Below are 118,267 nucleotides of genomic sequence, written 5' to 3' on the forward strand. Positions count from 1 at the left end.
TCCTCCCGAAGATAAAGGGAGGGAGAAACTGAATTGCGGATAAAGGAATGGCCCCAAAGCGGTTATGGGTTGGTCCAAGGAGGAGGTGTTGTTGACACAGCCTGGAGGAGAGACGACTTATGGATTTGTTCTTAACGCTCCTCAGATCTGATAAAGAGAGAGACCGATCTGGGAAAGAACCTCATTGGGAGAGAGGAGTAAACATGCAACCCCCCCCCCCAAAACAGGCATTGTTTATCAAAAACATAGACTGACCCGCTTATGCATGAGAGTTGAGAAGGGATGATAAGACTTCTGGATCGGCACTGTTTGGAGAGAATACATTAAGTAAACTCCACTCCTTTGGGTCAGGTGGGGGAGTGAGTTATGTGTTGGTTGTGTGCACTTGTACGGAGCGCGGGGGTGGGGTGGGGTGGGGTAAGAAGAGAGAGAAAACAAGGTTTTGGCAGGCAGAGCAGCCACAGCTGGAGGTGGCGAGAGCGCTGAGTTAACTGGCTGCTTCTTCCTTTGTACCAGGCTCCTAAAAACAATATTAAAAGGGACCCCGAGTGGTGCAGAAGCCGCCTTGTTTAACCTAGAGTGTGCTGAAATTCACAAGATTGGGCCCGAAGCCGCTGGCTATCTTGGCCAGTTGTTGGCTCAAGAGGAATGCAGTAATGCTGGATGCTCTTTGGGTCCTCCTCTGAATGCTAATTTCATGCCAGTTGCTCTTTAAAAAAAAAGAAAAGAAGCAGCAGAATGAAGAATACAGATTTGGAGTGGTTGGCACAATTGTGAAGGCGCCAAAGCAATTTTACGGTTACGTGGCTTTGAGAATAAGTCCCAGGTTGCCATGCAGGACAGCTGTTTGGTTCCCTAAAGCCAGGCTGGAGAGTTGTGGCTTCTGATAAACTTCTGATGGTGTCCCGTTTGTATCATCCTTGGATCCTGTTGACAGAAAGGCACTGCAGCCCAGAATTATGGGTTTTAACTTGTCCTTGAAAGCCCTGGGTCCAACTCTGGTTTCTCCACTCAAAAGAATCGGTGACCGGTCCAGGTGAATCCCACTGGTCTTGTTGGGCTACGTCTGATACAAGTTTGCTTCCTGTGATGGAGATCCAGACTGGAGAACATTCTAGTCCTTCAACTGCTGAACAGCAGCCACTGCAGGACACAAATAGTTTCCCCACCTAGTGCGAACTCCAAGTTTCCTCTATTAAAGTGGGATCTAGGAGATGCACCTTCTCTGTTGTAGCACCTGTCCAATAGGATAGACTACTTCCTTGGATTCAAAGGGCCTTGGTCTTTTAGAAGATCACGAAGCCATGACTCTCCCCCAGTGGTGGGATTCAAATAGGTAAACAACTGGTTCTCGTGTGTGGATGCCGCTTCCGGAAGTCCATTCTGGGCCTGGGCAACAAAATATTAGCTATCGGTTCTGCCGAAGTGGTGAGAACCGGCTGGATCCCAGCACTGCTCTTCCCCCCCCAGGCAGTGGAGCAGGGCATTCAATATTTCTTAACGAGGTTAGATACGGTGTCTTAGTTATTGGGTTACGATTGTTTTAATTCTGCTTTGGGTTCATCGATGGAGGTTTTGTTATTGTATTGTTTTTGTGAATTCTTGCTAGCTGCCCACGGTTAACATGTGAGACAAGTAGCCATGTACATTTTCTAAGCAAATATGTCTTGCCTTCTTCCCTCTCTGACAGAGACCAATCCTGAAGTTCATGGTTTTCCAACCAACCATAAGTAGGATGCCTTCCGTCTCTGATGGAGACAGAACTCTCTCGAAGCCATGGTTTTCCCAACACCATCCATAAGTGGGGTGTGTGATGGAGACCAACTCTAGAAGCCATGTTTTTCCCAACCGGTATCCCCCATCCGTAAGTGGAGTAGCTTCCCTCTCTGGTGGAGACCCACCCTGAGCAATTTGCAAGCACTCCAACCTGGGCTGCAACTCTGGATCTCTCTCTCTCTCTCTCCTTAAAATCTGGTTCGATTCCAGAGCAGGCAGGAAATTAAAATGCTGCTGTTTGGCAACCCATGAAGTGCAGGTGGCCTCTTGATTCTTACACAATCTTTGAAACGTTCCAGTTTGGTTCACAGGAGGGTGGGCTGAGATAGTTTTGTGATTCTCAGGAGTGCCGAAGGAAGCTCTTTTTACATGTGACACGCATGACCCGCTATATTTGGGAGGAATTGATGAGCCAACTCCACATCCCGCTTGGGTTCCAGTTGGAGTCAGGTCTTCTAAAAATACCCCGATGGCATTTTGCATCCTACTTCTGTTCCTCTGCATCGGATCCTCCAAGCAGCAAAAGGTGCAGTCTGCAGCATTAGGATGCAGAAGGGAGAGAAAACAGTCATAGCAGTTATTTATTTATTTATTTATTTATTGCATGGCAAGCACAATGTCCTCATCAATTACAGGTCAGGAGCCGCGTCTCTTCGGCAGGCTGAGCGAGCTTCGCTCGGCTCTCCTTGTGCTCTGCCATCACCCCCTGAAGCGGATTCTTTACAAAGGAGCTGGGAAGAAACTGGGCAGAATTCCCACTCGTTGCGATTTTTCCTGGGAAAGGAGGGGGGGGAGGGAACTGCAGCAAAGGTTTCGGTTCTTGAAGTCAAAGTAGGTGTTGTTGTGTTGTTTTTTTTAACCAAATATTTCGCAGCAGTGCTGCAGTGATCGTCCAAAGCCTTCGATCCCTTGAGTAGCTGAAGCGCGGATGACGAAACGTCTGGATTGTGGGGGTTGCTGTTAAAAAGTCCAGAAAGTCAACCCCAAAGTCTTGGTGGCCCCCAGGAACAAATCCCTGCAGTTTACTTGGCAATCTGAAGGTTGACTCGTGGCAAACTGGAGTTAGTTTTTGTTAGCTTGAGACATTTCACTGCTCAGAAATAAATAAACGTCCTGACAGTGAGGACAATCAACCAGTGGAACAGCTTGCCTCCAGAAATCGTGGGCGCTCCATCACTGGAGATTGTTAAGAAGAGGCTAGACAATCACCTGACTGAGATGGTATAGGTTCTCCTGTTTGAGCAGGGGGCTGGACTAGAAGACCTCCAAGGTCCCTTCCAGATTCTATCCTATCCGATCCGATCCGATCCGATCCCCATTATTCTATTTTATTCCTATTCAAAATAAGTAAGTAGCAAGTAAGTACATTATTTATAATTATTTATTAATTATTTTTAACTGGACTCATAAATTAAGTCCAATTGCCAGGACTCAACCTTCAGGCAACTTTACCTGGATGACTGAGAAGCTTCATCAACATATTTTTCTTGCCAATGTTTTTCAGAAGTGGCTTGTTAGCATCTTCTTCCTAGGGTTGAGAGTGAGTAACTAGCCCACCTGGTTTTCGCACCAAAGGCAGGACTAGAATTCCCAGTCTCCTGATATCTCATGTAGCGCCTTTAAAGTGTGGGTCAAACTGGCTCTCTCTGGAAAAACTAGGGACGTGGCATTTGCACAAATCACTGACTGTTTGGAGGGAGGACCTCAATTTCCAGTTCATTGACAGCGAGCAGGTAACCCAGATGTTGTAGAGGACAAAGAGTCTCTACAGGGGATCTTCTCCATCAGAGGTGTCCACCTTGGGCAACTTTTAAGACCTGAGGAACCTCAACTCCCAGAATTCCCCATGGCTGGCTGGGGAATTGTGGGAGTTGAAGTCCACAAGTCTTAAAAGTTGCCAAGGTTGGACCCTCCCTTTTCTAGGTATTCTGCATTTAATCTCTAGATTTCAGCCAATGCAGTCATGCTGGCTTGGCCTTCTGGCAGTTCTAGCACCATCTTCTCTCAAGGAGTGGGGAGGGGAGTTGCTGAGAAGTAGGAAGTGGCAGGCCACTGATCGTCGTCTTTTTTTTTTTGTTTCCAGGTAGAAAAATGTCTACTTTCCTTACAGTTGGCCTTCTCCTACTCTTTGTGGTTGATTATGGTTCCTCCGAGAACTCCAGTACTCCACGAGGATGTGGATTGGACCTCCTTCCTCAATATGTTGCCCTGTGTGACCTGGATGCTATCTGGGGGATTGTGGTTGAGGCTGTGGCAGGCGCGGGAGTCTTGACCACGCTGCTCCTCAAGTTGATCTTGCTGGCCAGGCTGCCCTTTATCAAAGGCAAAGAGAAAAGGAGCCCGCTGGGCCTCCATTTTCTCTTCTTTTTAGGGACCTTGGCGCTGTTTGGCTTGGCCTTTGCCTTCATCATCGAAGAGGACGAGACCGTCTGCTCCATCCGCAGGTTCTCCTGGGGAGTCCTCTTCGCCGTCTGCTTCTCCTGCTTGCTCGCTCAAGCCTGGCGGCTCCGGAGACTTGTCCGCCATGGCAAAAGCCCATCTGGATGGCAGCTGGCCGGAATCGCTGTCTGCGTGGCGTTGGTCCAGGTCATCATTGCCACGGAGTGGCTGATACTGACAATCGTGAGGGAAGGAAAGCCGGCTTGCAATTACGAGCCGGTGGATTTTGCCATGGCCTCCATTTACGTGATGTTCCTGATGGTGGCCACCGCCTGTTTTTCCTTCTTCACGTTGTGTGGGAAATTTAAGAAGTGGAAGAAGAACGGGGCGTGGCTTGTCCTCACCAGCTTCTTCTCGATCCTCATTTGGGTGGCTTGGCTGACTATGTACCTGTATGGTAACAAGGAACTGGGGAGAGGAGACCAGTGGCAGGATCCCAGCCTTGCTGTGGCTCTGGTAGCCAATGGCTGGGTCTTCCTGATCTTCTATGGCATCCCAGAGGTTCACTGTGCCGTCCTTCCATCTCAGCAAGAGAACGTGCCCAACTACTTTGACACTTCACAACCACGGATGCGTGAAACTGCTTTTGAGGAGGACCTCCAGCTTCCTCGGAGCTACATGGAGAATAAAGCTTTTTCAATGGATGAACATAATGCAGGTGAATGCTCATTTCTTTAATGTGGGACCGAAGATGCTTTGTCATGAAGTCGTAAGAATGTGGGAAGTCTGACCAAATAAAAATTTGAGAATGGAATACTTTAAAGTAGCAATGGCTCAAAACAGGAGCTGCTTGTAGGAGAAAGACAGGCATAGCCTGGGGGGTGGGGGGTGGAGTCAAGAGAGGAATCAGCCTAGAATCGTTACATTCCCACAAAGTAAAGTATCTAAGGCCAAACTCTTGAATTCTGTTGACTCTTATCTAGCTCCAAAGCTAGTGCTTACTATTAGTTGACTAGAGAGCATGTTGGCTCAACGGTTAAAAGACGTTGAGCTTGTCAGCTGGAAAGCTGACGGCCTGGGTTCGAGACACAAGTGCCGCACAGTGGGGTGAGATCCCATTCTTGCCCCAGCTCCTGCCCACCTCGCAGTTCGAAAGCATGCAAATGCAAGTAGATAAATAGGTACCACTTCAGTGGGAAGACAACAGAATCCTGTGTGCTCTCGGTGTACAGCCATGCTGGCTACACCACCACTGAAAACGTCTTCTGACCATGTTGGCTCCCTCAGCTGAGAAAAAAAAAGATGACCACAGCATCCTAGAGTCAAATGCAACTGGACAGGGAAAACTTTACCTTGATTAATTGACTAGATTCTTGTGTATCGGCGTGAGCAATAAATCAGTTCAACTGGGTCTTAACTTGTGGTCCAGATTCTTCCAGCCTGACACTGCCCTAGAGACTGATGGTGTCCTAACATCATAACGATGCTTTCTCTTCTGGGGTCTGGAATATAGTTTCACTAAGTATCTCCTAAGAGATGTGGTGTCTCAGTGGGTTAGGATGCTGAGCTTGTCGAATCCCGAGTGCTGCGTAGCAGAGCGAGCGCCTGTTACTCGTCCCAGCTTCTGCTAACCTAGCAGTTCGAAAGCACATAAAAACGCAAGTAGAAAAATAGGGACCACTACGGTGGGAAGGGAACAGCGTTCCGTGCGCCTTTGGCGTCTAGTCATGCCGGCCACATGACCACGGAGACGTCCTCGGACAAGTGCTGGCTCTTCGGCTTTGAAACGGAGATGAGCACCGGCCCCTAGAGTCGGAAACGACTAGCACGCACGTGCCGGGGAACCTTTACCTTTTAAGTATCTCCTGATCTGCATAGCTATGAGATTGAAGGTGCATTTTGTTCCCAGGCCTCTTTGTGATGAATTGCAATTTCCTGTCCCTCCCTATACCGTCAAACTACAGTTTCCAGCCTCCCTCAATTCTGGTCCTCTTAGTGGGATTATAGGAATGATAGTTCAGCAACATCTGGATGGGAACGGATCCAGTAGATTTTTCTTTCAGACTAATTGCTGTTCACTTTCTCGATTTTGCCCAGCGTTACGGACGGCAGTATTTCGTAACGGCAGCTTGGGAAATCGTGCCAGCGCTCCCTTCCGAAGCAACGTCTACCAGCCCACCGAGATGGCAGTTGTCTTGAATGGCGGGACTGTAAGTATCAAAACGGGATGCATAGAAGCAGCTACCCCTTAGGGCAGGGGTAGGCAACCTCGGCTCTTTTATGACTCATGGACTTCAACTCCCAGAATTCCTGAGTGACCCAGGAATTCTGGGAGTTGAGGTCCATGAGTCATAAAAGAGCCGAGGTTGCCTACCCCTGCCTTAGGGGAAAAGGCCCCACCGCTGCTCTCTCCTCGTAACTTCCTTCAGTTGGATGCTTGCTGATGATCGGGGAGCAGGGGAGAACGATGGGCGGGATGAGAATTAGCTGTGGGAAGCTTCAACACCCAAGGATGCGTGCAGGGGCGATTTTCAAATTCCACATCGTTTGAGCCAGTCAAGTTTTCCTTGGCTAAGACTGTTGTCCAGGGACTAACCCAACAATGCCATCTCCTCCTTTTGGGGGGGGAAGGGGGGGAATGATTTATCTCGTCCATTTTCTTCTAGTAAGTCAGTGGGGGGAAAAATTTTTGCAATGGTTACACTTTTGCAATGTCCTTCTGGTCTGAGAAACTTCAGATGACGTCTCTAGGAAAGCTCGCCCACTTCTTTCGTCCATTAGCATTGACTCCATTGCTCCTTTTCCCAACAAATCACCGCCTTGTGCTGCTGCTGCTGCTGTTGTTGTTTTTTAGCTGAACTACCATCCGTTGGTGGTGTCTTTCCTTTAAAATTTGCCTGGCTTTGCAACAAAGGGCCCTTCTCCAAGGCTTCCTACCCAACGCGGGCAAAATTCCTGAATGCCAAGTTGGTGGCTTCAAAAAGATTAGGCGGGCCCGGCAGGAACGCTTCCTTTGTCGCCTTTGCCTTGCCTAGGGTCAGCGTTGGACCAAGGAGCCGCCCAACCGCTTGATCCTTTTTTCGCTCTTTACATTCTCCCCGTTTTGCTGGCCCCGTTTTGATGCGCTCTCCCTCGGCTGCTTGACTTGTCACGATCTGCTGCCCTGTGGCCTGCTTCAAAATGCCACTCGCGTTTGGCTTGTGCTCCATAGAACCTGAGCTTGCCTTCGTTTAAGCCAGCCACGGACTCCATAAGGCAATTTTGCATTGTTATTATTATTATTATTATTTTTCTTTGAGACTTGTTTTTGGGGAAACGGGGGGGGGGCAGAGATGGGGAGAGGTTGATGTTGTAAAACATCCCAGTTGATTTCCTCTCCAGCTTGATGCGGTCTGTTCCAGGCCCGTATCAGGAAGGATCTTCGGTCCGGCCGACAGCAGACGGATCTGACATGCAACATCCGCGTTCAGCGGAGTGTTGAAATCCCGAACGCTCTTCCTCTCCCACCCGTGGCCCGGATGGGCTGATTTTTTTTTTTTATCGGCTAGCAGCTGACTTTCTGAAACCCAGAAGCCTACTTATAAATCTCTCTAGCCAAATCCCAATGGGTTGTGTTGTGTTTTTTTTGGCAGGTGGGAAGTTGAAAATAGAGCAATGTAGGCAATTATGTGTCGCTCACTCGTGCAAGGGGTCTCATCCCTTAGTAAGATTCAGTAGTTGAAACTTTCTGATCAGTTCAAGGCAGGAGAAGCAAGCAGTGACAAATGGGAATCCGAGGATTTGTTTCATAACTAACGGAGGAAGGAGAAAAAGAGTACAGGTGGTCCTTGACTTACAACGATTCATTTAGTGGCCGTTCAAAGATACAACCGTCTTGAAAGAAGTGGCGGTTTTTCTCACGACCGTCGCAGCATCTCCGTGATCAAAATTTGGATGCTTGGCAACCGAGTCATATTTATGACGGTCGCAGTGTCCCCGGGGGTGGGGGTGGGTGTTCACGTGGCCCCAGGGCTTTTTTTCTCATAGAACGCTCAGAACGGAGTTCCGGCACCTTTTTTTGGATGGAACCTTGTAGGGTAGTCAAGGCGGGTTATATGACATGTGTGAGTTCCGGCACCTTTTTCTTTTACAAAAAAAGCACTGCGTGGCCCCCTTTTTGTGACCTTTTGACAAGCCAAGTCAATCGGAAAGCCAGGTTTATTTTAACAACCAGGTGACTTGCTTAACAACTGCAGCGATCCACTTCACAAGTTGCGGGAAGAAAGGTCGTAAAAGTGGGGCAGAATTCACTTACCCACGGACTGGCTTAGCAACAGAAATTTGGGGCTCAATTGCAAATTGTGTGGTCTTAAGTCAAGGATTAAATGTACCAGATCAAGTGCCCGGCAGGGCTATGTAATGTAACTGTCTTAAAGCAGCGCTCAAAAAGAAAAAATGCTTAATCCTGGATGTATTATCCTTATTTCCAGATTCCAACCGCGCCACCAAGTTACACGGGAAGACACCTATGGTGAAAAGATTTAGAGGTCATAGAGGAAGAGAGAGAGAGAGAGAATCCGTTAACAAAAATTGATTGCCCTCCCCCTCCCCAAAAAAGTGTGTTGTTTTCAGAGGGAGGAAATCCATGGGGGGGGGGGCCTGTGGAAGGTCCTCGGAAACGGATAGCTCGGAGTTGTTTTCTCCTTTTTTTTTAAAATAAAACGACCGTCAAATCGATAAGCTAACTACCAGGAGCCTCCAAGGATGCAATAGAAGCTGACCGAATTTAAAAGTAGAACCTAGGCACATTCTTTTTTTAAAAAAAATAGAAAAAGGGAGGGGGGGAGGAGAAAGGGATCGAGTAGCAAAATTGGGAGGAAGCGTTTTGGTTAGAGAAAGTGGGAAGGCTTTGGAAGGGGCAGAAGTGTAGGAAGGCAAAGGACTTTAATTCATGTCGCCGTGCGTGGTGCGTGAGTGTCCGTGCAAGGAGGGGTCTTGTGGCTTCTTGGCTACTCTTTGAACAGCATTCATGGGAGTGGGAGGGGGGGGGCGGAAAGCCCATTAAGAGCAAGGGGGTGGGGTTTTCTCCAAACCTGGCCACTTTTAAGACTGGTGGACTTCAACTCCCAGAATGCTGGCTGGGGAATTCTGGGAGCTGAAGGCCACCCATCTTTAAAGATGGCCAAGTGTGGAGACACCCTGATTTAGAGCAGGTTTTTCTCAAGCTTGGCCCCTTTAAGATGGGTGGACTTCACGTTGGCTGTAGGAATTCCGGGAGTTGGAAGTCCACCCATCTTAAAGGGGCCAAGCTTGAGAAACGCCGATTGGGAATAAGTTGTGGAGCTTCCACTATGCAACCTCAAGCTGTGGACAGGGTGCTTTCTCTTCACCTCCGAGGTCCTGGTGGGATTCCAGATCAGGCGGCACCAACGACCCAAAGTCAGTGGTGGGTTCCGAGGTGCTTAAGCTCTTCTTTGAAACCATAAAGGCTTTCACCCAGCTTCTCCTCCCAAGTAGCAGAACAGAGCAGTTGACCATCCGGGTGTGCTCGGTAGGACCAAGGAAGCATCTGCCCTGCTTTCGTGATTGACCCAAGGTCAAAGAGGGGCAATCGATCTCACAGACTGTGTCTCCAGAAGGGAAAAGAAATGGTGCCAGAGAGGTAGCTAAGGGTACTCAAGAGAAGGTCCGGGAAGGGCAAGATGGTGCGTGGGAACGATCCCTCCCATGCTTCCCACGAGTTTCCACGGAAAGGAAAAGGTGTCTCGGTGGATCACCCAATGTACTGTCCTCACTGCGCATTTAAACTGGAGATCCTTTGCATGCCAGGAAATCCTCTCCACGGGGTGAGCTTAAAATCTCCCAGTCTTTGCTCCCCACCCTAGTTGAACACTGAAGCCTCGTGGACTGCAACGGTTTTTGGCACATTGATTTACCTTTTCTCATGTGTATCTGGAACATTGGGTTATTATAATTATTATTGTTGTTATTATTTGATCGTTTTCATGTGGATGTTGGGAATTTCTTACCCACCCACCCTGCTCCTTTGCCACAACTCCCTAATTCTTTCTGCCTTTTCTCATTGCTATGATTTCGCTGATGTTTGCTGAAGCATTCCTTTCACGGGTGAGCGTTTTAAAGCGCATCAGGCATGTAGTTTTTACATTCGGCTGGCTAGCTAGCACCTGCTTTCTGCTTTCCTAGAGACTAAAAAAAAAAAGCAAGTGTGATTTGCTTGGTTAAGGTGTGTGTGTGTGTGTGTGAGAGAGCACGTGTGACTGTGTGTGTGTGTGTGTGTGTGTGTGTGAGAGAGAGAGAGAGAGAGAGAGAGAGAGAGATCAATAAAACCAGGACGGTATAAAATAACTCAAAGGATGATGGGTTTGGCGATTTTTTTTTGCCCTTGCTCTAAAAGAGATTCGCTTTGTAAATGGGCAACAGAACAGAAATAAGATTGCTGAATTCTTCAGATTTGCAAAGCTGATAGCCAGTTCTTAGAAGAGAAAATCAAATGTAATTAATTGGTGTGTTTGAGGATTCTCTCTCTCTCTTTTTTTTACTTCACATCCCCAGTTTTTAATTGATCTAATTCTATCGATTCCAATCTACTCGTTAATGTACCCAACCTCGCTGTCTAAATGCTTTTTTTCATATTATATGTCAATTCCTTGCACTCAGAACTGTCCATATTCAAAAGATTCATTCTGTCTTCTCAGGAAAGATTCTAAATGAATCTCTCTTTCTACGTATAAATACTAGCGTGAGGAATAATAATAATAATAATAATAATAATAATAATAATAATAATAATAATAATAATAATAATAATAATAATAATAATAATAATAATAATGTGATGTGAGGGCATGCCATTATGTAATACCCTGAACCGAGAAGTATTCTGAAAATCCTAGATATTGGCTATAGCACTAGTAAAGGATCTGTTTTACCTATAACTGGTCCTAAAGTCATTTTTTTATTCAGAAATAGGGAAATAAACTCCTCGTCCCATCAAATTTGGTGCACTTTAATATTTTGCTAACATTAAACTTTTTTGGGGGGGGGTTCCCTTCCTGTTAAGAACTGCTTTCTTTCTTTATGATTTGACTCTTGTTGCTATTTGGTGGAAGGAAGGGCTAATAAAACTGTTATAAATTTATGTATCCACTCTTGTCAGCTTTGAATATCCTTGTTTAGTGTGAAAAAAGCAGAGTGTGAAAAACCTTGAAATAAATGTGATGGTAGATGCCACGTCGGTGCGTTGTACAAGGCACAATGTTGGCATCATCTCTGTGAGAACCCAGCTTATTTAGGAGTGTAACTGGTGTAAAACCAGACAGTGTGTGACACACACTTTTCCTTGTTCCATGAATTCTTGTCGCCATAGTCATTTTGCCAAGTTTAGTCTTTTTAAAAAATTGCCGAGCAGGTAACAGCAATAATTTTGGTGGGCCACAAAGGTTTATCTATAAGAGGAAAAAACCGCATTGTTGTGTTCCAGGAATTTGCAAAATTTTATTTGATGCAAATCTTATTTCATCATGTACGATTGTGGGAAAACTGGATGATTTTGCTGTTCTCCTAATCTTTGTTTAAAGTACAAATTTTAAATAAGATATTTAATATTTTTAATAAGAGGGACGTTCATACAAAAATGTAAAATTTAACTATGTTTGGCTGCTTCACATACACAGTTGGTACTTTGCTAGGGATCTGTGTGTGACAGAGGTTTGATACGTGTGATAATGGGGGTTTGAAACTATTTTTGTTACCAAAATGCATGTGATGAACCTGCATTAAACGGTTGGAATTAATTAATTTTCCCAGTTGAATGTGGACAGTCAGAGAGAGAGAGAGAGAGAGAGAGAGAGAGAGAGAAGAAACTGTGTTGTTTTTAACTGGAGGAAAAGATTATTTTTTAGAAAGTTCTGAGGTTGTCCAATTTGTGTTTATTTTTTTCTTTTAGACAAGGAAGGATTTAGCAGTCCTACTTCCCGTTAAATCAATGGCAGTTTGGGAGCTTAAAGACAGGGCTGGATCTTGGAAACCCAGAACTCCCTCTAATCTCTCCTGTGAACCTGGGCCATGCCTCCTAGTGGTGGGAGGTGTGCCGATAAAATTATAAGAAGGGATTATTATTTTCTTGAACTATTATTATTGTTGTTATTATTATTATTAGTCAGCCTGTGGTTTCTGATGTTCGTTGCTTCTGCAACTCTCCCCGAAAACGCTTCTGTTAGAAACCTTTTAAAAGGCACCCTTGTGTTGAGTTGTATTTTTGTTAAAAAAGTAACAAAAAGTTGTATGCTTGCTTTTGGTCAAAAGTTGTGATGAATGTGTAGAGCATCTGGGGAGACGCTTAACACACAGGGAAGCTAAACCACCTGGGTTTCACTCTAGCTTGCTTTGAGAAGCATCAATGTCATTCTGTGCTTTGTGATTGCCGATTAATGTAACTGGAAATATACAAGAACTCCCCCAACATAGAAAAGCAGGGTAGAACGCAATTTATATTGAAACGGGGGGAATGAGCTGGATCAAATTCCCACCCACCCACCCACCCGCCCCCCGGCAAATCGGAAAGGAACATTTTGAATGACAGATGCAGTCCGAGCAATGTGCTCAGTTCCAGGCTGTATTGTTTGGCACAAGTGGTGGATTTCCATTGGACTTCCAGAATCGGGCTGAAAACATCCAATCGACCACCAGATGGCAGAAGAGAGAGAGAGAGAGCTTTCTGAGCTCTTTGCAGCCATCTAGAGGATGTCTTGATCCTTGCAGCCCAGATTTCAGAGCTCCGGCATCAAGTAGCAAATGCCACTCAGCAAAGGGTTGAAGGAGAGAGTTGGGTAACGTTGTGTAAGCTTGCCGGCTGCCTGAGGTGGAGGATGGAGGAAGGCCATTCTCTTCATGGAGAAGGCATGATCTGCAACGCACCTTGTTCCTCCCTTCCCTCCCTTCTGATTCTCAGGCTGCTTGCAAACTGCGCCTCCTCAAAGCCGGTAGCGGTCTTTCCAGTGACATTAAGTATGCTTCCGTTCTACTAATCTTGGTGCATGATCTTAACTTCCTGTCAGCTGCACTCCTTTTTCCACAGCTGAATAGCTTGGGTGTGTGTGTGTGTCATGCATGAAATACGTGGAGAGCAGGGCTGGCCAATCAGAACCCAAGGATTTTTCTGGTTTGATGTCATTGACGTTATCTCCATTTACATTCATCGACTGTCCATTTCCATGAAGCTTTAGTCCTGTGGGGATCAGCTGGAGAAGGAGTTCTTCAAGCTCAAGCTTGGCACTCTTCTGATGAGAGCAAAAGTCTTGGGACGGCCAGAGTTCTCGGGAACATTGACCACCCTGGTGGGGAATTCTGGGAATTAAAAGTCCGTGCATCTGAAGGGTGTCCAAGCTGGGGAAAGAGAGTTCCACCATCATGGCCGATGTTTGAGAAGGCCTAGACCTGATTGTAGAATGACTGTAGGTCCCCAGGAGACATGATCATCTCCAGGCTGAGTCCTAAATTAAATAAGATGTCTTCCAATACTAGCTGAAATCTGCTTTTTGGGAACATCGTTGCTTTGGCTTAATTTGTTGCTCGAAGCCTCCGTTCTAACCCAAAACAGCAGAATCAGAAGCAAATGTAGCTTTGATTTAGGAGATATGTATTATAATTTGACTCCTCTTACTATCCTACCAGATAACCCAACCGGTGCTTTTTAATTAAATGACAAGTGCTCTCTTCTTCTTCTTTTGATAATATATGTAAATATTTATTAAATCTATTAATGTGCAGTTTTATAATATTCTCCCCTTCCCTATCCTGTTTGACCGTTGCATACCCATTTCATATTCTACATCTCTGGAAGGTTTTTGAGACAATCAGTTGTGTACCAATATGGACTGTACATAAAGAGGTATGAAATTTAAACTAAACAAAAAATGAGAGTTGTAAAGCCTGGGCAGATAGATACATTTTATTTTCAAAATGCTGTTCTTAATGAAGAAAATAAAAAAAGAAAAATAAATAAATAAAAGAATTACTATTTACTTACAATGGCCTGGTCGTTATTTGTTTTTGTTTTATTTTCTTCGGCTTAAAAGCTTTTGTGTGTCAACGTTTGTGTGACGGGTTACAGTTCAATGAACACAGCTGCCATCGGCGGAATTGGGTCCCAAGAGATCCTTTTTTCATCCTTTCAGCTGCTAATGCTTAATCTAGAACTAAGGGGTGGGGTGGGGGAGGGGAGGGAGAAAAGGACTTTGCATATTGCTCAGCCTAAAGCTCTTAAGGGTGTTTTTCATAATACCTTTGTTAATTTCTAAAGAAGACATTTTCGGTGAGCGCATCGGATGGTTATAAACCAAATGGACAGGCTGGCTTTGCGACACATTCTGCATGACGCTGGAATGGTTACTAAGGGGAACATGTTCCCTAAGCAGCTACCGGTGTTTGCACTTCCCAAACATTTTGATCTCAGGACCCCCTTTGAGTTCTTATAAATGCATCACTTTGGTTATATCTATTGATATTTACTGTCTTAAAATCAGACCAAATTTGGTATAGTGGTGAAGGGATCAGGCTAGGAGCCAGGAGACGGTGAGTTCTAGTCCCACCTTAGGCATCAAAGCCGGCTGGGTGACTTTGGACCAATCACCAGGAGACGGTGAGTTCTAGTCCCGCCTTAGGCATGAAAGCCAGCTGGGTGGCTTTGGACCAATCACCAGGAGACGGTGAGTTCTAGTCCTGTCTTAGGCATGAAAGCCAGCTGGGTGGCTTTGGACCAATCACCAGGAGACAGTGAGTTCTAGTCCCGCCTTAGGCATGAAAGCCAGCTGGGTGGCTTTGGACCAATCACCAGGAGACGGTGAGTTCTAGTCCTGTCTTAGGCATGAAAGCCAGCTGGGTGGCTTTGGACCAATCACCAGGAGATGGTGAATTCTAATCTCGCCTTAGGCATGAAAGCCGGCTGGGTGACTTTGGGCCAATCACTAGGAGGTGGTGAGTTCTAGTACTACCTAAGCCATGAAAGCCAACTAGATGACTTTGGGCAGTTACTCTCCCTCGGCCTAACCCACCTCACAGGATTGTTTTTGTGGGGTAAACAGGAGGAAGAAGAGGCGTTGGGTATGTTCACCGCCTTTTATGTTTACAAGAATAATAAAAGTGGGATACAAATAAATAAAACTTTTCTTGCATATTTTGGTCAAGGACACCTCCCTCACATCCCACACCAGCAACCCATTATCCTGAAGAATACGACTTTATAATTAAAAGAGACGGATGCCTCTTACCTGTGATGAATTCTCTGCAGGCTTGGAACAGCTTAGCTGGTCCTTGCTAATCTTTGCTTTGACCTCAGGTGTCTTTGACATTTCCGCCATTATAGTTTTTGAGAGATACGGACTGGGCTCCTCAGAGTCTTCCAGTTTGGTTCCCACTGAAAAAAATGATAACACATTTTTGGTTTATGTTATTAAACATAAACATTTTCGGCTGTCAAAAAATTGAAAATATTCGTCTGCAGATCTTTAAATAAATACAGAATGGGTCCAGAATTAGTAAAAAGCCACTAACGTGGGCTCAATTCTTGGTGACTTCTTATATCAGGGATGTCCAACCTTGGCAACTTTTAAGACTTGTGGACTTCAGCTCCCAGAATTCCCCAGCAAGGCTGGCTAAGCAGTTCTGGGAGTTGAAGTCCACGAATCTTAAAAGTGGCCAAGATGACACACCTCTGTATTAGAGAGTCACAGAGCGATAAAGTTTGAAAAGAGTCATGCTCAGCCTTAAATTAGTGCTGGGTCCAGCCAGCTTTCACCATTTCGGCAGAACCGGTAGCTAATTTTGTTTGTTGCCCAGGCCCAGAACGGACTTCCAGAAGCGGCATCCACGCAGAGAACCGGTTGTTCACGTATTGGAATCCACCACTGGCCTCAGTGTATGTTTGCAAGGCATTTGAATGGAATTTACTTTGCTCCAACTCAGTAAGACTTATTATAGCTTGGTATGATGCACGAATCCAGATAAAGGTGCCTTTTTAAAAAAGAGCTTGCATTGCAGACTTACTACGATCTTCCTGGGTTTTGCGGCCTCTTAGAAGCCCAACTTCAAAGACCACCTACACATCCATAAACCCACAGGGAAAGAACTTGGAGCACTGCAGCGGTACCGACCCCTCTGTGGGGCTGCGGCGTTTGGAGTGCGGCATTCTCAGCTGTCACTGAACAGATCAAATGTCCGTGCCCTCTCTGGCACCTGAAGGGCACTGGATGCCAACACACTTTTTAACATCCAGGCTTACACAAGGCGCGGGTGGTGGGGCTTGATTTTGAAAGGATGGTTCGTGGTTTTGTATGCGCGTGGATGGTGGGCGAAGGCCAATCGAAAAACAAAAAACAAAAAAACCCCCACCCAAATTAAATGAAAGGCTATCCTTTGGTTTAAACCAGGGATATTCCGCCGGGGCCTGAAGACCTGGCTCTTCGAGCTCTCTGGCCCAGGCTGAGGATTAATTTATTTTAATTGGGGTTTTAGTTGCACAGGGTTAAATTTAATCTTTTTTAAACTGGTTTTAACTTTTGTATTTTTGGTTTTTAATTCCCTGTAAACCGCCCTGAGTCCTCAGGGAAAGGGCAGTATATAAATGTAATAAAATAAATAAAATAAATAAATAAATATTCATCCAGTCCGGGCAACTTTGAAGACTTGTGGACTTCAACTCCCAGAATTCTCCAGCCAGCATGGCTGGCTCGGGAATTCTGGGAATTGAAGTCCACGAGTCATAAAGCGGCCTAGGCCTAGGCCAGGGGTAGGCAACCTTGGCTCTTTTATGACTCGTGGACTTCAACTCCCAGAATTGCTGAGCCGGCATGGCTCAGCTTGGAAACCTCTCCCTTTCCCCTCAGCGTGGCTGGCTCAGGAATTCTGGGAGTTGAAGTCCACGAGTCATAAAGCAGCCTAGGCCTAGGCCAGGGGTAGGCAACCTTGGCTCTTTTATGACTCGTGGACTTCAACTCCCAGAATTGCTGAGCCAGCATGGCTCAGCTTGGAAACCTCTCCCTTTCCCCTCAGCGTGGCTGGCTCAGGAATTCTGGGAGTTGAAGTCCACAAGTCATAAAAGAGCCAAGGTTGCCTACGCCTGGGATAGACAATTATTAAACAGACTTCAACCTTCACAATTCCCAAGCAGGATATCTCCGTTAGGAAGACAGGAGTATTCGTAAACTGGGAGAAGAATCTCAAGCATTCAAGCAGGAGAACACTGCGCACCCCTGCCAAAGCAGACACATGTCCATTGATTGGTTTCAACCCTGAACTACGAAGTTTCAGGAAAGAGAATGCTAGCTTTTGTGCACATTTTGAATGAAGGCTGCTGTTTGCAAAGGACAGATGTGACATTGTCTGGGTGATGTGGGGGGGGGGGAAACCTGAATAAACAATTTTGTTATCATGTGATGGGCCCCAGACGGGCGGGCTTATGAAATCCCCACAAAGTTCAGTCTTTGGTCTGCCAACTCATGGTGAGTAAAAAAAATATATATGCTTTTTTAAAAAAAGGACGGCTCTTTTAAACAAACACAGACCAAGCAAAGGGGATTTTTTTTCCTCTCTTTATCTGATCATGTGAGAGGGGATTTTTTTGGGGGGTGGGGGGGCAAGTTGAGGAGGAACGGGGAACCTTTCCATCATGGCCATAACTTCAGGAAGAACCAGAGGGCTCAAATAAATGGTGAGCGAAGATATGTGGGTTTGAGACACATAACGCTGGCGCAAAGGGAAGGACGTCAAGTGCTATCACCATGTCCTTCCTGTGCAAGGGATGAAAAACATGTTTGGATAGGTCCAAAAAAAAAAGAAAAAGAAATAACAAAACATCTAACCCCCTTTTTTTCCCCATGCAACCCATACTGGTTTCTTTCGAGACTGCACCTTTAAATTGCAAGAAAACTTTACAGATTCCGAGGGAAACAAGATATGGAGTGATTGAGGGGGAGAGGAAGGAGGGGGTCTATTTCTGAGCAAGGTTTTTTCCGCTAGTTAGATGGTGGTTATTTATTTATTTTTTCTCCCCTTCATCTTGATTGTGAACCTTTCGCTTATACGCAAGAGTTGAATTTCCTAGGGGGAACTGTAGCCATCCGATGCAGTCTTGACGTGCACCGTTGAGAAAAGCTGAACTGACCTGATCCATTAGCCTAAACGTGTTTTTTTTTCCAGTTGTGACACCGACATCTTGAGAAGAAACAAATTTCGGCCTCGTTACCTTTCTTTTCCTGATTGGCCCAGAATTCCCGTACGTGTTTGTTAATGTTCTTGTTCTTGTTAATGTCATGAAGGGGCCATAGTTCCCCCATGCTGGCTCAGGAATTCTGGGAGTTGAAGTCCACAAGTCATGAAGGGGCCAAAGTTTTCCCCATGCTGGCTCAGGAATTCTGGGAGTTGAAGTCCACGAGTCATGAAGGGGCCATAGTTCCCCCATGCTGGCTCAGGAATTCTGGGAGTTGAAGTCCACAAGTCATGAAGGGAGCCCAAGTCTGAAGCAGCCCGAGTCACCCCAGGTCCATTTTGCTCTGCTGGAATATTAACATCTTGAGAAGAAACAAATTTCGGCCTCGTTACCTTTCTTTTCCTGATTGGCCCAGAATTCCCGTACGCGTTTGTTAATGTTCTTTGTCTCCCTCAAATGTTTTTGCCACTGGCGTAATTCCTGGACTTCAGGATCACAACGGACCTAGAAATGGGAAACATCCGTGCCTGGGTAAGAAAGTCTGGAGGTATCTGTTGGAGTCCAGTTCAATGGTGCTTCCTCAAAAGACAAATGGACTATGTTTTTTTTTCTTCGAAGAAGACGAAGAAGCTTCATCAGTTCTGATCAGATGGTGGTGGCGGCGGTGGTGGTGGGGAACGTAAGGATGGCGGAACTGATCCATCGTCCCACCATCCAGCTAAAACTGATGAAGCTTCTTGCACAAAAACAAAAACAAACCACAGTCCAGTTGCCTTTTGGAAAAGCACTTTTGGAATAAGCAGGATCTCCGCAGATAATTCAGGAGCGATATTTTCTAAGTGATCGGTACAAAGAAACCAAAGCTTCTTTCCGGCTGTGATCTTTTGGGATCTTCCTTTATCCATCCCTCCATCTCTCTGTCTGGTTGAGCAGAGAGTCATCAGGACAGAATAAGCTACCAATAGGATTACTTCTTACAATGGAAACTATTGGGGGGGGGCTGCTGTGTCTGGCTTAAAATAGCCAGAGGGGTATAAGTAGCAAATCTCCAGCCGTATCCTTTTCGGTTGACCTTTAAATCCAGAATATGAGGATGTGTCTCAGACAACCCTCTCTGCTCTCCAACCCATGTGCTTTCCTGGGACAAAAAAACAACAACAACAACCAGCAACACGCTGGGTCACAGCAATGAACCCACTAGCCGACCAACCAACCAATTAAACATATAATTTCCCTAGCAGACCAGCAGAGGATTAGAGCAAAGGACCTTTAGTCCTTTAGTCATGTTTCCAGCAGAAGCTGGACAGAAAATCCCCACAAATGGAACATTGGGCTAAGTCAGGGATAGGCAACCGTGGCTCTTTTTATGACTCGTGGACTTCAACTCCCAGAATTCCTGAGCCAGCCACGCTGAGGGGAAAGGGGGAGGTTTCCGTGCTGAGCCAGGCCGGCTCAGGAATTCTGGGAGTTGAAGTCCACGAGTCATGAGGGGGCCAAAGTTTCCCCCATGCTGGCTCAGGAATTCTGGGAGTTGAAGTCCACGAGTCATGAAGGGGCCAAAGTTTCCCCCATGCTGGCTCAGGAATTCTGGGAGTTGAAGTCCATGAGTCATAAAAGAGCCAAGGTTTCCTACCCCTGGCCTAGGCCGCTTTATGACTCGTGGACTTCAACTCCTAGAATTCCTGAGCCAGCCACGCTGAGGGGAAAGGGGGAGGTTTCCAAGCTGAGCCAGGCCGGCTCAGGAATTCTGGGAGTTGTAAAGTCTTAAAGTCGTAAAGTCCATGAGTCATAAAAGAGCTGAGGTTGCCTACCCCTGGGTTAGGGTTAGGGGTCAAGGACAAGAAGTTAGAAATATAAGGTTGCCCTCTCATAAAACAATCTCTTTGTTATGATTTGTTTTCAAATTAGCCTTCATTCTTCTCTCCTACATTCTCTTTTTCTCCTTCCACTTTTCAAATACCAAGCATCCTGTTCTCTGCTTATTCTTCTCCCCCAATTTGCTGAATCCTTCCTTCTTTCCTCAACGAAACGTGCCATGTCCATTAAATGACGATCCGGACCAGCGTTTCTCAATGTTGCACAGCTTTAAGAGATGTGAACTTCAATTCCCAGAATTCTGGGAGTCGAAGTCCACAAGTCTTAAAAAGTTGTCAAGGTTGGAAAAAGCGCTACTCTGGACTAGACAAGGGACAACATGACTCGAAGATGTTCCTGGCTCCATGACCACGTCTGCTTTTGAACGAAGTCTAGCGTGGTGGGGAACAAAAGCCGAGTTTCCCCTTGTCGGCATCTTTTCTCCCACCGAGCCACACCTGCGGTTGAAGCCCTACGCAGGGGGTTCCCCTTGAGCCAAAGTCTGTTGCACAGAAGGAACCTCTGGCAAAATTAATATAGAGGGGGCGGGGGGGGTCTTACCCGATAACCTTTCCAGAAGCTTTGGATGATGTGGCCGGCTTCCTTCTCGGTGAGCAGCAGAGACAAAGGAATGGGAGGTCTAGGACTAGAAGAAATATATATTTTTATTATGTATGCATATCCCCCTCTTAATTATTTTTATAAATAGCTCAAGGCGGCCAACATATCCAGTACACCTTCTTCCTCATGTTTTCCCCATAACAACAACCCTGTGAGGTGAGAGAGAGAGAGATAATGGCCCAAAGTGATCCATCTGGCCTGCATGCCTATGGCAGGACTAGAACTCACAGTCTTCTGGAGATTGGTCCAAAGTCACTAGCTGGCCTTCATGCCAATGGCAGGACTGGAACTCAGAGTCTCCTGGTGATTGGCCCAAAGTCACCCAGCTGGCTTTCATAGCTAAAGCAAAACTTGAACTCATGCTGAGGATTGTGTCACAAAATTCAAGGCAGGAAACAGTCCTGAAGGATGTCGTCATTTGTTTAGGCACTGCGAGCCGTGTTTATTTCTGCCTGGGAACAAAACAAAATTCTCCAATATTCTGAATTCCTCAGCTTGGGCCAAAAAAATAAGATCCATCCTTTGCTTGAAGGTCGAGATGAAGACATACCGTACATTTCAACTGTTCGATCTCCCTTTCTTGTTTTCATAATTCAAGTTTTAATCCCCCGCAAGGCCATCAGATGAACAAACTTGGAAACTTCTCTGTCGAAAAGGACCCAATAATTTGTCACAAGTAGCTTCTTACCAGCCCTCCTAATTTAAAGTCGTATCACGGAAAGAGGGAAGGGGAAAATGAACAGCCGTCCACTTCGGTTGCTAAGCGAGGCAGTTGTGACACAGGTTTTTGTCCCATTTTACGGCCTTTCTTGCCAGTTAGGCGAATCGCTGCAGTTGTTAAATTAGCAACACGGCTGTGGAATGAATCTGGCTTGCCCCCCCCCCCCCCAACCTTGACTTTGCTTGTCGGAAGGTCGCAAAAGGGGATCTGGGGAACACGGCAACACGTCATAAATAGGAGTCGTCCAAATGGTCATCACGTGACCACAGGGAAGCTGCAAGTCGTAAGTGTGAGAAAGGGTCGTAAGTCCAGGACCACCTGTATCCACACAATCTTTGGGGAGAAACAGCTTTTCATTTCATTTCCCCCCCCCTCTCCTGTGATGTTTACTTCCTGCCATTCTTTCCTGGAGAAATATAAGCCTTTCCTAACACTGCAGCATGAATTCCATCCCTGCCTGCGCCGGGCTTCGTTTTTCAAAATCACGAGGATCTGTTGCGGGGAAACTGATCCAAGACTAAAGTAGGAACAGAAGGTATATACGGTAACTCAAGTCCGATGGGGAAGGGCTTTGGGTCCAGAAAGCCAGTCACGGGAGACCTCACCCCCTTCCAGTCTGAAGCAGCCCGAGTCACCCCAGGTCCATTTTGCTCTGCTGGAATATGAACAACTGACTTGAGGCCGAATGAAAATAAGACGAATCAGCAGGGGCGGGAGTGGACTGGGCAAGCGGGAATGGATTATTTGTGGCAGGAGACAGCTGGGGACACCCCAAGATGAATCGGCTGACAAACCAATGTGCGGGGTGTGTCGCTTGCGCAAAATTAAGCATTCCCTGCGGAGCATCCGTCAATACGGCGAAAGTGCTTGGCTGGTGTGCAAACTGGATTTCCCAGACCGATTTGGCATCGGCTGGCGGATGGCTTGCTGCCTTCCTGTGCAAAGTTTTCAGCCACGGGAATGGATAGATCTAACAATAGGAGAGAGCAGCTAGGTTAATTACGATCGATATCAGCGTGGTATCTTGTTCTTAGTGGCTTCTACCGAGGCAATTTGATCAAAATGCCCGACGCTGGAGAACTGTTTGGGAATGATCACCAGAACTTTGTTTATTCCTTGGCGTGGTGCTGTTGCAGCTACTTTGAGATGCTAAATTCCGTCCCGCATATGGTTTTTTCCCCCTGTTTTCCAGAAAAACATGTGTGTGCTAAGAGTTGTCTGCCTGGGCACATCCCATCTTCTCTGGATTGAGATTAGCTCAGGGAATTGCACATAGGGTTGCATGCTATTAAAAGAGGCATAAAGTTAATTTCGGCTGCAAGCAAAGAGCAGCTATCAAACGCAAGAGGTCCTGACGGGACAGTTTTGGCTGGTCTGGTTTGGAAAGAAGCTAGATATATCAGATGATTTTAAAAAAAAAAACTAAACTACCTACAGATAGTCCTCAACTTGCAACTATTTGTACAAGCAACTTTTCGAAGTTACAATGACACTGAAAAAAGGGACTTGTGACCGTTTTTCACACTTACGGCCACTGCAGCCTCCCCAAGGTCACGTAATCAAAATAATAATAATAATAATAATAATAGAATTGGAAGGGACCTTGGAGGTCATCTAGTCCAACCCCCTGCTCGGGCAGGAAATCCTATACTATTCCAGACAAATGGCTGTCCAGTCTCTCTTTTAAAACTTCCAGTGTTGGAGCATTCGCCGCTTCTGGAGGCAGGTTGTTCCGCTGGTTAATTGTTCTCACTGTCAGGAAGTTTCTCCTTAGTTCTAGGTTGCTTCTCTCCTTGACTAGTTTCCATCCGTTGCTTCTTCTCCTGCCTTCGGGGGCTTTGGAGAATAGCTTGACTGCCTCTTCTTTGGAGCAGCCCCTGAGATACTGGAAGGCTGCTATCCTGTCCCCCCCCCCTCGTCCTTCTCTTCATTAAACTAAATCTTCATTTATCGGAAGGCTTTTGCAAAGGGGCTTTTAAATGCCTTTTCACCACAGGAAGATTCCAATCTATGACTCTGCCTTTGTAATAACTCAGAACTAGGCACATATTTTTGCTTTGTACAAGTGATCCGAGAGAAACTTTTAGTTCCCCTCTATCGGTTCTCCAGCCAGGCCCTTTCAATCATGCATTTGTAAATTTTCTTTTATCCAAGCCTAGATCAAATGTGGCTCAGGCGGGAGCCAAATTTTTGCCAGCAAGCTTTAGACGTAGGAAGAAACCATTTGCTGAACAGTTTGTTTCCTATGAAACGTCAACACAGATGCCGTTTTCTTTTTTCTTTTGCTTGTTCTTGGGTCTTTTGTCACCAACCTTCATTCACCCGAGTGCCGGCAGTCCTTGACTTACAGCCCTTGGTTTAGCAGCCGTTTGAAACCACGACAGCGTTGAAAAAAGGCTCTTAGAACCGGCCCTCGCACTTACAGCTTCACAGCATCCCCAGTCACACGATCAAAATTCAGAGGCTCGGCAACTGGCATGGACTTGTGACCGTTGCAATGGCCTGTGGGGTCACGCGATCGCTTTTGGCAACTTCCCCAGCTGGCTTCTGACAAGCAAGGTCGATGGAGGAAACTGGATTTGCTGAAGGATGGTGCGATTCCACTTAACGACTGCACTGATGGCTTAACAACCGTAGCAAAAAAAAAGGTCATAAAATTGGGCGTGAGCCACTTAACAACTACCTTGCTTAGCAATGGAAATTCTCGTCCCAACGTTGGTCGCAATTTGAGAACTAACTTCTGTTTGGGATGCTCCTGTGTGCAGCGGTCATGGGGCTGGATTAGGAGAAGAGCCAATTTCTAGTCCTCCTTCAACCGTAGAAACTTCCCAAGGGAACGCAGACTCCAGGTTGTCCTCCCCTTATGGCAGTTCATTTAAGTGACCGTTCAAAGTTACCACGGTCCTGAGAAAAGTGACTTGTGACAGTTTCTCACAGGACCGTTGCAGCATCGCCGCGGTCATGTGAGCAAAATTCAGAAGCTTGGCCACTGACTCGCATTTATGACAGTCGCGGTGTCACGTGGCCCCCCCCTCTTTGGACCCGGCAGATTCGCTTAACAACCGTCTTACTGAACGAATAACTGCAGGGATTCACTTGAACGCGTAGGGTGAGAAAGGTTGCAAAACGGGGCAAGGTTCGTTTAACAGATACCTCACTTAGCAACGGGAACTTTGGGCTCAACTGTGGCCGGTTAAGTCTGCCCGGAGTCCCTTTCGCCCAGGCTTCACCGGGTTGTTATGGGAAACAAAATGGGGAGAGGGGATGTATCACACAGCGCCTTGAACTCCTGAATGAAGGGCCAGAGATAATTTTAACAAATATCTCTTACTATCTAAGCTTTGCTGGAGGAAAGAATGTCAAAAGACAGCTGAGCTTGCTATGGACGGCAGCTAAATTAATTTACAGCCTCGCTACAGACTTCTTTGCAAAGGGCCAAAATAGAAGCAGGTCAGAACTGATCGTCAAAGGCTGTTTCTCTCTCTCTCTCTCTCTCTCTCTCTCTCTTTACACCACCGCCCATTTGATAAGCGACTCCTCCCGATCCAAAGCCAAAGCAGCATATATATATATATATAAAAAATCCATAGTAAAACTGTAAAACTGGACGTGTTAAAAATCGGGCAAAGCACCGTTTGGCAAAATGAGTACAATTAGGGACTGCCGCCTTGAATTATTTCACCTTGCCTCCCTCGGTGGAGGACTCTCGATCTGCTGCAAAATTGCCCCGAGATCTCCTTGTGCAGATCCCTTGATCTGCTGTCACCCCGCCAACCTGGCGTGCGGATCCCCTCGTGGATAACTCCGCCAGTTGATGCAAATCGAAGATGCCAAGCGCGGCCTGACGTTCATTGGGCTTGACGGGCCGAATGCTGCAGCCTGCGGGGTTTCTTGTGCTGAGGTTTCTGCCGCACGTTCCCTTCCCTGAATCAGGAGGGAGACACACACACGGGGGGGGGGGGGGTGTGACGTGGAGACATTTGGACACGGTTGGGATTTGATTATTTTTTGGTGTGTGTGTGTGTGTCTGGGATCTCTTTCTGGAGTTGCTTCCCACATCGTACACGCCAAAGAGTGTCAGCTCGGCATTTATGGACAAGCTGCTTGACAGCTGTTCTGCCGAGCCTGTTGAATTAAAGAAAGGGAAAACAGAGACAAAGCAGGAGGAGGAGGAGGAGGAGGAGGAGGAGGAGGAGGAGGAGAAGGCCTGGAAAATAACATGCAAACTGGACAGGCCCAGATGGCAAGGGGGCTGCGGCTTCTCCTCCATTCTGTCGGAAAGGGGAAAGAGCAGAGGGTTTTGCAGCAAAAAAAGAGGAACACAAATCCTCTTTTAAAAAAAAATTATGAGAAAGAACTGGAAAGGATAACCAAACGCAAAGACCTGTAAACAGAAATTGAGTGGCTGTGGCAGAAGAAAGCAGAGGGGAGTACCAGTAGGAATTAGGCACCTTGGGTGCCATCCCAAAACAACCGAAGCACCATTTGAGCACCATCGGCATTGACACAACCGCCATCGGTCAATTGCAAAAGCCAGCTTTACTTGCGACAGCTTACAACCTGCGACGGTACCTCTAACACCCTCAAACGTCAATATCTGCCTCTCCCAGATCCATGGCTGGCTGGGGAATTCTAGGAGTTGAAGTCCACACGTCTTAAAATTGCCCAGGCTGAGAAACACTAAGATAAGCCCAATACTTTTTCTGTGCTTGTAAATGCCTGCAATCCAGGGTAGACACGGCCTAAACCCCAAGCATAAATTCCTCTTCTCTCCCCTTTTTCATTTGTTCAGTTTTCAATCCATTGGCCTTTAGTCCCTTATTTGAATACAACAACAGGTCATTCCAAGTTACTCTGTTGGCATTTCGCGGTTCCGATGCTTCATCTTTGTTCCATAGTTCATTTCAAGCTGCATTTTAATGTTATTCCTTGCGCTCTGCTTGTTTTAAACCTTGTTCACCACCACCACCACCCTCAGGAGAGAGAAGAAAGACACGAGCATCATCATTCCACGATGCAAATAAATAAAATTTTAGAAACCATTTTATGCGCTCCCTGGCTTTCTGTTTGCTTTACAGATTAAGCCCTCTTTAATAAACAAGCAAAGAGAGAGGAATCAGTAGCCATCCTTAGCATTGTGCCCTAGAAGTCGACCTGAAGTCAGGGACTTGAAAAGAAATTCTTGGGCTACACAAGCTGGTGTAGGAACAAAGAGGTGGGATAATCAGAAGCAGAATAACAAACTAACAGAATTGGAAGGGACCCCAGAGGTCATCTAGTCCAACCTCCTGTTCAAGCAGGAGACCCTACCGGGGGTAGGCAACCTCGGCTCTTTTAAGACTCATGGACTTCAACTCTCAGAATTCCTGAGCCAGCTGACTCAGGAATTCTGGGAGAAGTCCATGAGTCATAAAAGAGCCGAGGTTGCCTACCCCTGCCCTATACTATTCCAGACAAATGGCTGTCCGGTCTTTTCTTGAAAACCTCCAGCGTTGGAGCACCCACAACTTCTGGAGACAGGTTGTTCCACTGATTAATTGTCCTCACGGTCAGGAAACTTCTCCTTAGTTCTAGGTTGCTCCTCTCCTTGATGAGTTTCCACCCGTTGCTTCTTGTCCTGCCTTCAGGCGCTTTGGAGAAGAGCTTGACTCCCTCTTCTTTGGGGCAGCCCCTGAGAGATTGGAAGACTGAACAGAATAATAGAGTTGGAAGGTCTTCCCAATCCAACCCTTGCCTAAGCAGGAGACTTTTTCCGGACCCCCCTGCTCTGATTTAACTGTTCCCACAGTCAGGAAATCCCTCCACAGTGCTAGGTTGGATCTCTCCTTGGTAAGTGTCCATCGCTTGCTTCTTGTCGGGCTCCTGGGTGCTTTGGGGAGCAGGTTGTCGCCCCCTTCTTCTTTTGGGGTAGCTCCTCAAATGCTGGAAGGCGGCTATCGTCTCATATCCTTCCTCGGACCAAAGGAATGGCGGGAGAAAGGGAGTGGCGAAGCCCACTCGCCCGTGCAAAGTTACCGTAGCCCTGGAAGGTCAACTGAAAACTAGCAGTGACGGGACTGGCAGAGTTGGAGGCATTATTATTATTAGTAGCAGTAGACTTTATTGTCATTTCAACAATATACAGTACAGTACACAGTGAAACGAAACGACGTTTTCCCCAGAAACAAGGTGCTACATCAGACGACACGAATCAAAAGAGGAGCAGAACAACAAATTACACATAACTCTAAACTAAAAACGTAAAAAATTACAAATACAAGTATTTATTTATTTATTTATTTGACTTCTATACCGCCCTATTCCCGTAGGACTCAGGGAGGTTTACAGGGCAGTTAAAACCATACAAGACAAAAGTTAAAATAAATTTAAAACAAGTAATACATTTAAGCCCCCAAAATTAAAACTTTAAAACCCAATTAAAAACCCCTCAGTCTAGACCAGACAGCTCAAAGAGCCAAGTTTTAAGGTCCCGGCGGAACGAACGGAGGTCGGGGGCAGTCCTAAGTTCCATAGGAAGTTGGTTCCAAAGGGCAGGCGCACCCACAGAGAAGGCCCCCTCTCTGGGAGTCACCCGCCGGCAATCCTTCACCGGCGGTACCCTAAGAAGGCCCTCCCTGCGGGAGCGCACAGGACGATGGGGAGTTGATGCCGGCAGCAGGTGTTCCCTCAAATAAACCGGACCCAAGCCATTTAGGGCTTTATAGGTCATCACCAGCACGGTTTCTTCGTGTTGAGAATTCTAATGGCTTGTAGGAAGAAACTGTTACACAATCTGGATGTCCCAGCCCCAATGCTCCTGTACCTCTTTCCAGATGGCAAAAGAGTGTGTATGAGGGGTGTGTGTGTAATCAGCCACAATGTTTCTGGCTTTAGGGATGCAACGTGTGATGTAAATATCCACGACAGAGGGAAGAGCAGCCCCTCCCCCGATGATCTTCTCTGCCATCCTCACTATTCGCTGTAGGGTTTTTGCGATCCGAAACGGTGCCGTTTCCCAACCGGGCAGTAATGCAACTGCTCAGGGTGCTCTCCATAGTTCCTCTGTGTAGAAGGTTGTGAGGATGTGTGGTGGAAGCTGTGACCTCCCTCAGTCTCCTCAGAAAGTAAAGACGCTGGGTGGGCCTTCCTTGTTACGGAACAGGTGTTTGAGAATACGAAAAGGAGAAGGGGTGGGGTGGGTGTTAGGCATATTGTGTTAGCCTACAATGTTGGGTTGAAAATATATCAACCATGTTGTTATGTCTTTAAGATGTTACTTGGCCAATGGGTGTGTAAGTGTTCTCATGGCCATAAGAGGAAGCTAGAAACGTAGCTTCTCTCTCTCTCTCTCTCTTTCTGAATTCACTGATCTCTACTATTACTGTTTTTGCTCTGCTGTTGGTTTACTACTGTTGTAAACCTGAACTGTGTATTGACCCCTGGACCGGTAAGAAGACTTTGTATTTTGGATTACTTCTTGGACCTTTGCTATTGTGTATGACCTGGACTGTTTATTTTTGACTGTGCATTTTTGTTCTTACACCACCTCAAAAGTAAACTACTTTTTGCTTTTACAACTCAGTGTACTCTTGTGTGACTCTTGCTGCTCTCAGTACCCTTCCTTGTCTGTGCAACTCTTTGGTAGCACAAGGAGACCTCTGCACAACAAATTCCTTAACAGTGGGAAATCAGCTTGGGCGAACACTCGACGTACCGCCACCCACTTCCCGAAATCTGTTCGCGAAAACCAAGTCAATAGCAGCCGCGTTGAAGGGTTTGGAGACGACAGAGGGGGTGAGGCTGGAAGCCGGAGAGAAATTCTTTGGAGTAGAGAATGAGGAGGAGGAGGAGGAGGAGGAGGAGGAGGGCACAAAAAGCTCTCTCGCAAGATGACATTCCCCGAAACTTGGCAATGCCAGCTTACTGAAGGGGCGATTGTCACCTGAGTCAGATGCCCCCGGGAACCAGCTGGCTGTGGGCAGACGGCACACAGGAAACCACACCAAAACGTGGGTGATTTCCTTTCAAGGCCCAGCGGGTTTGAACGCAAGGCCAGGCCGTCTGAATATGGCACAATGTTCTTATTATTATCTTTACCCCGCCCTGCCCTCTTTTCTCGGCAGCGTCCTGCAAGTCTCCCATCTATCCGTGAAGCGCAAAAGAAACCAAGCCGCTTTCTGGCTGCGCTCCAACCATCTTCCCGATGAGGATGGAGCCAGGATGGGGAAAACGCAGTCGGTGCTATTTAGGACAGGGGTAGGCAGGCAACCTTGGCTCTTTGATGACTCGTGGACTTCAGCTCCCAGAATTCCTGAGCCAGCCACGCTGAGGGGAAAGGGAGAGGTTTCCAAGCTGAGCCAGGCTGGCTGAGGAATTCTAGGAGTTGAAGTCCACAAGTCATGAAGGGGCCATAGTTCCCCCATGCTGGCTCAGGAATTCTGGGAGTTGAAGTCCACGAGTCATAAAAGAGCCAAGGTTTCCTTCCCCCGGCCTAGGCCTAGGCCGCTTTACGACTCGTGGACTTCAACTCCCAGAATTTCTGAGCCAGCCATGCTGAGGGAAAAGGGAGAGGTTTCCAAGCTGAGCCAGGCTGGCTCAGGAATTCTGGGAGTTGAAGTCCATGAGTCATGAAGGGGCCATAGTTCTCCCATGCTGGCTGAGGAATTCTGGGAGTTGAAGTCCACGAGTCATGAAGGGGCCAAAGTTTCCCCCATGCTGGCTCAGGAATTCTGGGAGTTGAAGTCCACGAGTCATCAAAGAACCGAGGTTGCCTAGCCCGGACTTAGGAGCAGCATCAAACGTGGAAACCCACCAGGGGGAGGGGGGGAATGTCAGCGTAAAAAGGAGCCTCTTGGGTTTTTTTCCCGGAGAAACTTCATTTGTTTACGTATTCGATTTTTATCAGGCCCTTATTATTTTATAGGTAACTTGAGGCAGCGTGAATATATAAATACTCCTTGCTCCTCTTCTGTTTTCCCCTCAACAACAGCCCTGCAAAGTGGGTGGTGCTGAGCGGGAGTGACAAGAAGTCCCCGTCTCTTGGTGATCGGCCCAAAGTCATCCAGTTGGCTTTCAGGCTTAAGGCAGGACTAGAACTCCCCATTTCCTGGTGACTGGGCCCAAAGTCACCCAGGTGGCTTTGATGCCCGTGGCGGGACTAGAACTCGCCGCCTCCTGCTTTCTTGGTCTGGAGAAACTTGGTTCCTCTGGACTGAACGGCAGGGATTCCCTTATCCTATGAAATTTATTCTCCGAGGGAAACCTCTTACAATTATAAGCCACTGAGAATCACTTAGCTTAACTGGTTAATTAAATAAAGAAACAAACAGCCGTGTGTGAGTCGGTTCTACCCCTATCGAGAGTCACGAAAACCCCAAGCCAGTCCCTCTCTCTCAGCCCTAGGAAGGAGGCAATGGCAAACCATGTCCGAAAAACCTTGTGGAAATTCATTCATTTATTTATTTATTTGCCACTCCGCCTTCCCCTATGCAAAGCAACCCAAGGGGGGAAAAAAACCCACAACTCTGCAAGGAAGCGGTGCTCAAATTATCCTGCCTGTCGAGAGGGTTGTGATTGTGACGAAGAAAGGAGAAATGAAAAATGAAAAAAAAAGGGGGAGAAGCTGAGTGCGTTTCACTCTCTTTCACGGGATAAGAAGTGCAGCCAAAGATAGAACTGTGTGTAAACCACGAGTAAATACTTACTGGTCCTTTAGCCAATCCTTCACGAAAGGGATCTCGAAAAACTCTACAAACGGTTCGTCTTTTCTCTTCGCGTTGTGGCTGGGAGGATCGGGATTGCGGGGAAAAGCAGACACAGACAAAAAGGGAGAGTAAAAACTAAGCCCTCAAATTACGACCGTAACGCAAATTTCTGCCATCAAGAGAGACACTTGTTAAGTGAGTTTGGCCCCCGTTTTACCACAGCTGCTAAGCCGTTGTGAAGTTAGTAACAAGGTTGTTACGTGAATCTGGCTTCCCAGAAGGTCGCCAAAGGGGGGGGGTCACATGACTCCGGGACACGTCAACCGTCATAAATATGAGTTAGTGGCCCAATGTCTACATTTTGATCCGTGCCATCGTTGGGATGCTGCCATGATTGTAAGTGTGAAAAATAGCCAAGTCTTTTTTTTTTCTTTCAAGGCCCTTTATAACTCCCAACGGTCACTGAACAAAGTATTGTAAGTCAGGGACTCTCTGCATTGGTCTCTTTATTTATTTTATTTTAATTCCATTTATATCCCGCCCTTCTCCGAAGACTCAGGGCGGCTTACAAGCTTAGCAATAGCCTTCATTCTATGTATATGCCTGCTTATTAGGGCTTACACACACACCCCCAAGCGGCATTATTACAAAGTCAGCTAATTGCCCCCAACAATCTGGGTCCTCATTTTACCTACTTGGGAAGGATGGAAGGCTGAGTCAACCTTGAGCCTGGTGGGACTCGAACCTGCACTAATTGCAGGCAGCTGGTGTTACTTAAGGAGGCATTAGCCCACTGCTCCACCAAGGCTCCACAAGGCTTCTCTTGTGAGAAGGGGGCAGAAAAGTAACAGAATGATCTTCAAATACTTAACCCCGAGCAAGGAACTTACTTGTATAACCACTCCGTGAGGAAATCAAGGGCGATAAATCTTGTCTGTTTCCTCTGAAAGGACAGAAGAGACACCAAGTTCAGGAAAACAATGATGAGAACTGATGGGGTCCTTTTTTATTATTTTTATTTTGATTCTGCTTTTTTCTCCAAAGGGCAAGTTGACATGGAAACAGCCACGTTCAACAGACAAAAAAACAAAAACAAACGGTGGGCATCCACGGGGCGGCAAGGGAGGATATGACCATGACAGAACCTGTCTTCTCAGCCCAACCCACCTCACAGGGTTGCTGTTGTGGGGGAAAATAGGAGCCAGGAAGGAGTATTGCGTGTGGGTTTCTCATCTTGAGTTGTTGATAAAAATAATGAGAGGTGGGATGTAAATATTCATGCAAATGACTGTATTTGTGCAGAGTCGTCGCATCGATTGGAGTTGTATTATTACGGCCATTGTAAGCAGATGTCCCTGCATCCCACAGAGAAGGAGTACAAGGGGTCCCCGACTTGTGACCATTTGACCGATGTTACAATGGCGCTGAAAAAAAAGGGACTTGCGACCCGGTTCTCGCGCTTACGACCTTCACACAGCATCCCCACCGTCGGATGATCAAAATTTGGACACTCTGTATTTACGACGCAAGGGGGCATCCCGGGGTCACGTGATCGCCAGCTGCAACCTTCCCACAAGCAAAGTGAAGCTGGATTCGCTTAACGACACGATTCACTTAACAACCGCAGTGATTTGCTGAAGAGCCGTGGCAAAAAAAAAAAAGGTTAACAGCCTTACAGTATTTATTTTTCAGGGCTCTGACTGTCTTTAAAGAAAGCACAAAGGCCGGTTCTGCGCAGAGCTGGGCTGGGTTAAGCACCCACGGATGTGCACAGGAAACCTCCCTAACAATGCGCATTGTTTAGTGGCAGATGTGCTGCACGCTATTTTCCACAACGAGAATAACCTCCCATTCTTGGCTGTGTTTGTCTTACACTCTAGAACACAATGCAGGGCATAAGATAATTCCGCCACCCTGCCTGCTTTAATTTATGGATACGCCCACTGCCACGGACACTTTTCCACAGTTCAGGACATTCTGATAAAACACACAACCTCACTCACTCACACAAACAAATGCACCCTCGCTCGTTTGTTTTTATTACTCTGCCAACCCTGCTTTTATTAGCCTCGGAATATTTCACCCGAGAGGTTTGGGAAGGGGCGGATTTGCTGCGCTCTTAAAACGCAAGAACTGCCTTCTGGCTGAATAGGACTTCAAATCCCATCATCCATTGCCAGCCTCCTGCTGGGCTAAGGATGGTGAGGGTTTGCAATTAAATCCCTCCCGGGAAAGGAAGAAGTTGTAAGACGCCGTCACCACTTAGGTTTTGCAGACTTTTGACTTGCCTAGTAGTTCTCGTAAAGATGCATTTTGTGTTAATACAATACAGATAGTCCTTGTGCTACGACCAGAAGGTCGCAAAAGAGGATCACGTGATCCCGGGACGTTGCAACCGTCATTAACGTGAGTCGGTTGCCAAACCTCCGAATTGTGATCACGTGATCGCGGGGAATGCTGTAACGGTCGTTAAGCGTGAAGAACATCGTATCTCACTGTTTTCCGGGCCGCTGCAACTTCAGTTGCTCAGCAAACTGTTGCAAATCTAGGACCACCTGTAAAAATCAAATTCTGTAAAGCACCCAGTGCCGCTTGCTCAGCCCTTCGTAAAAATGCATCGGTCTTTTTAAAAAGCATCTCACAGACCAATCAAGCCAATCAAGCCTTCTACCTATACTGGAGCTTTTTTAAAAAACAAAAACAAAACAAAAACTTTTTATATGCATATAAAAAATGGGGTAGGCGATGAAACTACCGTGAATTGCTGCATCTTAACTATGAAAAGGGACGCGGTGGCTCAGTGGGTTAGGACGCTGAGCTTATCGATCAGAAGGTCGGCAGTTTGGCAGGTCGAATCCCGAATGCCGCGTAGCAGAGTGAGCGCCTGTTACTCGTCCCAGCTTCTGCCAACCTAGCAGTTCGAAAGCACGTAAAAATGCAAGTAGAAAAATAGGGACCAATCCGGTGGGAAGGTAATAGCGTTCCGTGCACCTTTGGCGTCTGGTCATGCCGGCCACATGACCACAGAGACGTCCTCGGACAAGCGCTGGCTCTTTGGCTTTGAAACGGAGATGAGCACCGGCCCCTAGAGTCGGAAACGACTAGCACACATGTGCGGGGGAATCTTTACCTTTTAACTATGAAAAGCCAGTCCACAAAAAACAACAACAAAGAAGTAAAAAATGGAAACGAAGGCTTAATAAGGTTGGTTCCCCTAAAAGCCGTTATTAAACCTGCAGGGAAGCAAGCGTTTCAAACTCACTACTGGGATGCTGGGAAGAACAGCTGCTTGTAAAGACTTAAGCTGTAGTTTCTTCAAACTCAACAACTTTGAGGGGGGGGGGAGGGGATTCAACTCCCAGAATTCCCCAGCCACTGTTTCTGATCCCTCCATCCCAGGCCTGCAAAACCGTCAGGGGGAAGAAACCAGGAACCGGGATTGTTCAAATTGAATACCAGTTTATTGCCAGCTCTCTGCAAGGATCTGAACTACTGACGGTCAAGGCACATTTGCGGCAGGTAAAGAGTCAAAGCAATTCAAAGTGTGCTGGACTTGTGGGTGGGAAGGGGCAGCAGAGACTGATGACGCGTTTGACCCTTCCCTCCGGCTCAGCCTGGTCCTAACAGAGTTTGAAGAGTCCTTGGAGGTCGTCTAGTCCATCTCCTACAAAAGCCATCAACGTGTGGCTTTGTCAAGCTGATCCGGGCGTCTGGAAAGTCACACCCTCCCGGAAACGGTTTTGGGACTCACCTCGAAACATCTTTCTTTCTTAGCTTGATGCAAGAGTTCTACCATCCCAGGAAGAAGCACTGGGAAAATGTAGCATTCCAAGAATTCCCTGGGAGTACCTGGAAAGACCAACATTTGTTTTTACAACCATGTAAATATTAAGTCTGTTCCATTTACATATTGTGTAAATCGGGGGGGGGGTGTCTTCAAGCTTGGCCCTTTTATGACTCGTGGACTTCAACTCCCAGAATTCCTCAGCCAGCCATGCTGAGGGGAAAGGGAGATGTTTCCAAGCTGAGCCAGGGTGGCTCAGGAATTCTGGGAGTTGAAGTCCACGAGTCATGAAGGGGCCATAGTTCCCCCATGCTGGCTCAGGAATTCTGGGAGTTGAAGTCCACGAGTCATGAAGGGGCCATAGTTCCCCCATGCTGGCTCAGGAATTCTGGGAGTTGAAGTCCATGAGTCATAAAAGAGCCAAGGTTACCTACCCCTGGCCTAGGCCGCTTTATGACTTATGGACTTCAACTCCCAGAATTCCTGAGCCAGCCATGCTGAGGGGAAAGGGAGAGGTTTCCAAGCTGAGCCAGGCCGGCTCAGGAATTCTGGGAGTTGAAGTCCACAAGTCATAAAAGGGCCAAGTTTGAAGACCCCCGATGTAAATAATCAGCCCTGTGGTTCACAGACTCCTTTCTTCCTTTCCCGGTCCCCCAGTTGCTACTCGCTCCTTTTAACTTTCTCCTCTCGTCCATTGTAAGCCCTCCAGAATCACCTATTGTGAGTTGGGGGGTGGAGGGAAACGACTCTACAAATTTGTTAAATAAGTAAACGAATAACTACAACCTCTTCTATTCCTTTCTTCCATCTTCCAACAACCTAGGGCTTTTGACAACCACCACTTCACAGGGTTGCTGTTCTGTGAGGAAGGAGTATTATTGACGTATTACGGAAGGAGTATTATGGACCTTCGCTGCCTTGAGTCCTTTATAAAACTAAAGGTGGAATAATAAAAAAAATCTAATAAATAAATACAGGCAGTCCTCGACGGAGCCCCAAATTTCTGTTGCTAAGTGAGACAGCTGTGAAGTGAGTTTTGCCTCGTTTTACGACCTTTCTTGCCACAGTTTCACGGAAGGCGATGATGACTTGACCCAGGACCCTGAGACCGTCATAAACATGAGTCGGCTGCCAAGCCTCTGCATTTTGATCACCTGACCCGCAGGGATGCGACAGTGGTCGTCACGTGTGGAAAAACGATCGTTAAGTCCCTTTTTCCAGTGCAGTCGTTAACTTCGAGCAGTCACTAAACAAACTGTTGGAAGTCGAGGACTACAAAAGTGAAGGCACTTTGGTCCGCTCTTCTGTCTCTGCTTTAAAACGTGCATTAGAAATGGCTGAGAATGGGCCAGCCCCAATGCCGTAGACTGCAACTACGAATTGGGCAGAAAGCCTGGGTTAAGACTGGATGTCCCTTTTCTCCTCTCTCTCTCTCTCTCTCTCTCCTTCCCTCTCTCTCTTTCTCCCTCTCTCCCTCCCTCCCTCCCTCTCTCTCTTTCTCCCTCTCTCTCCCTCCCTCCCTCCCTCTTTCTCCCTCCCTCCCTCCCTCTCTCTTTCTCCCTTTCTCCCTCCCTCTCTCTCTTTCTCCCTCTCTCTCCCTCCCTCCCTCTCTCTCTTTCTCCCTCTCTCCCTCCCTCCCTCCCTCCCTCTTTCTCCCTCCCTCCCTCCCTCCCTCTCTCTTTCTCCCTTCCTCTCTCTTTCTCCCTCTCTCTCCCTCCCTCCCTCTCTCTCTTTCTCCCTCTCTCCCTCCCTCCCTCCCTCTCTCTCTCTTTCTCTCTCTTTCTCCCTCTCTCCCTCCCTCTCTCTCTCTTTTTTTTTAAAAAAGGGCTCCTGATAAAGGAAGAGAAGCTGCAGGACGACTTACATGTTTTTAGGTCAGGAGCGACCAATTCAGAAAGAAAAGACAGGGTTTTCTGAGAGAGCACTTCCTCAGTAATCACAGATCTGCTGTCATCCCCTTTCAAATCTGGCAGTGACCCAACCTCTGCAGGAACCTGTTAAAAAGCAAAAAACGAGGAGGTGAACACCCTGCTCCAATTTAAATGAAGACTTTAAATACACCAGTTGAACTTTTTTTCTTTTCCTATTGCCGGCAATGGGGTGGGCGCGGTTTCGGCATGACGCATCCGGCCCGTGGGCTGGCAGTTTGACACAGCCCTGATCTAAAGGGTTAGAAATGTATCTGGAATATCCTCCCGGATTGAGTGCTTAGGTTTCTTGGTTTGATCCAGGCATTAGCCAAACTTACAAGGTCAGGAATTTATAGTGCATATGTTTAAAAAGCCACATCTATGTCATCCCAAGCTTCATTGTGGGGGGAAAACAATCGTTAAATGATCATTAGGGGGGGGGAAATCACAGTTCTTAATAATAAGAATTTTGGAATTTTTTTTAAAAAAATTAGATAATGGGGAAAAAGGGGATTACACAACTTAGGGGGACTCACAGTTCTTCTGATTAAGACCAGGAAACTGAAATATGTAAGAACACACAGAAAAACAAGAGCCAAGTTTAGCTCAAGATTTGTAAAGACGAAGCTGGCTGCAGTGAACTGAGCTTGTCAGTTCACATTAAGACATATAATGTGCAAGCTGCAAAATGAGATTTGCTGCATAGGGGTGGGGTGGTGCCTTAGCGGCAGACATGCATGCAGAAATATCTAAATTCAGCTTCTGGCATCTCCAGGCAAAGCTGGAGAAAAATCAGAGGGAGGGGTTCCAAGACTGAGCTGAGTAGCTCAGAAGCTTAGGACAAACCCTGGTAGGCGATTTGGGTTTGGAAAGACACCACAAGTCAGGATTCCCAATTTGGATTAACCTGACCCCTTTAACTGACATTTCAAGGCAGGGGTGTCCATTCTTTAAGACTTGTAGACTTCAACTCCCAGAATCCCCCAGCCATGCTGATATCTTGCTTGTAGAACAGTCTGTCGTTGTTTTTCCCCCTTGAAACTAAAATACCTCAAACACTGTACGCTTTCAGTGTTTCTGTGCAACTGGGCAGTGTATCTATAATAACAATCTTTTGGCAACGTTATATGGAATATTTATCCTCTCGTTTTTTTTAAAAAAAGAGCATAAAAGATGCCTTGGTGGAGCAGTGGGCTAATGCCTCCTTAAGTAACACCAGCTGCCTGCCATTAGTGCAGGTTCGAGTCCCACCAGGCTCAAGGTTGACTCAGCCTTCCATCCTTCCCAGGTAGGTAAAATGAGGACCCAGATTGTTAGGGGCAATTAAGCTGACTTTGTAATAATGCCACTGGGGTGTGTGTGAAAGCCCTAATAAGCAGGCATATACATAGAATGAAGGCTACTGCTAAGCTTGTAAGCCGCCCTGAGTCTTCGGAGAAGGGCGGGATATAAATGGAAATAAAATAAATAAATAAATAAATAAAATAAAAGAGTTCCAGGATTATTATTTTTTAAGAAGCTGAAGATAACCACCATCTGGATTTTTCTTTTTTCTTTTTTTTACCTGTAAGGCAGGTGGAGGTACCTCTTTCTTTTCCAAATGATCTGGATGAACAGGCTGTTGGGCTTCAAATTCTTGTTTGTTTGTTTCCAAGAAAGCGAGAGAGAGAGAAAATGAAAAGGACAAAGAGAAAAGGATAAGAAATTAACTTGTGGAACCCTATTTGAAGGATTAAAGATCAAGACGTTTAATTTGTTGCTGTTCCTGGAAGCTCTTAAAGGATTTCTCTGGCTAAATTAGAATGGCCAGGCTTTAAAGATTTATTTATAGATTAGATAGGGAAAATGTGTTTTTTTTTCTGGTTGTACTTTTAAAGAAAACGATAAGCTACCGTGTCAAAAGGAAAACAAAAGGCATGCAAAACCGATTTATTCAATTTAGGGCTAAAATGCACGCTTTGAAATAACAGAAACACATGCTACATCTGGTAACTCAAGACTTGACTCCCAAATCTTAAATCTGGGCACTAATCAAATCTAATCTAAGCACGGGGCACGCACAAACACTAATGCAGTGTTTCTCAAACTCGGCCACCGGAAGACGTGTAGGCTTCAACTCCCAGAATTCCCCAGGCACCCGGGGAATTCTGGGAGTTGAAGTCCAACACGCCTTAGGGCGGCCAAGTTCCTGCATTAAACCCTGCACAAACCAAAGGTGAAAGGAACCAAGGCTGTCGCATTCCCTTTCTGTGTGTGTGTGTGTTTCCAATAAAAACTGTGTGTGCATGGACCTCTATGAGCCTTGGTGGAGCAGTGGGCTAATGCCTCCTTAAGTAACACCAGCTGCCTGCCATTAGTGCAGGTACGAGTCCCACCAGGCTCAAGGTTGACTCAGCCTTCCATCCCTCCCAGGTAGGTAAAATGAGGACCCAGATTGTTGGGGGCAATAAGCTGACTTTGTAATAATGCTGCTGGGGGGGGGGCGAAAGCCCTAATAAGCAGGCATATACATAGAATGAAGGCTATTGCTAAGCACATTGGTTTGTGCTTAAATTGTAAGCCGCCCTGAGTCTTCGGAGAAGGGCGGGATATAAGTGGGATGAAGAAGAAGAAGAAGAAGAAGAAGAAGAAGAAGAAGAAGAAGAAGAAGAAGAAGAAGAAGAAGAAGAAGAAGAAGAAGAAGAAGAAGAAGAAGAAGAAGAGGAGGAGGAGGAGGAGGAGGAGGAGGAGGAGGAGCCTTGGTGGAGCGGTGGGCTAATGCCTCCTTCAGTAACACCAGCTGCCTGCCATTATTGCAGGTTCGAGTCCCACCAGGCTCAAGGTTGACTCAGCCTTCCATCCTTCCCAGGTAGGTAAAATGAGGACCCAGATTGTTGGGGGCAATAAGCTGACTTTGTAATAATGCCGCTTGGGGGGGGGGCGAAAGCCCTAATAAGCAGGCATATACATAGAATGAAGGCTACTGCTAAGCTTGTAAGCCGCCCTGAGTCTTCGGAGAAGGGCGGGATATAAATGGAATTTAAAAAAAATATATTTCTGCTGCCCGGTCAGCCTTCTCTCCCCAGGGAGGAACACGCCCGTTTGCACGCGCACACACGCACGGGCACCCCTTTCGCACGTGCATACACCCTTGCGCGCCCTTCCTTTGCAAGGGCGAGCTGGATGCACCGCAAAAAGTCCTGCAAAACTTTCCTGGGTCTCTCTGCCGCCACCTGCTGGCCGCCCCCAGTTCTGCCGCCAGCGTCCCTAAGTCCAACCCCCCCCCCTCCTCGTTAAGGATTTGGGATATATTCTGGAACTTTCCCACCACCACCACCACCTCGGGGACCCCCCCACTTCGGCAAACCCCCCCCCAGAAGCCCGCCCCCCCCTCCCGGCTAGCCGCTTCCGTCTCCACCTGCGCAAATCTCCTCCCAGAGGCTCCGCAGCGGAGCCTCCTCGGCGACGGCGGCCATGGATGGGCGCGAGCGAGGAAGCCGTTGCCAGGCGACGGCGAGGCGCGTCTCTAGGCGACGGGGGCTCCCGCCGCTTTTTCACTTCCGGGTCGAGCCGGAAAGAGCTGCCTCGCCTCCCGCCGACGCCGTCGCCCGCCGCCGCCGGCGGGAGAGGAACTGCAGGGTCTTCCGCGTGGCCGCCTGGGAAGGGGCGAGAGGTGAGTGGGGAGGGGGCTCTTTGGTGGGGTGGGGGTGGGTGGGCTGCCAGGGCGCCAGGTTGGGGAAGGGCCTTTTTCTCCAGGGTCTTGCAGGTATGGGGCAGGACTGCAGGGGTCTGGCAGGGGGATCGTTGGTGGGGGGGTGCCTTTGGATTCCAAACAGATCCGATCCCCGGGGCAGTTTTACAAGGCGGGTATTTTGCACCGTTTGTCAAACGGTATTTTCTGGGGGGGAGGCTGGAAAGCAGGAGACGGTGAGTTCTAGTTCTGCCCTAGGCATGAAACCAGGAGATGGTGAGTTCGAGTTCTGCCCTAGGCATGAAACCAGGAGATGGTGAGTTCGAGTTCTGCCCTAGGCATGAAACCAGGAGATGGTGAGTTCTAGTTCTGCCCTAGGCATGAAAGCCAGCTGGGTGATTTTTGGGCCAATAAACAGGAGATGGTGAGTTCTAGTTCTGCCCTAGGCGTGAAAGCCAGCTGGGTGACTTCGGGCCAATAACCAGGAGATGGTGAGTTCTAGTTCGGCCCTACGCATGAAAGTCGGTTGGGTGAGTTTGGGTCAATAGCGAGGAGATAGTGAGTTCTAGTTCGGCCCTAGGCGTGAAATCCAGTTGGGTGACTTTGGGCCAATAACCAGGAGATGGTGTGTTCTAGTTCTGCCCTAGGCATGAAAGCCAGCTGGGTGATTTTGTGCCAATAACCAGGAGATGGTGAGTTCTAGTTCTGCCCTAGGCATGAAAGCCGGCTGGGTGACTTTGGGTCAATAACCAGGAGATGGTGAGTTCTAGTTCTGCCCTACGCATGAAAGTCGGTTGGGTGAGTTTGGGTCAATAGCGAGGAGATAGTGAGTTCTAGTTCGGCCCTAGGCATGAAATCCAGTTGGGTGACTTTGGGCCAATATCCAGGAGATGGTGTGTTCTAGTTCTGCCCTAGGCATGAAAGCCGGTTGGGTGATTTTGGGCCAATAACCAGGAGATGGTGAGCTAGTCCTGCCTTAGGCATGGAAGCCAACTAGATGACTTTGAGCCAGTCCTCTCTCAGCCCAACCCACCTCATAGAGTTGTTCTTGCGGGGAGAAAAGGAAGGAGTATTGGGTATATTCTTGGCAACTGCCATGTATTTATGATGGTTGCAGTGCCCCAGGGCCGTATGATTGCCACTTGCGATCTTCCCAACCAGCTTCTGAGAAGCCAAGCCAATGGGGGAAGCCAGTGCACGATTCACTTAACAACTGCAGCAATTTGCTTAACTCTGGCAAAAAAGGTAATTAAGGTGGCCACAACTCCTTTCTCAACGGTCTTGATTAGCGACAGAAGTTTTGGGCTCCACTGTGGTCGTAAGCAGCCTGTACTTTGAAAAGAAACTGGCCTTGTTTAGCATTCTGTTCCAAATAATTGCCCTTGCAGATGTGTTGTGATAAATGTATGCTACTTCACGAGCGGAGGTCTGTTCACCATTTGTAGTGATCCTGTATCCTAAAACCTCTTATCCTTTTGTGTTTTTATGCCCCCCCCTCCAGAGAAATCCCCCAAAATATGAAGAATCCTGAGCAAACAGGAAGGAAAAGGAACAAAGCTAAAGATCCGAATTCTGGCCAGGTTGTTATAATTGAAAGCCTCGAAGGACGCTATTCAGATTTCGCCAAAAAAGTCAAGCCAAAAAAATTAAAATGCTTGGTCAAAGAAATGAGTTCAGAAGGGCCAGGTCGAAAGAAGAAAGAGAGAGACACTGAATCCAAGGAGGAAATCCGTGCAAGCTCTACCGTGGTTATAGAAAGTGGCTCGGATTCAGAATCGTTAAGAAACACCAAGAAAAGAAATAAGGGGTCCAAAAAAGAGAAAGACCAAAAGCTTTTCTCTACCCAATTCCAAAACTCTCAGGGTGTGGATGGTATCGATTTTCACCTGAGTAAGAAATGCGACAAGAGTGTTCTTGAAGTTGACAGGCAAGATGAAGAATCGGTGATGAAAAGGAAAAAGAAGAAAAAGGAGAAACGAAAAGACAAACCTACCGGCCCTGATCTTTGCCAAGAAATGCTCTCCAGTCAGAAAAAGAGTAGGACCCGTGGCCGGAAAGTTGTGGGTGAAAATGTCAAGACGAAACCCCTTGACGACCGCAAGGGCAATCAAGAGAACAGCAACAGCATTTCAAAAGAACAGATTGCCCAAAGTAAGAAGAGTGCTGGGATGCAACAAGGGGGAGATTTGGCCTGTAGATCAGAAAAAGACAGCGAAGCCATCAAGAAGGAGAAGAAGAAGCTGAAGAAAATAAGTATTGCTTCCCTTTCCTCCTTAGCCAGGATCCAGGAAAACTGCTGCAATATTATGAGTGAATGTAGCCTAAAATGCGGCTCTAAGGAAGGGCTGGGGGTCTGCGAGGCCCCTAAAGAAGTTAATAAAGCAGCCAAGAAAGAAGCGAAAAGAAAGACTGGAGATGGGAGCCATTTTGCAGAAGCTGGCCAAGATGTCTTATCCAAGATGGGAGCACCGGGAGGGAAGGAAAAGAGAAAGAAAGCCAAGAAGCGCAAAGTGGAACGAGACGGCGTGGGGAGGGATGACCGTGACGGATTTGAGGGCAGCCAAGAACAGATCAAGAAAAAGAAGAAAAAGGAGGAAATTAAAAACTCTCAAGATAACAAGAAGAAAGCAAAGAAGAAAAAGGAAAGTAAGCTACACATGGAATTGAGAAGACCGGTGGTAATTTTTTTTTATTTTTATTTTTTTTAATTTATGGGCTTAGATCTGAACTAAATTGGCACTTTGCAAAATTTCAGTTGGGACTAAAGCATGACTTCAAATAGTAGTAATAGTATAGCTAGTCTTCAACTTCCAAACCATTCATTTCGTGTCTGTGCAGTTTACGGCACTGAAAAATAGCGACTTAAAAGCTGGTCTTCCCACTGTGGTCGGGTGATCAAAATTCGGGCACTTGGCAGATGGCTTGTATTTATTTTATTTATTTTTATTTTAATTCCATTTATATCCCGCCCTTCTCCGAAGACTCAGGGCGGCTTACAAACTTAGCAGTAGCCTTCATTCTATGTATATGCCTGCTTATTAGGGCTTTCGCCCCCCCCCCAGTGGCATTATTACAAAGTCAGCTTATTGCCCCCAACAATCTGGGTCCTCATTTTACCTACCTCGGAAGGATGGAAGGCTGAGTCAACCTTGAGCCTGGTGGGACTCGAACCTGCACTAATTGCAGGCAGCTGGTGTTACTTAAGGAGGCATTAGCCCACTGCTCCACCAAGGCTCTTATATTTATATTTATGACGGTTGCATCGTCCTGGGATCACGTGGTCACCATTTGCAACCTTCTCAGCTGGCCTCTGAAAAGTCAAGTCAGTGTAGGAAGCTGGATCTGTTTAAACGGCTGCGTGATCCATTTAACAGCTGTGAATTTTATTGATTAAATTTATTGGTCTAGCTTTGAAGGGAGGTTCATAAAAGACACTGAAAACCTGCTGTGTATCATCCCAAACCAGAGGAGAAAGGATCACAGATTTAAATTGCAGAAAGGCGGATTTCTGTGGAACTGCTGAGATCAGTTTGACAGTCAAACCAGTGGTTTAAGGAGTTTGATTTCTCTGGGCCTTTCAACCCTACAATATTGTTGTTAGCTGCGAAGTCGTGTCCGACCCATCGCGACCCTATGGACAACATTCCTCCAGGCCTTCCTGTCCTCTACCATCTTCTGGAGTCCCTTTAAGCTCACGCCTCCTGCTTCAGTGACTCCATCCAGCCACCTCATTCTCTGTCGTCCCCTTCTTCTCTTGCCCTCAATCTTTCCCAGCATTAGGCTCTTCTCCAGTGAGTCCTTCCTTCTCATTAGGTGGCCAAAGGATTTGAGTTTTAGCTTCAGGATCTGGCCTTCTAAAGAGCAGTACTGTACTATACTATTAATACCACATAGTATTTCAGAGAAGAAAATTCTCTTGTGAAACTGCCATCCTGTCGCCTCTGTAGGAGGACTAATTCCAGCTGCAAAACACTTGAGTCCCCGGGGGGGGGGGAAGGCTTATGGACCTCAATTTTGTTCAAGCCGTTAAAAGAGCAGTTGTGTTTTGTTTTTTGAGGAGGGGGGAGCAAATTCCCTTTAATAAGAGGATAGGCCACCAATGCCCCTCCCCTCAGTCTGGTTTGTGGCCCTGGGAGCCCCCCTCCCCAGACCGCAAATGCAGATTGTAAGGTAGGGCTGGAGTTCAGCTCGAAGTTTTCTCGCCCCCCCCCTTTTTTTTTTACAAAAGCACAAACGCTAAAATAACAAAGGAAAATAAAACACACTGGACAACCTGCACACTGGAGACACTTTGCGGTAGGTTCCTGATGTTAATCAGAAGCCTCTCCAATTGTGGTTGGAGATCTCCGACTTATTCTTTAGAACTTTCTCTGCTTTCAATACCTAGCTTTTTTTTTTTTTTAAAGAGAGACCCAGGCTTCTATCCGCTGCAGTTCTGGCACAAAAAACAGTCAGCGTTGCCATCTCAGAAACCTGGCGGTTTGAGAAAGTTGTAGGGGGGGGAAAAACACCCCAAAACTATAGGTAATATTTTGCTAGGCTAACCCTTTCAAAGGGGCTCCAGTTTTCTGACTGTTTATGGAAGCAAAGGCTCCGTTAAACCCTATAATCCCCGTAGGAAAGTGGAATCCTTGCAAGTCTGCGTTCCAGCTTCCCGTGTGGTCTCGGAAGGAGGCTGGGGAAATATCGGTTTCGTATTTTGAGCAGCTGTGAATGCCAAAAGAAAATGCAGCTTCAGCAAAAACGCTTAAATCAGGGGTCTTCCAATCCTTGAGAATTTTTATAAAGATTTGTGGATTCCCAGAAATTTGTGGATTTCAACTTCCCCATGGCTGGCTGGGGAATTCTGGGAGCTGTAGTAAGTCCACAAGTCTTAAAAAGTTGCCAAGGTTGAATGCTCCCGGTTAAAGATTGCCTTGTTAATGGGATGAGTTGGTCGATCGATCTTTTGAGATCATAACTGCATCCAGCTGGAATAGTGGGGAGGGGGCGCTTCGCCAGAGAAGCCGTCACTCCCACAACTTAATCACAGCCCAGATACCACCAAGCGCATCCCATCCTTTGCGCTGGACTCCCCGGTGTGCTGCAAATAATCGTCTTAATACTTCCGAGCTATTTCACGCTCAGGCTGGCATTTCAAATGCCTCCAGAAATGTACGCTAGCAGCCTTTTCATTTAGAAGGCCGAGAAGCTCCGGTCAATTTTGATTTTTATCTGCCCTGTCCAAGAAAGGCTTTTGTGATGGCTAGGATTATCTCTTGGCCTTTTGTTGCTTCGCAAATCTACTGTACCCCAAGCAGTTTTAATATAAAGAGGAAGAATTGGCTGTTAAATGTATCCTCTGGCCTTTTCGGCACGACAATCCATTTAGGCTTCCAAAATGTTTGGAACTCGGGGGCTGCTAAAAGAGTGGAACAGCTCAGTTAGGATTTGGATGCCGATGGTAGGGCGCGCGGGAAATGTAGCGTGACATCAGATTGGGGAGGATTACAACAAGGTTTTTACCCCACTATACCCGACCCTGAAGAGGTTTCAACAGTATATCTTTTTGTTTTTTTTAAAGAAACAGGAGCCGGAAGACGAAGTGAAGCTGGTGGCATTCAGACAAGGAAACTGTGATGAAGTGAACATAGACAAGGTAACAATCATTTTTTATCTTAGGGCTGTGTTGGGACCTTGTCAGATGAGGGCTGGTTTGGATGCAAAGAGGAGAGACAGGATGTCCCATCACCACCTTGTCTGACCTCTTGGATGTCCAGCGCTTCAGCTATATTGGATTTTTATTTATTTATTTATTTATTTATTATTTATTTATTTGTATGGAAGGGGACCACCTTGTCTGACCTCTTGGATGTCCAGCGCTTTAGCCATATTGGATTTTTTTGGGGGGGGGTATGGAAGGGGATTTTGGATAGTGCTTGTGGATGTCCACTAGTCTCAAGATTAAAAAAAAAACTAAATTCAGTCCCTTTTCCTTTCCCTTTCCCTCCTCCACCTCTTCCCTTCTCGCCTATTTAGAATCAGCTAGATTCATTAGAATAATCAGCAGACAATTGTACGTACATTCAATCTGCACTAACCCCTTTGCTGAGAAAATTCTGTTTGGCCTGTGATTGCAGGCACGGGGTTGGGGTGGGGTGGGGTGGTGGGGAGGAGGACGACACGAAGAGGACACCAGAGAATTTGAGGACCTCTGTGAAAAGATTGTGTGGTTTTCCTAAGTGCCGTTTTAAGCCTCAAAAGGGTAGCTTGTCTTCACAGAGATCCTTCAATAATGTCAGCGTATGGTCTGCTTGCATTGCATAAACTAGGCTCTTTATTATGGATCAAAGAGAGAGATTCAAAAAAAAACCTGGTTGTTTGATTTAGCTGGCCTGGACTGAGGGGTTTTAAATTTTTAAATTTTAAATTAAATTTTAAATTTAGGCTAACGTTATTTAATTCTGTTTTAATTTTAACTGTATTTTAACTTTTGTACTGTTTTAACTGTTTTTTAACTTTGCCCTGTAAACCGCCCTGAATCCTTCGGGAATAGGGCAGTATAGAAATCTAATAAATGAATAAATAAATGTTCCTTAAAGCTGTGTTTCTCCATCTTGGCCACTTGAAGAGGTGGTGGACTTCCAACGCCCAGAATTCCCCAACCAGGAAAGCAAAGCTGGCTGGGCAAGCCCACACCTCTTCAAGTGGTCAAGGTTGAGCAACTTTTGCCCTAAAGCAGGGGTGGGCAACCTTGGCTCTTTTATGACTCGTGGACTTCAACTCCCAGAATTCCTGAGCCGGCATGGCTCAGCTTGGAAACCTCTCTTTCCCCTCAGCGTGGCTGGCTCAGGAATTCTGGGAGTTGAAGTCCATGAGTCATAAAGCGGCCTAGGCCTAGGCCAGGGGTAGGCAACCTTGGCTCTTTTATGACTGGTGGACTTCAACTCCCAGAATTCCTGAGCCAGCACGGCTCAGCTTGGAAACCTCTCCCTTTCCCCTCAGCACGGCTGGCGCAGGAATTCTGGGAGTTGAAGTCCACAAGTCATAAAGCAGCCTAGGCCTAGGCCAGGGGTAGAAAACCTGGGCTCTTTTATGACTCGTAGACTTCAACTCCCAGAATTCCTCAGCCAGCATGGCTCAGCTTGGAAACCTCTCCCTTTCCCCTCAGCACGGCGGGCGCAGGAATTCTGGGAGTTGAAGTCCACAAGTCATAAAGCAGCCTAGGCCTAGGCCAGGGGTAGAAAACCTGGGCTCTTTTATGACTCGTGGACTTCAACTCCCAGAATTCCTCAGCCAGCATGGCTCAGCTTGGAAACCTCTCTTTCCCCTCAGCACGGCAGGCTCAGGGATTCTGGGAGTTGAAGTCCACCAGTCATAAAAGAGCCAAGGTTGCCTACCCCTTCCCCTAAAGTAATCCGGTTGTCACCCCTCTTTCCAAGTTTACTGACGTTTTTCTCCCGGGGCGCCGAAATCAAATCCATTCTTTTCTTGCTCCAGATGAGACGGCAAGCGCTTCAAGAAGAGATCGACCGGGAATCTGGCAAAACCAAAACTGCCAAGGAAGAATTGGTGAGCACGCACCCCCCCCCCACCCCCCATTTTGCGTTCGGTCTGTTTCAGCTGAGCTGTTTTAGCAGCTAATCACCTGGCTGAGGAATTCTGGGAGCTGAAGTCCACAAGTCATCAAAGGGACTTGTGGAGCCACATAGAGTCTGCTAAATTTTCTCCCCTTTGTTCTTCAGGACAATCGTTTGGGCCAGTGGAGCACAGCGGCATTTGAAACTCCGGAACAAGAGATGAAATTTCACAGACTGCTGGGAGGATTTAAAAAAGACTCGGCCCCAGCTCAGCGTTCTCTGGCAAATGCTAAGAAATCAAACATGGCTCTGGACCGGCCCAGGGAGCAAGAACTGCAACAAAACCTAGAAGCTGAATTCAAGAAAGCCATGGAGTTTAAGCAGCATCGAGGAATCGGCTTGGGCTTCCGGTCTGGGGCTCCAAGTGGTGTACACATAGACAAATACGCTTCCAAATCTATTAAATTCGAAGACTGACATGTCAGGAAGGGAAAGTTAAATTGTCCAAACAGGTTGCGGGGAGAGAGGGGATTAATATTTTTTTTTAATCTACCAGAAAGAAAATGACTCTGGACTTTTAACCGAGACTCTTCAAACTGATGAGAAACGGCCTCTACAAATACTTGCGATGACTTCTTGTTAGGGTGCATATATGTGCATGTGCATACACACACACACACACACAGAGTCGTTGAACAGTAACTAAAAAAGTGGCGGGTAAGAATAGAACATAATTTAGCTCGGAGGCAGGCAACCCATGGTTTGCCTCCGGTCCCGGTTTTTCCTGCGAGTTTCCATATTGCCTCTCTGAATCTTGTGGACACAAGATTGTGAAGTTTGTCTATTCAATACTTAGGCCAATGACCATGTAAATTTGCGGCCCTGGCCTTAGCCGCTCGGCTCTTCTGTCATATAGCGAACGTGTGTCCAGGGAAGAAAAGCCATCTTGTTCTTTGAAAGCTACCTCGATTTTATTAAAAGTTTTTTTCCCCTACAATTCATCTTTCTCAAGCGGTATCTCCAAGTGAGTAAATGTCCTTGTACCTACGAGGGAGATTATAATTTTTATGCTTGGCCAAGATGCATTTCTGCATGGGGCCGCCTTTGAAGACCAGCCAGCAGTTACAGCTACTCCAGGACCTATTTGTAGCCCAGGGTTGGTCCTTAATGCTGTCTGAGCTTGGTTGTTTTCTTGCAGACGTTTCATGACCCAATTAGTTAACATCATCAGTGCTAGAAAGGAGTGGGGTTTGAAGAGAGGAGGAGGAATGTGGGGTCCTTAATGCTCTCTGCTCTCTTGCAGACTTTTCATTACCCTAAGTAACATCTTCAGTGCTGGGAGGAGGAGGAGGAGGAGAACTGTAGAGTCCATGATGCTGTCTGTTCGGTTGTTTTCTTGCAGACGTTTCATGACCCAATTAGGTAACATCATCAGTGCTGGAAGAGAGTGGGGTTTGCTCTCTCTTTATATAGAAGTGGTTTGAATACCCAGTCAAGGAACTTCCAATGCAGACAATTGAATAGTAAACGGCCAAGAAGAAACCCAGATTCCCACAAACACGGACAGGGTAAGCCACCTGTATATAAGCAAGAGGGCAAAGGCCGCTCCTTTCCTAGCATTCATGATGTTACCTAGTTGGGTAATGAAACATCTGTAAGTAGCCAACCGAGCTGTGAGAGCACCAAGAGTCCCACACATCCTTTACTCTCGTGGCCTCGTTTATTCTCCTCTGTGTCACACACACACACCCCTCCCCTCGCTTGGTGTGACATCTCCCTTTCCCTTCCGACCCTTCCTCAAATCTAGCCTTGACATTTCTACAAAACCAAGGTTAAAACTGAGATCAACGGCTTATTTTGAAGGCCAACTTCTGCGGTTTGGAATTCATTTTTTGTTTTGTGTGGAGGCAGTGAACCAACCGGCACGTTTTTTTCTCCGTTCTAAAATGCTGCTCCTCCGTTCTCAAAAGGATCGCATCATCCAGCAATTTAAAGGCAAAAACCTCTTCGCTCGCTCCCTGGCAACTATAAATTAAAAAGCAGATGAAGACCGCATCATAGTAACCAGGCATCACGATTACCAAAAATAATAATAATGATAACCAGCTAAGAACTGCCCAGAAAGGTTAATACCGAATATAAATGCCTCCTTGTTTTTTTTAAATGCGCTTTAAGAGAAATGTGTTGTGAATTAACTGATCTGCACTGCAAACAATAATTTCCACTGCTTAATGGAATAACAAGAGTTGGAAGGGACCTCGGAGGTCATCTAGTCCAATCCCCTGCTAAGGCAGGAAACCATTCCAGACAATTGGCTGTCCAGTCTCTTCTTTAAAAACCTCCAGTGATGAAGCACCCATAACTTTTGGAAGGCAAGTTTGTTCCACCGATTAATTGTCCTCCCTGTCAGGAAATTTCTCCTTAGTTCTGGGTTGCTTCTCTCCTTGGTTAGTTTCCATCCGTTGCTTCTCGTCCTGCCTTAATAATAATAAGTTGGAAGGGACCTTGGAGGTCATCTAGTCCAACCCCCTGCTAAGGCAGGAAACCCTATACCATTTCAGACAAATGGCTCTCCAGTCTCTTAAAAACTTCCAGTGTTGGAGCATTCACCACTTCTGGAGGCAGGTTGTTCCACTGGTTAGTTGTTCTAACTGTCAGGAAGTTTCTCCTTAGTTCTAGGTTGCTTCAGGCGCTTTGGCGAATAGCTTGACTGCCTCTTCTTTGGGGCAGACCCTGAGATACTGGAAGACTGCTATCATGTCTCCCCTTGTCCTCCTTTTCATTAAATTAGACAGAATATTTGGGACATAGACTTTTCATGGTCTTTCCCAAATGTTAATTTTTTTTCTCAACTCGGCTTTCTTGAGTAGGTGGTTTCAGAGCATATACTTTAAAGGCATGAAACAATTCTGGCTTAGCCCTTTCCTAAAGCCAGCAAAGTACTGCTTTTCTCCTTTGCCTTGCCAACTCGAATCATCATCTTTCTTTCCTTTGCAAGTCCGCCAAATTTGGATTTGAAAGTTATTTTTTCCACTCCGCAATGATTAAGATAATATTTCACTGACCCAACATTAACATTAAAGTCAACGTTTAATGGTTAACAGCTGTGTAGTGGGGAACAAAAACCTCATTTAAAAAAGAAAAAGAAAAAATGACTGCATCGCCGTGAAAATTTTACCTTTTGTTCTCCAACCAAGTAAATCTATCATGCACCGAGGGACCTTTTAAAGCAAAAAGATAACGAATTCTGATAACGCCCTATGAGGCAGCCTGGGCGTCGTTTAAAGGGCCTGGAAAACTACCTTTTCAGGGATGTAATTTGCACGGATTGGCATCCATTAAGTTCTTGACTGCAAAGGGAGCCGTAGTGCCAGCTCTGTGAAGTGGCTGAGTTCAGGGTGTTTACTCTGCAGCTTGATGTATTCCAAGGTTTTGACCTAGAAAGGAGAAAAGGGAGGGGAAAAAACAGTGAAAGTTGAATTGTTATGCATCTCTGCCTCAGCCTAAAGGGTGTTTTTAAGCTCCAGTGATTCAGGCATCAAATTATTATCCAGATTTCTTTTTCCCAACAACAAAACTTGACAACTGGGTGAAGTGAAAGGCTACACGGAGGGAAAAAGCTCACTGTTACCAAGTCAAGGGCTTGTCTGATGAACTAAAAAGAGGTTGCAAATAGCAACAGCGCTTAAGACTTATATACCGCTTCACAGTGCTTTGCAGCCCTCTCTAAGCGATTTACAGAGTCAGCCTGTTGCCCCCAACAATCTGGCGCCTCATTTTACCGACCTCAGAAGGAGGGAAGGCTGAGTCAACCTTGAGCCGGTCAGGATCGAACACCTGGCAGTGAGCAGAGTTAGCCTGCAATTCTGCATTCTAACCACTGCGCCACCACGGCTCCTTCCTCATGGGGGTCCCCTCCCCCCAGGGCCTTAGGTCTCTTCTTACTGTGGTTTTGGTGTCCGCAAAGCCATGTTTCTGAGCCAGGTTCCACAGGTTGACGGCCAGCTGGTTGAGTTTGTTGTTCTGCAGATCGGCGTGAGCCAAGAGGCTACTGAAGAAGCAAAGGGCCAGGTGACTCTGCCGCTTTAGAGTCTGCCGATGACGAGAAGAAAAGGATTGGTTGGGGGAAGAGCTAGGCCAGGGGTAGGCAACCTCGGCTCTTTTATGACTCATGGACTTCAACTCCCAGAATTCCCAGCTGACTCAGGAATTCTGGGAGTTGAAGTCCATGAGTCATAAAAGAGCCGAGGTTGCCTACCTCTGAGCTAGGCAATGCAGGTAATCCTTGACTTTTCCATTTACCAACAGTTTTTAGTTTATACATATCCTAGTTGTTTTTAACGTTCAATCTTTTTTAGACAATCAATGTCCTGGTTAGTTTGCCCCATTTTTTTTAGTTTCCCATTGATATTTAAATTTAACGTTTAATATTTATAATTTCCAAGTTTGTAAAGATGTTCCTCTCTTCTTGTTCGGCCAGTTATTTCACCAGCCAACCAATCGTTGCAAGAACCAGTGGTACAAATCAGGTGCACGTTTAATATAGGATTCCTTCGGTGGATAGATAGATAGATAGATAGATAGATAGATAGATAGATAGATAGATAGATAGATAGATAGATAGATAGATAGATAGATAGATAGATAGACAGACAGACAGACAGACAGACAGACAGACAGACAGACATAGATAGATAGATCATCTGGATGTACGGATGTACATACAGAGAGATAGATGGATAGATATAGATAAATAGATGATGGAGGGACGGATAGACAGACAGACAGATAGATATAGATAGGCAGACAGACAGACCTATCTATAGATTTGATAGATAGATAGACAGACAGACAGACAGATAGATTCCCTAATGCAGCTGACAAAGTGAGAAAGAGCCTGTGGCGTAGAGGTTAAAACAACTGCCTAACATGCAAAGCAGCCCAGGTTCGAATCTCAGAAGGGTATGGCTGGCTGATGAGAGCAAAGAAGCTTGAAATAGCTATATCAGTCTCCCTTTAATTCTTTGTCAGCAATCCAAATTATACACAGTTCCTTTGGTGAACATCCTCAATATGACACTACAGCACAGCAGAAGAGTAGGCCACTCGGTGTCCTTCAGATGTTTGCTAATCAACTTCCCCAACCTCTTGCCGTCGGGCGTACCTATTGGAACACCCAAAAATAAAAGAAATCCTGGGAAAAGGAAAGAGAAGTCAAAGCGTGCAAACGCCGAGAAGGGAGCGGATGCCGGGTCTTGCGGTCGTACTTGCTAAATTTGGGGGGAAACGCCATGGCAAAGTCAACCAAGCCCCCGTGCGGAAGACCCAAAGGTACTTTCTGAAGTCTCCCTTCGTGGGCGCTTCCCTGGGCAAAGCTTGCAAAGAAACCCAGGAAATCATCAGCTGAGAGTTAACCAGCCCGTCTGTCTCATTGAGCCCTGACGTCAGTTGAAAGACTCTTCCTTTGAGAGGCGTTGGCGAGGCGATCATGGTTGACCAGCCCCATCAATTAATGCGCTTCATACTTGACCGGAACTCTCTTTAAAATCAGCCAGCCTGAACTGTCGCCCAGGGAGGGGGTGAGTTAACTACAGAAGCAGACGGGGGGGGGGGGAACAAAGGTAGCGCCACTGCCAAAATGCAGTCAGCTGGAGTACTGCGGTCTGCCCTACACGGGGCTTCCATTGAAGACTGTTCGGAAGCTCGAGATGGTCCAGAGGGCAGCAGCGCAGATGCAGGGAGTCCTAAAATTTCCGTTACTAAGCAAGACACTTCTTGAGTTTTGCGCCGTTCATGACCTTTCCGGCCACAGCTATTAAGCGAATCACTGCAGTTGTTAAGTTAGTAACACGGCTGTTAAGTGAATCTGGCTTCCTTGTTGACAGGTCACAAAGAGGGATCGTGTGACTCTGCAAGCATCATAAACACATGCCAGTTTCCAAGCATCCGAATTTTGATCACGTGACTGCAACTGTTTGAAGTGTGAAAAACGGTCACAACTCACACTTTTCAGCGCCGTTGCAACTTCAAACAGTCACTAAATGAATGGTTGTAAGTCAAGGACTACCTGTAGTTAGAGGTACCCCTTGATATGGCCATATCCAACCAGTACTGAGCAAGCTGCATTGATTCCCATAGTGTTTCTGGGTGGAATTCTCAAAACGTAGATCATCCTTATACCAGCTTCGCCAACGTGGGCAACTTCTAGGTGTGTGGACTTCAATTCCCAGGATTCTCATCAACGATTATGCCGGGCAGTGGAATCCTGGGATTTGAAATCGACACAACTGGACGTTGCCACGGATATGAAACACTGCCTTATAATGAAAGTTTGTGAATCCTTTGAGAACTCTCCGCATCCCGCACTACAGAAACAACTCGGCTTAATCAAGTTTCACAGATAAGAGATTCTGATTCAACATCACACAAATCAGGGTTCCATGTCAGGCTACATAGACAAAAGCAGGAGAAAAGGGTTTTTGGTTTTTTTTCAGTAGGAAAGCGCCAACACTTCATTTCACTGATGGTGTGAAGCTCCTTCTCACCTCATCTTTTCCAAGATTCTTCAAATGCTCCAAGATTTGGCTTATCACTGTTTCACACAACCTGCTCGTTTCTGCCAAAAATTTAGTGTCTCCCCCATACAAGGTATCGTTGGAGTCAACTGGGGAAAAAGATGAAATACGGAAAGGGAGGTCAGTAAGAATGTAGAAGGCTGGCCATCTTAAAAAATAAAATAAGCTGAATTAAGAATTTGAAAGGCTAACCCTAAATAAAATAAACTGAAATCTGGAATAAACCTGGCAAATTAGAAGACTAACCATATACATAAAACATAAACTAAAATCTGGAATAAACCTAGCACAGGGGTAGGCAACCTCGGCTCTTTTATGACTTGTGGACTTCAACTCCCAGAATTCCTGAGCCAGCCATGCTGAGGGGAAAGAGGTTTCCAAGCTGAGCCATGCTGGCTCAGGAATTCTGGGAGTTGAAGTCCACAAGTCATGAAGGGGCCAATGTTTCCCCCACACCGGCTCAGGAATTCTGGGAGTTGAAGTTCACGAGTCGTAAAAGAGCCAAGGTTGCCTACCCCTGGCCTAGGCCGCTTTACGACTCGTGGACTTCAACTCCCAGAATTCCTGAGCCAGCCATGCTGAGGGGAAAGAGGTTTCCAAGCTGAGCCACGCTGGCTCAGGAATTCTGGGAGTTGAAGTCCACAAGTCATAAAGCGGCCTAGGCCAGGGGTAGGCAACCTTGGCTCTTTTATGACTCGTGGACTTCAACTCCCAGAATTCCTGAGCCAGCCACGCTGAGGGGAAAGAGAGAGGTTTCCAAGCTGAGCCACGCTGGCTGAGGAATTCTGGGAGTTGAAGTCCATGAGTCATAAAAGAGCCAAGGTTGCCTACCCCTGGCCTAGCAAATAAGAATTTAGAAGGCTAACCATCTCAAAAATAAAATAAAAATCTGAAGTAAACCTAACAATTGAGGAAACCCTGGGCTATCCGTCTCCCTCTTTTGCCTTCTTCCTCACCTTTGTCTATGTGATAGATGTAGGTCTCCTGGCTCATTGCAGAGAGAAGATGCAACACATTGGTGTAAATTTTGACTTTGTCATCGCTGTTATCTTCCCACGTGTAATCCTGGATCACGTTGAGCAGGCCTCGCACAAGGAACAGCACACCTTGCTCAGGATGGTCCTAGGGAACAAAGATGGGTGAGGTATTGCAACGTATTAAGGGACTGATCTCTTTTCCTAAGCACTAACGTCTTCAAGGATTTATATCGGAGGGCTTAAGACTGAGCCTTAGAATGCAACACGGAGGGAGACGGGGATAAGCTGTGTTACTGGGCTGAGTCACCGTCTGAATGGACGTACACTTGCTCTCTTGAACGTCTTCCAGTAACAGCACATAGCTCTTCCAGGGACATTCCAAGTGGGGTATCCTGGGTGCTCTTCAGACGTTTCATTACCCAAGTAGATAACGTGATCAGCCTTAGAAGGGACTGAGGTTTGTGGAATGGCGTAGAAGGGGGAGGACTACTGTGGGGCCCTCGGTGCTCTCTGAGCTTGATTGTTTTCTCGCAGATGTTTCATTACCCAACTGAGTAGCATCACTGGTGCATTGAGGATGTAGGCCTAGTTCGGTTGGGTACCCCAGTTGGGTAATGAAACGTCTGCAAGAAAACAAGCACCCAGGACCCTACAGTCTTCCTCCTCCTCCTCTTCAACCCCTCCACCTTTCTCTGCTCTGCAAGCCCTCCTGGTACTGATGTTATAGTTAGTTTGGTACTGAAACATCAGCAAGAAAACAACCAAGCTCGGAGAGCACCCAAGACCCCAGAGTTCAGCCCTCAGCTACAAACATTCTGTTCTACTGATGACATTCCAAGTTATTTTTTAACACCGTCCAACTTATCCGTGGCCTTCTCCTTGTATTTATTTCAGTCTTGCCAAGCAATTTATTTTTTTTGAGTCTTATCATCCAACTAAATCCCAGGCTAAAACTTGTGAGTTTTGCTTTCTGATCGTCACTTCGAACAGCGTAATCGGCCTTTACGTGGTCCAAAGCAGAACAACCCACAGTCAACTTTTTTTGGGAGATTTAGAGGGCCATCTTTTTCTCTCTCTCTCTCTCAGCCCTAGGAAGGAAGCAACGACAAACTACTTCCCAAATCTCGCCAAGAAAACTGCAGGGATATATATCCAGGCAGTTGCCAGGAGTCAAGATTGACTCCAAGTATTTTATTTTATTTTTTTAAGATTCTGTTCTAGATTTTTTTTTAACTGAGCCACCCTCTTTGCATTTGAAAAACTGTATTCACTTCTGTTCTTGTAAACTTCTCAGAGAGGGAACAAGAGAGAGAAAGAGAGAAATTTTAATTTGTTGTATCTTTTATCTGGCTGCCGGTTTACAGCTGCAACAGAGGAGTGATTTGATTTGAAAGCAGTTTGCTTCTTCCTTCTATCTCCCACACTTTCAGCTAGAGGGGAGGAAAACTGTCTGGCCTGAGCAGCTGGGCCAACCTGCAGCTGGCAACTGCTAACGGTGCGACTAGCCTCCTTATCAGCGTAAACCTCGTCTCCGACTTACAGGAACGATTAACAAAGTTGAAAAGAAGTTGCAGAGGAATTCCAAGAGGTAGGCTTCTGAAGGGCGCAGCTTGCCATCTATGCTGATCATCTTGGGTACCTCAGGAACCAGGCTGATCGCCGCTTTGAAAAAGGCATCCGCTATAAAGAGATCAGAGTTGGTGTGTGTGTGTGTGTGTGTGTGTGTGTGTGTGTGTCTTATTATTATTATTATTTTAATCCCATTTATATCCCGCCCTTCTCCGAAGACTCAGGGCGGCTTACAATTTAAGCACAAACCAATGTGCTTAGCAGTAGCCTTCATTCTATGTATACGCCTGCTTATTAGGGCTTTCGCCCCCCCCCCAAGCAGCATTATTACAAAGTCATCTTATTGCCCCCAACAATCTGGGTCCTCATTTTACCTACCTCGGAAGGATGGAAGGCTGAGTCAACCTTGAGCCTGGTGGGACTCGAACCTGCACTAATTGCAGGCAGCTGGTGTTACTTAAGGAGGCATTAGCCCACTGCTCCACCAAGGCTGGCTGGCTGAGGGATTCTGAGAGTTGGAGGTCCACAAGTCTTAAAAGTTGCCAAGTTTGAAGAGCCTTGTATTAGCAGATCAAACTTAGATCGATCAACATGCCCGTTATTTAAAAAGGGCTACAGTCAAAAGCCCAAGAACACGATGGACCTTCTATTCGGTGGGCTATGTCTTCTCTTGAGCTCTTGCAACTGTTAGAAAAGTCAAAAGGGAGGGCCTACAACAAGTCCTTGCAATACATCCTAAGAGGCATTCTGTGCTTCTAGATTTCAACCTGCTAGGTCTTCTTGCCAGGATACTGTAAAAGCTAAAGAAGGCCAGCCCATTCTTGTTGGTCATTTTATTTATGGAAGTTTTAAAGAAAGAGTTTGGACAATCATTTGTCTGAAATGGGTATGGGGTCTCCTGCTTGTCTGCCTTCCAAGTCTTTTCTTCTGTTATTTTATTGAAAGAGTGATGGCTGCCTATTTCATGTAATGATCTGAAGTGGTTCACAACCATCAATAACAACAGGATAAATAATAATGATAAAATGAATAATAACAAGCTAAAAATGACAGCCACTCCAGCAGTAAGTGGAGGACACCAAGCTGCATAAAATATAGCTTCCAGCACTGGCAGCGTTAGGGAGAAAGTGTAACTCTAAGCATCTGAACCAGCTAAGATTGAGAAGATCTTTCTGAAATCCAAGAGTTTAATGAGAATGAAGGAAAAGGAAAAAGAGAATAGGAAATAGCTGGTGCTCATTAAATTAACGGACCGGGTTACCACTTATATCTTACAACAGCTCATTTCCCAGAACACGAGGCTTTATTGTCTTCCTAAAGATTATTAAGGCATAAGTCATGGAATGTATGAATGTCAGCCTTACCTTCAGTCATTCTGGTTTTGAAAATATGCACAATCTCAAGTCTAGACTATAATATCACAGGACAAATTCAATTTTGCCTCCAGGAAAAATGTCCGATTTGCACACTGTTAAGTATCTAATTCCGTAAACGAGAATGTTTGGGGCTTCTAAAATTATGCCTCTCCCTTATCGTTTTTTTTAAGTGTAGCTTTCATCAATTCACTTATCCCACCTCAGTTCACTTTAGCTTAAAAAAAACACAAAACAATTAGGGACAAACCTTGGAGTACGCCAGAGTGAACCACTTGCATTAAGAGCTCAGCACTCGTGTTATCGCTAAAGTCAAACAACGCAATTAGCATTCTGAAGGCAGACGTCTGACTCAAGTTGCTGCAAGCAAAAGTATGTAATTAAGATCACCCCCCTCATCGTGGGATGATTTCACTTTTTACCTAAACCGCAGAGCCTGTAATAGGCCCAAAGTGATGGAAATGGTGGCAGGACTCCAATTGAGAATAAGCCTGGATCAAACCCTGATTGTCCACAAGGGAGCCTGCTGCCTGCCAAGTGAACCAAAAACCGGATCTGATCAAATCTGATGAAATAGAAGGAAGGGGAAGAAGGAGGCAAGATGTCTTCCGAGGGGCTTTTTCTCACTTATGTAGAATATGCGACATAAGTGATCCAATATTACTAATACAGCAATAGCACTTAGACTTATATACCGCTTCACAGTGCTTTACGGCCCTCTCTAAGCGGTTTACAGAATCAGCCTCTTGCCCCCCAACAATCTGGGCCCTCATTTTACTGACCTCGGAAGGATGGAAGGCTCAGTCAACCTTGAGCCGGTCAGGATCGAACTTCTGACTGTGGGCAGAGTCAGCCTCTAATGCTGCATTCTAACCACTGGGAAGGAAGGAAGGAAGGAAGGAAGGAAGGAAGGAAGGAAGGAAGGAAGGAAGGAAGGAAGGAAGGGCGGGCAATAGCAATAGCACGTAGATTTATATACCACTTCACAGTGCTTTACAGCCCTCTCTAAGCGCTTTACAGAAACAGCACCTGGCCCCCTGGAATCTGGGTCCTCATTTGACTGACCTTGGAAGGACGGAAGGCTGAGTCAACCTTGAGCCGGTCAGGATCGAACCTCTGGCAGTGAGCATTGAGTTAGCTTGCAATACTGCATTCTAACCACTGCGCCACCAGGGCTCTGATGATGATGAAAAGGATCCTTTGTTCCTTTCTTTGGAAAACAGGTTGCCAACCCTAACCCTAACATTTTGTCCTGCATTTCTCTAGAGCAGGCATGTCAAACTGCCGGCCCGCCGGCCAGATGCATCACAACGAAACCGCGCTCACCCCATCGCCGGCAATGGGGAAAAAGTCGTGATACATCGCGCGACGTCCCGAGTTTGACATGCCTGCTCTAGAGCCAGTGTCAAACAAGCATAGAAAACCAGGATTTTGACGGCAAAACTCCAAATGACCCTGGACAGCCCTGAGAAAAGAAGCTGCAATTGAGAATCTCCCCTTTCCTCCTCTCCTTTCCAAAGCTAATGTTTATTGTCTTCAGGATTGTTTTTAATTCTCCCAACCTCCTGCGAAGGAAGAGAGGGCAAGTGAACATTCGGAGCAAACAAACGCACCCACGGATTATTGGGGAGGGAACAACAACAACCAACAACAACGAAGCCATCACAGCTGGTGGGTGTTGAAAAGTGACTTCACGCTGGCTTGTCTACAAATAAGTACAAAATGTCCCTCCCTGACAGAATCTATTGTTTTTAAAATGTGGCCTGGATGGTACAGTCAGCTTTACTATAAACCCTTCTGTTCTCGTGATGCCCGCCAAATGACGCCTAAACAAAGGAAGCCACAGCTTTGCAGGAAAGAGCTTAGTCAGTGCCCCACATCAGCTTGTTTGTCTTTACAGCTGGAATTTGCTCGCAAGGGTGCAATGCTGACAACATTGGTTATTTGCCTGAATAGAGTAGGATCCAATTCTCCTTTGCAAAGGCCAGGAACCAGCTAAATCAAGAGGTCCCCAAACCTTTTTGGGCACCAGGGACCGATTCCGTGGAGAAAGGTTTTTTCACGGACCGGAGAGTGCGTGGTTTTGTGTACTGCCTGCATCCCACAGATGGGGCTTTGCTTGTTTTGTGTGGACCGGTTGCTGGCATGCCACGGCCCGGTATTGGTCCACGGACTGGGGTGGTTGGGGGACCCCCGATTTAAATTGTACACAAAATCCTGGGGCCCCGCAACTTTCTCCCTCTCTGTACATCCCTCATCACACAAAACCCTGATTCTAAGAGAACTAATCTTTTTTTTTAAAAAAAAAATATTTAACTGAAATCTTTTGTTCGTCTTCCAAGAATTCCAACCCACCGGTTTGGAGTCTTGTTTTCGACAGAAAACAAACCCTGCTTTGTCCATTCTTTGAATCTCTCCCCTCAGACAAGATAAAGGGAACAATTACCTTTGGGTTGTTTCCTAGAATATCTGCAGGTTTATAATTATTATTTTTCCGGTTTTGCAGCTTGCTTTTTTTTTTCTTCTTCAAAAGAATCAGAGGGGGAGAGAAACAAGATAGGCTATTACAAAGAAAACTGTTTTGTACTGCTTCTGAGAAAATTTAGAGGGAGTCGAGAAAAGAAAATACTTTAATTAGGGAAATGCCTAATTTCTCCCTCTTCATCGGTTTGCAAGAGACACTGTTTTGTGTTTTTGTTTTTAACGTCTTCTCCAAATGCAGTCGTATTTATTTTTCTTCCCTTAGTTTCCCGTTATTTTTTCTTTTTATAGTCTGATAAACTAATAAAAAATGTCAAACTGCAAAATGCAGTCGTATTTAATGATTCGTTCAGTTGCGCTCTTTAAAAAGAAAACATAAGCGATATACAAGCCTTGGCGATTCCGAACACCAGCTCCTGCCATTTCAGAGTTTTCCCCTGCTGCATATTATTACAGTGGTCCTTGGCTTACGCTCACAACTGGGGCCAGAATTTCTGTTCCTAAGCGAGACAGCTGTTAAATGAGTCATGCAGTCATTAAGCAAATCCGACTTCCCCTACTGACTTTGCCTGTCAAAAGCCAGCCGGGATCACGTGGGACTCCGCAACCCTTGTAAATAGATGCCGGTTGCCAAGCAGCCAAATTTTGATCAGGTGACTATATAGAGATGCTACGATGGCCATAAGTGGTGAGAACCAGCCGTAAGTCACCTTTTTTCAGTGCCACTGTAACTTCAAACAGTCGCTAAACAAATGGTTGTACATCGAGGGCTACTTGGGTAGTAGAACTGTTTTTCACCCACATGTTCCCTCTGTCAAATAATAATAAGTTGGAAGGAATCTTGGAGGTCATCTAGTCCAACCCCCTGCTCAGGCAGGAAACCCTATACCATTTCAGACAAATGGTTGTCCAGTCTCTTCTTAAAATCTTCCAGTGTTGGAGCATTCACCACTTCTGGAGGCAGGTTGTTCCACTGGTTAGTTGTTCTAACTGTCAGGAAGTTTCTCCTTAGTTCTAGGTTGCTTCTCTCCTTGGCTAGTTTTCATCCGTTGCTTCTTGTCCTGCCTTCAGGGGCTTTGGAGAATAGCTTGACTCCCTCTTCTTTGGGGCAAACCCTGAGATACTAGACCATTGCTATCCTGTCCCCCCTCGTCCTTCTCTTAATTAAACTAGACATACCCAATTCCAGCAGCTGTTCCTTATATGTTTTAGCCTCCTGTGCCCTGATCATCTTTGTTGCTCTTCTCTGCACTCTTTCCAGAGTCTCAACATCTTTTTTACATTGTGGTGACCAAACCTGGATGCTGTATTCCAAGTGTGGCCTTACCAAGGCATTGTAAAATGGTATTAATACTTCACGTGATCTTGCTTCTATCCCTGTTAATGCAGCCTAGCACTGTGTTGGCTTTTTAGGCAGCTGCAGCACACGGCTGGCTCCTATTTAAGGGATTGTCCACTAGGACTCCGAGATCCCTCTCAGTTGCTACTATTGAGCAAGGTACCCTCTATACTATACCTGTACAATTGGTTTTTCCTGCCTTCTGCCAAGGACTATTTCTCTAGCAAAGGCAACCGAAGACCGAGAATCCCAGTCTACTCTCTTCTCAAGCCCCTTTACAGGAAAGAGTGAGACGTCTGAGCGAGTCTCTTTTGCTTTGCCTCGCTACTCTCTATTATGAATGACAAGAACAACAACGCCCTTAGAAAAGTCTGTGGGAAATTTACCTTGAGAAAGGCACTGGTTAGCCAAAGCGACTTGTCCGGAGTGCAGGTACAAATTGAGACGAGCAAAAATGCCGCTCAGCGATGGGATCGTTATGAAGCAGAAGGCAACACAAGCCTAAAATTAGGAAAGAAGAGTTTCTAACGATCGACCACAGCCAGGTTTTTTGAGATTCAGACTTTAATATTTAATGCTGACTGTGTTAACATTTTCAGTGTTTTTTATTTATTGATTGCTTTTATTTTATTTTTTTATTTTATTTATTTATTTATTTATTTATTTATTTATTTATTTATTTATTTATTTATTTATTTATTTATTTATTTATTTACGCGCTGCCCATTCTACTCTGCAGAGCAACTCCTTATTTGATGTAAAGGTAAAGGTTCCCCCGCACATGCGTGCTAGTCATTTCCAACTCTAGGGGCCGGTGCTCATCTCCGTTTCAAAGCCAAAGAGCCGGCGCTTGTCCGAGGACGTCTCCGTGGTCCTGTGGCCGGCATGACTGGACGCCAAAGGCGCACGGAACACTGTTACCTTCCCACTGTAGTGGTCCCTATTTTTCTACTTGCATTTTTACTTGCTTTCGAACTGCTAGGTTGGCAGAAGCTGGGACGAGTAACAGGCGCTCACTCTGTTACGTGGCACTCGGGATTCGACCCGCCAAACTGCCGACCTTCTGATCGACAAGCTCAGCGTCCTAACCCACTGAGCCACCGCATCCCTTATATTTAATGTATAATGCCACGTAAATAACATAGCCTTAATATTTCATGTAGTAAATACAGTATAATTATATAATAAAGGCTAACCCTTATTGGTAAAGTGTCTGCAGGCCTTTTGAAAGGTGGATTCAGTCATTGGAGAAGATGTAAATCAGACTGAGATCTTTTCCCTTACAAGGAGTCGTCAAAACCAAGATTTAGTGCTAGCTCTCATCCACCAGTTGTTCCATGTTTGTACTTACCCTGACAAATGCTGCAGTTTTTCTGGAATGATTCCCCTTCATTACTTTTCTTGTTTCCATCGCCAGCTGATTCACGCTCTGTTTTGGAAGATAATGGGACCAAGGTGAACAACTCTGTATCCAGCCACTTATTGACTTAACAATACCAAAAGAGCAACAAAGATGATTGGGGGACTGGAGGCTAAAACATATAGGGAACGGTTGCTGGAATTGGGTATGTGTAGTTTAACAAAGAGAAGAGTGAGGGGTGACACAACCAAGCACCCCCTCATTTCAACTCTAAGCTACAAATATTCCCCTTTATCAATACCAAAAGCATTTCACGGGACAGAGCTAGCTTAATTAGATTCAGGAGTGAAGGAACGAAGAACTCCAAAGACAGGCAGTGACACACAAGACATACCAGGGGTCTTTCATTCTGCACGAAAAAAAGATCAAACACCTATATAAAGGTAGACCAAGCAGGTGTGGGGAACTGAAGGTAAATGAGGCTGAGCGAATCGCCCAGGTAGGCAGTGACACTGCATCTTACATTCGTAGGCTGAGAACAGTGTCTCCTGTTTTTTCTTAGCCCAAGAGGACAACCTGCATGGTGGTAGGTGCAAAGAATCAGGACCATTGGTTAGGTTCCAGCATAGAAGCTTTATTCAAGCTTATGAAAAGGAATCTGATCAACTAATGGCCAGCACTAAACTGATGCTAGATAAGAGCCAACGGAATTCGAGGGCGGGGACTGGATTTGGATTTCTTGTGGCAACGCAAGGACTCTAAACTGATGACACTTTGAACTCCGTCTTCCAGCTCTGCTTGCTCTTCTCCTGCACGCAGCCTCCATTAAAAGCCATTAAAAAAGACTTGAGGACTTCAGGTCCCAGAATTATGGGAATGGAAGTCCACCTATCTAAAAGTTGTCAACGTTGAGAAACACTGCCCTAGTCCTAGACAGTGCAAATAGACAGAAGTAAAAACTAGAAATTGCTTTAAAGAACAACCACCCAAAAGTGACGTTCTTAAAGTGTGGCATCAGGTTATGCATTAGCGGGACCTCACTGAGACCCAGATCCTATCCGTGCTGCTAATTCAGAAGGAGAAGCCAACGTTGCCACATCCAACTACCTGGCGCCCACTTTCGGCCTTTTATAGCCACCACTTGCCAACGTCTGATCTAACGGGGCGTCCAAATCTTCCGTCGCTCCTGTTCAAACCTTGAGGAAGTCGACCTTGCAGGGCTGAGCGAAATGTCAGGAAGGATCGCACACAAAAACTCTTTAAGGAGGAAAAAAAAAATAGCCGTGCCGCTAATTTGCCCGTCAAACGATGCTTACGTGAATGAGCTGGACCAGCACAGGTTCCAAGTTGCAAAACATGGATCGGGCTTCCACGTAAAAACTCAGCTGCTGCTCAAAATCCCGGCCAAACGACACCTGGGATTAAAGAGATTATTCATAGGGAGAGATGTGACCTCAGTGTCCGGTTACCCATTCTTTCCACGGTTATCGGCAGCGGGATCTCTAGGGAAGGAGTTGCCAGGGAGCGCCCGGATCTACCTCCCTGCCCATTCGGAAAATGCTTTTTCTTTCGGGTTTTCATTTAGAAGTTAAGATTCTCCTCTTTCTCGCGCTCCAAGGAAGAAGGAACATTTGGCATCTACAAGCCCCCCAAAAAAGGACCTCCTCCCACGGATCTTTTCTGTTCAACAGCAAGGGAAGCAACGCATAATACGTTCCTCCTCCAGTTGAGGTTGGGAGGGTTGGATGGGAAAGGTGAATTTTAAAGACCTACGGGGTCTACATCACAACCACCAGGACTTTCTCCACAAAATGAGCCCAAACGAAGATTTAAAAGGCAGCACAACGAAAGAGGAGAGGCAGTTTGGTGTAATGCCAGCCTAGAAAGCGGGAGACTGTGAGTTCTAGTCCTGCCAGCTGGATGGCCTTTGGGCCGGTCACTTTCTCTTAACTCTCAGAAGGAGGCAATGGCAAACCACTTCCAAAGTTTTGCCCAAAAAAACTCCAGGCGGTCACCAGGAGTCAACACGTGACTCGAAGGCACCTTCTCCCCCCCACCCCGCCGCCCCCCGAAGAACAAAACAGATTCTCACCATTCTTACAAATCCATTTATCAAAGAGGCCAACGTCCGTTTTTCGTCTTCCAGGGTCAGTGCGCTAAGAAAAGAACATTTTAAAGCATCCGTTGTTTAAAAGTACAGTGTCTGTGTAATTCCTTAACAGGGTCTACGGATCGCTCTCAACAAAGTGCCCGGATTTTTGATCATGTGATCGCGGGGAATGCTGCCACGATCACGGGGAATGCTGCCACGATCACAAGTGTGAAAACCCGTGGTAAGTCAGTCTTTTCTGTGCCGTTGTAAACCTTCAAATGGTCACCGAACACACACGTTTGCAAGCTGAGGGTTGTCTGTATAGCACCGGTTCAGTGTCAGAAGTGCCGAATGTGTGTTCTCAAGAAAGCCAGCATTTGCTTACCTATTGCAAAGAGGGAAGGCTGGAATCCGAGCAAAAACTTGGGAGAAGCATCTGAACTGTGAATAATTCTAAACTACTATTTCGAACAACAGATGGCTTAGGGCAACTGTCCTATTATTGCACATGTTGTTAAGTTACAACAAAAATCTTAATAGACTCAACACTGGATTTATAGTTACGGGCATGGAAATACATTTGTCTCTGCAGATTGGGAGACATTCATTCAAAAAGTAATTTGATTTTACATTTGTTTAAATTCAATTCCCGGAGTTAAGCAAGCAAAGGGAGTGGGAAGCCTGCATTTGGTTTCCAGTGTTGGCAAAGAACTCCCTCCCAGGGAGATCGACTTTGCATCCTGGGCAAAGTTGAGATGTGATAATACGCAACAGACTTAACACACAAGCTTCTGAAAAGCACACACGCACGCACACGCAGGCATTCTGTCAGTAGGAGAAGAGATAGCATCTCTGCTAGGCAGGCTGGAAAAGTACATTTCTGGCAAGGGTCTAGCAAGGAAAAAAGCTCCTTCTTGATCATACTTGGCCACAAATATTCTGGCATCCCAAGTCATTCACAGAATATAGAATCATAAGGCTGAAAGGGACCTCAGAGGTCTTCTAGTCCAACCCCCTGCTTAAGGCAGGAGCCCTTATACCATCCTGGCCAAATGGTTGTTCAGTCTATTTCTGAAAGCCTCCAGTGATGGAGCACCCACAATTCTGGGGGGCGGGGCAAGTTATTCCATTGACTAATTGTTCTCACTGTCAGGGAATTTCTCTTTACTTCTAAGCTGTATCTCTCTTTAATGATCTTCTATCCATTTCTTGTCCTGACCTCAGCTGCTTTGGAGAGCAGGTTGAAGCCCTCTTCTCCAACGGTCTCTCAAATATTGGAAGACTGCTATCCTGTCACTCCTAGTCCTTTTCTTCGTTAGACTAGACCAGGGGTGGGCAACCTTGGCTCTTTTATGACTCGTGGCCTTCAACTCCCAGAATTCCTGAGCCGGCATGGCTCAGCTTGGAAACCTCTCCCTTTCCCCTCAGCGTGGCTGGCTCAGGAATTCTGGGAGTTGAAGTCCATGAGTCATAAAGCGGCCTAGACGTAGGCCAGGGGTAGGAAACCTTGGCTCTTTTATGACTCATGGACTTCAACTCCCAGAATTCCTGAGCCAGCATGGGGGAAACTTTGGCCCCTTCATGACTTGTGGACTTCAACTCCCAGAATTCCTGAGACAGCATGGGGGAAACTTTGGCCCCCTCATGACTCGTGGACTTCAACTCCCAGAATTCCTGAGCCAGCGTGGCTCAGCTTGGAAACCTCTCCCTTTCCCCTCAGCGTGGCTGGCTCAGGAATTCTGGGAGTTGAAGTCCATGAGTCATAAAGCGGCCTAGACTTAGGCCAGGGGTAGGAAACCTTGGCTCTTTTATGACTCATGGACTTCAACTCCCAGAATTCCTGAGCCAGCATGGGGGAAACTTTGGCCCCTTCATGACTTGTGGACTTCAACTCCCAGAATTCCTGAGACAGCATGGGGGAAACTTTGGCCCCCTCATGACTCGTGGACTTCAACTCCCAGAATTCCTGAGCCAGCGTGGCTCAGCTTGGAAACCTCTCCCTTTCCCCTCAGCGTGGCTGGCTCAGGAATTCTGGGAGTTGAAGTCCACGAGTCATAAAGCGGTCTAGGCCTAGGCCAGGGGAAGGCAACCTTGGCTCTTTTATGACTCGTGGACTTCAACTCCCAGAATTCCTGAGCCAGCATGGGGGAACTATGGCCCCCTCATGACTCGTGAACTTCAACTTCCAGCATGGCTCAGCTTGGAAACCTCTCCCTTTCCCCTCAGCGTGGCTGGCTCAGGAATTCTGGGAGTTGAAGTCCACGAGTCATCAAAGAGCCAAGCTTGCCTACCCCTGGACTAGACATACCCAGTTCCCGCAGCTGTTCTTCGTATGTTTTATCCTCCAGGCCCCTAATCATCTTTCTTGCTCTTCTCTGCATCCTTTCTAGAGTCTCAACATTGACTGGATCTCTCTTTAACAAGCTTCCAGCCGTTAATTCTTGTCCTGCCCTCTGGTGCTTTGGAGAATGGGTCAACCCCCTCTTGGGTCAGCTCCTCAAGTACTAGAAGACAGAATAAAGAGCCAAGTGTTATCAAGTACTGGAATTCAGAAAAAGGACTATATTTTCTGGAAGTCGGAGAGCCATGATTACAGTCAGACTGGGAGAAAGCCTTCCCACCTGTCCTGCTGGCTTCACATCAAAGGCCGTGGACTGAATCTGCCCAACAAAGCAGTCCTTATCAAAGTGAAAACCTTGGCTGACCACCATAAAGACAGAAGGCAGGAATGGAGCTTCTGTGTTCCTGGCACCCAATTGCTACTAAAAACAGGAGATGAGTTTTCTGTAGAAAGGGGGATAAAAATAGCAACCTACAGGAAAGATATATTTCAGTTTGGAGGAGATGGATAAATTATATTCAGAACAAATATGGGACTAAAAAGTTCCATTTAGCTTATGAGTAGATTTTAGTGGGATATTGTTATTGGTACTTTGTTTGTAGTTATGTTAAAGGGGAGTTAAAGCACATTATGAATTTGGTTAATTGTATATTATGCATAATTTTTATTTAGAATATGATTATTGTAACTATAATCCTGTATTTAGCTCTGGGAAGTGGGTGGGGAAGTGGGTGGGAGGGATTTGGGGATATATTGTAAAATTTTGTTTTTTGTAAAACTCTTTAATAAAAAAAAAAAAATAGCAACCTACAAGGGAGAATTCGTTTCAGGAGAGGACGATTCCGCCCCCCCCCTTAGTATCTATAAGCCAGTTTCTCAAACCGACCCACGTCAATTCTGCCTTGTTTTCAGCGGTATGGAAGCCTTCCCCCCCAATAAAACTTTTCTTAAATTGAAAGCACATCTTTACAAAAGCATGTTGCTTATTTTACCCTTTTCAGTAATCTTAACATGTTGCTTTCTCTCTCTCTCTCTCTCTCTGTTAGTTAAACTGCGAAGTCATTTGCCAGATCGTTCCTTCAATTGGGATTTAAAACAACACATTTTCCTGCTGAAGTTTTTTTTTCTCTTTTTCTTTTTTCCATTCCTTGGACAAATGGCAGCCTTATTAAGGAGGCTTTTGAAAAGAATTGGAACTCAGAAGAGATAATCCAATCCATCCTTGGGGGGGGTGGGGGTAGGGGGGGGGGAGAAAAAGTGGAAGGAAAAGGGAAATAACTTACTTTACCGAATCGTGCATCGTTTTGCATATGTGCAGCAGGGCATTGAGAATGACAGGATCCTTGGTGGATTCCTGTTGGTGCCTGGGAAAGAAGCAGACAGGTTCAAAAAAAAATAAAATATGAGAAGAAGAGACATTTGTGCTGCAGTCAAAGTGAAAATGGCGGCTCCTTATGTAATAATTTTATTTATTTATTTTATTTAATTTAATTTTTATACCGCCCTTCTCCCGAAGGACTCATGGCGGTGTACAGGGCAATACAATAAAATACAATATACAAAAATTAAAAAAATATTAAATACAATAGCCCAATTTAATAAATAATAATAATAATGTGCGTTCAAAGAAATTCAGGATAGCCGGAGAAAGTGCCCCCCCACACACACACAAAATTAAAAGCAAGAACATCCAAAACAGAATGACAAAGTTTTTTTTAAAAAAAAAAACTTGCTAATCAACATCTATCGAGGCTTCGTTGTCATCCAAAAAAAATCCCCCAAAACCCCAAAAGGAAACAAACATCTGAAAGGGGCATTCAGCATTGAAAAGGAAGGTATTTCGATGAATCTCATTTCAATTTGAACAATGCTGAGTATTCTCTTTTCACAATACAGCTTGTTAGCACGCCACTCCCGGGGTTTCCCCCCCCCCTCTCAAAATCACAGTTGTCATCAGCAAAAAATGGCAAAAAAAGGCCGTTTCTGCCTTTTCAAGCCGCTTTGCAGGGAAAACCAGGTTTGTGAACAGAAGCTCCGCATTCTGCGGAATCGAATCATTGCTTCACAAAACATTTTCCAGAGGCTAAAACAGAACCACTGTTATCTAGCAGCCACATGGATGTTAAAAAGCAGGATTTTCAGGAAAAGATTTCCTTTCCTGTCCCCGTTTTACTTCTCCAAACCAAGTCCCTGTTCCTTTTCTTGATTTCACCTGTTCTTTTCTTGATTTCATCTTTATGAGCCTTTACTATCCAACCTGCTTATTGCTTTCAACGTATGCCATTTAATTCCCACTTTAAACAGCAAATAGATTAATTATATACATTATTTAATCCGATATCAGGTCTGATAAGCAGGTAACTGTATAGTGGCTAAGTGCTGGCCTAGAAACGATGAGGCTATGAGTTCTAGTCCTACCTTAGACAAGAAAGCCAACCTTTGGGCCAATCACCAGAAAACAAAGAACATTAATCCCGCCCTAGGCATCAAAATAAGGGACGCGGTGGCTCAGTGGGTTAGGACGCTGAGCTTGTCGATCTGAAGGTCGGCAGTTTGGCGGGTTGAATCCCGAGTGCCGCGTAACAGAGTGAGCGCCTGTTACTCGTTCCAGCTTCTGCCAACCTAGCAGTTCGAAAGCACGTAAAAATACAAGTAGGAAAATAGGGACCACAACGGTGGGAAGGTAACAGCGTTCCGTGCGCTTTTGGCGTCTAGTCATGCCGGCCACATGACTACGGAGACGTCCTCGGACAAGCGCTGGCTCTTCGGCTTTGAAACGGAGATGAGTACCAGCCCCTAGAGTCGGAAACGACTAGCACACATGTGCGGGGGAACCTTTACCTTTACCTTTAGGCATCAAAGCCAGCTGGGGCCAGTCTCACTCACTCTCTCAGCCCAGTCCACTTTACAAGGTTGTTGTGTGGAAAAAGAGGAGGAAGGCATATATTTGCATCTTACAGCCTGCTGCCTTGAGTTACTTATAAAGTAATGAAGGCAGAATAAAAATCTAATCAATAAATAAACCCACCCAAACCTTATTTTTAATAGAAACACTGCGTACCATCCAGCAATGTAGCCTTTATACAAATGCTTCTTGCATTCTGGGATGTACAGTTCAGCAACCATCCTAAACACTGACGGCTTATTCTCTATTTTACTGTCTATTTGTCGTACCGTATTGTGGCCTTATTTCTATTCTGCCTAGAGGCAGCTCATCAATCTTCCGAGTAAATAAATAAGCAAGCCAGCATCCAGCTTTGCTTTCTGACCTGTCCTTCTGCAAAATTATTCCCTTATTGCACCCCCCGTGTCCATCAACGGCGCCCGTTTTTACAAGCACACAGCCGCTTTGATGCAGTCAGCGGCAGAGCCGCTTATGTGCCTCAACAACAGATCAATAGGAATGAAAACATATTTTAAACTCTCTGTTTGGAGCAGTGCTAGGTGCCTTTCAAAGGCCTTCCAATGCCAAATGGAGTGCAGAGGAATTCTATCCATCACACTTAGCAGCACCGAAATAGATCTGTCTCGATTCTCTGAAGTGCACTTAATCAGAAGGCATTAGACTTACTTAATAAAAGCTTGCATGATGCATTTACAGATCTCAACTCTCACCGTCTCCTTCTGAAACATATCCAGGAACGGCAAGAATTTCTCCTAGGAAATCAAGGGGAAAAAAAGCATCCAGATTAGAGTGCCGCGCTCAATTCGATGTATCAGAATGAAGTTGTGCCGTCTTGGGCAACACCCAATTATCTTTGGAGCCAGTTCCATGGAAATCAACGGAGAAGGATGTGAGCTTTCTTTAAATTTGCCCGAGACACAGATCAGAGAACCACTGTCAGTTATTCAATGAAACCTAAATGCATACAGGAAGCCTTTGAGTTACAACCATCCATTTAGTGTGTTTAAGGTTACAACAGCACAGAAAAAAAGTGACTTATGACCATTTTTTGCCCTTATGATCGTTGTAGCATCCCCCTGGTCACGCGGTCAAAATTGCAACTGGTTCATATTTTATGACGGTTGCCATGTCCCGGGGGTCCTTATGATCCCCTTTCGCGACCTTCTGACAAACAAAGTCAATGGGGAAGCCAGATTCACTTCACAACGGTGTTACCAACTTAACAACTGCAGTGATTCACTTCACGAGGCTGGCAAGAAAAGTCACGAGTGGGGCAAAACCCACTTAGCAACTGTCTTGCTTGGCAATGGAATCTTTGGACTCAATTCTGGTGGCAAATCAAGGACTACCTGTTATTTTAGGAGGCTAGCAGTTTTCCAAATTCAGAGGATATGGGATAGCAGCTAGTTAGAATTCCTCAGCTCTGGGAAGAGAGAGCCAGTTGGCTGTTTGGAAAGAGCAAAACAGGTAGAGCTTGACGTTCAAAATCCCCACAGTATGCAGATGCGAACATTTAAGATGGGTGTGAATGAGATCTGTTTTAATTTTCAGGTTTACTCATCAGACTTCCAGCTAATCCTAAATTGCCTCCAGGAGAAAATGCACGTTTCATTTCGACAGTCGGCACGCAGGAAGCTTGTAGCCTTGTAGAAACTCACCAATGAGAAGAGAATGGAGAAATCGTGGAGATAGGTGATGACTTTCTGAATTATTGACTGGAGCTAAAATCAGAAAGGAGACAGGGGGAAAAAACAACCCCATCCAGTAAGAATACTCTTCCTTTTTTATCAACACTAACTTTAATTTCCTTTCATTTTACCCTAACGCCTCTGTTCTGTCCTTCAAGCATTATCTAACATTGTTTTGAAAGTAGCCATTCCTTTGGATCTCAGTAAGTTTTACAATAAGAAGAGCTCAGTTTTATTCCCTGCATATACACATATTCACCACCCCCTCACACACACACACACACACACACACACACACACACACACGGACTCACACAAAGAAATGGATTCATCAGCTTTGGCTCCCTCTCTCTTTTCTTTTTTCAAACAGATTCAGGGTGACAGTAGACGTTATTGTTAAAAGCACCCAGGTTTCTCGAATTTACCAATTTAGCCTGATTGACGTTTTTTGTCCTCTTTTAGAAGTTGTGACTGAATTTCTCTCTTACCTGAGGGTAGGCCTCTTCAAAAGCCCGATCTGGAGTCATATGTTTAATGACATCAGCTAAAATGGTATTGACTTCACGCTTCTGCGGACGCAATAAAAGAAAATGGCATCCCAGTGGCCGTAAATTCACAAACTATACAAAGCTAAGACACGTACATTATGAAGCTGAATAACTGAGCAGCTTTTTGCTACATGACTAGCATCAAAGATGGGACTCTTTAAAAGCAAATCATATTTTAAGACAGCGCTGGCTGGCGAAGGTTATGGCAGTTCAAATCTATCACATCTGCAAAGGGCAATAGATTTTCAGCCTCCTGGGTTGAGAAGGCAGATTTCAAGAGTGAAGATTTAACCCAATATTAAAGCTTGTTCTACTGAGAATATTCATGTGTCGGGGTTGGATACGCTGCCGTGCAGATATGTAACAGTGATGATATACTGCTGCAGATATTTCTAGAATAATGTAGGCCACCAAACTGGAAAGGTTATAAAAAAAACAATTACTATTAGAATTTCAAGATTTATTCTCTTTTGTCCCATTCTTGAGACAACTCTCCCTAATGCTATGTGTCAAAGTGTGTTAAGTTCACGAGTGACAAATGCACGATGTCGTTTTTTTTTAAAGATAATTCATTCTCAGGCTGCCAAGAGATATTAGCCCAGCCTGAGAGCAACTTCTAAATAAATAAAAACCGGGCATGCCTACTTCCCATAAAGCAGAAGCAAATGCTCTGAACCGTCATAAAGAGGGGGGGAGAAGGTCAAAGAAGGAAAGGGCAAATATTGAAATAAGAAACATTGAAAGCTGCACCTACCGTAAAATGCCTACACGTATATTCCATCCAGATTTCTGCACAATTGATATAATCCTAAAAAATAAATGCACGAGCATCACCTTTAAAGGCACACTGGCAGGGTTTCACCCCACCCAGCCAGCTTTTTCCACGTTTAACTGATTCTCTAGGAAGTAAGGTAAAAAAAATACCCTGAGCACCCATTTATTTATTAAAAGTAAAGGTAAAGGTTCCCCCGCACATGCGTGCTAGTCGTTTCCTACTCTAGGGGCCGGTGCTCATCTCCGTTTCAAAGCCGAAGAGCCAGCACTTGTCCGAGGATGTCTCCGTGGTCATGTGGCCAGCATGACTAGATGCCAAAGGCACACGGAACGCTGTTACCTTCCCACTGTAGTTGTCCCTATTTTTCTACTTGCATTTTTCACGTGCTTTCGAACTGCTAGGTTGGCAGAAGCTGGGACGAGCAACAGGCCCTCGCTCTGCTACGCAGCACTCGGGATTCGACCTGCCAAACTGCCGACCTTCTGATCGACAAGCTCAGCGTCCTAACCCACTGAGCCACCGTGTTATTAGATTTATAATAAATTTAGGATCCCTGGTGTCTTTGAGCCCCAGAAATGCCCTACTAGGGTGGTACATAACATTCTGAAGAAGCAGCAGCAGTTAATTTTCCTTCTGCAAAATGGTTCTTTGGGACCTGGATACGCTCATCTTGGTGGTCATTCTGAAAACTGAATGAATAACAGCCATTTTTTTGTGCGCATCTCTCACCGCACTCAAAATTTCAAACCTTCCCTCAGTCTTATGTCCGAGCTGGGCAATATGCTTAAGAGAGAAAGTTGCTAATTTACAGTGCATATGTTTCAACCATCTGACACTCCGACTAAATTGCCAATTTCTCCTACTAATAACCCACCTGTGGACTCTTTAACTTGGTAATAACTTTCCAGGCTTCATTTAAGATTTGAAGCCGATCACTTTCCGGTGGGTCAGCTAAGGCCAAATTCTGTCCCAGGGAGCAGAAGAGAAGATGCTGTGAAAATAAAATGTGTCAGGCGTCCCATTTTACTGGCTCCATGCGTGTTTCCCAGTTGAATAAATAACATTAATAATGCTAAGGCAGATATTCAATTGGTAAAAGAGGGAGATCGGAAATACCAACCGGGGGAAAATTTGCTACCCAGATGATGGAAACTTTGGTTAAATTCTTACGGATTTTAATTTGTTTAAATGGCTTGAGTATTTTTGTTCTGAATAAAAAAAAAGCATTTTTTTTTAAAAAATGAACCTTACATTTGATGCATAAGAAAATCTCGGAAGAGGCTTTGCCTCTCTGTGAGCAGAATGCTTTATAAATCAAGTTTTTAGAATATTAATTAACTATTACAGCCACAGTGGATCACAGTGGATCACTGTTATAAAAAGAGAGAGAAGCTATTCTCCAAAGCGCCTGAAGGCAGGTGAAGAAGCAACGGATGGAAACTAATCAAGGAGAGAAGCAACCTGGAACTAAGGAGAAATTTCCTGACATTTAGAACAATTGATCAGTGGAACAACCTGCCTCCAGAAGTTGTGGATGCTCCAACGCTGGAGGTTTTTAAGAAGAGACTGGACAACCATTTGTCTGGAATGGTATAGGGCAGGGGTAGGCAACCTCGGCTCTTTTATGACTCATGGACTTCAACTCCCAGAATTCCTGAGTCAGCTATGCTATGCTATGCTGACTCAGGAATTCTGGGAGTTGAAGTCCATGAGTCATAAAAGAGCCAAGGTTGCCTACCCCTGGTATAGGGTCTCCTCTTTGAGCAGGAGGTTGGACTAGAAGACCTCCAAGGCCCCTTCCAACTCTGTTATTTTGTTATTCCCAGACAGAACCAGCTATTATCAAAAGAACATCCATGGAGAAGTCAAGTCTATAACCACAAAAAACATGTTTGAACCATGGAGTAAAAGACCACAACGCACATTTAATGAAATTATTTTTTTGGGGGGGGTCTATGAAGTGGCTGACAACAATAACAGAATGGAGAGAATGCAGACGAATTTACCTTGGGGAAGCCAGATTCATCGCACTCTTTGATCATACCAATAAAATCCATCGCCCTGGCAGCGATAAATTCAGCGCTGAAGGCAGACATTATGGAATTCAAGAGCAAGGCGCTGGAAGAAATATTATTTCAGAGCATTACAAGACAGTCCGCCAGTTGATATTTTTATATTTTGGCTTTTTACATTAAGATGTACCCAGAACATACAACATTTATGCCTTTACTGCATTTTCACATCCAGAGACCATTAGTGGTTTATTTGGTAAAAGCTTTTTTTTCTATTCTCTGGATCAATTCCGTCTCTGTTACTGGCCCTTTGCAAGAACTCCAGAACTGACTCACTACAAGAAAATCAACTGTCGCCCTTGAGTGGCAAAACAACAGGGCCAAGGTGAAAATCCAACTGAAAGGGAAGGAGCCAAACGAACAGTCCAGGGAAGATTTCATTTTGCATCTCGGTTACGAAGGGTAGAATAATAAACGCAGCAAGCAGCATGTTCCTATATAAATCTATACTGGAGCAATGGCATATTCTGCCCAGGATGAGAATAAATGACATAAGTCTCTGATAGGTAAAGGTAAAGGTTCCCCCACACATGCGTGCTAGTCGTTTCCGACTCTAGGGGCCGGTGCTCATCTCCGTTTCAAAGCCAGCGTTTCTCCGAGGACGTCTCCGTGGTCATGTGGCCGGCATGACTAGACGCCAAAGGCGCACGGAACGCTGTTACCTTCCCACCGCAGCGGTCCCTATTTTTCTACTTGCATTTTTACGTGCTTTCGAACTGGTAGGTTGGCAGAAGCTGGGACGAGTAACAGGCGCTCACTGTTATGCGGCACTCAGGATTCGATCCGCCAAACTGCCGACCTTCCGATCGACAAGCTCAGCGTCCTAACCCACTGAGCCACCGCGTCCCCTGTCTCTGATAAGTGACTTACTTGTTGCCGAGCTTCCTGCATCTCTCCATCATCTCTGTCAACAAAGTCTACAAAAGAAATAAACAGAAAAATAACAAAAAGTAAAAGGAAATCAAAAGCACCTGGAACAGGTGGTCCTCAACTTACGGCCACAATTGAGCTCAGAACTACAGTTTTTCCAGTTGTTAACCGGACCGAGCCAATTTTACAACATTTTTGCGGCAGCCATTGAGAAAATCACCGTGGCCATTGAGCGAATCCACGGCCATTAAGCAAATCAATTGTCTTCAACAGGTATTTTTGGAATTAATGGCGATTAAGCAAATCAAGATTGCGGTGAAGCCAATCCATGGTCATTAAACGAATCGGTTATCTGCAAATGGGCGTTTTTCCATTTACAATAGGAGGAACAAAACTTATTTCTGGCGAAGCATCTGTTCTTGTTTTTAAGATGCCTGGAAAACTGAGGTAAAATCTCAGCTTGTGCAAGATTTTTTATTTCCGCACGCTTGCGTTTCCAGGAGCGTTTTGTGTTGTTGTTTTTCCCCCCACCCCCAAAAAAAATAGTTGGCACATTGAAGTGTCTCATTAGAAATCAGATGTCTTGCTTCAGATAGTCTTAAAGGGAGTGATCACCTTAAGCTGATGGAATTTAAAAATAAAAGGAAGTGTCATTTGCATGACCAAAGTGAAGAAGGAGGATTCCAAAGTGGGATAACAAGTTCCTTTGCTTTGTGCCAAGGAACAAGCTGGGCTGTGGTAAAACTGAAAGGGTACATTACGCTCAGGGGCTTTGCAGAAGATTCTGCATTCAAACGGGCTCAAATCCTTTCAACAAAGTTTGCCTGCAGAATGTCTTGAGTTGGCCATGTTTTTATTCATTTATAATATTAAAAAGAAACCCTACACCAGGGCTAAGCAACCTTGGCTCTTTTATGACTCGTGGACTTCAACTCCCAGAATTCCTGAGCCAGCCACGCTGAGGGGAAAGGGAGAGGTTTCCAAGCTGAGCCAGGCTGGCTCAGGAATTCTGGCAGTTGAAGTCCATGAGTCATGAAGGGGCCATAGTTCCCCCATGCTGGCTCAGGAATTCTGGGAGCTGAAGTCCATGAGCCTTGGTGGAGCAGTGGGCTAATGCCTCCTCAAGTAACACCAGCTGACTGCAATTAGTGCAGGTTCGCATCCCACCAGGCTCAAGGTTGACTCAGCCTTCCATCCTTCCGAGGTAGGTAAAATGAGGACCCAGATTGTTGGGGGCAATTAAGCTGACTTTGTAATAATGCCGCTTGGGGTGTGTGTGAAAACCCTAACAAGCAGGCATATACATAAAATGAAGGCTACTGCTAAGCTTGTAAGCCGCCCTGAGTCTTCGGAGAAGGGCGGGATATAAATGGAATTAAAATAAATAAAAATAAAAATTAAAGAGCCAAGGTTGCCTACCCCTGGGATAGTGCATCTTTTCATTCCCAACCTGTCTTAATGAAAACTTGGGGTGAATTGAGATGAATATTCTCCATTATACTGAGCCCAAGAGACCTTCCAAAGTTTTCCAGAATGAGTTGTTATTTTTCTTTTACCTCCGCAGCTCGGTAAGCAATGCATTGTAGAATCCAGTCAATTGCCGGAGAATAAAGTGTTAGATACAACGGGATCTCGACACACTGGGCCACCAGCTGATTCTGGACAGTGTCCCCATGAATCTGCAGAGAAGATCCAAGGAGAGCGGTCAGCAAAAAGATCAAGTGGTGGGAAAAGAGGAAGGGTTCGCCACAAAGCCAAAGCACGGGGTGCTGACCTCAAGGAAAACTCTGGGAAAACTGATCGGAGGTGAAAGCATCCCAACTCCTAGAAAGTAAGTGGAGAAACCCCGGTTGGGTCAGTCTGCCCACGCTGGAGAAAATGGGATGCGGAGGTGAGCAAAAGGCAGAGCTCTGTTCTGTTCCAGCCTACAAACGGCCCTGCAGAAATGTCAGGGACAACCCTTTTGTTATATTCAAGAGGCTGGAATTAAGCCAACCAAATTTATTTACAAAAACTAAACGAAACAGTTCAAAACAGAGTAAAACAAATACAGACCTAGACTATATCAGAAGCTCTGCAAACGGTTGCCTTCAGCAACCAGCACCTCCCACACGTTCCCCTTTTAAACAGCAGTCTCAGGGCGTGGCTTCTCTTTGCCTCCTCCCGAGGTGCCTCATTGCTTTCCTTTGTTCACTTCTGCTTGTCTGCCTCCTGCTTCGAGCGTCCTTGAACAGAGCCAGCTGTGGATCGCCTTCGTCTAATCTTTCAGGCTCACACAGCTGGGTCTGAGGAGGAACAAGACGGGAGGGGCCTGGCTGAGAGCTCTGCGATGCATCTGCAACCAAAGGCTCTCCAAACCCCGCCTCCTCCTCCTCAGAATTGTCCGATTCAGCTGCTGAAACCACAGGCTGACGCTGAATCACAACAAGCTCCAGGGTGGAATGTAATTTGAACAAGCCCAAAGGTGGACTCTATTGCCTTTCCCCCCCCCTTTGAAAACAATTTTGCTTCTCATCCAAGAAGCTTCTTCAGTTCTAACTTCAGTTTTCCATAGGAACACTTGAACAAACCCGTATTGTTGTGGATCGGAGCTCACCCACCCGATTTTTAAACCATCTTGAAGAATACGACACCCTTGAAGTCAGCACCGGATGGAAACTTTAGGTAGTCATTGACTTAGGACCACAGCCAGGACCACTGCTAAGCAAGGCAGTTGTTAAGCGGGCCCTGTCTGACTTCATGACCTTTTTTTGCCGGGGTTGTTAAGTGAATATATGTATTCATTAAGCAAACCTGGCTTCCCCCATTGACTTTGCTCTTTGGAAGCTAGCTAGGAAAAGTCACAAATGGCGATGAAATGACCCCAGGATACTGCAACCATCCTAAATACAGGCTTGTTACCAAGCTCCATAATTCTGATTGTGTGGATGCTATAATGGTTATAAGGACTCGTTAATTCTGGTCACCTGATTGTGTGGATGCTGCAATGGTTATAAGGGCTCCGTAATTCTGGTCACCTGATTGTGTGGATGCTGCAATGGTTATAAGGGCTCCGTAATTCTGGTCATCTGATTGTGGGGATGCTGCAATGGTTATAAGGGCTCGTTAATTCTGGTCACCTGATTGTGGGGATGCTGCATTGATTACAAGGGCTCCATAATTCTGGTCACCTGATTGTGGGCATACTGCAATGGTTATACGGGCTCCACAATTCCGGTCATCTGATTGTGGGGATGCTGCAATGGTTATAAGGGCTCGTTAATTCTGTTCATATGATTGTGGGGATGCTGCAATGATTATAAGGGCTCCATAATTCTGGTCATCTGGTTGTGGGGATGCTGCAATGGTTATAAGGGCAAGGGCTGGTTGTAAGTTGCTTTTTCAGTGCCCTTGTAACTTCAAATGGTCACTAAAGGAATGGTTGTAAGTCAAGGACTACCAGTAAACCCAAGACCTGCCGTACGGGTGAGCACTCGATAATGTGGAACAGATTGGCCCATTTTTCTAACCCCAAGATCCTCTACCCTGTCGGCGGCTACACAATCCTTTTCCGTCTGAACTAGGAGGTGGGAAAGAATCTTATCCAGGAAAGGATCCAGGTGCGGATTCTGCCGCAATAAGGACATGCCGTTGACTCACTTGCTTAAAGGTTAGGAGGAAATCAAAAAAGTTCTTGTCGAGGTTGTCCTTCAGACGGGGAGCTACTTCCATCCCAACCTGTTTGAGGAAACCAAACGAATGAAATGTCTCTTCCGCTTCTCTGAACACAGTTCTGTGCATTTCTTGGAAAGTTTAATAAAAACGGATCGGCGTATCGCGGAAGGGTTAATTTTCCGTACGATAACGGCAGCGAGATTATTATACGCACAAAGATGGAACACTATTCAAATACCCACAGTGGAGGGATGAGCATAAAACGAGCCAGAATGAGCCGAAAAGGCAAAAACTGACCTAGCTGGTCAGGGGAAAAACAAGAAGTGCTTATTTTAAAGAACAAAAAAACTGGAAACCATTTATGGCGGGGGTCTCCAACCTTGGCAACTTTTAAGACTTGTGGACTCCAGCTCCCCAAATTCCCCAGCCGGTGTGGCTGATGGTCGATGGATTTCCTGATTCAACAATCCCTTTTCTAATTGTTCTGTAAAACCAGACTGGTAAGAGAAAAATATATCTTACCCTGCAGAGGTATGCCCTGGCATAGACAGCCACCAAAGGATCACCAATTCCTCGGATCATGGAAGTCAATCGGGGGAGACATTCCAAAATTCCCCTAAAAAAAAATCAATTCGAGGCATAGGTTCTACTTCTGACAATGGGGAACCGTGTGCTCTCTGAGCTTGGTGGTTTTTCTTGCAGACGTTTCATTATCCAACTAGGTAACCTCATCAGCGCTGTTCTAACTTCTGGCACCTTCTAGCACTGATGAAGTTACCTAGTTGGGTGGTGAAACGTCTGCCAGAAAGCAAACAAGCTCAGAAAACGCCAAGGACTCCACTCTTCAATCCTCAGCGACAAATATTCTCTTCTACCGGCGTCACGTCTGACAACTTCAAAGGTTTATACGTAGGACAACTGGCATTAGACTGGCCACCCCCTAAGTTTAGCAATGAAGGAGTCCAAAGTATAGTTAAGCAAACACAGCAAATCCTAACATCTAACAGAATATCCTGTGAGTTCCTCCTGAAGGAGGAAGCCGAGGGACTCTGCCCCGTGCGATGTGAACAAAAGTGGATAGAAGAGCTTAGCCTGAGGCTCATTAAGCCCTCCACTCTACTAGAATTTTACGTGACTTGCAATCTGTTAGCGCTAGCGGAGGTTTTACTCCAGGAAACAGTAATAAAGTGTATGCTACTGTAAAATTACCCAGGACATTTGCTGAGAGACACTGCAAAGTTTTTGTGACCCTTAAAACTTTCGTGCTCGCTGCTTTACATTTAACCAACTACAGCTATGCAACGGCAAACCCGGAAGAGCTCCACGGAAATTATACATCAAAAACCTATCTTCCTATCAGAGTCTTCGTCCCACAGTTACAACTCTAAAGCTAAAGCCTGCTGTTTATGACCCCAGGAGCCTTCTCTGATCGGTGTGCTAAATTTCAGGGACCAATCAATAAAAAAGCTCTTTGCATCCCAGACATACGTCTTTCCCTATATTTAATGTCCTACACAAAAAAAAAAACAACCCCATCATCATAAAATGAAATTGCAAAGAGATGGTGGAGAAGTCCCAGGCCACAATCCTCATGTTTCATGGCCACAAGCACCCTATTTATCTAAATTTTCAGGTACTCTTTGACTTATGACTTGGTCACTTCAAGAGACCGTTTGAAGATAGAGCTAGTTATGACCTCGTTTAGAAATTCTGAAAGACCCCCCCCCCCCAGTCATAACATTGCATTTTGAGCACTTGGCTAGTTTTCACTGCAGTTTTTGGCAGTTTTTTGCTGGAAACTTGTTTGTTTCCAGTTTCCCGTAAAAAAAAAACATTGAGTACAATGGCTTTGCTTAATGACCATCAAAAGAAAAAGGCCATAAAATCAAGCTTGGTCACATGGTGATCTGCTTAGTGATCACCACAACTTGTAACTCTAATTTTGAGGTCAATTACATACATAAGTGGAGTACGACCTATATTGAATAATCAGACGCTTATCAAGCCTTACGTTTTGAAAAGAAATTTGTTGCACTTCAGTATTGATGTCTCCACATAACTGGTATGGAGTTAGGGGGGAAAAACGGAATTCAGAATAAAATTACACATAGCAAAAGAAGCAGATAATATATTTCCAGGATTGTTATAAAATTTTTCTTCTATCAGCAGTGAAAGATGCAGATAAGTTAAAACCGTTTTGAAAAATGACATAGTCTGCAAGTATGTAGATGACCTTGATTTCACCCAGGGCTTTCCTATAATTCTGCCTGCTAGGGAAGGAAAAATTCTCTTGATATTCATACTTAATAATTGGATTTCCCAGACTTTGAGAGATCAGTGTTCAGGTATTGATCAAATTCTATCGCAAAAATCTCTCTCCACATTCCAGTAAGAGTTTCTATGGCTACACCTACTCAGACAGATAATACATATACTAGCTTGGTTATTGCTAACTTGGTTATTGCTTTAGAGGCTGAGTTTTTCAACATCAGCAACTTTTGAGATGTCTGGATTTTAACAGCCAGCTTGCTTCACCAATTGATTTCTACTGGCCAATCAGGGATCTCTTGTTTTGCCATCTCTTAATACCCAAACTGGCATATCTTTCTGGTTTCCCTCATTGGAGAATACTCAATGCAATCTGAAATAAAAGTATAAATCAGGTAATATTTCTTTCATCAAAGTCTTATTCTAGTAAGGATACAATCTTGGGATGAGTTCCCGGATGGAAGCAATCTTGAAAAACCAGTTTAAGCAGGTTTCTTTGGCGATATCATTCACACTTTCAGGAGTAAAATTGTCTGATGAAAACGAAAAAAAACGAAAACAAAAAACAGAAGTCTTAATTAAGAATCCGCTTCCTTATACTATCTCTCAATTAGACACGGTATTGTAGTCACACAGATATGAGAGAACAGCATTCAACCATATAAAAATATAGCATCATTAAAAATGCTCATTTTGGAGGTCATTACTGTGTAATTTTGAAACTAGACATTCCACTCATTTTGGGTTTGTGATGGTTCTTGGCAATTTCCAATTTCGTATTTGGGAAGGTTTGATTAATAACAGTACAGTGTTTAATAGCTAGATACCATCAAATAGCAATCAATAGCCATAGCAATAGTAATTAGACTTACAGTATATACCAGAGGTCCCCAACCTTTTGGGCACCAGGGACCAGTTCCATGGAAAAAAACTTTCCATGGACCAGAGGGTGAGTGTGGTTTTGTGTGCTGCCTGTATCCCACAGATGGGGCTTTGCTTGTTTGTGCGGACCAGATGCTGGCATGCCATGGCCCAGTACCAGTCCACGAAGAGGAGTTGGGGATCCCTGGTGTATACCCCTCCATAGTGTTTTACAGCCCTCTCTAAGGGGTTTACAGAGTCAGCTGTTGACCCCAATCTGGGTCGTCATTTTCCCAACCTCGGAAGGATGGAAGCCCGAGTCAACCTAGAGCCAGTCAGGATCAAACTGCTGGTAGCTGGCAGAGTTAGCCTGCAATACTGCATTCTAACCACTGCGCCACCACGGCTCATTAAATTAATATGTTATTTTACTAATACAGGCATTTATTGAGGGGGGGGAAGTCTACAGCGATACACCCGCTTATACCAGCATACAGAATGCAACCTATTTCTGAATACGATGTCAAAGAGATCAGTCAAAGGCTATATCCCACACGGGACAAATAGCAGCAGCAAATGGAATACACCAGCGTCCACTGCTCTTTGTGGGGGGAAAAAGTCCTCAATTGAATCCCTCAATAAAAACTTAGTATATGTATTTGTCTGTGTGGCTTAGATGACTGGTTGCGGTGTCCCCGCAGTCATGTTAATCATAATTCGTGCACTTGGCAACCGTCACACATTTTGTAAACAGTTGCGGCATCCCACAGTCAAAGGACTGCCAGTTGTGACCTTCCCATCTGGCTTCTGACAATGGGGAAGCTAGCTAGCAGGGAATCCTGCCAGTGGAGTCTCACTTAATGACTGCAGTGATTCGCTTAACGATCCCTGCAAAAAAAAAAAGGGTCATCACTTGGATGCTGTGGCGCAATGCCTCAATTACTGTGTCGCTTAAGTATTACTTTTTTTGGTCCCCATTGTGATCGTAAGTCACAAAGAACACTTCTGGACATGGTGGAACGATTCTCCTGACCCGGTTTGCCTCGAGGTCCCGATGCCCTGGCCCACAATATTGGCCTAAAGGCGAAAAATAACATCACTGGGCAGCGTCAAAGACACTTGAGCTGGTTCTTGACTGACCCAATTTTAATCCCGTCAAGTCCTCTGAATCAAGATGTCTCCTTGGTTGGTAGGAGAAAAAGGGCAGCTTTGTTTATTGTACGGCAAAAAGTGGAACAGATGGATTGATGGGGCGTCCCAGGGTGATTTTATCCGTTCTGTATTCCAAGCACCTCTTTGGCACGAAACGAGGAACAGCAGCTTTCACTCAATTGCAAGACGCCACCGTTTGTTATTCCGCTGCCGTTTTCTTCAAACACACAGAACCCAGGCACAGATTTTGGGACATTTTAAACCTCTCCCATGTTCGCCACCGCCCCCCACCCCCCCACCCTTCCCCTCCCCTCCTTGCAGCTGAGGACTCTTACATAATGGAGTGCTATGGGGATCCAGATTCTTCAGTTCAAGCATGTGCTAACTGCCGAGTTGGTTAAGGACAAGCACCCTTAACCGAAGCCACTCGACAGAGAACGCAACAAGCAAGATTAGGAATACAACAAAGCACCGTTTAACCCTTCCGCGAAGCCGAACTAATTTCGGGTTGCATAAACATTTCAATGATTATTATTTTTTTAAAGGGAATTTCCAACACTCCGCTAAGAAGCAAAGTTGGCTTCGCCGAGCATTCGTTTTTTAGGCAGAAAGCTTTGGTTTTGTTATCAAGGGCACGGCGGAGTCCTTGCCAATTATCTCTGCTGCAGGCCAGTTTCTTGATGGCGTGGGCTCAGTCAAGAGTCTGTTCTCTTTTATCCGAATGGAAAGAATGAGCACAAGGCGTAACGAGCGTGTTCTCGTCTCACAGACAAGCCGTTCAAGACACAGCTTTGCCCAGGAAACTGTCCGCCTTTGCCATACCTGGGATTTCTCATTCCAGCAAGATTTCAAGAGGGAATTCTCTAAATGAGCTTCAGGCAAAGGAAACATATAACCTCAAGCGACTCAAACAGGAGTAAAGGAGCATTAAGCAGATAAGCAATAAGCAAAAGATCACGAGGGATCTCAAACTATCCTGCACTTCTAGAGAGAAAGAGTTTGGTGTAGTGATTAAGGTGCAAGACTAGAAACTGGGATACTGCAAGTTCCAGCCTCCATTAGGCATGGAAGCCAACTGGCTGACTTGGGGCCCGTCACTCTCTCTCAACCCAACCCAACCCAACCCAAATCAACTCAACTCATCCAAACTCAACTCACAGTTGTTGCGGGGAAACGAGGGGCAGGAGATTTATGCCTTAAGTTGTACCAATAAAGGCAGAAGGAAAATAATACAACTGCATACACATTTTTTTAAACAGGAAAAGCATCTTCATGTTGAGCTAGAGACCAAAATGACTTTACCATACCATCTCCTTGAATGAATATAAATGAATAAGTGGAACTTTATTACAATGGACACCACCACACTATTTTCTCAATAACTGTAGGGAAAGGGTAAGCTTCTACTGGATTCTCCCAGGATAATTTTTCAAGACCCCGATCTAGTTCCAGCCTTGAGATATCCTGGCAGGGAACTACCCTAACTTTTTTTGAGATTAACCAAGATAAGCGAGGGGTTGCCTCTTGAATCAAAAGCCTTATGTGGCTCAGGAATTCTGGGAGTTGAAGTCCACGAGTCATAAAAGAGCCAAGGTTGCCTACCCCTGCTCTACACAGAGAGTTGTGCTCGAAAGCACAGTATGTTTCATGGAATTGTCTCAAATTCCTTAGTCGGTCTTTCTCCTCACTAAGTAAAATATAATAAGGTAATCTGAGGTCAACAATCTCCATGCAATCTTCCCCAAAGATTTGCTGGGCCTCTTTCTCTTAAAACGCAATAGAATTATGACTGGGAAATCCGTATCAGCAACAAGACTGTTGGAAACATCCTTAAGCAGACATGTCAAACACAAGGCCCGGGGGCTGAATGCGGCCCGCGAAGTGGTTTCATGCGGCCCGCGAAGCCATCCTGGAAACAGTGAGGGAACGGCCCCCACTGCCTTGGCCCTGGCCCAGAGACCCTCCTTCTGCCAGAGACCCTCAGATCTGTCCCACTCCTGCCCAGGCCCCCATAGGCACCCTTGATGCCAACGATGTAGAGCTGGCCACGCCCACCCAGTAGGCCATACTCACTCTAGCCATGCCCACCCAGTAGGCCACGCCCACCCAGGCCACACCCACCCAGCCCCCTGAGGGCAACTGCAATGCTGATGCGGCCCTCAGTGAAATTAAGTTTGACACCCCTGTCCTTAAGACTTAGAATGAACATTTAGGAAGTTAAACGTCTGAGATATTTTGGAACGCCTTTTAAAACCTTTCTCAACTGGGTCCTGTTCGTCTTTTCTACTGCTAATTCTGAGTAGTTTGCCTCCAACTGGAGAGAAAGAGGCTAATGAGGGTTTGCTATCTTATCTGCTATGGAACATCATACCTGGCAATGGGGTGCAATGATCACTACACATAGAAAAGATCCTTTCATACACCAACTTTCCTGCAACGACAAGAAGATGGAAAAAACCCCAATGTGAGTAGCCATTCTAGATGCAAGTTCTGGAAGAGACTATTAATAATTGGTTATCCAGTATATGAATTAAAATTAGAAAACTGAAGTATCGGTAATTTAGACATGCTAACACTGATGGAGTTATCTAGTTGGGTCATGAAATGTCTACAAGAAAGCAACTACGCTCGGAGAGCACCAAGGACCCCACAGTCCTTTTCCTCCTCCCTCCTCCTCCTCCTCCTCCTCCTCTCTGCAAACTCCACTCTCTTCTAGCACTGATGAAGTTACTCAGTTAGGTCATGAAACATCTGCAAGAAAGCAGCCATGCTCAGAGAGCACCAATTCAACCCTGAACTACAAAAATGATCTCCTATTGGTAAAATCTCAACTGTGTGGGTTGTCTTGAGGTAAGTTAGCCCTCACACTATCTATTCCATTAGAACTCACAGGAGAAAACAGAGGATATTATGTTAAACAATCAAACCATTTTAAGACATGTGCAGAAAAAACTGCTCTCTTAAAAATGCCATTAGCTGGATAGCCTCTCTAAAAGGTTTTGTGGCAGACTCATGCCAGCTCCAGCCCCTGCCGTCAGAGGAGAATGGGTTACAAATCTAAATAAAGGCTTCTTTTTCTCTCTCTCCTCTTAATTCTAATCATGTTGTGCTTTTGGTTTGCCAAGCGCACTTTTGGCATTACATCATGCTGCCCTCAAGAGGAATAATGGGTACATCATTGTATCTTGCCTGACAGTCCAGACTTAAGAGAGGATATAATCTGCTTTGTTAAATTGCAGAGTGAAAAGGATGGGCGCTCTAAAAAAAACTCCCTAATGTGCTATTATCCAAAAACTGTTTTTAAAATAAGTTGGTGGTGCTGCATTTATTCTATACCGTAACTTACACAGGTTGTCTCTCAGGCTGTCTTTCCCAACCTTAGTCATTTTAAGATGTGTGGGCTTCCAACACCCAGGCTGGGAGGCGAGTTGGCTGGCTGGGGTATTCCGGGAGTTGTAGTCCCACACATCTTAAAATGGCTAAGGTTGGACACACTGTTATAGGGGGTCTATGTGTACGCAGGAAGATCTGTGCATATGTGGAAATAATATCCATAATTATTTTTAGCTACCAGAAAATCATTCACATTTTCTTTTATTTAAAGAAACAAAAAAAAGAACACAGTATGGCTTATACTCACCAAAAGTATCAAGAATGTCTGTTATTAAGACAAATTTACTGGGATAAAACTGAATCACGGTTGTATCTGAAAGAAGTTTAGAACACTGGGGTGGAGGGGAAAAAAAGCGAAACGAAAATTAATCTGTTGCGTCATCACACAGAGTGTCATTTTGCTGATCAAAAGGCAGCTGGAAGATGGCCTGTTATTTGAAGGGCAGAGATTATCCCCTTTTGCAAACGTGAAGATTTCCCCCTCCAACTCTCCAGCATTCTCTTCATTTATTTCCTGGCTCACCCCTCCAGCTGCCTATGGATTCCTTCAGCACTAAATTCCTTCTTAACCCAACGGCAATGGAATGGAAACGCTGCTAAGCCCCGCCGTATTATTTATAATATATTCCAGATGTCGTTCCAGCAGCGAAAGATAAACAGTCCCAATAAACGCAGGGGAAGGAAAGGTGGAAGAGAGTTGCCAAACTCCTCAGCCTTCTACAACTGAATACTCAAGACAGAAAACCCCTGGGAAGTCTCTTTTTGAACCCTCCTCAAGCAACTTTGCTAGAGGAAAATTAACCAGGGAGAAAGAAAATAAATGGATACGAAGAGGTTGCTCTTTCTACCCATTATGGCTGTTATTAGTCGGGCTGGATGTCTCCCAAACAGGGCAGTCGTGCTGAATGCTCTGGGAGCAAGAATAACAGAACATCTGGGAATTCCTGGCTATCCCCTTTCCAGTGATTCCTCTGTGTGTGTGTGTGTCTGTCTGTCTGTCTCTCTCTCTCTGTGTGTGTGTTGTATCGCAGTGGTTCTAAACCTTTCCTTCACCACGGACCCCTTTAAATACCTTTTGTAGCCATGGACCTCTAAGACTTAAGATTTAAAGCATAACATTTTTTCAAGCCTTCCTGGTCCCCCTGTGACATTGTGCCCCCCACCCCCAGCGGTCCGTGGACCAGAGGTTGAGAACCACTGGAATACACCATCAGTGCGTAAAACTTCACAAAAACAGCATATTTATTTTTATTTATTTATTTTATTGAATTTATATACCGCCTTTTCCCGAAGGACTCAGGGCGGTTTACAGGGTATAATTTTTAAAACATTAATACAAAAATTAAGACCAATTTAAAAAAGATTAAACTAAGTCCCTGCAACATGTAAAACCCCAGTTAAAACCCCAATTAAAATATAAAGGTAAAGGTAAAGGTTCCCCCGCACATGCGTGCTAGTCGTTTCCGACTCTAGGGGCCGGTGCTCATCTCCGTTTCAAAGCCGAAGAGCCAGCGCTTGTCCGAGGACGTCTCCGTGGTCATGTGGCCGGCATGACTAAACGCCAAAGGCGCACGGAACGCTGTTACCTTCCCACCGTAGTGGTCCCTATTTTTCTACTTGCATTTTTACGTGCTTTCGAACTGCTAGGTTGGCAGAAGAATTAAAATATAATAGCATATAAAATGTATATGAAGGTAAAAGTTTCCCTGTCAATCATGTCTGACTTTCGGGCTTGGTGCTCACCTTCGTTTCTTGGCCGAGGAAACCAGCGTTGTCCGAAGACAATTTCTGTGCTCCCGTGGCCAGCATGGATATACACCAAAGGCGGCACAGAACGCTGTTACCTTCCTGCCGAAGTGGTACCTATTTATCTACCTGCATGCTTTCGAACTGCTAGGTGGCCAAGGCTGACGGGAGCACATCCCGTTGCATGCAGCTCAGGTCTTGAACCCGGGCTGTCAGCTCTTCCAGCTGCCAAAGTCAGCATTTTTGGTCGCTGAGCCATCGCGCCCCTCGATATAAAATGTAGAGCAAAATAACACCAGAGCAGTGGATTATTTTAAAAAACAGACCGTACAAGTGATAATAAAATTGTGAACAGGGTGAGATTCAAGGTGCTGGTGATGACCTATAAAGCCCTACATGGCATGGGTCCGGATTACCTACGGGAGCACCTGCTGCCGGCGTCAACTTCCCTTCGTCCAGTGCGCTCCCACAGAGAGGGCCTCCTCAGGGTGCCACCGGTGAGAGAATGTCAACTGGTGACCCCCAGGGGGAGGGCGTTCTCTGTGGGCACGCCAGACCTTTGGAACCGCTTACCGGTTGAGCTCCGGATGGCTCCCGACCTTCGCTGTTTCCGCCGTGACCTGAAAACTTATTTATTCGAACAAGCCGGCCTGGTCTGATGGGTTTGGGGTATTTTAATATTGATTTTAATTATCTATTGCATTGGGCATAATTATTTAATTTTCTTTTAACTTTTGTACCTTGTATTTTCGATATTTATTGCCCTGTACACCGCCCTGAGTCCTTCGGGAGAAGGGCGGTATATAAATCAAATAAATATAAATATATAAATATAAATTATGTATGAGCAGTTAGTCGAGTGACTAAAGCTATGGCCGGACATCTAGGCCATTTAGCCAAGGATAAGGCCGCAATTCCTGCGTTAAGTAATCCATACAGTAACCAGGAAGGATTAAGAATTGCTGCAGCATCCTTCTTGCTTTCTTCTTCTTTTCCTTTTTCCTTCTGGTCAACCTGGGGATTCTTACCTACCACGAACCTTTTCGGTGTGAATACTTTACGTAAATAAAACACCTGTCTTAAGGACCACAGGGCTCATTTAACAACCACTGCCAAAAAAGATTGTTAAAATCAGGTTGGTCACATGGCTGACCCATTTCCTGACTTACAACCGTTAACGGGCAGCTCCATTAACTCTGGTAACTTGGAAGACCAGATATATAAAAGAAATGGAGTGAAAGTATCACATCTGGGTTCCCTGCAAGTTTCTTGCTCAAGCATGCCCACTCCAAAAAAAAAAAAAAAAAAGGACGGGGTGTGTGTGTGTGGAAAGAAACCCAGAAGCAGCAGCCAGGAACTCCTCTGAAAAAGTTAAAAGCCCCTTTCTTCATTTTTATAACCCTACTTATTGTAGGATAAAACAAGTGTCATGCTCACCTGAATAACAATCTTAAGGGCTTTGACTTTCTGATCGGAGGCCCAGGCATCCTTCAAGGATTGGTTGAGTTCTTCAATCCGGTTAGTGTAGTCTTGCTGGGTTAAGTTTAGTAGTTCTTTTTGGGAACCCTGAGAAAGCAGGGAGGGTGCCAACGGTGAGTTATTTGTTAACAGCTTTATCCTCTCGTTTTGGGGAGAGCGGCCCGGGAAATGCAGAACCGCGGTACCGTATGGTACAAACCAGCTATCGCTGCTATTCACTCCTAAAGAATTCCGGACACCGTCCTTCCTTCTCCAACAAGCATTTCTGTCTCATGGTTTACCTTAGAAGCACATACAGCTAACCCTCAACTTATAACCATTTGTTTAGCGACCCTTTGAAGTTACAATGCACTAAAAAAAAGGGGGGGGATCTTTTTCACAATTAACGATCACTGCAACATCCCCATGGTCTTGTGATCAAAATCCAGACGCTTGGTAATTGACTCACATTTAGGACGGTTGCAGTGACCCAGGGTCACGGGATCCCCCTTTGGCAAAAGTCAAAGGGGAAGCCAGAGTCACTTAACTGTGTTACTAACTTAACAACTGCAGTGATTCACTTGACAATTGTGGCAACAAAGGTCGTCAAATTGGGGAAAACTGTCTTGCTTAGCCATGGAGATTTTGGGTTCGGCTGCGGTCATATGTCGAGAACTACCTGCTTTTTTTAAAAAATCTATTACAAATTACAGGCTCAAAAGCTCTCATTTCAGTCTCCTCACCACACAGTACCACAGAGCGTAGACTGTGTGAAAACCCTAAAGAATGCTGAAAGAAAGGACAGCAATTTCTTTGCTTTTAAAAATGAATTTTTGCTCACTTCTTCAAGATCATCCAATTCTTCTAGTCTGGTTCGCACTTTCTCTGAAACGGTGGATCCAGGAGTTGAGGCTTTTCCTGCAAGTAATTACATGCTTGAAATTGCACAATCCTCTAGAATTTAATTTACAAGGAAATTGCAGCAATTTTGGACTGAATTAAAGAATAAATTATGCCCCAGTAGTAGCTGAAGAAAACAATTACATGTAGAGTGAGACATTCCAAACTTTTGTAAATTGGCAGTATTTTAGACTCTGGGCCAAATTTCTGGTTTATAAAAGCCTTAAGAATCCTTTGTTTGGAAAACAAATGTACAGCTGTCCAATTTACAGATTTTTTTAATAGTGTGAAGGCTCCAAATGTATCAAAATGGAGAGTTGTTAGTTCAGGAGGAAGCTCCTTCATGTCTGTAATAATCTTCCAGTTAAGCAACATGTTTTATAAAAAAAAGAGAATAGAATAATGCTGGCACTTATATGGAAAACTTTAAGTTAAACATTTGGAAGTGAATGCTTACCTTTTTCAGATCCCATGTATAAATTCTGCAAAGGAAACAAGAAATTCACTTTCAATTAGTGATTCCCAACTGTCCAGTTCTGTTACATAATCAAACGCTGACAGTCCCTATCAAAATTCATGTTGTGAATTACCCCCTATTATGCAGAGCTACAAAGTGGCTGGCTTGATATGTTCTAGGAATTCAATCATACTTTGTAAGCCCAGCCAATTATAAAGTACGGTTTTGCAGCTCCAAAGGTTTCAGCCAGGAGAAAAATATGACCCAATGCCAATTTTCAGCATGACTCCATATGTTCCCTTTGTATTGTTAAACAAGATTAAAAGTGGACTCACTATGGACAGTTTCTCATTTGTTGTGTAGCGTGCCAAGATTTCGCCACGTTTGCTTGACCAAGGTTCAAAGTCACTTCCCACAGACAAACTCTCATCTTTATCGCGCTTCTTCCTGGCATTATCCTACAAAGGAGTAAGAAAGAAAGCATAACAATCTTACATAAACAGAAATTGCTGCTTGTAAGTTTAAAAAAGCCTTTTTATCTAAACTGAAGATAAAATTCAGTGTTACCAGACCACTACCAGAATGAATAAAAGCCAGTGACAAAGCATAAAACTGTCAGAAATTTATATTTAAAAACTCATAATTGTAGGCAAATCCATCAGCTATCCGGTAAAAGCACACAGATTGGCTACCAATGGAAAGAAGCACAAATGAGCCTGGTCTTTGCCTTCAGCACCATGGAGAGCTCCCTGCAAGACACGTTAAACTGCTTATCCTCTTTGCAGTCTCCCATTCCTTTGAGTGCATGGATGAATACCAGAGCTGAAAATGACACATTTCCTACCATTTTGAATCAAAAAAACTCCCAAAATATAGTGTTACACAGACCCTGACCAAGCTTACAATTAACAAAAGATCTTCTCCCTTCTGTCCATCCCTCCAAAATTGAGTGGCAATCACAACATCGAGGAAGGAGCCCATAAGTGTGTCCTGGCCCTATCTACTGTAGTCTTCGCTCTAATTTAAACATATATTTTTGCTGGCTTCCCAAAAAGGGAAGGCAGCTGAACTCTCATCCAGATAGCTTCAGAGTCTGACCCACTGAGAACCAAAAAGAGAGAAGCAGAAGATCTCTATCTCTATTTGCTGCTAATAGTAATTTAAAGAGTTTGTGTTCTTTGTCTACAAGTTAGAAATATAGAAGAAGCATTGTGGAGACATTGTTGTTTGGCTAGGATGACATTAAAGAACATTCAGAAGGTTTCTTCCAGTTGGTTTGACCAGAACTTTGTTGAGTTCCTCCTAACTTGGGAGACATAGTTTTGGACACACGCTCATTTGCAGAATGTAGGGGCAGCAGTAACATCAGCCCCGTACCTAACTGGTCCGAAATGACATTACCGTCGTCATGGTCAGCAATGGATCAGCAGTGGCTGCAAACAAGGATAAAGGATCTGTGCCATCCAGAACACTGCTCAGTGGGTCCAGCATTGAACTAGAGGAGGAGGAGGACGTAGAAGATGTGCTTCCTTTACGGCCCAGTTTTTTGGTCTTTGATTCCGTAACCTGAGGAATAAAATAGCATATGTAAGAAGTTTGCAGCCCAATCCTTTCCAGGCCTGTTCCAAAGGAAATGGTACTTATTCCAAGAACCAGGCCAACATGCATAAGAGACCAGCTCTTGTCTATTTTGGGTTGAGACGTTCAACTCTGTGAGCAAGGAATAGTTACTTAAGTAGACAATGGAGCAGAATATTCAATGCTGCACAAAGCCTAATTCTGAACAAGCTTAAAGAGTAGATCCATCTGCTGCAATTATAAACATTCTACCACCAGTGTTTACTGCAAATAGCATAGAATTTAATTTTCCTCATTTGAAATCATACTGATAGTATCAGCAGACCTTTTTATGGAGGTATGGCAAACCAAAAAGGTCTTGCTTATTTATTAATCCAACTTGATAATGACATTGTTGGTCTAGATTCCACCCAAGCAGACCGACATGGCAATGTCAAGTTTTCTGCAGATTACCAGGTAAACCTACCATAATGGGTTTGAGTGGGTGGAAATCTCCAAATTCCACAGACACAGCTTCCAGTCTGCATGGTTCCAATTCACGCTCATAGTTTCGTATTCTTGCATGCCTGAAGGACAAAAGTAAATACATGTATACTGTATATGTATGTACATATATGTGTGTATGTGTATTTTCATGAGCAGATCCACTCATAGGATGGAAAAATCTTATATGTTTTGCTAATGCAAAAGGGGATGCGATTCCCTCAGTTATGGCTTCACCAATGTGATGGCCAAGGATTCATTTGGGGGAAAAATAAATGAAGGAATCATAAATCACATCTGGCAAGTCAGTTTTAATCAATGACTGTTTCAGCAGAGTCAAGTATTCAAACCAGTATGCTGAAGGTCAAGTCTCACACACCATTCCACAATATTTTCTATAAGATGTTTAGAAGAATTCCGAAGAAATCCACAGAGTGGCAACAAGTGATTTTTCTAGAGATGTATTCTTTATTAAATTTATTTGCCGCCCCACTCACCAAACTCTAATTCCAATCACTGTAGCCAGCATGGGACAACCATAATGGTGGTAAGCCCAATCTAATACCATCTGAAGGATCAAGCCTGAGATATACCATAATTCATAAAAGTAAATTTTATCTATATGTTCAAGGCAAGCTGCAAAAAAATAATTCATTTTTGTCAGTTCAACACAGACATTTTGCAAGTTGTAAAACTTTTACTAACAAAAGAGAAGGAAGATTTATGTCCCAAGATGAATCACCAGCGACACCAACTGGCATTAGAAAGAAATGAATGTAAAATATTGTTCTTTCTTTCCAAAAGCTAATTTTTGGACTGACACATTGCTGTAAGCTTCATGTTTAATGCTGGTATATTGAAGAAACCACAATGGCTGGATTCAACCAACGTGGTCAGCTGTAAGACAGTTTGTCAGTGTGAAGCCAGTCACATTTGAAATATATACACTCTCTGTAATAAGTTGAATTAGGAAGTAAAGACCTGGTGAAGACCTGATCACTGGTGAAATAAAAGATATTTCAGCAATATTTCCGCACTCACGCATTTCCTTTGGAAGCCTACTTTTGCGGCATAATTAAGGGAAGTGACAGCACATTATAAACGTCTAGAATTTTCTCAAATATGTAACTTTTCATCACACTTTGATACTTCTGGAGTAATTTGCTTAAAACCTTTATTTTGGCCATTTAATTATTGTCATATAAACAGTACCACTTGCCGCGCAATATTTTCACGTTCGTGTGACAACATAAAAATCAAATCATCTTTAAAAAACAAATTAAGCTATAGGCTTTTATTTTTATTTTTTATTCGAAAAGGGGTTTCTCTAGTTTTCCTCGGTCTGGAATTTCCCTTGGTCAAAGATAGCAACGTCAGAATCAACCTTTTTTAATTCTTTCTTTAAAAAATAAAAAAAGCCTTTTAAAACCTGTCCTTTTTTCATTTCATTTCATTTCATTTATTATATTTGTATACCGCCCTTCTCCCGAAGGACTCAGGGCGGTGAACAGGGCACATAAAAAATACAGAATACAAAAATTAAAAAAAGAATTAAATAAGGGCCCGAGCTAAAAACAGTAGAGTAATAAAAATCCCCAATAAAACCCCCAGCACATCCCCCATCCCAGATGGGTCCTTCATTTCCCCCCCCCTCCAAGGAAACAAGGTCACAGTAGGATATCCCTGTTGGATTTCTACCTGCCCAAGCCTCTCTGAGGGCCTTAAGGCCACAACTCCACAATTCCAACCCACCCACCCCCGGGAAGACAAAGTCCATCCTTCTCAGCATGTGCAGAGGATGATGGGAGTTGTCATTCCGACGCTTCTAAGGAGGACCACGGAAGGGGCCGTCTTTTCAAACCCCGGCACCCCCTCCCCAGCCAAGCCTGAGGCCTAAATGTCCTCTGAAGGGGGGGGATTTAAAAAAGGCGGGAAATCCGAGGCCCCTTTATTTTGAGGGCCCCTTCTGCTTCTTCCTTTCCTTCCCTCCCCTCCCCTCCCCGCCGCGATTCTCACCAGGGGAAGGCAGCCATCTTGGTTCCCTCACGTGACTCCCCGCCCGCGAGCGCCGCCCGACGCCGGAGCGGCCACGTTGGAGAAGGGCGCTTGCCCGGTTGCCTTGGCTACCGAGGGGCGGGATGAGAGACCGCTTGGAGCTGAGAGGGCGAAGGGCTTAATACAGCTGACTCAGGAATTCTGGGAGTTGAAGTCCATGAGTCATAAAAGAGCCGAGGTTGCCTACCCCTGGTTTAATAGGAAGGGATGCTTCTGTTGATACTTAGCTTATGCTGGTTTGGCCGAGCCTTATGTTGGCTTATCCGCAGGGGGGCTCAACTATTATTCTATTATTTATGTCACTGTTCACCGCCCTGAGTCCTTAGGGAGAAGGGCGGTATACAAATCAAATAAATAAATAAATAAATAAACTTTTAAAGCCTTTTTTTTCCAACCTTGGCAGCTTGGACACCCAGAATTCCCCAGCCAATCAGGGAAGTTCCCAGTAAGGGAATTCTGGGAGTTGCAGTCCACACAGCCGCAAAGCTCTCTTTGGAAGCTTCCTGCAAAAATCATGACATTGCAATGCAAGCGGCTGAAGGTGGCTTGTCCCGACAACCACAGCTTAAGAGTCAGCCAGATGTGACTGGGTGCAATGTTGGAATTGAATGTTAGAATTGTTAGGATTCTTTGTGTCCTCCCCCCCCCCCCTCCGCTCCTTGCCTCTTTCTAGAATTGTGGTTTTTTCTCTCTCTCTCTAGGATCCTTGCAGCTTGGCTGGGGCTGATGGAACTTGTAGGGCAGTCCCAAAAGCATTTTGATTCCAGAATCTGTGCTTTCAAGCCGAAGAAAATAAATAAGCAGCAAGCAAAAAGCTTTTTTTTCCAGGGTCCCCTGACTGATCGCTGTCTCACAGCCTAGATGTGAAGGTGTTACAAAGTGGAAAGCTGAAGTCTGCACGGTTTGGATTGTCCAAAATTATCCTTAGCATCGCAGAAACGGGTTGAGGAAGAAAGTGTATATGCACGCAGACGAACACTTGAGGTTTTTTTTTTTAAAAAAAGTTTAATTGTGTAATATACTTAAGGAGATTTTTAAAAAGGACAGGTGAAAACCAATATAAAAAAATAAGGCTTATAATAGCATGGCATTCCACTCAAAAAAAAGCAAACAAATATCAAAGAATAAATAAATATGAAACATTTAAGTTACAAAAAGGCATCCTGGCACTTGTAAATAAAAGACCACAGGCTGTTAATTTATAAATAAAATCTGTTTTAAAATATCAAAAGGTTCATTTAAATTACTGAACTTGTAGATAAAAACATGCTTCTATTTACATGCAGCCTATGGCTAACTTCACAGCACACAGATTAGATCATTTTTAGCATCGACATAACATGTAAACTGTGGTCTAACATGCAAGGTAATAAATATCCACAATTTTTAAGTCAGCTTGTGAATCTTCAGTTCAGATTTTCTGAACCTCAGGCAGAAGCATTGAAAATAGATTTAAAACCAAAACGCAGTGAATTATTTCCGTGACAAAAGCTTGCATTATGCTGCTCAAATTAGCCAAGGGGAATCTTTAAAACCATGATTGGTTACATCACAATTTGTGGCTTGTCCATGACTCCTTATTTCAGACCTCCCTTCAGATAAGCAGATAAAATAAGCATAGAAGCTGATTTTAAAAACCCATAAATACAAAGCATTTGTGCAAAATTCCAATCAGATGCTTGTTTGACCAAATGCTTGTAATCAAGTCGGGGCTTGCTTATACATCCTGGTTTAGTCAGGATGAAAAATCCAGGGGCTGGGGCTGGATGTTGCTTAACATTTTACACTGTTGATTTGTTTATCCGTCTGTATTGGGTTTTTGTCTACAATAATCCAGGATAACCCAACAAGTTTGGATTACCATTCTATCAATAATCCTTGACGTTTTTTTTTTACACTGCCATCAAGACAGCCCCCCCAAGTCCCAAATGCGATTTTAAAACATTGCACGATGTCATAAAAGCATTAGGAGATACATGTAAGTTTATAAGCATCTTAGTCTAAATAACTGTACCCACATATAAAGTTAACCCCATTTTTTTAAGCGGAACCTTAATTTTTCAATTCAATTGGGAATGATTTCAGTGACACCACATCTGAAGCCACTACCACTAGGCAAATATATTAATATGAACATGTAAAATTAACATTAGACATTAATTGTGACTCAATAAGCTACTGGGATAAAACACTATTAAGCTAAAAAACAGCACACCAATTTATTTCCCGACATGGTCTTGTTTCAATCTGTCAAAATCACACTAAAATCCACTCGACTTTCCCCCGGCCGCCGCTATTCCAAAACAATATTTACATGAATACAATTTGTATTTTGAAATGGTTTAGTTCATCTAGCTTTTCTGTGAAATTTAAGATTGTGGTTAATCTCATCTTATACGTTGAAAGAGAAGAGATGGGCAATGTTAGTCTAATTTACCACTAGTCCCATATTAAGTAATATTGGGCTAATATAAGTTGGACAATGTTGATTCAACTTACTATTAGCACTGGTCCTTCATTATTCAAATGTTGTTTATAAAGAACGCCCCCCCCCCCGATATCTGGATTTAAAAAGATAAATGAGGCAAATGTTGACCAAAATAAGTTTCCCTGCCCAGCTAATAGTTGCTATCATTTGTTAAAAGAAATTTCTAGTTCACTTAGTACAAAAATCAAGTTTGATAGCATCTTTTAAATGAGATCTCACAGCATGTTCAGAAACAAGACCACAGCCAGAAAAAGGAGGTCGGTGGATACAGTATTTATACCCTCTGATTAACAGCATCATTGCTGAAAACTTAAAACATATGTTCAATAAACGCCATCAGGACCCTCCTGATTTCCAGAGGACCGAAGTGCCCATGTTTTGTGCAACACAACAGTGCAACCACCTTTAGAAACGATCCAGAGAGCCAAGAGCAAAAATTTCCTTTGCTTTGAACCATCCCAAAGCATGACGAAAGAGAAGCAGGAATGTAGGACGTCTAAAACAACTACACTTCAGGGTTATTTACTGCACAATTGAAAAACGCAGCCCAGGTTAAGAAAGATCCTTGAAAAAACCCCATGGAAACATCTACTCGCGGGAGTAAGCAAAGCCCCCAAACCCAAAACTCAAATGGAAGGCTTGCCTTCGCAAGGCCTTCATATTTCCCTTCACCTTCCTTCGCTCATATTTCCTTCGCCTTCGTTCATATTTCTTTTGCCTTCATTCATTGGTTATTTCCTTCATCTTCATTCATTCCTATTTCCAGAGTCTTCTAAGTCTCTTTAACAGGATTACGTACAGATCTGTCATTGACCTGCATTTCGGAAGGAACATCTGGAGAACGTTGAAGGACAAGGCTACACCACTTCCTAGCCTAAGGAGTGCTGCCTTCTTAGGTTGTCACAACACTTGGCTTCTTTCTTGGGATTCTTCCTGCAGATACTCCTGAAAGCAAAAAAAAATCAGAAATTAACTTCCTCTTGTTTATTAAAAGGTAACTAGCTTAACATGCCAGCCATTTGTCACAAGCAAGCAGTTCTAAAGCAGGTGCGAATGGAACTTCTGTTCTCAAGGGCAGCTTAGTAGAAGAATAGCATTAAGTGTCAAACTACGTATAGAAATAAATCAAGGTCGTCCCTGATAGCGACGAGAAGCGGCGACAAACAGCTGTTTTTCAGCTTAAGCAGATTTGGGAGGTTTAAATTCCTGAACTTCGAAGAAACTCAGCAGGCCCACGTTAACATTCTGTATGTAAGTCAGCAGATTTCGAACTATTTTGTCAAAACACTTCACGATGGAGAAAAATCATGGTGACAATTCTAGACAAACTGTGGGGAGGTGCAAGAAAGCTGTGGAAAAGGTAGAGGGGTAAAACCGCTGCAAGGTGGGTTGGTTGACCTTTAAACAACTTGGATTCATAGTGAGTTAATTTTCAGACTGTGGTTAGTCATGGCTTCTTAAATAAATCAGAATCGGTCATGTTCATCCAACACCCTAAAACCACCCCAAAAAAGTACTTCCCACTCTCTGCCCAAACCAAACACCGTTTTGACTTAACACAATGGACAAAGCCCGACATGGCTTGAGTATCTTCAGAGCTACTATGGGTTATACTGGGATTCACAGAAGATACCTGGAACCCGCATTTTGCAGAAGGACTAGGAAGACAGACAGACTTTGCTGGACAGACAGGCATCGCTGGAACTAACTCCATTCTACGGATGCTGAAATGTGCAGTTCGTACAGTTGGTGCTCAGACATGGCTGGCTCTCCCTACAAGCGCCTCAAACTCTTACGATCTTTCATAGAACGTTCTCAAGATGATCTAATTCAGGGGTCTTCAAACTTGGCCCTTTGATGACTTGTGGACTTCAACTCCCAGAATTCCTCAGCCAGGCACAAGTTGAAGTCCACAAGTCATCAAAGGGCCACGTTTGAAGACCCCTGGTCTGGATCTAAGCCTGCAGTTTCATCAAGATGGCCAACTGAGGAATTCTGGGAGTTGAAGTCCACAAGTCATAAAAGGGCCAAGTCTGAAGACCCCTGGTCTGGATCTAAGCCTGAGGTTTCATCAAAATGGCCAATTGAGGAATTCTGGGAGTTGAAGTCCATGAGTCATAAAAGGGCCAAGTTTCAAGACCCCTGATCTAATTTCTGGAGGCCGTGAAGAGTATCTAGTGGGGAGGGGACCTTTTCAAGAAGGTTTGGTTCTAATTATGAAACGTGCTTCATTCCTTCCATAGAACTGGTAGTCATTAAGGTCTAAAAGAATTTCCCTGAGGTACCAGGTCTTCTGAGGATCATGGGCACGTTGCTGTGGTCATCTAAGGAGGGCATCTCATATATCTTTTTTTATTTTTTTCCCAACCTCAGGCTAAGAAGAATAAGCAAGCAAGGCTATTTTCAGAAGCAGATATAGGTAGTCCTCGAATTATGACCACAGTTGAGTGCAAAATTCCCGCTGGCAAGCAACAGCTGTTAAATGAGATTTGCCCCATTTTACAAACTTCCTTGCCACTGTCATTAAGCGAGTCCCTGTAGCTGTTCAGCCAGTCACACAGTAGTTAAAGGAGTCTGGCTTCCCCACTGAATTTTGGCTCGTCGGGTGGTCACAAAAAGGGGATCACGTGACACCCCCCCTGGCCACCGCAACACTCATAAGTACATACCAGTGGCCAAGTGGCTGAACTCTGATCACGTGACCAAGGGGATGCTACGACGGTTGTGTGGAAAACGGTCGTAAGCCACGTTTTGCAATGCCGTTGTAACTTCCAACGGCCACTAAACAAACGGTGGTTGTAACTCAAGGACCGCCTGTAAACCCTTCCTGCCTTTTTTCCTAAATTCACGTTAGCTTTCGGAAACCCTTTGCGATCGCACCAAAAGGGAAGTTCCGCATGCACAGCCCAATTAGCATCCAAGATCTTCCAAAGGCCACACATTTCCCCTCATCACATGACATACATAGGATGTATGCATGAGGCACAAAACATGCACAATCAGGTGAGAAACAGGTTAGTCTTCCAGCCAGGAAGTTTTAGTTAAGACACAAGACACAGAAACACACAAAAACAACAACACCACCCCAACACTCAGGCACCTGGTGTTATTCCACAAATGAAACACAACTAAAAAAAAATGCCATCTGCTCAGTTTCTGAAGCTTTGCTCAGAGGAACCCTGCTGCGGTGGTCTTGAGCGAAACTGGGTTGCCCCTTCATGCAACCGGTGATCACAACTTTGGCATTTTGTTGTTGTGTTCCATTTCCAGTGAGGGTTAGTACAGCGCGGTTAGAGCACAGCTGTTGCACCAAAAGGAAACATCTGCTGCTTAAGCTTCTTCTGTGGAAAACATCTTTTTTTTCTTTTTTTTTTTAACGTGAGAGATCCCAGCACCCAATTCTGCGTACACACCTGAAGGGGCCTTGCTAGGCCCTCTGCCGTCTGAGGGCATCTTTCTATTTTGCTCAGCCCTTTTCCCTGAGGCCTTAGAGGTTCTGATTGAACATAAAAGGAGGCAATAAGTCACCTGCATCCAAGGCAAAAGGCTATTTCCCCCCCCCCCCGACACCCGTGTACGAGAGTTTCTTTCTTACCCTTGTCTGGACAGCAGCCTTTGGATAGGAGCATTTTGACCCTGGTTGGGCTGAAGAACTCTGCAGGAGAAACAACATTTTGATTCTGCAATAATACCGGCTGCCTTTCTGATAGAACAGCAGGAGAAAGAGAGGGATGAAAACTGCTAGAAAATTCAGGGGGGGAAGCAAGGGACAAATAAAACAAATGAAATTGTTGTAAGCACTTCCAAGAGTTGTTGGAAACTGGGAGCATACAAGTTTTATTATCGGTTCACAATAACGTGACGATTAGTGGTATATGTGCAGATCCAAGCAATTATTATTATTGATCATCGGACAGTCAGCCAGATGTTCAGACTGGATTTGGCATTTTTGTCTACCTATCGAGTCCTTACCAAGGACCTGGGATAGGCAGATGTGGATGTTTGATTGTATTACAGATATCATCACAGGTTGGAAGCAGTTCCTAGTAAGGCCACCTTTCGCAATTGACTAATGGCGAATTTGTCAATGCCAATGGTATTATGATTGATTATTATTATTATTATTAATCATCGCAGTCAGCCAGATGTTCAGACTGGATTTGGCATTTTTGTCTACCTATCGAGTCCTTACCAAGGACCTGGGATAGGCAGATGTGGATGTTTGATGGTATTATAAATCTTGTCGCAGGATGGAAGCAGTTCCCAGTAAGGCCGCCTTTCGCAATTGACTAATGGCGAATTTGTCAATGCCGATGGTGTTGTTGTTGTTGTTATTATTGTTGTTGTTGGTTGCACAATTAGCCAGCTGTTTAGACTGAGTTCGGATGGTGAGGGTGGTATTAGTACAATACTACTTAAAATGTTACAAACCTGTTTTCAAACATCTTTTGCTTCCCAATTGTTTTTTTATTCGGGATTCCCATTTCAGCAGCCCTATTGGAGAAAAGGAGCACATGAAAATAGAGTTCGGGGGAAGACAAGATTGTCTTCTTGTAAGATATTATAAGCAAGCATAGGATTCTCGTTGCTTGTTATGTTGAAAACTACAAACTTAATGGGGCAAGTTGCCAAACCCATGTGCAAGCAGGATGTACCCATCGCTTTAGAAAAAGTCAAGATTCTGAGCACTTTGAGACATGGCTGGCTGGGGAATTCCGGGAGGTGAAGTCCACAGATCTTACAGTTGCCAAGGTCGGACATCCCTGATTCGAAACCAAGATTCCCACTTTTTTGACACCAATTGACAAACCCTTAAAACACACAAGCACTTTGCCAACACATCTACAACATCTCTGCGTGCTGCTTGCACGGTTGTGTTACCGTTTCCGCCACGTACTTTATGTACTTCTTTCTATCAAGAGACTTCTGCGTAGCTGTAGAAAGGGTCACTCTGTCTCTTGGGGACTTGGCTTTGTCCTACACACCCAACAATTAGAGACGTTAGTTTTATCACAAGGCAATTTGGGGGGATATTACGCTGAACAAAAAAAAATAATAACCTCGCCTAAATTACAGTTAGAACAAGCTGCGATCATGCGTGTTGGGGACCAACTTGTATTGAAAACCAGCATGGCGGCTTTTCAAAGTCCCAAAGGAAAAAAAAACAGAGGTTACTGCGTAGAACGAGCACAGTTAAGTGACGGGCGGCCACCAACGCACCAGCTGCCGAAGCATTTTCTCTTTGCGGATTTCTCGATCTTGACGCAAGATGCTCATCCTTTCCGACCCTTCCATTTTGAAGAAAATATCATGAATATCGTACAGGGCTGCCTGCAGCTACAAAAAAACAAAACAACAACAAACATAAACTAAACTTCAAATGCTACAAATCTTGCTCTGATAATATTCACAAGAAACACCAAGATACCATGTAAGATTGGATGGCGGGGGGGGGGGAGATGAATTTTCTGTGAATTTCAGGGGAAAAAAATGAGTCTGACTTTCATGGCAGCCCCAAAGAAATCGCAATATTTCTTGGACCCCCGCCCCCCGAAACACTCATATGTATCTTTTAATAAACTACCCATAACTGAATAATAATAATAATAATAATAATAATAATAATAATAATAATAATAATAATAATAATAATAATAATAATAATAATAATAATAATAATAATTTATTTGTATACCGCCCTTCTCCCGAAGGACTCAGGGCAGTGAACAGGGCAAACATATAAAAGTACAGGAATACAAAAACTAAAAAAGAATTAAACAAGATGCCCAAGTTACAACAGTAGATTAAAATACATTTAAAATAGCAATAAAACCTAAACCCATCCCCCATCAGGCCAGGCCGGCTTTTAGTTGCTAACCCCCTACCTGAGCGACCACTCTTTCTTGGAGATTGGCATCCTGAGTTGGGAGGTTTCCTCTCCTCGACAGTGCTTCCGATTGGAAGTTTTTGATGAACTCCATCGTATCCTACAAAAAGCACGCACGTATACACCGTTTGTCCCACAAAGACACAATTCTTCTCACAGCGAATTCAAACGCCAAGCCACCGAGGCGACGGTTGCTTCAAGGAAAGCAGGAAAGGTCCTCCAAAGGGAATATCTGCCAAATAATTCATTTTTCGGGGGAAATTGATTAGGAACAGGGTGCCGCTGAAGAGGCCGTCAGGTAGGCCTCTAATAACACAATCCCTTGGAAGCCGAACTGGACAAGATGAAAAATTGATTTTCGTTTGATTCCAGCTTTTGGAGTCACTGCGGCCAGCGGCAAGAATGATGGTATAGGTAGACCTATGACTATAGTTGGGCCTGGAATTTTGGTCCTACCAATAAGTAGAGTGATAGTTCTATGATGAGGTACCCACATGACTGGACACAATTTTTAAACTATTTTTATGATGGGGATAGGATAGGATAGGATAGGATAGGGTAGGATAGGACAGGACAGGACAGGACAGGATCATAAGTTAAGACAAGACAAAACAAGACAGAACAGGACAGGACAAGATAGCGTAAGATATAAGATAACCTTTACTGCAACCAATACACAGGACGGGAAGGTAGAAGAATAAAAACGAGAGCTTCAGAGGCAACATCTGGGCAGCAGAGATAAAGAAGGAGAATGGCCTCGGGTTTCTGCAGACAATTCAAGTTTCTAGAGGAGCAGCTGGGGCAGAGAAAGGAAGAGCCGGGGGGGAGGGGGGGGGAAGCATTCTGCATTTTAATTATGTGTACATGCACATTCACAGCCAGAGAGCCTATGCAGATGGTTCCTTACGTGGACTGTTTGTCTAAGTTGCTTCAGCTTCTCTGTTTGCAAGAGTCTTCTGGTTAAAAATCCCTTGGCTAGAGCAGAGATCTTGTTGAATTTCCTTGTCATGGCAGAACTGTACACCTTCAAGAGGAAAGGTTAAAATCAGGTAACCACAAGGGTATGTCACCCATTAGCTTGCATTTAACCGCCTTAAAAATGCAGAGTTAATACACGCTGGAGTCTCCATTATATCAGCTGGACGCTATGGCTTGTTATATGCATTTCCTGAAAATGGGATACCAAATTCCCACACCAATATTAGCATAAACAAGTATTAAGAAAAAAAAATGGGATACCAAACTTCCACACTATTAGCATAAATAACAAGTATTAATAAAAAATGGGATACCAAATTCCCACACTATTAACATAAACAAGTATTAATAAAAAACGGGATACCAAATTCCCACACTAACATTAGCATAAACATTAATTAAAAAATGGGATACCAAATTCCCACATTAATATTAGCATAAATAACAAGCATTTAAAAATGGGATACCAAATTCCCACACTATTAGCATAAATAACATGCATTAATAAAAAAAATGGGGTACCAAATTTCCACACTGATAAAACAGGAACGACCAAATAGCGACTTGTGCCACTAAAATGTTAATATTAATTCCTCTAGGATTTTTTTTAACCAACATTTCTCTTTAACTCCTTACCTGAGACCACCTCATTTTACTCCGGCTAATAGACCTGGATATCAAAACTGGTTTTACACTTGCTGGCTGCTCCCAGAGGTAGAATGGAGATCCAGTGTTCACAAAATCTGGGTTTGAAAAGTTGTTAACAGTCGAAGTCATAATTAAGCAAACAAGTATCAAGACTAAATAAACGGGTATTGGTTATAGGCTATTCCTCATTCATGCCAGCTAAAATGTTTCACAATCATTACTGCGGCTGTCTGGATCATGGAAATACAGGAAACCCTCGACTTACAACCGTAACTGGGCTCACAATTACAATCATAGGTCCTTGACGGTTGTGGTCGCCACGTGACCAGGCCCGATTTTATGACCTTTTGGCAACAGTTGTTCAAGTGAATGTGGCAGTCGTAAAGTGAATGGCGCGGTCGTAAGGGCTACACGGTGGTGGTTAAGCAACTGGTCGTAAATAGAGGATTATCTGTCGCCTCAAGGTTCAGTTCTGTCTCTCAGGAATTAAACAGAAAGGGAACGGAGAATTTCTGTGGCTTTTAATACTTAATTCGAGATGGTCAACCCAGGAAAACACAGGAAACTTCAATCTAATGCGAAGGGCCTGTTCTTCCATGTTTTATTCACCCTGGGCTACATACACAAATCACTACGCACGGTTTCTGCTTTTACCCTCATTCTCCAGGTTGGCGCTATGGGCAGCCTCAACGCGATTCAGCACAGACTCCAACAGGTTACTATCACTGATTTTTTTCCACTCCAGAGCTACACCACGGCCAATATTCATTGGAGGGGTCCCACTTTCAGCCGAGTTTTTTTCTTCTTTTAATCTCCGGGCCTGATCTTCAATCTCCTGGCCATTTATAAGAAAAACAAAGAGATGCGGGTTACAAAACCAGCCTTCTGAGTATTGTGATTCAGGGTCAGCCTGTGGGTTCGGCAGTTGGGTCGGACGATTCAGAGGAGGAGGAGGGGGGGGGGTGTTGGAGAGGTTGCTGAGGGGGTTGGAGAGCTTGCTGATGAGAGCCCTCAGCCAGGCCCCTCCCACCTGGTCACGACGCAGACCCAGCTGTGTGAGCCTGACAGCGTGGATGAAGATGACCCACAGCTGGCCCTGTTCAAGGACGCCCGACGCAGGAGGCAGTCAATCAGGAGTAAACAGAGGAAGGCAATGGGGCACCTCGGAAGGAGGCAGAGAGAAGCCACGCCCTGAACTGTATAAAAGGGGAATGCGTGGGAGGGCTGGTTTGCTGAAGGCAACCGTTTGAATAGTTCCTGTTTCATGGTTCGTGTTTGCTCTCTTTATGTTTTTATGTTAATAAATTTGGCAGGCTTAGTTCCAGCCTCTTGCCTTCTTGTAAAAGGGGTTGTCCCTGCCTTATCTGCAGGGCTGGTAGCAGGCTGGTACAGAACACTGAGGGGACAACCAGAGTCTGGAGGACAATGTTTTGCAAATGAAAGCCTGCCTTTTTTTCTTTTGGAAAGTCAAAAGGGTGTGTGTGTGTGTGTGTGTGTGTTGGGGGGGGGACTTTTTCATTCTCCCCATCTGGCCGTTTTGATTTTAAGGATGTCTCCCTAGATGTGATTCCCTTTGAACCTTCGGCAGTCAAATCTGCCCTAGATTTTAAAACCTGGCCTGATAATTTATTAAGACGTTCTCTTCGCGACTCCAAAATACAGGTTTTGGCCCTACTGTGTGCCATTCCAGATGGGTTGCAATGACCCCCTTCCCAGTGTTCCTCAGCTGGGAATTCTGGGAGATTCACCCTGCAACAGATCCAGAGAGCACCAGGTTGGGGAAGGCTCGTCATGAGATTCCTATCCCGGCTTTTCAACCCCAACCCTTTCTTCACTGTCAGAATCCCTGCACATCCAGGTTTCTGGCAAAAGTGGGAAAGGTCCAGGATCTCTCCCTCCCGGGATTTTCTTTGGCTCTTCTCACCTTCTGGAGCCTCTCCTGTTCCCGCTCCTGCTCGGCTATCAGCAAGGACAACTGTTGGGCATGTTGCTCTTCCAGCTTCTGCCTCAGCTCTGCAAGGGCCTGCATCTTCTGCCTTAATGCCTCCTCCTCCTCTGCAAAGCACCCAGAGGAGAGAGAATCAATTCCTGTCAAACCCAGGAGTCTTCAGAGCCAGTTTGGTCTAGTAGTGGTTAAGGCAGCAGACGAGAAAGCAGGAGACTGCGAGTTCTAGTCTCGCCTTAGGGCTGAAAGGCTGGCTGACCTTGAGCTAATCACCAGGAGATGGTGAGTTCTACTGCCCCTTAGGCATGAAAGCCGGTTGGGTGACATTGAGTCAATCACCAGGAGAAGGTGAGTTCTAGTCCCACCTTACGCATGAAAGCCAGTTGGGTGACTGTGTCAATCACCAGGAGACGGTGAGTTCTAGTCCCCCTTAGGCACGAAAGCCGGTTGGGTGACATTGAGTCAATCACCAGGAGAAGGTGAGTTCTAGTACTGCCTTACGCATGAAAGCTGGTTGGGTGACATTGAGTCAATCACCAGGAGATGGTGAGTTCTAGTCCCCCCCCTTAGGCATGAAAGCCGGTTGGGTGACAATTAAGTCCATCACCAGGAGAGGGTGAGTTCTAGTACCACCTTATGCATAAAAGCCAATTGGGTGCTCTAATCTCATTTTTCACAATTTCTCTCTCTCTCTCTCTGCTGGCTGCCAAGCACCCGAATTTTGATCACATGACCACGGGGTTGTTGCGATGTTGTAAGGGCGCATGCTGGTGGTCGGTCACTTTTCCCAGCGCCACTGTAACTTTGTACAGTTGCCAAACAAACCACTGTGAAGTCAAGGACCGCCTGTGCACTGTCTTATTTTCTTACCTCCCAGACCTGGCGCTGGCGTTTTGTTCTTGAGCTCAAGTGCAGCTCTGCCCGGATACCTTTGATCGTGCATCTGTCGCCTCTCTGGCAGGTCAATTTCTGCAGACGCAACCCAGGGCGTGTTTTCCTTCTGCACTGCGTCCCCCTCCAGCTCGAGTTTACGTTTCACTTTTTCCAGCCCGTTTTCCAAAACCTGCTCCTTCCCAAGAGTCACCTCCGGGGTATCAAGAGGCGGCCTACTCTGCATCTGCATCAGCAAGGGTGACGGGCGCGCCACGTCGTAGGATTTGTTGAGTTCCGTGGCCACGCCACCCTTGACTTTGTCCGGCAAGCTCTCGGCCTTGGCTGGCTTCTGGGTCAACGGGGCACGGCTCAGCTCCTGGGGGCCGAGATCTGCAAGGGAGCTGCTTGATGAGGTTCTATTTTCTAACGTCGGTCCTCCCTCTATTGTGGGATGGGCCAGGAAGGGTCCGCCGTCTTGCTGATGGGCTGGAAGTGGACCCACTGCGTCGAATTTGCCGACCACCAGTTCGTCCTTGAAAGTATCTGAGTTGTCAGACGCCTGAGCTTTGCGGGGACCCATGGGGGCAAGATCCGCAGAGAGCTGTGGCACTGGATCGGAGGCCGTCGGCCTCTCTCGGGCATCCTGAACAATCACCTCCGCAGCCCTCCCCTTTCCTTGGGGACTCAACTCGTAGGCGTTCACGGGGTTGGTGATGACAATGTGCCCTACGGAAGAGGGCCTAGGGCGTTTCCGGTGCATCTTGGGGCTCAGACATGGCTCAGGACTGGGAAGTTTCGAGTAAGACCCGGTGAAGCTCCGGAGGATGCTGTCCTTCCCGAAGAGAGAGAGGCTTTTGAATTCTTCATCCGAATCCGAGTCCAGAACGGGAGGCGTTCCGGACCTCATCGGGATATCGACTTTAGAAAAACTGGGTGAGGCCGCTCCGCTGGAAAGAGTTTTAGAGATCGAGGAAGGCTGATGAGCACCGGGCTTGATATGGCTGAACTTCTCCGGTGCTGCAACCGGAGTATTCCTGCCTGTCAATTTTCCTCTCTCTTTCCCCAACTCGTTCATTTGAACGGCGCTGTTTTCTTTATCTGGGTGGCTTCCGTTGCCGTTCCTCTTGGAACTGCTTCGCAGGCTGCGTCGCGTTTGTTCTCTCTGAATGTACTCCCTGGATTTTTTTAAGAGGTTCTGAAGACTCATGATGTATGGGTCGGGACCTTCCCCAGCACCTAGCCCGGGGTCAATGGAATCCATCTTCTTGGCAATCTCATCTGAAGGAGAGCTGCCCGGAAGCCTGGGAAACGGAGCTTCTGAGCCGATTCTCTTTTCCGAATGTTCGCTGGAAGTTCCCGCAGGATTAGGAGGGATAAATTGTTCTGTTCCTTCCAAAGCATTCAGGTTTGAGGCAGCCCGTGTATCTGTCGGCTTGACATCAGGGGTCTGTTTAGGCTCGAGGTGTTCAGCGAAAGCGGCGGAATTTGGCAAAACGCTGCAGGGTTCTCTCGCAGAGTCGTTCAATAGTCCCGATTCTAAATCCAATTGAATATTCTCTTTCTCAGACTGATCTAAATCGCTTTGGCTGGACATCTTTTTCATCTGTCAGGGTTAAAAAAAATTGATTTAAAGTACTCGGTTAAAAAAATTAGTAAAGGTAAAGGTTCCCCCGCACATGCGTGCTAGTCATTTCCAACTCTAGGGGCCGGTGCTCATCTCCGTTTCAAAGCCGAAGAGCCGGCGCTTGTCCGAGGACGTCTCCGTGGTCATGTGGCCAGCATGACTAGACGCCAAAGGCGCACGGAACGCTGTTACCTTCCCACCATAGTGGTCCCTATTTTTCTACTTGCATTTTTACGTGCTTTCGAACTGCTAGGATGGCAGAAGCTGGGACGAGTAACAGGTGCTCACTCTGTTACGCGGCACTCGCGATTCGACCCGCCAAACTGCCAACCTTCTGATCGACAAGCTCAGCGTCCTAACCCACTGAGCCACCGCGTCCCTCCCTCCCAAAATATAAAAGTTATACTGTAAGTAATTGAGATGGTCATCCTGTTTACCCACTCAAGCCGTCCCATTCCTACAAAGCTTTGGGTTTTTAATTGCCTTTTAAGACTGATTTTATTGCACAGCGCTCCAAATCTTTACAGAGCTGGGCACACTAATAAATGTGTGTAATGCATAGCAAGTAACTTCAAAAACTAAAAGAAAAATAAAAAAAATCCAGAGTGATTAGAAACAGGATTGTAACCGTTCCTGAAAGAGAGATCAACTGATCAGTTGATTTACAGACGAAATGCAAATTTTTGGCCGATGTAGCAACCTAACCCTAATCCTACAGCTTTTATTTTTATCCATCAGATTTTTTTTAATCTCATCTTTATTACTTCATAAGTAACTCAAGGCGGTGAACAGGCCTAATGCTCCGTCCTCTATTTCCTTCACAACAACCCTGTAAGCTGGGCTGGGCTGGGCTGAGAGAGAATGACTGCCCACGTTTACTGAGCAAGGTTTCATGCCTAAGGCAGAACTAGAACTCACAGGCTCTTGATTTTTAGGCCAGTACCTTAGCCGCTACACCATACTGGCTCTCAATTTGATCTGTCACAATTTTTAAAAGGTTTTTTTTTTAAAGTACAAAGAGCATCAAGTTAATCAGCCAACTGCTGTTCAGTTGCAGGCAACTCTTTAAAACAAGACAATTAATTGCCTGCAAGCCACGGCACGGTTAAAAATACACACCGTGTAGAAGAACTGTAAGTGACTATTACTGTATTCTCAACACGCTCTTGCCGTATCTTCTGAATCCCAGGCTAGGTAATCGTTGCCAAGGGCACACTAGTCAACACAGCAAGACATTGAATGGGGCATGTCTGGGCTCCTGTTATCACTCCAGCCAAACAAGCTGAGCTAACAAGTCGGCCCCTTTAAAGCAACAAAGCTGCATTGTTTGGCTGAAGTCCACTTGCCTCCTGTCCATCAAGCATTCACCACTTCCAGTTACCGAAAGACAAAAATACACAGACTTTATGAGAGGGAGGGAGGGAGGGACAGGCCCCTCTGCCTATTTACGTTGGTTACAGTCAACACAATAAATAGGAAATGTCAACACTAGCTGTCAGATTTGTTCCAGATCAAAAGTGCCCAAATTCTGCATTTAGCAAAAGCAAACTTGGGTTACCTAAAAGTTATGCTCCAATAAATCTGCCAGGGGTGTTTACGGGTGCACCCAGATCCTTTATCCCATTAAAATATATGAATGAATCTTGACCCACACACACACACACACACACACACACACAGAGAGAGAGAGAGAGAGAGAGAGAGAGAGACTAGCAGTGATGATGTTAGCTAGTTATGTAATGAATGAAACATCTGCAAGAAAATAACCAAGCTCAGAGAGCACCAAGGACCCCACAATTGTCGTTGTTGTCCTCCCCTCTTCCCTAGTACTGATGATGTTGCCTAGTTGGGTAATGAAACATCTCCAAGAAAACAACCTTTGAACAGACGCTGTCATTTTATTCATTCATTCGTCACGTCCACCCAGCACTTATGTTTCGCTTTTTTTCTCTCTGCGAGCTTCTCCCGACATTATCCCTACAAAGCAAAATCCCTACAGGAATAATCCTGGGAAACAGGCCAGTCTGAAAAGGTACCTACCGGTAATATAATCTGTAGCTGGGAGGGAAATCAAATCAAATCAAATCAAATCCCTTGTTCCAGTCTGGGACACGCTCAGTATTCAGTATAATCAGCCTATCATTGACTGGGCTAAGTTAGAACGCCTTGTCCAGTTGCCATCCTGAAATCTTACTTTCATTGTCGATTATGGATTATTTCACACAATTTAATTACGTGATTAGATGTAAAAATAGAGATATTGCTCCTGGAGAGCGAAAGGGCACGGGCGCCTGTTCCCTTCCAAATATGCTGCAGATAAGACAGCTTCCCCAACTATAAAAAAAAATGTTTCAAACTCACCTGTACGTTGGCCACTATTTCTTCAACGCGGGTCAGCAAAATCCTCTGCTTCGAATTCTGTCGCCAGCGTTCTAGATCCAGAGCTTTCTGCCTGTCTTGCTGAAGTTCTTTCTTCTTCTCCGGAGTCAGCTGTAAAAGCAAGGGAGTCACAATTATTATGGCCATCTTATTACTCCCGGGCTCAGATCAGTGGAGAGCCTCAAAATAACTGCAGAAACTTCTTGGGTGAGAACCTAAACGTTTCCAAAGGAAAAAAAGAAAAATCAAGAAAGTCCAGTTGCCTTTTTGTGGGGGGGAAAGTACATTTTGGACTATCACCAGCTTATGCTTTATTAAATTTCATTGATTTAGGATCATAAAAAGGGAGGGGTTTTTTATCAATTCAGCCAGTGCCCCCAGAAACAGTACATGGCGGGGGGAAGGGGTGGAGTTACAAGTGACTAAGATTATAGAGAAGAGTGCAGAGAAGAGCAACCAAGATGATCAGGGGACTGGAGGCTAAAACATATCAGGAATGGTTGCTGGAATTGGGTATGTCTAGTTTAATGAAGAGAAGGACTGGGGGGACATGACAGCAGTCTTCCAATATCTCAGGGGCTGCCCCAAAGAAGAGGGAGTCAAGCTATTCTCTAACGCACCTGAAGGCAAGACAAGAAGCAACGGATGGAAACTAACCAAGGAGAGAAGCAACCTAGAATTAAAGAGGACAATTAACCAGTGGAACAGCTTGCCTCCAGAAGTTGTGGGTGCTCCATTACTGGAAGTTTTTAAGAAACTGGACAGCCATTTGTCTGAAATGGTATAGGGTTTCCTGCCTGAGCAGACTAGATGACCTCCAAGGTCCCTTCCAACTTTCTTATTCTTATTAGTAGTATTAAGAGTGTAGAGCTTCAGGAAAAAGACCCCCCCCACACACACACACACAAGCAAAGATACCAAGCATCGAAGCCAGACCCAAAGTTTTCTCAATGCAATTGCAATGAAGCCAGGAATTCACATTTTGAGAAATTTGGAAAGAAAAGACACTAAATAAAAAGCAAACAGTTTTGGCCCAATCCCTCACAAAAAGCAAGGAATGGGCTCTGGTAAAGGACTACTAAAGATTTCCTCAGGGCACATCCTTAAGGATTCTTAATTTTTTTTTTAATGGAAGAGGAGAAAAAATTATTTGCTCCAAAAATAAGAAAAAAAGCAAGGCAGAAGAGTCACAATGTACACACAGCAAGGTGTCCAACATAATTCTTTTTACGTGGACATAATTAAGCCAACTTACCAGAGGAGAAAGTACGGGGACCCCATTAAATCGAATAAGGGATACATTTCTGGGCTGAAAAACAGAAGGCACTCCGTTCTCCATAAACTCTCCTTGAATCCTAACCAGGTGCTTCTTGCAGAATTTCTCATATTCCTCCATCTTAAAATGCAGTTGGGCTGTAGAATGAGAGAGAGAGAGAGAGAAAACCTTCATTTGCAAATAACAACTCAGCATATACTGTATTCAACAATAACTGTCCCTCTACCTACCGTACAATTTCCTGGTTAATCTGTCTCTGTTGTTACTACTGGCCTGGAAAATTGCACTGCCAACTGAAAGATCTCTGCAACAGAGCTCTACAATTGTTATGGAAATTGAGACGGACAAACAATAGCTCCGCAACCGAAATCAAAAGACAGCAATGATTATATTGTATCCAGCAAAACTACAGGATTCATCGTTCTTCCACTGGCAGAGTTAAAATCTGATCTTACAGAACATGTTTCTGATTGTAAAAATGGGTTCTAACGCGTTTGCTTACTAAAAAAAAAAGAGACTTCAAAAATAAATGTACCCTTAACCAAGATGATGGTACTGTTCCCTGTTATACAATAAGTACAAAATTTAGGAGGTTCCCCGGCACCTGTCCTATTCCCCCCCTCCCGCCACTTTTATTCCTAAATTTGAATCTAGTCTCTTCACATTGATCTTTAAAGATCCATGATCGGGTGCTTCCTCTCAGGATCAACTTCCCAGTTGATCCTTATTATTAAAGATTTTGGATCTTGTTTTTACTGATGTCTCCGGCTGACAAGTCAGGCATTTATCCGAAGTATAAATCCTTTCTGATAAACACACGCACACACATATCTATGGCATCTTTAAATCAGGGCTGGGGGTGATTTCCAGAATAGTTTGAAGATGCGGGGTGTGTGTGGAGGAAATAAGCTGAATAAACGGGGTCCTCCCAGTTGCAAATACCTGTTGGGGGTGGGTGAGCCCTCATTTCAACCAAAGCCAAATAAAGCTTAAGTCAAAATGTAGGTTAAAAATGAAGTACGGTTTAACATTAGCTTAACATGTTCCCCCGCACATGCGTGCTAGTCGTTTCCGACTCTAGGGGCCGGTGCTCATCTCCGTTTCAAAGCCGAAGAGCCGGCGCTTGTCCGAGGACTTCTCCGTGGTCATGTGGCCGGCATGACTAGATGCCAAAGGCGCACGGAACGCTGTTACCTTCCCACCGTAGTGGTCCCTGTTTTCCTACTTGCATTTTTTACGTGCTTTCGAACTGCTAGGTTGGCAGAAGCTGGGACGCGTAACGGGCGCTCACTCTGCTACGCGGCACTTGGGATTCGACCCGCCAAACTGCTGACCTTCTGATTGACAAGCTCAGCGTCCCAACCCACTGAGCCACCGCGTCCCTTACATACATATATACACGTACATATATACACATACATATATACACACTTAACATTTAATGCTGCTTGTTAACATTAAGCGCAGTTCAACTACAGCCTCACATGAAGCAAAGCTTAAATACTTACATACAGTTTAATAAGCCAAGCTGAGAATCATATACATGTTAATATTAACATGTATACAGCCCCAATTTAAGCCTAACATTAAGCAAAGCTGCACCTTATATGCAGCTTAAATGAATCCCCCCCCCACTTTTGCTCTGTGCAGACCAGACCCCCGACAATCCCGCCCCAGACAGGCCCGCAGCCCCCGCGGCTCCCTCACCGAGGCTTCCCCGGCCGCCTCCCGGCTTCCAACGAGCGCAAACTGCGCGCCTTGGCCGCTCCTGCCCACCGAGGCCCGCCCTGCTCGGCGCCTGGCAACGCTGGGCACGGCCCCGCCTCTTCCGGCGTGACGAAGCCGCGGCCGTTGCAAGCCTCCAGGCAACCGAAAGGAAGGGCCGGAAGTCAGGGGTCGCAACGGGCGGTCTCTCCCGACTCTTGCATTCTGGGAGTTGTAGTTTCAAAGGGGAAACTACAATAGAACTGGATTCTTTGGACGGAAATGTAGTTTTCTTGGCCACTTTGTCTTCATTTGGAGATTGGATAGATAGATAGATAGATAGATAGATAGATAGATAGATAGATAGATAGATAGATAGATAGATAGATAGATAGATAGATAGATAGATAGATAGATAGATAGATAGATAGATAGATAGATAGATAGATAGGTAGGTAGGTAGGTAGGTAGGTAGGTAGGTAGGTAGGTAGATAGATAGATAGATAGATAGATAGATAGATAGATAGATAGATAGATAGATAGATAGATAGATAGATAGATAGATAATTGTTTTTGAAGTGCCAGTTTAGTTTACATGGATGGGAGTTGTTCCTGGTGGTCTTTCATTCCTATCCTAACCAGGTTTCCCCACATAGGTTTTCAAGCTTCTTGTATGTGGCACTTTCATGCCACAGTGAGGCACTATTGGAAGACCTAAGAAATCAGATTAAAGGGCGGTCATAGATTCTCTACGTGGTCCTTAAGAGTCAACACCGACTTGAGGCCATACAATCAACTCAGTTAATCCATGCAAAGACTCAGCACTCTGGAGAAAGCTTTAACGCTAGGAAAGGTGGAAGGAAAAGGAGGATGACCCATAAGTGGATGGACTCAACTACACCTATCCCGTTGGAAGAGCCTGATCAACAATGCAACTCGGGAGACATTTGCTTGTCCAAATATAACTCAAGTTCGCAATATGGACATTGCATCAAGAAGAGACTGGACTACCGTCTGTCAGAAATGGTGTAGGGTATCCTGCCTGGGCAGGGCGTTGGATTAAATGACCTACAAGGTCCCTTCCAACTTCTGTTCTGTTCTGTTCTATTCTATTCCATTCCTTCTATTCTATTCTATTCTATTCTATTCTATTCTATTCTATTCTATTCTATTCTATTCTATTCTATTCCATTCTCTATTCTATTCTATTCCATTACATCTATTCTATTGTGTTCTATTCTATTCCATTCTCCATTGCATTTATTCTATTCCATTCCATTCCATTCCATTCTCTTCTCTTCTCTTCTATTCCATTCCATTCCATTCCACTCTATT

At 45.1% G+C, this 118,267-nt stretch overlaps 5 protein-coding genes across 12 annotated transcripts in view; 2 read left to right on the plus strand and 3 right to left on the minus strand.

The window, feature by feature from the left end:
• The window catches only part of GPRC5B (G protein-coupled receptor class C group 5 member B), an 18,700-nt gene extending 4,534 nt beyond the window's left edge, over nt 1-14,166 (plus strand). For 2 of the 4 annotated variants that reach the window (XM_081338404.1, XM_081338405.1), the window contains exons 2-4: nt 3,860-4,873; nt 6,253-6,365; nt 12,101-14,166. In XM_081338404.1, coding sequence (XP_081194530.1) covers nt 3,868-4,873; nt 6,253-6,365; nt 12,101-12,259 — 1,278 coding nt within the window. In that variant the 5' untranslated portion in view covers nt 3,860-3,867 and the 3' untranslated portion in view covers nt 12,260-14,166. Of the gene's footprint in view, nt 1-1,822; nt 1,865-3,859; nt 4,874-6,252; nt 6,366-8,624; nt 8,936-12,100 lie in introns of those variants that run through there. The other 2 variants (XM_081338406.1, XM_081338407.1) reach the window with 2 other exon arrangements.
• A 16,933-nt stretch (nt 14,167-31,099) lies between these two features.
• On the minus strand, nt 31,100-48,155 carry IQCK (IQ motif containing K). Its single transcript, XM_081338412.1, has 5 exons — nt 48,032-48,155; nt 36,886-37,015; nt 34,989-35,086; nt 32,128-32,180; nt 31,100-31,315 (listed from the first exon to the last, which is right to left on the minus strand). The coding sequence occupies exons 1-5, from the start codon at nt 48,062-48,064 to the stop codon at nt 31,234-31,236; spliced, it is 396 nt and encodes a 131-aa protein (XP_081194538.1). The 5' UTR covers nt 48,065-48,155; the 3' UTR covers nt 31,100-31,233.
• KNOP1 (lysine rich nucleolar protein 1) lies at nt 40,484-48,647 on the plus strand. The gene is made up of 5 exons (XM_081338403.1): nt 40,484-40,583; nt 42,103-43,279; nt 46,165-46,239; nt 48,081-48,152; nt 48,326-48,647. Exons 2-5 carry the CDS (start codon nt 42,119-42,121, stop codon nt 48,635-48,637), a joined length of 1,620 nt encoding a protein of 539 aa, XP_081194529.1. The 5' UTR covers nt 40,484-40,583; nt 42,103-42,118; the 3' UTR covers nt 48,638-48,647.
• A 1,417-nt stretch (nt 48,648-50,064) lies between these two features.
• On the minus strand, nt 50,065-97,114 carry VPS35L (VPS35 endosomal protein sorting factor like). Of its 5 annotated transcripts, none has more exons than XM_081338398.1 (32): nt 95,573-95,692; nt 95,059-95,158; nt 94,416-94,580; nt 93,350-93,472; nt 93,015-93,039; nt 92,499-92,575; nt 91,637-91,765; nt 88,701-88,785; nt 87,432-87,491; nt 83,484-83,580; nt 82,791-82,838; nt 81,302-81,395; nt 80,765-80,842; nt 78,682-78,804; nt 77,126-77,172; nt 76,190-76,301; nt 75,058-75,174; nt 74,163-74,216; nt 73,349-73,429; nt 72,831-72,893; nt 71,839-71,924; nt 69,551-69,631; nt 65,927-65,990; nt 65,151-65,249; nt 63,826-63,903; nt 62,861-62,975; nt 57,253-57,392; nt 55,692-55,857; nt 54,706-54,824; nt 52,106-52,252; nt 51,463-51,597; nt 50,065-50,185 (listed from the first exon to the last, which is right to left on the minus strand). In XM_081338398.1, the coding sequence occupies exons 1-31, from the start codon at nt 95,641-95,643 to the stop codon at nt 51,499-51,501; spliced, it is 2,943 nt and encodes a 980-aa protein (XP_081194524.1). In that variant the 5' UTR covers nt 95,644-95,692; the 3' UTR covers nt 50,065-50,185; nt 51,463-51,498. The 5 variants fall into 5 exon arrangements, with proteins under 5 accessions (XP_081194524.1, XP_081194523.1, XP_081194525.1 ...); XM_081338397.1 differs by lacking the exon at nt 50,065-50,185 and adding an exon at nt 51,041-51,381; XM_081338399.1 differs by lacking the exons at nt 50,065-50,185; nt 95,573-95,692 and adding an exon at nt 97,092-97,114 and having other exon boundaries at nt 51,050-51,597.
• A 1,014-nt stretch (nt 97,115-98,128) lies between these two features.
• CCP110 (centriolar coiled-coil protein 110) lies at nt 98,129-116,988 on the minus strand. Its single transcript, XM_081338395.1, has 15 exons — nt 116,936-116,988; nt 115,208-115,365; nt 113,935-114,063; nt 109,947-111,552; nt 109,056-109,186; nt 107,786-107,966; nt 107,120-107,226; nt 106,413-106,529; nt 105,504-105,605; nt 104,839-104,955; nt 104,516-104,595; nt 104,050-104,112; nt 103,214-103,273; nt 103,032-103,114; nt 98,129-100,563 (listed from the first exon to the last, which is right to left on the minus strand). Exons 2-15 carry the CDS (start codon nt 115,346-115,348, stop codon nt 100,511-100,513), a joined length of 2,970 nt encoding a protein of 989 aa, XP_081194521.1. The 5' UTR covers nt 115,349-115,365; nt 116,936-116,988; the 3' UTR covers nt 98,129-100,510.
• Between the last annotated feature and the right edge of the window lie 1,279 nt (nt 116,989-118,267).

Source organism: Vipera berus, assembly GCF_964194415.1.
Source record: "Vipera berus genome assembly, chromosome: 13".
NCBI lineage: Eukaryota > Metazoa > Chordata > Lepidosauria > Squamata > Viperidae > Vipera > Vipera berus.

Coding starts and splice junctions, on each gene's coding strand:
- KNOP1 (XM_081338403.1), top strand. CDS start 42,119: ATGAAGAATCCTGAGCAAACAGGAAGGAAAAGGAACAAAGCTAAAGAT. Junction 43,280..46,164: donor TGGAATTGAGAAGACCGGTG/GTAATTTTTTTT, acceptor TTTTTTTTAAAG/AAACAGGAGCCGGAAGACGA. Junction 46,240..48,080: donor ATGAAGTGAACATAGACAAG/GTAACAATCATT, acceptor TTCTTGCTCCAG/ATGAGACGGCAAGCGCTTCA.
- IQCK (XM_081338412.1), bottom strand. CDS start 48,064: ATGGATTTGATTTCGGCGCCCCGGGAGAAAAAC. Junction 37,016..48,031: donor CGGCGCCCCGGGAGAAAAAC/GTCAGTAAACTT, acceptor GCTTTTTAACAG/GTTCCTGCAGAGGTTGGGTC. Junction 31,316..32,127: donor CTCACGGAGTGGTTATACAA/GTAAGTTCCTTG, acceptor CGATCCTCCCAG/CCACAACGCGAAGAGAAAAG.
- VPS35L (XM_081338398.1), bottom strand. CDS start 95,643: ATGGTATTAGATTGGGCTTACCACCATTATGGTTGTCCCATGCTGGCT. Junction 72,894..73,348: donor TTGAAGAGGCCTACCCTCAG/GTAAGAGAGAAA, acceptor TTCTGATTTTAG/CTCCAGTCAATAATTCAGAA. Junction 57,393..62,860: donor TAACCAGTGCCTTTCTCAAG/GTAAATTTCCCA, acceptor ATCTCTTTATAG/CGGATGCCTTTTTCAAAGCG.
- CCP110 (XM_081338395.1), bottom strand. CDS start 115,348: ATGGAGGAATATGAGAAATTCTGCAAGAAGCACCTGGTTAGGATTCAA. Junction 107,967..109,055: donor AACAGGAGAGGCTCCAGAAG/GTGAGAAGAGCC, acceptor ATAAATGGCCAG/GAGATTGAAGATCAGGCCCG. Junction 106,530..107,119: donor GTAAAATGAGGTGGTCTCAG/GTAAGGAGTTAA, acceptor TTCCTCTTGAAG/GTGTACAGTTCTGCCATGAC.